The sequence below is a fragment of the Chrysoperla carnea genome, chromosome X, assembly GCF_905475395.1.
Source record: "Chrysoperla carnea chromosome X, inChrCarn1.1, whole genome shotgun sequence".
Classification (NCBI taxonomy): domain Eukaryota; kingdom Metazoa; phylum Arthropoda; class Insecta; order Neuroptera; family Chrysopidae; genus Chrysoperla; species Chrysoperla carnea.
In genome coordinates, this window is record NC_058342.1 from 15,786,570 (window position 1) to 15,914,141 (window position 127,572).

Below are 127,572 nucleotides of genomic sequence, written 5' to 3' on the forward strand. Positions count from 1 at the left end.
AAATTAAATTTGATAATATATTTGTATTATTGAATAAAATCGGGAATTAATAGGAAATTTCATTGGTCTGGAATAATTATGGGAATTATAGGTATCAAAAATATCGTGAACTACCTATCAGTCAAATGAATTATTATTTTTTTTTTGTTTTAATTTTCTTAGACAATGATTTTAATCTAAATCACAAACAAATTTGATTTTTGGAATTTTACTTTACGCTTAGAAGCAGAAAATTCAAAATTTTCGTTATCTATTTTGAAATATGACAGGAAAAAACATCTCAAAAACATGACTTGATTTATACATGAGTACGAGAAACTGCTAAATTATATAGAATTTCGGGCTACACCATAGAAAGTACTCAATCTTTCGTCAAATGAATCAAATTTTAGTATTTTTGAGTCTAAATTACCGTGCTTTATCAATTTCTGAAATTAGTATTTTGATTTTTTCCAAGTGATTTATTTTGCGAAAGTTGAAGAAAATTTTAAGAGAAAATATACCAAAATGAAGTGTATTTGTCCAAAATTTCTACCTTGTATATTGGAAAAATGGGAATCATCAAAAAATTTTGAAAGTTGATTGTTATAAACAATCCTGTTCATGTGGGTCTAGCATTGGCCAAACTTCGAGTTATAGAGGAAGTTTTATCAAAATTTAGACTTAGAGGCGTTTTCTGCGTTTTCTGAAAATTATATTTAGAAATATCCGACTTATAGAGATATCAATGAATGCAAAACTATTACGGGATATTGAGCTTTTTTTAAGCTCACTCTCTAGGTAGCATCCCTAACGTGGACTTATGGAATGAAAATTGTTTTGAGAGAAAGTGTTCAAAGCTAAAAAACTCGTGGTATTGGGGTAACAACGGCCTTGCTATAACTATGATTGACGATTTTACAGCAATAAATTTCCGGGCTTAAAGAATTAAGGAAATATTCCCTAATTTTTAATTTTATTTTTTAATTCTACTTTGGAGAATTGATTTTAGAAATTAATCCCATTTTCGGTAATTAAAAAAGGCCATATTTTAGATTTCTACACAAAATTTACACAACATAATCCAGCAAGTTAAATGATACATAAATTCGATTCAATGACCGCCCCTGGTCTAACTATACTAGGGATGTCTCTCACACAACTCGAAATCCGCCATACTTTTTTTGTTTGTTTTAATTTTATTATTATTTTATTAACATATATATTTTTAATTATATTATTGTTTTGGTGAATCGTAAAAAGGAGGGGGAAAGGGGGGCATCTCTGTATGTAATTAAGTATAATTATTATATATATAAAAACAGAAAAAACTGAAAAATAAAAATGCCTATGTGAGATATCTGAAACAATTGAAAAACAAAAAATATCTATATATATATATATATTAAATAAATTATTACAAGTTTATATTGAAATTAATTTTTTTTTTCTAATAGCCATTTTGTTTTTATACAGGGTGCTTACTAGCTAAGGTGGCAACATATGGGAAACTTTTTTATTAAAAGGTTTACGCAAAAAATGTATACTTTATAAAAAGCTTTGCTGTCAAGAATATTAACATTCAGCTATTCACTTTTGACATCGAATATACAGGGTGGCCACAAATTGAGAAAGTTCGATTGGAATGTTAATGGTCGTTAAGAATTGTTGACCATTTAGAACATATAATAAGGGAAACGGTTCAAGAAATCACTTCCGAGATATGTAGGAGAGTATTTGAAATAAAAGCGACCTGAAGTTAAGGTAGTAGGGATAAAATATAAAAATAAACTTAGAACAGTCAGCTTTTTATTATATTAAAGATAAGCATCTAAATAATGTTTTATTTAAGTTCGAGGATGCCTTATCGACTTTTTTAATGAAATATTGAAAATTAAAAATCGTACTTTTACATTGACTCAATGGGATCCCGTGCGTTATTCTTTATACAACACCAAAATTCTCATAATTCCAAAAAACTGTGTTCACATAATAATGCACCAAAAAAACAGCTTAAAGTTTAAAGAATTTATATATATAAAAAAATACATGTTATCGATCATTATCAAAAAATTTTAACGATTAATCATAATTCACATTGTAATTTCCGTATGTTTCATTATGAGTATGATAACTTTAAAAATCATTAACAGATGTCGTTGAAATCGGTTGACAAGTTTAATTAATGTGTCACAAAAAATTGTTTTTATAAAATAGACAATCGACTCCGAAAATTTTAAAGAACCATAACTCGGCGCTTTAAATCGTTGTAACTTTGCCAAATCTATTATTTTCATTATGATACAGAAGATTTGTAGAGTATAATATGTCGATAATATAGGAATTATAACTACAATAACTAATCAAGGAAATCGTATCAAGAAATTGTTTTTTTTTACAAAAGTGTTTTAATACACTCCTACATATCTCGGGAGTGATTTCTTGAACCGTTTCCCTTATCTGTTCAAAATAGTCTACATTTATAAACGAACATTAACATTACTATCGAACTTTCTCAATTTGTGGACAGTCTGTACATTCGATGTCAAAAGTGAATAGCTGAATGTTCATATTTTTGAAAGCAGAGCTTTTTATAAAGAATAAATTTTTGTTGTAAATCTTATAATAAAAAAGTTTTCCATATGTTGCCAACTTAGCTAGACACTCTGTATATGCTAAGTCGCTTTTCTACTTGTTTTTAATTGTTAAATCTATCATTGTTGAATTCATGTGGATGAAGTATAAGACATTGTCTCTGGTTGGGTTACTTATTACGACGTGCTATTTTTAAGCTCACTCTCGAGGTAGCATCCCTAACGTGGACTTATGGGATGAAAATTGTTTAGAAAGTGTTCAAAGCTGAAAAACTCGTGGTATTGGGTAACCACGGCCTTTTTATAACTATGATTGACGATTTTATAGCCATAAATTTACGGGCTTAAAAAATAAACGATATAGCCTAGAGATAAATGTAGCCGTTGGGCGTTTTCATACACACTATTGATTAACATTTCGGCCTCTGGAGCAACGTGACTGCTATCCGATTTAAATAAGAAACTAATAATTACGCATTCCTTATTCATTGGTACGATTCAGTCATACCTTGACTCTCGTCACAAGGAGGCACCTAATTCATGAACGAAGCCTAAAATATGGGGAAAAAAGCAAGTTTGTATGAAAGGGCACACAAGAGGGACAGCAAGGTGATTAACAAAGATTATTTACAGAGCCTTTTTCCTTAAATCCACCACTGGCTATGGTTAAAGTTCATCATTCAGTGAAGTAGGATCGCATGAGATTGCCAAATTATAAAGATACTTCAACCGACGATGTCTTTTCAAAAGATCCATTATCTTTCTCAACCTGTATTCAAATCAGTTTCCACCATAGAGATAATGATGTCATAGAGCTGTATAGACAAAGAAAACGCAATAAGTGAGTTCTTGACCGTAGTGAGAGAGGTAGAAAGAGACAGATATTGTAGGCATATAAGAGAGACGAAGACAGATATATACGTTTATTTTACCTGTTCTCTGGCGACTTTCCAGCTCCGTGTTATTATTTCTATGGTTTTCACCAAACAGAAGCAAATGATTTAGCCTGTACTATGTACAACTTAGCCTGTCCTACGCAAAATTCCAGTTGTAAAGATGGGTTTATCATCTTTAATTCGGTATTGTTTCTATAGTTTTAACCCTCGAACTAATAAAGGGGTGTTATAAGTTTGACCGCTATGTGTGTGTGTTTGTCTGTCTGTCTGTCTGTGGCACCGTAGTGCCTAAACGGATGGACCGATTTTGATATTTTTGTTTCAAAGGCAATTTAATGGAGAGTGATCTTAGATTTGTTTCAAATGCAAGTTTAGGGTTCCGTAGCCGAAAAATTTGTCGGGAGTTTTTTAAATTTTGTGAATTTCACTTGTTAGTTGACCGTATTACAACTCCTTGAAGGAAATCAGAAGCAATGATTATAGACCTAAGTGTTCTATAAAAGCCTTTAAACTCTACTTCATGCTTTGCAAATTCACGTTTAATTTTTAAGTATGGATAAACTCAGCATTTCCTTTTTTTCGGCATATGCCAATAAATGACAACGGCATTATGAACCGCAAAGCTTCTGATACAGGCTAACGAAAGAAAAAGAGTGAGTTTATCACAAATCGAAGAAGACTTACGTCAATGGACAAAGAACGTCCGAAACAACTTTAGTACAACAAGTTGGTTTGCAGTTTCGTAAGAATCTCATTGCACCAAATACCATATACTGTTAGGCCCTGACATACTGTTAGGCCCAGGATTTTCCTGATTAATCCTTCACAATAAACAATCAGGTGGTGGCAGCATCTTCCCTGGACCATACCAATATCAGTAACTTAACAATACACTCTCGAAGGAGAATTCCCTATATTTGAGCCTCTCAAAAGCATGTGGAGACGTTATACTTTTTAGAATACTTTAAAAAATCACGGCCAGAGTATTTAATCAGCCAACTGCAACAGTTTATTAATCTGTGTTGGTCCCCGATTGTGACAATGTGTATGAAAACGCTCATATTTAAATTTAATCGCCACGCTATCAAAATTTCCTCTTTTCTTTTTTCGCGAGTGAAATTAAAATAAAGAATAACTGCATTTTATTTAGAGTAATATGCCTGAAGAAATTTACACATCTGGGCGAGATATGTATATAAGATATAAGAATGTTTTCGGGGATGGTAATAGATTTGAGAGGGGTGGTGTGTGAAAGTCGAAAGGCTGGCGAAAATTTCAAGAAGTGTGTGGTATTGATTTTTATGTTATTTTAAATGGCGAGTCGAATAAAGCAAATACCGAAACGATAAATCAACCTCTAACTATGGATGTGGAAATTGGTGTTTGAGAGTGCAGAAATGAAAAATTTGAAGCCATAGTATTTAAGGTAGTTCCTCCGCGACCGTCCAGTCAAAAAGTTTTGGACTAATACTATCATTCAGTGCGTTAACTGTGCTATGACTATTATACATATACAATATATTATTTTCAACAGACTGTAGTTACACACAATTATATCTTCTATTCGTATACACACACATACTTTGATACAAACCTTTACCATTAGTTTTTATATGCTTTCCACAAAAATCATCGCTAAAACGAGTTATTTATTTAAGTTTTTTATCGAAACTATATGGTAAATAATTTTTATTTTTATTTATATATTTTCTAAATGTAGTATTCTACATTATATTAGTTTTTCATAGAGATGTTGGACGTCATTCATTGGTAAATAAATATAATATTTGTAAATTTGTGTATTTTTATACACTTCTCCCATGTACACGTACAAATTGCGTCACTTTTAATTGCTAATATCTCATGAATGGCATGGTAAATCATCTTCTAATTTTAACAGCAAGTGTATTATGAATTAAATATTTTATATTCTGAGTTTTGAGAAATTCTTGGAATATCACTTTCGTGTAGGTACTACCTTAAATGTATTTTTAGTAGTTTCAAGATATGAAGAGTCCCAAACGCATGAAGGCGTTTAAACTTTTTTTGTAAGATTACAAAAGTGGTGTTATTCGACTCGCCAAATAAAATAACATCTAAATCGATACCACACTTTAGTTTTGAAAGAGGCTAAGTTTTCACCAGTCCTTCGACTTCTCAAAGGATTTCAGGACATGTCATTGATAGCATGGCGATTAAATAACAATAAATCGGGAAAAAAATTATTTTTTTGATACTGATAAATAAGATACGATAAATAAGCTACAAAATTTAATATCGAACCTTTGCTTGAATTGAGGGTGACATTTCTTTTTTGATTCGATCGAAATTGATCGCTATTTTTGGAAATTTGAAAGGACACATTCAAAATGGAAAATAAATTCTCAGAATAACTATTAATCGGGCTGCTGCAATCTCAATATCTACCTATATATTTTTGCCAAAATAAAAAAATGGACAAGAAATTTATTAGGAATTTCAAGGATAAAATTTGTAAATTCCAAAAACAAAACAAGAAAATTCCTTTTTAAATACTCTTTTTATTAAACTTTATAGATACTTCTAGTACTTTAAAAAGGAAGAAAAAGGGATAAGAAATATTTTTGTGATATCACATTTACCACAAAGTTATTTTTAATTCGTCTACCTCAAAATTTAATATTAACGATGTGATATCACAATTAGAAAATTCGGAGATCTTTAGGTTCTCTGTGATATTTTTAACTTTAACCTGTTTTAGAGGCACGAATACTTCTTGCCAGGTGGTAATCAAGTTTTATAAGCAAATGAAGCTACAAAATTTTATCAAAAAACTGAATTGAATAAAGATGATCCTAATGCCCAAATTTGATCGAGTAACCTAATTGCTACTACCAAATTATTTGGGGAAATTTTTTTATAACTTTTCTGATTTTAAATCGAATGCGATTATAATCAAAATAAGAGCTCAGCTTCATTGAGACGTCTAGCGATGCAAAACGATCGCGAAAAATCAAATAGAAGCCAGTTTTTTGTTTACCATAGTAACACTAACTAACACTAACATGTCTTCAGCTCGATTTTCATGTCCTAAAGCGTCTGTTTCCGCTTCAATAAAAAAAAAAAAATAATAATAAAAATACTGTTAAAAATTTTTTACGGAAGTCATTGCCATCTTTGACTCTATGGTAAGCTAAAATGGTTTCTATTTGGTTTAACGTGATCCATCATCAGCGTCTTATATCACATTTCGAATTTGGGAACCCTATTAAGGTTTTAGGACTATCATTTAACTACTTTCTATATTAGAAAGTAGTTAAGGCAAGCCGAATAAATTTTTTCCCGTCAGAACATTAAAGAGGCCAGTTTATTATTTTTATACACCGTGTTCTGTTGTTGACTGCAGAAACCCGGCTTGTCAAAATAAACTCATCAAGAGCAACAAATAATTCTTTTCCAAATTTGGAGTCCTAATTTGAGAGATATGGGTATGACAAAAATTGATGAATTTGTTCATTGACTGTCTATTATTTGATAACCAGTAGCCAATGATAATCAGTAAATATTAGTAAATTTTACTTAATAATGGAAGGGACTTTTAAAAACGTATAAAATTATTTAATTGGATCTGGTCAAAATATCCCACTTTATACATTTTTATTATATTTTTGTGAGAAAACAATAACTAATTATAAGTTAACAATTATATCATTGGACGTAAATAAACAAACCACGCCCATTGTGGCGTAATTTGTTTGTTTACTAATAATCTAATGTTTTTTCGCAAAAATATAATAAAAATATAAAAAATGGGATTTGACCAGATCTAATTAAATAATTTTATACTTTTTTAAAATTCCCTTCCATTATTAAGTAAAATTTACTAATATTTACTGGTTATCAAATAATAGACAGTGAATGAACAAATTCATCAATTTTTCTCATACCCGTATCTCTCAAATTAAGACTCAGATCCAAATTTTGAAAAGAGTTTTCTTATTGCTCTTGATGAGCTTATTTGTGAAGCAAGGTTTCTGCAGTCAATAACAGAACACGTTGTATATGTACATATGTTTTTATTTTTTTATAATAATTGTTTTAAAGTTACAGACAGTTTTAAAAGAACATTTCAAAAGACAAACAAAAACGTCCGACATAAAAATGTTCGTAAAATCGTTGTGACGTAATAAGGTAATTGAATAGTATACACTGTAGACCATTATTAATTAACATTATGACGTTACATGATCTTTTACGAACACATTTTTTATCGGGCGTTTTCGTTTCTCTTTTGAAAAGTTATTTTAAAACTGTCTGTAATTTTAAAATTATCATGAAAAAATTAAAACAGTTTTGTTATAGATCTTATATATGATCTTTCCATTTTTGTCAAAAAAATTATTTGTTTTTTCAAAATTCCAATTAAAAAAATTTCATTAAAATCGGTTTTTTTTTTTCTTAAATGGGTTTTCATCACTTTTAATACTATTAGTTTAAATTTCATTGAACTCACTAACCAAAAATTTTTTCTCAAATACTAATCAAAATCTACCTGCATGATACTAAAAAAAAAGGACATTAATTCCAAAAAATTCCAAAAGTCCACAAAAAAAAAAAAAAATTATTATATTGTTGGGTAATAGCAAATATAAATTTAAACAAAAAATACACACTTCTTCCAGAATAACATTGAACCATTATACGCTCAAGTCGACTTAGAGAAGAAACGTAATCGACATTCAAATGTGGATCCGAATGTAAACAGTTGGTCTGAGCCAACGGCATCATCTGTATTGGCCGCATCGATCAGCCATTTAAATGATAAACGCAGTGGTGTACAATCAGATGTATGCAATAATTCTTGGGTATAACATGTGCTACTATTTCTATTATCATTTTGTCATATAGTTTAATCAAATTGTGCGAAAAAAAAACAACCAAATCGATTATTGGAATAATGGCCTTTCAAGATTATCTTTAACTGTAAGTTTTTAGTTCATAGATCTCTATAAATACACTGAAAAAAAAATTCTTAATATCAACCGATTTGAGGTTTCCTTAACCTCATCCCGAGAGAAAATATGGCGAATGGGGTCACAAATGTGATACAACTACCGTACGGGGTTGAGTGGTGAAGTTAACACAATCGCAGTAGTTGTTACTATTGATTTTAGTAAGTCCACCACTGTACCAACTGCGCTACCGATGGTTTGTTATATATGTACAAAAATATGCTATATATTATAAAAATGATCAATAAGTTCATTTCAAACTCTCTGTAAATTAGTAACAAGAATCTTCATATAGTTGACTCAACCCCACATTGGCTAGATATGATAGGTATATGTTCATAGTAACCAAATCCTACATTTAAAGGAAACGTAAAGATATGTTCATTATTTTAATTTTTTATTTGTTTTTGTTATAGTAAGGATGCCTACAAGATTTTATTATACAAACAGAGGTGACTAATATTTACTTAATTTAAAATTTAAGTAATGTCGTAGCTAATTATTTACTAAAGGGCGCCGTTCAATTAGCGATCTGAATGGTATTCAATCGTACAGTCTAATACAAAATTGAATGAACGAGCTGGCTGATTTGTTTAGGCCATTTGTACAATAGGGTGACCATTAGACAAAAAAAGATGAAATTTCTGTCATTAGAAATTGTTAATTTTTGTAATTTAAAATATAACATTTTGTTATTTGCTAATCATGAGATCACATAGCGTAGCTTAATAGCAAAGTACACATTATTTGTTAACGCAAGTTAAACTTCCATGACATTTAGATCTGCGATTTTATTTTTAAAACAAGCACATCTATTATTGCGACACTGATTCACAGCAGGCTGACAACTACATTTTTGGAATCATTGATCACTAAAAAGTGACTAACCTGTCACTGTTTCTTTCAAAAAAATCTTGACAGTGTTTCAGTGTGTCTCTCAAAAAATCTTGGCCGATGCCATCTTGGCAGTGTTTGGGTTTCAGTGCCAGGTGGTAGAAATTAGAACTAAATTTAAATATCTAGGTTATCCTAGACTGTTTGATTGAATGGCGACGTTTAGTAAAAAGGCTCGGCTGTTAATTGAAAGGCTTATTAAGCTATTTGGCTGCGACATATATATAGCAAATTATTTTCGATTTGAATTATAGGTTTTGGGATTCTTAAATGAGAATCAAAAACTTAGAGCACGTATGTCCATAACGTATTACTTCTGACCGTACTACAACAACCTCTTGAAAAAAATGTACAAGAATACACAATTTTGTAAAAATAGATCTCGAGAAAATTGAAAATAAAAAACGTTTTTCATCATCTATAAGAGATTGTAGCGCGGCTAGCATAAGGGATAAGTGCCTTGAAGTATTTTATTTTCATGCAGGAACTCAAAACTTAGACTAGTTGCAACATTCCTGACGGTGCCATAAGATGTAACGTGAAATTGTGTACATTTCTTCACTATGAAATAACTTTGTTTTTAACTATTTACTTATTTAATTGTTTTTGTAAGCAGTTAAAAATAAAGTAAAAACGAAGCGAATACAATAGTCGCAGGTAGTGCTATATTTGTTCAAACCTAATACGTCTACCCGATATATTACACGAAAATCTACGCCGACTTTCCTATCAAAGTCCAAGTGTAACGATAAGGAAAGACAATTGCCGCTTTGTCAAGCAGACTCCTTTTCGTCCTATCGTTCTAGTGTACGAATTTTTATTTATTTACTTACGCCACGTAATGCGCAATTAGGCGCAAACTTGAGAAAAATATATAACAATTTCTTCCAACAATAGCGAGTTGGGGTGAAATCAAAATCATCGATTTACGTTAGAAAATAGACGATGCAATTTTATTGATTATAACAAGAAAAAATTTTTAAAGCTACGACTTCATTGTTAAAAATAATGTTTTTTTGTGGAAATTTCTGACCAAAAAAGTCAAAGGCGAAAAATTATGTACAAAGTATTCCTTATTTTTCTAAGCTGAGATATTCACTGGCAGTACACAGCGGATGAGAAGTGCAAAAAAATTGCCACGGAAAATTGAAAATTCCTAATAAACAAATTAGCTAATTTGTTTAAACAATTTCAAAATATAGTTATTGAAATAAATACCACGATACTCGAAATAAAATTTATTAAAAAACATACAACAGACTTACATTTCACTAAATATCAATATTTCACAATTGCAACGCAGGCATCGTCAGCAGCTAAATTTATTTATATGACACATTATCAAGATGTTTATGTTATCTTTTACATATTTATTTATAACTTTAAAAATAATGTTTGTAATGTGTTATATGAATAAATTTAGCTACTGACGATGATTGCGTTGCAATCGAAATGTCGATATTTAGGGACATGTAAGCTTGTTGTATTTTTTAATTATTTTAATTATATTTCAAAATACGTGAGATACCTGCACAAAAAAAAACTGTGAATTCTATGAACCAAACACAACATTTGGCCGAAATAAAATATCCAAACGACCTTTTTTTTAAGCGGAAAGATATTGTTAATTTTTTATAACAATTTAACGGTCGAAGATAAAAGGTCGGAACTAGTCAGCAACGGCTCTACCGCCAAATCAAGATAGAGCGAGATCGTCTTTCGGCGTCTTTCTTCCAAAAAGTTATATTTCAATAATCAACACTTAAAATGCGAAATTGTTTTTCGCATTTGGCATTTTTTCGCCCTTTGTAATCTGGGGTTTGGGGCGCCCGCTCCACTTGCTCCGGCGCTGGAACTGGTCTTAATCGACGTCTCATTTTGTTCATTTTTGTTCCTTTAACTTATTTTTGTCCAGCGTTTTCTTTAAGAAATCAAAATCCCTAAAAAAAATGTAAATATCCGCTAAATAATTTTTAACATTGAAGCCGAGGTTTTATAAATTTTCTTTTGTCACCATCGTGTTCCGCGCAATTTTTTTCTATGAAAATATCAATAAAATTACAGGTCTACTAAGGGAAAATTTACATAAAAAATAAAAATGCAATTTTTAAAGATCTGTTTACAAAATTATACGTGAAAATTTTTATCCCTCAGTTTTATGAAATGGTAATTTTATTTTCTCGAAGCGTGTTGTCTGAGGTATCGTTTAACAAATTTTTAAAAGAGCCATACAAATTTTCTGTAAATTTTCTTTGCGAATCCGCCTTAGAAATTCATATTTTGATTTTTGAAATTTATTCTTGGCCCATCATCCTAAATATATATATATATATAATAAAGATAATCTTGAAAGATCTGATGTAGTTTGAGAACGTATAGTTATCAATCGTTTTGCACGATTTGACTAGACTAATATTATAAAACACTTTTTGAGTCATTTGTTAGATTGAGAAACTTTATAATCGCCTATATGTGTAATGTTTAAAAATTATATTAATTAAAAAACAAAAATACAAAAAAAATATATATATATAATTATTGTATATTATATTCGGCCATCTCTTAATATTTCTATTTAGTTTTTTTCACACATAAATGAACTTTTCAAATATCGATGATTGATTATATTCTCGAATTCTTTTCAAATTCATATTTAGTCTATTAATTACTTTTTAAAAATATTTTGTAACGCAAGATTCTAGTACTTAGGTAAGAAGGCGACCGATCTGGAAAATCTGGAAATGTTAGGGAATTTTTAAATTCTGTAAAAGTCATTGAAACCTGATGCTTTATCGATATTTTGGAATGTAGTTAAACTTGCATCAATTTTAACTACAAAATATCCGATTTTCGACAGGTTTGTCAGATTATTTCGTTCGTAAAGAGGTAGATCCACTAAAAAAGCAGTAGAATTGTACCTTTACTTAAAAATTTCTTAATTTGCAAAGATGCCGCTTCAAAATTGCTTAAATTATTTATTATTAATCAGCAATCATTCAATGATCAGTCGTTTAAATTCATAAACATAACCTCAAAATGTCAACAGTTGGGCTGAAAAGTTCGTAGCGATACAGCGACCATACGATTTTTCGATACCATTTTTATATTACGACTGGCCTAAAAAAAGGCTTCACGATTACCTCTTCATCGGCGCTAAATCTCTTTCTAGCGAGCATTCTCATGAGGTCTGAGAATAGAAAAGCCGCTCGGGGCCAGATCTGGAAAATACGGTGGATGTGTATACATATATACATAATTCAAAATGATATATCTCACTAACTTATAGTACGACAGCTATCAAATCACATGTCTTTTGAAGGTTAGGGTTAACTAAAAACATAGACATATAAGAATAGACCACGCTAGTAACGAACGGTCTTGTAAGTGGGATTCTATATTCGGTAAAAAGAGAACGATGCTCTGACGTACTTTTTGTCTCTTTTTTTTCGGCGTCTCTTTGACTTACTGGCGCACATATCCATTTACAGTAAGCACTTGTCCAAGACTGTTAATGCGCAAACGCAACTAAAAAGAAACAAAACGTAGGTCAGAGCATCGATCTTTTTTTATCGGGCCTGGGCAAAACACGCCCACTTCTTCGGTCTATTATTATATGTCTATGACTAAAAATCATATGAATTTAATACTAGTAAGCTCCATCTATGTGTCAGCCCACGAACTTATCAGCCGCGTTCGTAATTTTTTTAATTTATATTGTTCTGATCGGTATCAGAAAAATGGTTAAACTGATTGCACTAATCCAAGAAGAATCGAATTAATAATGATTTGTGGATTGGATTTAAAATTAGACTTCCAATCTGTGCTTTAGTTGTAAGTTATTTAAAATCCTGCAGTCGACAGAATACTAGACTCATGTAAATGCTACTTACGTAAGACGGTAATTTTGGAAAAGTCTGTTTACTGAAACTAACACCATCCACGAGAATACTCCGAAACTAGTGGGATATCAGTTAGTTTTAGATAAACAAGTTGGTTGAATGATGATCTCAAAAAAATTCTAAACTTCGGTTAGTAAATAACGTTTTGAAATTAAATTCTGTCGAGTTTAATAGTTCCGGTTGACAAAAATTGCGTTACAAAATAGTATATGGCTCATTTCGAACTTCACTGTGATTATTCGCCCGATCCATGGAAAGTTTTTCTTTAACTGATCTGTGGATCATATCAGTTTCAACCTTTTCTTAAAATTACTCTAAAAACATCGGAAAAAAATCAATTTTTAGTATCTTTTGTTTATATTATGAATGCATAGGCGGAGATATTAAAAATTATTTTTCGTGTCTAAAACTGAATAAATGGCTTAAGTTAATTAAAAATATTTTATGTACAAAAATTATATTTTTAATTTGAAGAGAACTGCAAAAAATACACCCGCACCAGAACTCAAACCCGGACCTTTTGGATTCATGTCAATCACCTTAGCCGTATACGATCTTTAAACATGACCATATGCATGTCAAGAAATTGACGTAACTGGCTTTTGTATGTATTTACAGAGTGATGCAATTACAGTTTCTGTGATCCGCGGGTTGGTTATACCTTTAATGGGGTTGAATTAGCATAGTTCAGCGCGTTTTTTGATCCTTGCGTTCATCCTGTGATCCATAGGTTAGCCATGTCTTTAATAGGGATCGTATTGGCACGAGTCTGCGGGTTTTTTGGCACGAAAAATAACTTTAATTGAATTTTTTAATTATTTTCGTTAATTAAAGAAAAACTATTAATTTGCGCCTTCCGCCTAACGATTTCGTAAACTAAACATAAATTATTTTAAATTGGTTTTTTTTTATGTAGTTCTAAAAACAAGGTCCCTATGTTTTTCGAGAATTTTTGAATGAAACGCAACTAAAACTGATATAATCCACGCAATATTCCCCTGGATTGGATGAATAATCACGACTTTTGTACTTAATGCTATCTGAATAAAATCTGTGAAAAGTTTTTCCACTCTACGAAACTGTAATGTATTTCTTAAGCCTATTCTACAATGCATGTCATACTTATTGGACTCATGCGTAGAAACTTAATATTGGCGCTATGGAAACTCGCGTATCGCTGTTATAATAAATCAGGTTCTCTCAAATTAAATACGTGTTTCAGTGAGTTAGCGGCTTCCAATATACGAACTTCGTTGAAGAATAGGACAATCAGGTGTAATTTCCATATTTTTGAAAAATTTCTTCATAGCATTGTTGTCCCATAAATTTCAAGAATGAGAAAGACTAAAAAGTTTTGTCATTTAACTACCAAAAAGAAATTCTGAAGAAACAACTGAAATTTTCGTAAACAAATATTTATTAATAAAATGTAAGGTTATTTGATAAATTGGTAACAGCTGAATTCGAACTGATTTTATTGAGTTCAAGTGTATTCATGCTTTAGCGTTTACTGCTAGAGCAGTTTCTCTATTCAGCATGAGTAAAAAATAAAAAATTTGGGGCAAGACTTTGTGCACTTTTTAGTTATTACTAATAATTGGGGAGTGGGAAGTGCACAAAATGCCATGGAAATTCACAAATTTCTTATAAATAAACTAACTGATCCGGCGAACTTCGTACCGCCTAACAGTCAATGGATATCGTATTCGCTGGGCAATTTCAAGCTTTCAAAGATTACCGCGCTATAGTCTACACTTTTCCTGCTCTCACTAGTCTCTCCTTTTGTTCACATTATCATGTGTTTTAATTTTTTTATGCGCAACTCATATTTTTTTTGGAAAATAAAATATAGCCCAAATATGCTATTCGTTGGCGGCACATTGAGAGTTGCTGTGGACGTTTAATCCTCGTCAATACGGAAAAAGTTCTCGCAAGATACCAAATACTCTGACTGTCGCTAGTAAAACATACGTTTGGGCGAATTCAGCTCGATATTGAAAAATTATATCGAAGACACATAAATCAGGGTTCTCTCCCTTCTGAGTTTGTACAAATCTGTCATCTGTAATCAAAACTACTGTAATCTCTTCTGATGATGAAAGTTGTATAATCAAAGTTTGCAAATAATTTACTTTCCCTAAATCAATGTTTTCTTCTTCAGCACTAGAAACTGCAATTAGCAGCTTATCGTTTTCTATAAATCTTATTTATATTTCGTTCAAGATGTCATCCAGTGTTTCATAAAATATTGCTCTGAAATGTTCATCGTTTCCGCAAGCATTTTGTTTGTCTTTTTCTGGGAATGCCATCTTTAGAGAAATTCGAAATTACGAAATCCTTAGTAAGCATTGGATATCGGCTAGGGCAGGCCGCAGATTTTCCAGGGCAGGTTGAGCCTGGCGTGGCATTATTCAACGCAATTTTCAGTATAAAAATGATCAATAATCCTCTTGAATTTTGTGCCTGAAAAAAAATTCGCCCGACTCGGCTAAAAATAGAAAATGGTCGTGATAACGCACTGCGGAAGTATTTGCTTCCTCATCTCTAGCTAAAGATCCAAGAGTCCAAGAGTATAAGAGTGGATATGTATACCTGGATATCTCAAACACTGGGAAAGTCTAATACCTTAGAGACACACTTGTAGATCTCACTTAACCAGGTTCCACTGCATATACAAAACAAAATAGTTGCAATTATTATAGACTTTAAGACAGAGAGGGAAGAATGTCTATCAATTCTATCTCTATTTCTGCGGTTAAAAATTCACTTATTGCGTTTCCTATGTCTATACAGCTCTATGGTATTATAATCTCTATCCTCTGGTCAACCCCATCTGAGGTTTATCACCCCCGGACACTCGCGACGATTTGACTGTGTAAACAATATTTTATGTGTACTATCTAAATTTTTGAAATAATTTTAATCAAAAATTAAATATTTATTTAACGAAAATTTCAAATTGTTTCAATGGATTTTCGCCTTCCCGAATAATCGAATATGAGTGTGAAAAAGATTTTTTTTTTAATATACGCATTCGAACTAATTTTGTCCGTTAAATATTTATATATTATAAATAAATAAAACTAAAGCCATGTTTTTTATTTGTATAGATTTAGTAGAGTAAAAAATATTTGCCATTTTTTTTTATAAAAATAGTTATGTAATATCGAGAATATTTTTAATCGAATTATATAATTAGTATTTATTACGTTTTTAAACAAAAGTATAATTTGCACAACAGATATAAATAGATGGACAGAAATTTTATGAGAAGGTCATATTAAAAAACAAACAAAAATTATATTAAAATATACAGTCAAAGAAAGTCGGTTATAACGACATTGTAGGAATCGTACAATATGGGGTCGTTATAGGCGATATGTACAGAGAAAAATATCACTAGGAGCTAATTTTGTGAAAATCCAGTCTTCAAAACACAGGCTGGAATACCAGAAGGTCAAATTGGAGTATCACAGAAGAAAATTGTATGTTCTACGAATTGTTGGCCCTGGTAAAAAAGTTCGATTCAAATTTCCAATTAATTCCGATTCAATCCAATAGAAACCAATATAAAATTTCCAATTCCATTCATGAATGGGAAGCAATAAGAAATTTTCGATAAGTTCTATCGGATTGAATCGGAATTCAATCGAAATGAATTCGAAATTTTTTTCAATTAAATCCAATTCATTTCAGTTAAATTTCCATTTGAAATTTTGAATTGGTTTCATTTGGAATAAATCGGAATAAATCGAAAATTTTTTTACAATTGAATCCTACTAGTTCCGATTGGTTGAATTGGAAATTTCCTATTCATGAATCGGACTTTATTATCAGGAGGGCCGCGTCAACTCGATATTTTAGTATTCCAGCTTTTCTTTTGACGATTGGTAATTTATGCATGCTTACGTTGACTACATTGTAGATAGAAAGTGTAATATGTTCCTTACAAAAATTTATAACAACTGTCAACCGACTTTTCGTCCCAAATAAACTGCTACCCCGTTTTTATAACTCAGATAACTCTGTAGTTAAGGCCTCACTGTTTATAAGGTTCAAAATTTACTAAATAATGGTTCAAAATTGTATATATTGATCATTATAGACGACTTACAATGGTCGCTATAACCAATATGTGATTTTATCCGATTTTGTTATAGAAGGTATGCTTATTTCAATATGAACCTTATCAATTCTTTGTTACAATCGATGTCGTTAAAACCAATTTTGACTGTAATTCGTATCCCCAATTGTATATAAAAAAATTTATACCCAAAATAAAAAATTATGTAACGAAAAAACACACACAAAAATGTTTACAAATTTTACGATTATCAAAAAAAAAAAAATTAAAATTAAGTATTAGGTTTCAAAAAAAAAAAAAAAAAAAATTTTGTACAATTCTTGTGTATAATTTTGTAGTGAGAAATTTTTTCTTGAATAAAATTTATTTAAATGAAAAATCGAATTGTTTTTTCATTTTCTTTTTTTTTTTTATTTGGTACGGATATTCGTTCGCATCAAACAATTGGGGATTCGAATATTTAGAAATTTTCAAAAAAATACAAAAAAAAGTAAAACTTAAAAAAAATGTATATTGCAAAAAAAAAAAAAAAAATATTCACTGCCATGTTATTTTAATCGACGAAAATTTTGTATACTACAGTAAACGAAGTTCAAAATGATCGCAAATTTGGAAAAAAGTAGGATATAAAAATATGCTCGTATCACCGGAAGAATAATAACCGGAACATGTTTAAATTTATTATATTTTTTGTCAAACATGCAAATATCTCGTAAAGTAAGTATCTGTTCAAAATTTGAAGGACCTAAACATAAAAAAAAAATTTTAGAATTTGAAAATCTGTCGTTTTCAGTGGTTACTCCATTCGAAAACCTGTAGCCAATGATAATCAGTAGATATTATTAATAAGTTTCATTTAATAATATTGAACTAAGGAAAGGATTTTTAAGAAGCATAAAATGATTTAAATGGATTATATTATTTTGAAAAAACATTAAATTATTGTAGGTAAACAAAAAAACCATGCGATAATGGATGTGGTTTGTTTGTTTACGTCCAATGAGAAGATTTTTACTCGTAATTATTATTATTTTCTCGCAAAAAATGAATAAAATGTAAAAAGTGGGACAGTTTGACCAATTCCAATTAAATAATTTTATACTTTTTTTAAAATAACTTCCATTATTAAGTGAAACTTACTAATATATTATACTGATTATCATTAGCTACTGGTTATCGAATGATAGCCAGTGAATGAACAAATGTATCAATTTTTTGTCATACCCGTATCTCCCAAATTAGACCTCAGAGAAGCTAGGTTTCTGCAGTCAATAACAGAACACGTTGTATATGTACATATGTTTATGACAAGGACACAGGGGAACTCACTGACAGTTTTCTTTGTCGCTTCGCATATTGCATATCCACTTACCCCTGGCGTTCTCTAAATGTGTTATCTCTATGAAATTAAATAATTTTTTCTGATCTTATTCTTGCAAAACAACTTTTGACATGTAGTCACTGTGGCAATTGCAGGTTATGACGTCACCAAGTGTTATTTTCCTTTCTTTCTATTTATACATTTAAATCCTTCATATTTTCTTGGTTATTGATGTTATCCAAAAATTAATTTCACACGATGTTTTGGCTCTATAACGAACATCTTTTGAAGCAATAAAAAAATTTTAGAACAAAGGCCCATTAACTGAAGACTACTTGTGAATTTATAAAACATTAATTATTATTTATTTTTCTGTTAATTTGAACTTTCTCCAGTAAAAGAAATTAATATTTATTTAACCAAGCCAAAAAAATTTAATTTTAAAACTGTACTGACCACTGAAAATTAGAAACTTTCCAAACTTTTCATGCTCTGCAAATTAAATTTTTTAAGAAGGTTTTTGGTATGCGTTTTTCAGAGAATGACATAAATTTAAAACATGTTGCATATTTTTAGAGGTTTTAAAGTATCAAAATATTCCACTTTTGTTCATATTTCTTTCGTGTACTGTATTATTAGCCTTTTGGTAGTAATTTATACCATAAATTTTTACTACTAATATGCTGTATTGTTTTATTTTTATAAATTATGGAAATTTTATGGTTGGATCCTTAATCGCATGTGGTAAGTATATTGTAATTTGTTTTACCAAATTAAGATGAAATATTTTTACCAAAGTGTTTTTTTTATCCGTATTGGGAATTGATCATTTTGTTTATGACATCTAGTGCTAAAATTTTTAATTAAAATAATGTTGCCATTCATAATAACACTCCCAGGCATAGAATTTCGTCACAACCTTGACTAAATATAGATCAATCAAAAGCATGTAGTATTTTATTTATTTTGAAAATGTTGGTCAAAAAGCGACAGTGGAAAAAATTTATCCGAGTGCAACAAATGTTTTGCATGAAAACCAATCTTCAGTTATTTCTACATTTCCGGTTTCCATGTCTGTTCACTTCTTGGTGTTTTCAGTCGCCCTCTCAGTCTGCCTGGTAAAATTATTTTCGAAAGTAGTTATTTTTCACAACTTTTCATTGGTAACAATCATGGCCCCCAAAAATTTTAATTTCAGTGACTTGTATCCATAGTAATAGTAATTTCAATAAAAGAGATACCGCAGATCTAGGTCCCTAGTACCTAGATCTGAAAGTCATCCGCGCCCTCTTCGAAAACAAGTCTTCTGGAGGCGTAGATTCTTCAGGAGGAAGGTACGCAGAATTCCACAACTTTTCTGACGGGATTATTGCCAGATTCTATGTGTATAAAATTTAAAATTTGATATCTGATAACCTGCAAACTTCTACAGATCTAAATAGCATGCATGGAGATTTCATTGTCCTCCATACAAGTGCTAAAAGTGGGACCAAATTATACAGCCGGCTGTTCAATCTATAATCCTGTCAAAATATGCACTATTTTCTTAACAGTATTGCAAACCTTGCATTTATAAAGAAGAAAAATTTGTATATTGGTTAAAAAAACGGAACTCTGTGACTCCAATTATTTGATGGGATCTTCATGTTGATTTTCGTACTTCCTTCGCCAATGGTAATTTTGCTATCTATAACGCAGAGTTTGCCATCATTAGAATCTTAAGTACTGAATGCTTTTTCTATTTATTTTCTATTTTATCATCGGGAGAAGAAGCAATAGCGACTGCAGATATTTTGGATGGTATTTTTAAACTTTTCTGTGATCTTCAACTCTCAGGAGGCTTTTCACGATTTTCTTCGTACAACACAATCTAAACCTTAAACAAAATCCACGACCATCAAGTAAAACAGGAAACCGACTGGAAACCAAATTCGATTTGTAAAAAGTCAAATGTAATTTTGCTTGGAATATCCAGATCCAGAAGTATAGTAATTATCCAATTATTTCACTTTGAGATATTTTGAGCTTGACGGGCAAACCTTTTTTCCCACTCTTTTGAAAACCTTATCTATTCTCCGATTTGCATGAACACGTGCCATATTGATAACTTCTGTATCTTGGAAAATGAATTATTTCCCTAATATCTTGAAAAATGAATTATTTCCCGCGAAACATGGATCGTTCATATATTTAATGTATTTCCCATGAACGACCAGGCCCTTCAGATAGCTTCAATATTTTTTTATACGCCTGATGTCATCTAACAAATGCATCTTTTTCCACAAACATGTAGAAATATTTCGTCTTACTATGCAACCCATTTTTATTTGTAATTTTTAAAGCACAATTATGTATTTTTATTAAGGTTCGTTTACACTTATGAAAATATGATTTAGTTAACTTGCGCATGCGATCATTTATTTACTAAATGAGAGCAAACCATAGAAATCATATGGTATAGATCAGGCAAGTCAATAGAAAATTTGCAGATGAAGTTATGGGGTTCTGTAGAGGCCAGACGCCACGCAGAAAATCCACAGCTTCTCCACCGGGATTTCTTTCAGGATTGACGGATCCATAATTTAAAATTCTAAACCTGACGTAAATTTAAATAATATATATGGAGATACTCATGTTATGAAGGTGGTAGTTCAATCGACAGTCTCCTGTTAAGAGTCCCACTTCCTCGTTGAAGCGAACTCTAGTGAGTTTCAAGATGTTATTATCTGCATGTAAATCATTTTTGGGACTCGTTTCTGACCAGACTGATTTTTTCCGTTAACATCGGAGCTATTATATTTCGATCTAAAAGCCTTATTTTCTGAACTGTGCGCTTTATACAGGCTACTATATATCTTGTCTGTTCTGATGATTTTAATTTCGACTAAATCAACATTTCTAAGTGTATACGGCCATTTAACCATAAAATTTCTATTTAAAAAAAAATTTATTTTATGATTTTTCAATATTCCGCCCTGTGACGTGTATTTACTAATTGGTAAAACAATTTTTTAAAATTCATATATTTATATTGTAACCCCCTTTTTAAACAACAAAAAAATCCCGACCTCGAAAAAAAAACTTTGTATACTTTTAGCACTTTTTAGTTAGGAAATGACATAATATTTAGAATTGTTGTTGAGAATATCTGCCTCAAATTATTTGAACACTATATTCTAAGTTACTTAGAAGAGTTCAAGGACATGAAAAATGGCGTCAGAACTTGAAATTCTGTCATTATTAATAATTGTGCAATTCCAATTTTCTATGTAACTTGGAAATTAAAAAAAAAGGATGTTTCCTTGTCTATTGTAAGACATTTCGTCAACTAACTTCATGGTGTTAACAAATTGTAACTAACTTCAACATGTAGTTTTCGCGTCACCCTGTGCACGCGCATTACAAAAATTCACTTTGAAGAAGTATAAATTAAAAAGATTTGAAAATAAAATAATTTTCTGGGAAGTTTTAAAGCCTCATACAGCTGATTTGGGACATTTAATCGATTTAAAATTAATCGATTTAAATCAGTTAAGGTGGTGCGAGTGCCAAGGCAATTTTAGATTTAGGGTTGAAATTTCTTGTTCTTTGTTTTTAACTTTGATGATGAATTTTGTTTTAAATTGATGAAAGTAGACGAAAAATAATAATAAAATTTTTCGATATCTGCCTTGGTTTTCGAAATATTAAAAGCTAAATAATTAAACAAAATTTTCAATTTTCGATATTTTAAAAATTACTCTAACTATCGAAAAATTTTATTCATACTCGTTGTATACTGTCAAGTTATAACATAGTTCACTATCAAAATTGGAAAAAAATATTTTTTTTTTAAATTTTGTTTCCCCACTACCGTGTTCATACATCTTTAATTATTCGGCTACAACGGGTTTTTTTTTAAATAATTAATTAAGGCTTTAACTCTAATTTAAATAGTTTTTTTTTTTAAATTTCCACCGTCATGGTTTTGGAGAAATCTATGAAAACATATCATCCATCTACCGTTTTACCATAAAACCAATGTTAAATATGCCTACTTTTGAGGTCATTTATTTATTTAAACAATCGGGCAATCCCTTTTAAAATTTTCACAATTGATTTAGACTCAGTCCAAATTCACATAAAAAAATCGAGCTTTTATTTAAAATTGCCTTGGTGCTCGTACATTCTTAAGCCTTGCGAAACTGGGTAAAAATTTGGGTACACTCTGTACGGAGAGAATTTCCTCCAAAATTAGGCAGCTAGATAGAACGCTTTCGTACAATCGATTACTCTGAAGAGTGCACAATAATTTAACCCATCTCTCATTGCGAGGTCATTTTCCAGAGTTTCCGAGGTAATTTTTCTTGTAGATGAGGAATTTTATTTTTACGGCATAACTTCTCTCCAAAATGTAGGAATTCATTTAGAAGAGGACTTTTCCTGCAAAGAAATTTTTCTCTCTAAAAAATTGGTCGAATTTAAATTTTTGTTCGTGAAAACTTAAAAAATTTCAAGTTACATGGAAAATTGATTTAAACATTTTTTTTTTTACCAAAATATTGTTATGATGTGAAAAATATGCCTTGAACACAATATGTCTCCAAGTGGATACGTCATTTTTCAAGCCTTAACTCTAGAACTAATTAGATTTTTTTAAATCGTTATAAACGATTTTGGACTGATTTATTTTCGAGAAAAATTCTTACCCATGAATTAAAGATAGGAAAGACGTTTTAATTTAAAGTGTTTTCTAAGTCAATTTTTTTAACATCTAATATTTTTTTTGAATTTTTCTCTCGATTTTCGGTAAATTTTTTTATTTTATGATTATTTTTTTTAAATAATTTTTTTCATTGTGCAATAAAAGAAAACATCTATATAATCGTGGCGAAGTCATATCAATTTATTTAATTTATATTTAGAAAATAAGAATTGTTTAAGGAAATGTGGCGAAGGTCATTTTGTTTCCTTAAAGACTTAAAATTTATTATATGGTTAAAAATCATTTATTAGCAAAGTTTACAAAATGTTATTAAACGGTGTTTTTAAAACAAAAAGATACACATTTTGTATTTTGTAATAACTTGGAAGCCCTTGATGGTTTTAAAATGTCGAAAAAAATATGATAAAATGATAAAAAAAAAAAACTAATATTAATTTTTAATGAAACTGTGATATATATTTTAAAAAAATTGCTCATTTTTTGTAATTATTATGTTAAATGAATTTTACTTAACATAACCTAAAAAAAAGAAGAAACAAATCTCGAACGGTTTCCAAGAATTTATAATTTTTATTAAAAAAATTTTATTTTGTAAATCAGCTTCACAGAATCTATTTCGGGACACTTTTTTTAATTTGTTAATATGTGAATTATTTAGACGAAAAAAAATTTATAATTTATTATGAAAAAATTATGTTTATGGTAAGAAAATGCCACGATTTTTCCTGTACTATCACACTAATTCGACTGTCAATAAATGAAAAAGAATATGCTAAAGGTTTTTTTATTTTAAATCCTATACCTTAATTTTTTACAGGTCTTTTGTATATCATATAGTTAATATAAAGGACGTTCTTTAACTGATAGTAGAAAATTACACTAATCAATTAAGCTTATCAGGACGAACGAAAAAGCTTTTTACCAAATTTCGATCTGATGCGTACGTGCCGAGATAATTAACAAAATAAATTTAAAAAAATCAGAAAATTTATCCAATTACAGGGCACTTGCATACAGGCAGTATATCGTATAATACAAACATTGTAGGCGGATAAGTGATTATGTATGTAGAGTGAGACTTAGTGACGAATTTTATATATGGAGCGGACGAACCCCCCCCCCCACTCTCAATATGAGGTGTAGCTTTTAATATTTATTACAAACCTACCAAATGTGGATATGCACCGATGCCTCGTCTTGCGAATATAAAATAAAAATGATAAAATTTCTAAGAGAAATGCCATTTTTGCGCCATGTTGTTGCTTAGACATGTTGCACCGCTCCAGAAAAGTAAAAACTTGCAAAAAATACTTATTTTGATGTGAAATGAAAAACGCCAAAGTTGCGCTGCTCGAACTTTTAATCCATACACATGTCGTAATTTTATCCAACTAAAGGTTTTTTAAACAGTTCACGTAAAAAAGAAGTCCAAAGAATACGCTCTTAGGCTATATTCATCGAGTCATGTGCATCCTGTATATCGAAAACGGTGAGGTTAAGTAAAACAAGTGAGAACAAACAATTGACTGAGTTAATTGTCGAAATACCATGCATAGACAGTATTGATTACTCTATCACATTACACATACAAACATGTTACAAATATATAACAGATATTCCCATATAATGCACACTATAAAATTTACGCCCTCATGGGTAAACAGTGATGTTTACGAAAAAATGTATCAAACAAAAGTTTTTTTGTTTTTTTATAAGGAATATTTTTTACATTTAAACTTTTGTTCTATCTTTAACGGTTTACAAGATGCGTCCTACGGACTCAGGACCCAATTGACCTATGTTGCTCATTTACGTACTCGACCTCACTTTTTACGTCGTGAGCACGATATAAAAATTTCATCTTGATATCTCTTTTCGTTTTTGAGTTATCGTGTTGACAGACAGGCGGACAGACAACCGGAAATGGACTAATTAGGTGATTCTATGAACACCTATACCAAAATTTTTTTCGTAGCATCAATATTTTTAAGCGTTACAAACTTGGGACTAAAGTTAGTATACCTTGCATATTACATATATGCATGGTATAAAAATGCCAGGAGTCAAAAAGCTTTAAGAATGGTCCAAAAGAAAATATCACACGGTTTTAAATCAAATTTATGACCAGAACCACAAAATAATCTTTATTTTCGCAAAAATTCGTACTTTATTCTTTTTCAATTCATATATATCGAAAACGGTGAGGTTTGATGAAAATTGTCACCAGTCGAAAAATAATATATAATATCTAACTCCTTTCATATTAAACTTTTGACCGGAACCACTAATAAATCTTTAGCTGTTAAAATGATATAATTTAGATATGGTAAAAAATGTTTAAGATCAAAAAATGCTGAAAATGGTCCAGAATATAAAATTTAATAGGTTTTTTAACGTTAAATAAAGAGAATGCGATGTCCGAAAGTAGAGTACTTCTATCCCACCGTATGGGCGTAAATGGAAAAGGCACAAGTTCGTATGAATATGATTTTGTTGAGTACTCAGACAAACATTTTTCACTGACTCTCATAAAAATCAACTGAGTCGATTTCTGGATGTGACTATTTATTCGGTTTTATATCCTCGGTATATAAGTGGGGTAAGTATCATTGAATAGGTATTTGAAAATCCTAACTAAAAAGTGTTAAATAAAAAAAATAAATTAGAAAATGCAAAAAACCCGAATCCGTTAATAGGTAAGCGGCGAACTCCTGAAATAGTGAGTAGAAATGAAAATGTCTGGCCAATCACTGAAAACAGTGGCGGATTTAGAGATTTGCCGCCCGTAGGCTATTCAATTTTTGCCGCCTCTAAATTTTGATATCTTAGTTCACAATCATATCAATTATCTATCAATAAAATTGCAACTTTATGATTTGTGCTCCATTATCTTCATTACATCAACTTTTCCCGTATGGTTAGTATCATCGAGAACTATGGTACCGTGTTAGATCCTTGATTATTTTTACAGCAAAGAATTATCAAAAAACAATATTTTATGCAAAAAATATCTCAAACATGTACCAATTTTAAAGTAAGTTAAGGTATGTGTTGAAACTATACAATACTTATGTAATAGGAATAAAGCTTACACAAAAAATCTAGATTTGGCGAACGTTGATAAATATTTATTATTACACTTACAGTTACAAAACAACACAATAAATATATCCTTTCTTAATTATTTGTTAGTATTATAATTCAAGTCAAATTATAAAAGCATTACAATACTATTTTGCGACACTTTGAATTCGCAAAATCATTTATTATATCGTCGTACGAAATCTTGTTTATTAGCTCTGACTCTATGCACAAGAGAGCTAAAGCGTTTAGCTTTTCTTGACTTAAAGTCGATCGGAGGTAGTTCTTTACTCTCTTCAAGCAAGAGAAGCTTCTTTCACCTGAACAATTTGTCGCTGGTGTACAAAGAGCCATACGTCATGTTGCAATCGTTCAAATATCAGTTATTCGATTGATTTAAACAAAAAGACTATACTTACTCTGAATCTCTATAAGATATCGAACTAGTTTTTTATTTAATAAAAATTAGTCAGTATTTTTTACGCATAAAGAAATAACTTTCTGGAATAGAATTTGACAATTTGCAAACTTGCTGCAGCAATCATGATTAGACCATCGATATTGTATCAAGATTGAATTGTGTAAGGAGATCTCATAATTATTAGGTACACGGAGAAAAAATTATAGTAATTATCAGTGAAGAAAATATGTAAAAATAACTAAATTTCGACTATAATATGGAATCGCTATTGCGATATTCTAAAAATTCATGATCATTACATTATAATCAAAAGCGTTTAGCAATTGTTTATGCAGAGATTTTGAGATATTTATTATTTAGCACTGTGTATAGGACTATATTTCGGTTTTTGTTGAATATTCCTCTATAATTTTTGAAATTCGTATTTTGTGTGTGTATTATAATTTTTTCTAAATTTTGTCAATCGAAATAAAAAATTTATGAACTAAATTTGCCGCCCCTTAAAATTTGCCGCCCTAGGCTCCAGCCTACTCAGCCTGCTGGTAAATCCGCCACTGACTGAAAATATGAATCCGACTAAACATGTTTTTACTTTTTGTAAACCTTGAATCAAAAGGAGTCAATTGGTAAAAAAACACAAATTTATGCGAGAGGGCTATTAATTGTTATAAAAAATTAAGTTTTTTTTTATATTCAATAAATGCTTTCTAAGGGTAAAACGGATAAACTAAAACTTTTTTTACTTTTGTTATTTTTTGTCATTTTAGTTTTTCAAGGGGCTAGCCTATAAATAAAAACTCAAAATAATAAAGTCCAGTAGTTTACATAGCGACAACAGTCGAGACTCATTAAAATTTAATCTGATTCAAATCTTTTCGATTATGGGTTCCAACTGTTTGCAGAATACAAATCCCGTAGCGATGCAAAATACTGGACTTGTATTCTATTCAGTTTTTATTTAACGCAGTCGGGTTTTTGAATTTTTTAGTTTAATTTTTGTTTTATGCTTTGAGTGTATTTTTAGTGAAACTTGGTTAAGTGGGACCTCGACAAGTGAGAATCTATAATAATCTAACTCGAATTCGTGCTAAGGTCCCAACACTTTGGCACTGATTTACCTCTGTTAGTGGGACGAAGCAAACCTCTATATATGGGATTCGTTTTATTTTATCGTCATAGACTTGCAAAGTGGCTGCCCAAACGGTTGATCGCAATAGAGAGAGATCAGATAAGATGTGCGCGGATAACTGTCTTCGCCTCTCTTATACACAATACACAATAGTTCAGTAGAACTTGCATAAGTGGGAGCTAGATAAGTGAGAAACCTCCATAACTGGAATTCATACTGAGGTCCCAACACTTTGGCACTGAACTACCTCTGTTAGTGGGACGAAGCAAATCCCTATATCTGGGATTCGTTCTTTCGATTTTATCGTCATAGTTACCTTTATAACTGAGACAGCGAGTGAATTTTATAAGCATTAACCTCTGTAACTGAGAAAAAATCGTTTTGTTTGTTTACTTACTTATTTTTATTCAATCCGCAAATTCCGCACTTAATTAATTTTGAGTCTCAAAGACCTTCAGTTTTAGTTTTGCTTTACTATCTTACAGGTTTTTATTTTAAAAATGCTGAAACGAAGGCTCAAATCGTTATCAGTACGTGAAAAACTGAAGTTAATATCCGTTTATGAAGGTAGGAAGGCATGCGAATTTAATGTGCCAAAATCTACTGCCAGTCAATACTGAAGCTAATATTTATAACTGAAATAACCTGTATTCTAACCTATATATTAATGGAACCCTCTGTATATGAGACAGATATTTATTTATACCTGGATACCTGAAACACTGGGTAAGTATAATACCTCTATAAGTGAGACAAATTTACTTATATTAAATTAGCGGAAAATTTATTATATTAAGTTAGCCCGCCACTTTTCGAGTTTTCCATACTAGGAATTTGCCGTTTTTTATTCGTAAATTATTAGTGAAATTTTTAATTTTTTGGCTTGATTACTTTTCAAGAAAACCACGGTGGTTTTTCAAGAAACCGTTGTTTTATAATATTTAATTAGCGACCCAACTCCTGAAAATTTTTTAATTATAATTTACGATTTTCATTTTAATTTATTTAAACGTAAATTCTGAAAACCCCAGATCATTTTAAACAAAAAGTTTATCATTATTTATATTTGTGAGAAAAAAATTACAATTAACAAGTGAAAAACAGACAATTGACTGAGTTAATTGTTTAAATATCATGTATAGACAGTGTTGATGACGCAATCGTTTGTTTTTTCACGTCACGTAAATAAAGAAAGATATCCACTCTTAAATAGCGGCACACACATAACTGATATTCCCATATTAATACATAATATAAAATTTGCACCTTTTACAGACGGACATACGACAGACAGACAGACAGACGGAAATGAACTAATTACGTGATTCTATGAAAACATATACCAAATTTTTTTCGTAGCATCCATATTTTTAAGCGTTACAAACTTGGGACTAAACTTAATATACCATGCATATTACATATACATAGTATAAAAACACGCTACTCTTCAACAATGAAATTTGCCACCCCTATTTTTTCAAAAAATAAGTGAGCGAAAAACTTTCACGAATAATTTACGAATAAAAAGCGGCAAATTCCCATTACAATAAAATTGAGAAATTCGAAAAATGGTCCGCTAACTTAATATTAAGTTAACGAACCAGCCCAATTTAAAAAAAAAATAAATGAGCGAAAAAATTAAAATTTTCACGAATAATTTACCAGGCTTCACTGTATTCCACCATCACTTAACCAGGTTTCACTGTATTAGAAAAATGAAAACACAAAAAAGTGGATTTTATAATTTTATATATTTTTTTTTGTTAAATTATTTTTGATTTTTTACATATATTATATTTTTCAATTATTACACTAAGTAATCAAATCCCAATAAAAATAATACTAAAAACTATTAAAGATTTTTTTTTTTATTTTAAATATCATATTCCTAAAAATTTTTTTCATTTTTTTGGGTTAAATTTGAAACAGAGAACAAAAACAAATTATTTTTTTTAAATAAGCGCACGCCATTTTTATAAATTTTATTCTCAAAATCTGGGTGGTACCAAAATACACATAAAAGTGTGGTAGAATTTACAAATCACTGGTTTAACATTTCCATGATGACAGCGGTAGGATGGATCAAAATGGGTTTTTGGTACTCTAGGATCAAAAAACGTTTTTGTGAGTGTGGATACTCAAAGTTATCTATTGGCTTTGTTTGACTAAAATTAAAAAAAAAAAATTATAAATTTATTGTGATACTTGGATTCGAATTACAAAAAAAAATATCACAATTGTCTTAAAAAAAAGGGCCTTAAAAGTAAAAAAATACACATTCTTATGTTTTTTACATACAAAGAGCTGTCCTAAAAATTTATTTGAATTTTATTTAAAAAAAAAAGAAAAGCAAATTAACTATTCAAAATTTTATAAAATAAAATTTTTTTTAAAATTAAAACTAAGACTCATTAGCACAGTCAATGAATTTTGAAGCACAGTCGTTGAAAAAAGGGCTCAAAACTGGCGATGAGTATCACTATCAAAGAATATAACAGCCACGCCGTTACGAACTAAAATAAACTTGAAATAAGTTATTTTAAAATTTTTCTATAAATGTTTAGAGGCCTGTTTTAAACGATTGTGGGGATTTTAGATAAAAGAAAATTAATTCAAAGAAAAACATAATTGTAACACAGTGCTGAAAAATTAGATTTTTCTGGTTTTCATTTTTTTGTTTTTTTTTTCATAGTTATTATTATTCATAATATTATAAGTGTTTTTAAATTGTTTAACTTCTTGCTAGTTTTCCATAAACATTTTCATCGGAATATGCAATGTATAAAAAGAAATCTTCTTCATGGTGTTCCTGAAAATTAAGAAGTTCATTTTTAATTAAACAAGTGAAAACAAATAATTGACTGAGTTAATTGTTGAAATACCATGCATAGATAGTGTTGATCACTCTATCACATTACACATACATACATGTCACACACACATAACTAATATAACTGATATTCCCATATAATACATACTATAAAATATAATAAACAGTATTGTTTACGAAAAAATGTATCAAACAAAAGTTGTTTTGTTTTTTATAAGGAACATTTTTTACATTTAAACTTTTGTTCTATCTCTAACGGTTTACAAGGTGGATCCTACACTTTTTATATCCTGAGTACGCTATTAAAATTTCAGTTTGATATCTTTTTTCGTTTTTGAGTTGACTGACAGACGGACGGACGAACGGACTACCCAAAATAGACTAAATAGGTGATTTTATGAACACCTATACCAAAATTTTGTACGTAGCATCAATATTTTTAAGCGTTACAAACTTGGGACTAAACTTAGTATACCTTGCATATTACATATATGCATGGTATAAAAATAATAAGTAATTCGTTTATTTTATGAAAATCATTCATACACATCCTAATCCCAACTAGTCCCGGCAAAATCCGTCACCGAGCATGATTAAGCCCCGATGGAATATTGTTTCAGCTGTTTTTACTTAAAACAAGTTAAAACAAACAATTAACTGAGTTAATTGTTGAAACATCATTTATAGACCGTGTTGATTACACTGTCACATTACACATACATACATGTCACACATACATAACTGATATTAACGAAAAAATGTTTCAAACAAAAGTTGTTTATTTTTTTAGAAGATTTATTTTTTACATTACACAACTTTTGTTCTATTCCTAACGGTTTACAAGATGGGTTCTACGGACCCAAGATCCACTTTTCCTCACTTTTTACGTCTTAAGCACGCTGTAAAAATTTCAACTTGATATCTCTTTTCCTTTTTGAGTTATCGTGATGACAGGCGGACAGACAGACGGAAATGGACTAATTAAGTGATTTTATGAAAAGCTATACCAAAATTTTGTTCGTAACATCAATATTTTTAAGTGTTACTTGGGACTAAACTTAGTATACCTTGATATATACTACATATATACATGGTATAAAAATAAGTAATAGTGACCGAATCGTTTCGTAAAAAATTTTATCATATAATTGAGATCAACATAACAAAAAATGTTCTTAGACATTTTTCTCTAAACCCTCCAGTTTCCGAGTTAAAAATTCGTTTGTAAAATTCGAGTAAAAAATTTGGAAAAACTAGATTTTTACGATTTTCATCCCTCAAAAAATTAGATTTTTAATGTGTATCAAATTATTATTTGTAGTGTAAAGCTTACTCAACAATATCCCCCAAAAATTTCTAGCCAAATTGCATTTTAAGTGTTTGATTGTTAACTGTTAAAGAGCGCGCGAAAAATCATCCAACAATAATGATTTTCTCTTATATCCATGCTAGAAAGAGATTTTCACCAATCGACTCGAAATAAAGTCAAATTAACGGCAAAATTCAAAAAATTTGATTTTCCACAACGCAACCATCCGGCAAATATCGTTTTTCCGATTTTTCGGGGGTTGTGTTGGGGAAAATATAATTTTTCGACCTATTCTGTTAATTTGACTTTATTTCAATTTAATTAGGCCAAAAATTGTTGAGAGATGTTGTTGAGTAAGCTTTACACTACAAATACAAATTTTATACTTATTAAAAATCTGATTTTTTCATAGAGTTGGGATGAAAATCGTAAAAATTCCGATTTATAAAAATTTTACTTTTATTTTTTACTCGAAAACTGGAAGACTTGTCTTGTTGTCAAAAACTGGAGAAAAATAAATAAAAATTAATAATTTTTTTTAAAATTTTAAACAAGTGAAAACAAACAATTGACTGAGTTAATTGTTGAAATACCATGCAAAGACAGTATTGATTACTCTCACATTACACATACATACATGTTACACATACATAACTGATATTCCCATATAATACATACTATAAAATTTACGCCCTCACGGATAAGCAAAGATGTTTACGAAAAAATGTATCAAACAAAAGTTGTTTTGTTTTTTTATAGGGAACATTTTTCACATTTAAACTGTTGTTCTATCTCTAACGGTTTACAAGATGGATCCTACGCACCCAGGACCCAATTGACCTATGTTGCTCATTTACGCACTCGACCCCACTTCTACGTCGTGAGAACGCTATAAAAATTTCATCTTGATATCTCTTTTCGTTTTTGAGTTATCGTGTTGGCAGACAGACGGGCAGAAAACCGGAAATGGACTAATTAGGTGATTCTATGAACACTTATACCAAAATTTTGTTCGTAGCATCAATATTTTTAAGCGTTACAAACTTGGGACTAAATTTAGTATACCATGCATATTACATTACATATATGCATGGTATAAAAATAAAAACGAATTATTTTTAAAATTGATAATAATGTACAGATAGTTTCGTATATCCATGAGGGGATAATAATTTTGGTTGCTAGTTTCCATTCACTACCAAAATTATAACCGGGACTAACCGTGACCTCCTCAATTAAATAATTCAAAAACACCTACTATACAATAATAGTGTAGACGCTGAGTTGGTTTCGTGTGCATTTACATGTCCCAGCGAACAAGGAGTGTATTATTTCGAAGTATTTTCACAAATTTCCCCCCCACTCTGAGCAATGAGCAAATTGAAAATTCGGATTCAGCGAGTCAAAATACGTCGAAATACACACCTTGTTCGGTAGGACCTGTAAATGCATACGAAACCCACTCAGCGCCTACACTATGAACACTTTAAAACACAAAAAAAAAAGTAATTAAATTTGTAATCGTATGATAACAGGTTCGGTTCTTCTTTTTAAAATATTTTTGAAGCAATGCCAAAAATTAATACAAAAAATGAATATTTTAATTTCACTTTTTCGATGTTAAAAAATTGACTATTTTTTAAAATCAATTAAGTAAAAGGTAATTATTTTTAGAGCATTTTTTTTATTTTAGTACACTCACCGGCATAAAATTTCGTTCAAGAAAATTGACGTAATTTCAAATACTTGTATCTCCACAAAAAAATGATCGGATCTTGACCATATACAGCTCAATCGAAAACATTCTCTTGAGGAGAATTTGCAAATTTTCCGAATTATTTTCGACGAGTGCGAAAATAATTTTGCATGAAAACCGATTAAGGTATTTGTCTTTGTACAATATTGTAAAAATAGTGTGCTACATCATACAGCAGTGGTATGTACGTATAGATATGCTTAGCACACTCAAATAAGTATTAATTTTAACATGCTTTTAACTCAACTGTCCATTTATCACGTATTCTGTATGATAATAGCATGATAATAAACATTTGTAATTCTGTATATAATAGACATCCCTCTTACACTACTTATACTCTAAATGTAATTATTTCTGTTATACAAAAAATTTAAATAACTTTGAGTGACTTATCTCAAGAATGAAGCGGCCAATAGTTTTGATTTTTTTTTTAAACTCACATGCACAAATTCATGAATGTTCAATTAGTTTTTTGAAAATATCTTAAATCTAGTTTTTTTTTCTAGAATTAAAAAACTTGGTAAAAACACAACAAAACGCAACCTTTCCTATGCTCTCCATGTTAATTATCTGAACTTTAATTGTATTTAACTCGAGTTAGAGACTTAATATTTTAAACTTAATCGAGGAAGTGGAGGTCAATAGATTTTTATGGAAGCTGATGGAAAATATTTGCCTGAGTGTGCTTAACAAAATCATATTCATGCGAACTAAAGTTTTTTTTGATTTACGCCCATGGTATGCAACAGAAATACCCTACTTCCGGACACATTTTTTTTATTTAACATTTAAAAACAATTATTGAATTTTATATTTTTAACGATTCTAAGCATTTTTTGATCCTTGACAAATTTTACCGTACATCGCCGTTTTCAAGATAAGGGAAGTTCCTTGCCGTTTTCGAGAAAGTTGGGAACGTGTTTATAGGACCCAAAGGAACATTCAACCAACTTAACCTAATTATAGAGGGGCATAAAATATGAATAATAAGAAAAAGTTTATACATACAAAATGATTGGAAATTTTACGCCCGATAACTTTGGATTGACCTATTTTTTCTCTAAAATGCATAGTTTTCGAGTAAATTTCAAAAAAATGTTGAAAAATAGTTGATTTTTCCGAAATAATCCTTTGATTGTCCTGCGCATATGAAAATTTTTGTTTTACAGGTAAAAAGCTAAGAATTGGCATTGATGTACCCAAAACTTCAGTAAATTTCACCTTACTTGATGGGATTATAATGTAAAACTATTTACTAGCCAAGGCAGGAATGTGTATGCTTTCGTCAAATCCGAAAAAAACAGTTATCTTACATTGAGGCTGAACGCCTGGGCCTGGCAGCGTATCACGATTACTGCAGGAGCTGTCATAGTGGTGAAAAGGAGGAGACAATGTCTCATCTTTTCTGTCACTGCCAAGGTCTTGCCATGAGGAGATGGCCTTACTTGATCCAGCCTCTCTTTGACGACCTCTCCGACCTGGAGTCCGTAGACGTCAAAGCTCTCCTGCTGTTCTTAAACAGCTCCAAATGGTTCATGGAGTAGTGGCCGAGGATGGGCCAACCCTTTTTCGGTATCACAACAGACCCTATGGTCTAAGTGTGTCCCACCCCAAGACAACCACTCTAACCTAGCCTTACCTACATTGAGGCTCTAAATTTCATTTCAAAGTAAATCTTCAAAGCCACAAAAAATTGGTAAAAAAATATTCCCGAATTTTTATAACCATAAAATTAATTAAATCGGTTATATTTAACGAAATATAATCGGTTAATATTTAAGTTATGTAAAGTGTCTGTCCACATTTTTGGGACCCACAATTGAAATTTTTGATTGAGTTCAATTTTTTACCCTAAATTTTGTTTTATATTAGGTGCCTTAAATAATTTTTGACAACTCAAATCGAAAAATCAATCCAATTGCTCTAGATCGAATAAGATCGAGGCTTTTTTGACATCCGAATTTTTTGTAAATTTAATTCCCTAAAAATCTTTTTCGATACCATTATCTAGTACCGTAAAAGAGGATCTGGTAAAAAAATTTTAATCAAATCGCGCAACTTCGATTTTTGAAACATCAACAATTTATTTGTAAGATTTTTACTGTCGTTAAAAAAAACATCCCCCAAAATTTAAGCAAGAATCTCGATAAAAATTAAAACGATTTTAGCCATTTATCAAAAATATTAAATCTAAAATAGTATTTCGTCATAATATTTAGAAATTAAAACATTCATTGTGAAATTTTTCAGGGTCACAGCTGTTAATTTTTATTTCCCTTTAAAAATGAAACATTTATTATGAGAACCTTTATAAACATGATTGAAGCATTTTTCAGTTCATACAATTTTCATGAAAATAACGGAAAATATTTTTAAATACAGATTTACTTAATATCAAAATATTTGAAAATAATGATCTTTTTGACATTTAAAATTATTGAAATTAATTTGCTTGACGTCATAACGCATTATAAAAATTATCAATCACTATTGGTCAATCGAAAAAATTAACGCAAACAAGTTGTCAACTTTATAACATCAAACGATATAAATATAAAAAAAAAATTTGGCAACTATGTAAAATTAAACACTTATCGAAACTGTCATTCTTTAGACTTTGACAACAAAATCGAAAACTACTAAAGACTAAACTGCAATAACTTTTATTTTTTTTTTTAAAACAAAATTTTTAATATGCCAAATTTTTTTTAATTAAACCCAATTTAACAAAAAAAATCACAAACATTCCACAAAAACAACACTAATCACTCGCACAATCAAACCAAAACAATAGAAATTAGAAACAAAAAAAAATTGTTGTTACCTGATAAAGAGATCCCATTGTCGCTGATGTTGGTGGAATAACATTATTTACAAAGAAAAATAATGCATCCTCAGGTCTCAAATGTATTCGTTTTCGGATCAAAAAATAAAATTGACCAACAGTTAAATCAGATGGTACTAAATATTTCTTTTTATCTAAATCACCAATTCTAGCTTTAGGAGCCTTTTCCACAATGACCTTGGCAAAAAAAAAAAAATACTACTCAATATGTTTTCATTTGAAAAATTTAATTTTTATTAATCAAAATATTTAATACTTTAAATTAAAATGAACTTATTAACAAACAATATTAAATTCGTTTTGAATAGAATAAATTTTTTATAATTATGCGACATAACAAAATGGCAGATTTTTTGTTTTCATAATAATTCGTAACATACTTACTGGTACTCGATCTGGATACTTTCTACGGATTTTTTCACCTTCTGCTTTTCTTTTCTCAAATGGATGTTCTTCTTTGTATACAAATTTCATTTTAAATTAATTGATTGATTTTAAATTAAAATAATAAATTGTCAAAAATCAAAATATATATGTGTATATATTTCTCGTAGTAAAAACACTAATACACTGGTATAGTATAATTGTATGTATGAATGTATGTATGTATGTATGTAACCAAGTTTCTCTTACGACGTAATATTTTCAACTGAGTCATTTTACTTTGTTTTGTTTTGACAACTACATACACATATCGATTTACACTTCAATTCATTTATACAGACCCTAGTTGTGATCGTATAATAGTCACCAAAGATCGGATTTTATAACAAGATGCTTTATTTTTTCCAGAATCAGGAAATTTTAATTACGAGCTTTTATTCAAATTTGTCTAATTTTTTTTTTGCTTCACTTAGATTAGGTTAGAGTGACTATTCTGGGGCGGGACACACTTAGACCATAGGATCCGTTGTGGTACCGAAAAAGAGTTGGACCATTCCCGACCACTACTCCATGAACCATTTTGAGTTGTTTAAGAACAGCAGAAGTGCTTTGACGTCAACGGACTTTAAGTCAGAAAAGTCGTCCAAGAGAGGCTGGCTCAAATAAGTCCATCTCTTCATGACAAGAACTGTACAGGGACAGAAAAGATGATACATCGTCCCTTCCTCCTCCACACTGTGACAGCTCCTGCAATAGTCGTGATACACTGTCAGGCAAAGACGTTTAGCATGCCTGCCTCCCAATCAGTGTCCTGTAATAGAAGCAACAACTTTGCTAATAGAGGCCGTTGGAAGCTATATAAGATCTTCGGAACGACTACGATTGTACTCAGACCATATCTATCTTGCAGTGCCACAAGTACATTCCTCTCTCTATCAAAGATTGGCCCTTTTTAAGATATCTTCTTTAGAAAGCATCTTGCATTTCGCAAATAAAAATCCCGGATGACTATTAATGCTTTTATCCACTAGCATTGCTATCCACCATACTAGTAACCCATAGAATAGTATGGGTAACCCATAGAATAGTATGGGTCTAAGGTACTTCACAAATACAAATGGAAACAAACATGAATGACTCGGTATTTAATAACAAATAATCTGGTAAAAACAACTCGGTTATTACGGCTCGGCACAAAAACAACCCGGTACCAAAATAACTGCGGAAAAAAAACTCGGTAGAAAACAACTCACGTTATCCCTGTGGCTGCGGTCACTTATTGATCCACGGGTTGGTCATGTGTTTAATGGGGACCAGTTAGAACGGATCTGCGGGTTTTTTGCGCTTATTGATTAATGCTGTGATTGTGTTCATTCACAGGTCTACGGGTTGGCCATGCTTTTAATAGGGGTCGAGTAAGCATTGGTCTGCGAGTTTTTTAGCTAACAAGGTGATTGCGTTCATTCACTGATTATTCACGGGGAAAATTTAAATAAAATAAAAATACAATATTAAAACAGAAAATCTGTTGAATACACCTAATTTTTTAAAAAGTTAATATGTACAACCCAACTATCAAAACATTTAAGTCAGAAAACAAACCAAAAATTTTAAAATGTTAAAAGAGTTGATGTAACCAAGGTTTGAACCCGATAATAAGTTTTTTATTCAGTTTTCACGCCGATAAAGAAAATAAACCGAGAATTGAAATATCAAAATGTAGATATCAAAAAAATACATCAAATTAAATTCATTTAAAACAATAAATTTTCGAATTTGAAATTTGAAAAAATTCTATTTTGAAATCTTTTGGATAAAGTTAATTTGATATGCAATCAAATGAGTTCAAAAAGATACATAAAATGAATTTCTATGAAAGAAATGATGAAACTATTTTCGAGAAACTTAAAAAAGTTTGAAGATTAAGTTTCATTTCTTATCTGTCCTCCTGCCAAAACTTAAAAACGTTTGAAAACTCATATTCTTATTTTTACTTACCTTTTTAAACTTAACGCACTCGCACTTATCATCTAATTAGTCCATTTTCGGTTGTCCGCCTGGCCGCCCGTCTGTGAACACGATATTCTCAAAAACGAAAAAAGATATCAAGCTATACTCGGTCGACCAAAGCAAACTTAAGTGGAAAATTTAAAATTTTTTTCATTTTCGAAATACATTGGACTTTTCGAAGAAAGATTTCTCAACAGACGATTTTTATGTAACATTTTTGATCGGTTCTTTTTATTGTCGAGAATAGTTTTTAGTGTAGCTTTAAGGACTACACTTGGTTAAGTACTACACAACCTTAAGGGCTACTAAGGGCTAAATGGACAAAAGCCTTATTCTTTTTGAGCAAATATTTCTAATAGTTAATATAGGAATCGTTTCAAAACAGGTATATTTTTTAATTTTGTATGAATTTCATGTTTCTATGTGTATTTTCAAGAAGATTAATTGTTCTTATCAGGGGTCGCTATTATCGTCTACTCTGAATGTTCTGGCAGGCTGGAAAATAATTGAAACGAATTTATTAACTAAATATCGAAAATGATTTTTGTGTATGAATTATTGAAAATTTGACATTAGTCTATGGCAGATTGATTAAACTAGATAAGAATCGCCGAGGAAACCATTTTGTGCATAGTAGTATAAAAATCCAAATCCTATTCATACATACAAACTTTAATTTATTACTTAATTTTTTTTCTTTCAAATGCGTTTGAATTATTAAAAAAAAAAGTTCCTTTATCGATAACATATTATAAATAGAACTATTATTTTTACGTTATAGTACATACATATTTTTACATTTTTAATGAATTATACTTTAACGTATCTCATCTTAATTCAAAAAAACGTATACAGGTGGCCACAGCATCAAAACCAAGTAATCAACAGTCAACAGTATGGTTACTAATTAATTATAACAAACAAATAAATACAAAATTTATCAAATTTCTTAATAAATTTTTGTTATTTGTTACCTTGAATATACACAAATATTATCATATCCATATACAAAATAATATGATAAGAAAATATAATAATATTGTATTACGCATGTGTAATTACGTATTTGTTAGAAATTCATAATTTTTTTTTTTTTTGTTCATATGTTTTAACTATTAGACGCAGAAACAAAACACAAAAAACGATTCAAATTCGAAAATTTTGAACAGTAAGTTGGATTTGAATGCGGTTTTCAGCATTCGATTCGTTAGAGCGTCAAGAAATTTTGTGACCTAAATTGATTTATAAGAAATTAAAAATATGCAATTTGCATAAATAATATGCATTAAATTATCCGTCAATATACTAAATTCATAATTCGGTTAATAGTGATGAAAATAATTCCAAATTTGTTACTCAGGAGTTTTTGGAGTCGCTGAACACGTCAAAATTGTTATCCGCGATACCTGGTCCCCTGGGTAAACGGGTAACGAATATCGCAACTGAATCGGGCACCAGGTACCTGATTCCCGGGGTACCGGACGTACTCTGGGCAGGACGTTCCTTGGAGATCAATTCTGTCACGATATTCGCTCTCAGCTACCCCAAAAATCCTCGAGGAACGATTTTGGACTGATTATATAACAAATTTTCCGAAAAACTCTAGGAGTTGACGAGGATACCGTTTACATTGGGCACTAGGTACCTCGGAGACCAATTCTGTCGCGATATTCGTTCTCAGCAACCCCAAAAACTCTCGAGTAGCGATTTTGGACCGATAATATAACAAATTTTCCGAAAACTTCAGGAGATGATGGGGATACTGTTTACTCAGGGGACCAGGTATCTTGGAGACCAATTCTGATGTATTTAGCAACCCCAAAAGATCCCGGGTAAGAAGTTGGGAATCATTTTCACCACTATTAACCGAATTGTGAATTTAGTATAATAATATGTAATACGGATAATTTAAAATACAATTATAATAAGTGAAAACAAACAATTGACTGAGTTAACTGTTGAAATACCATGTATAGACAGTGTTCATTACTCTGTCACATTATACATACATACATGTCACACATATATAACTGTTATTCCCATATAATACATACTATACAATTTGCGCATAATTTGCCCTCTCACGGGTAAACAGTAATGTTTACGAAAAAATGTTTCAAGCAAAAGTTGTTTATTTTTTATGAGGAACCGACAATTGACAACCGGAAATGGACTAATAAGGTGATTTTATGAACACCTATGCCAAAATTTTGTTCATAGTAGCAATATTTTTAAGCGTTACAAACTTGGGACTAAACTTAGTATACCTTGGTATATTTCATATACATGGTATAAAATGCATATTATTTATGCAAATTGCATATTTTTAATTTCTTCTAAATCAATTTAGGTCACAAAATTTCGTGGCGCTCTAACGAATCGAATGCCGAAAACTGTATTTAAATCCGACTTACTGTTCAAATTTTTCGAACTTCATTGCTTTTTTTCTGTGACTATATTATAATAATGTTACTGCGTACTATTTTCAAAATATTATTATCATTTTGAATATTATTATGATTATGATTATTATAAACAGCTGTTTTAATAGTAGGCAAAAGTTTATTATTTTAAATGCTACAAGTTTATTAATAGAAATATTATGTTTTTCCTTTTCTTATTAAAATATCAATAAATAGTTATTTTTACTGGTCAATGGTTCATAATTTTGTATTTTGATGATGAATTTAGACAAAAAGTAATCATAAAATTTTTCGAAATCTAGCTTAATTTTCGAAATACCGAAGACTGAATAATTGAACTGAAAATTTCAATCTTCTATTTTTTTAAAAATAAAACCTCGATAAATTTTAATGTTATACCTTTCGTCCAATTCATTCAGATAGGATGCACTCCCTACTTATACAAGCAACACACAGCTTGAATTTACTTTCCATGGACACTATACAAGGATACTCAACTCAAATGAGAGAATTAACAAAATTTCTCAACGAAATAACAGAAATTATAACATCGCTGATGTTCCTTTTGCACCACAAAGTGCATTGCACGAAATAAATACGAACACATACGAACAAAATCTCTATATATTATAAATGCGAAAGTAAGCACGTTTGTTTGTTTGAATGATTTTTAATGAAACTGTACAATAATATAGCTCATACTTCAGAATAACGCATGAGATATAATTTATAAACATATATTGATAAAAAAAAAAAAAAATTAATTTAATTTCACATTACCATAAATTACAGATTTCTGTAAAAGTAGTCATTTGATATTACCATAAATTACAGATTTCTGTAAAAGTAGTCAATATAAAATATTTCACGGCCATCTTTTCTGATATACTCAATGAATAATTACGACTATTATACATTTAAAAAAATAGAAAACCATACATATATTTTATCTGTGTAAAACAATCCTTACCATTATTTTGAGTGTTAAAGAAAGGGGATAAGCGAGAGGAATCTTTATCAATCTTTACTTTTAAACCCAGCGAAACGGGTGGGTATCAATCTAGTTCTACATACATGCTTCATATTTTTAAAATCAAACTTGCGCCTTACTCTCATTCTTGTATCACGGTGCAAAAGGAACACAACTGCTATCTTTTTTTTTGACAGATATTTGGTTACATGGAGTTGAGTGTCCTTGTATAGTGACCATGATACTTTCGATGGCAACTTAAGTGTAGTCTTTTTCTAAGAATCTTCTTTAAATCAGAACAAGACATTGACTTCTGTATAAAACCTCGAACACAAAGTACCCAAAAAGTAGTTAGAGAATCAACTCAAATTTTGCAAAAATTAGATCCCTCACGGGAAAACAATGATATTTATGAAAAATGTTTCAGGCAAAACTTGTTAATTTTTTTAAAAGAACATTTTTTAGATTTGGAGAAAATGTACAATAAATTTTTGTCCTAATTTGTGCCCTCATGGGTAAACAGTGACGTTTACGAGAAAATGTTTCAAACAAAAGTTGTTTATTTTGTTATAATGAGCATTTTTATACCATGTATATAAAATATACCAAGGTATACTAAGTTTAGTCCCAAGTTTGTAGCGCTTAAAAATATTGATGCTATGAACAAAGTTTTGGTATAGGTGTTCATAAAATCTCCTAATTAGTCCATTTCCGGTTGTCTGTCTGTCTGTCTGTCGTCTGCCCGTCTGTCATCACGATAGCTCGAAAACGAAAAGTGATATGAAGCTGAAGTTCTTAAAGCGTGCTCAGAACGTAAAAAGTGAGGCCGAGTTTGTAAATGAGCAACATAGGTCAATTGAGTCTTCGTATCATCGATATTTCTAAGCGTTACAAACTTGGGACTGAAAGTAGTATACCTTGATAAATATTTCATATATAACAGGGTATAATAATTTTTAGTTAAAAGTTCTCCGTTCAACAAAAATTTTTTTTTTATTGATTTAATTAAATATATGTTTTATGACGCCATTAATTCTCTTGGGTGCTATGGCACTATACTAGCAGTCCAGTCCCAAACGAACAAAGTTCTCACCAGTAATAATATTCGCAGTACATATCGGACTCTTTGTCTATTTGACAATGTAGCAAAAATGGCGAATGATCTTACCTACATTTGTAGAGCTCTAATACCGAGCAATAAGATTTACAATATCACAAGCATATCGCTTAAAGGGCTAAACGCAGACATTTAAAATGTTGAAGTTAGTATTTTTTTTAATGCTTTATAAATTAATAATTATTTAAATTGAAAAGAAAATGGCAAATAATTCAATCAATAAAGAAAATATAAAAGTTGAAAAACAAGTAAATACAGAATTATTTAATATTAAAGAAGAAATATTAGATGAGAATATTAAACTAGAAGATGGAAAAATTAAAAATGAAATTCTAGAAGACAGTGTTACAATCGAACAAGGACGAATTAAAAATGAAATATTAGAAGAATTGGATGTTAGTGTGAATCCTGAAATAATTTATGTGAAGCAAGAAAATTTGTCTACAATTAATTGTGAAAACGAATTAAATACAGAATTTATTATAAAAGACGAAATATTCGATGTAAGTGTTTTAGAATCACAACAAGTTATCGCCGGAGAAAAGACATTTTCATGTGATAGTTTTGGGAATAGATTTAGTAATAAAAGAATTTTAAGCTATCATAAACTACTTAAAAAGACAAAGTTTGGGAGAAATTCTTTAACATGTGAAGTTTGTGATAAAACATTTACTAGAAAATATAATTTAATGAAGCACAAACGAATTCACTCTGGAGAAAAACCATATTCATGTGATATTTGTGAAAGGAGATTTAGTATTCGAAGGTATTTGAGGTAGTTGATCATAAATGAACTCACTCTGGAGAAAAACCGTTTTCATGTGATATTTGTGAGAGAAAATTCAAGACTCAAAGGTATTTATCTGAGCATAAACGCATTCACTCTGGAGAAAAACCATTTTCTTGTAAAATTTGTGGAAAAACATTTTCTCAGCAAGGCAGTTTAATTATCCATAAACGAACACACCCTAGAGAAAAACCATTTTCGTGTGATATTTGTGACAAAACATTTGTTTATCGAAGCAGTTTAGTTGATCATAAACGAATTCATAGCGGAGAAAAATTATTTCGGTGTGATATTTGTGATAGAAAATTTACTAATCCTAGTCATTTAATTTCACATAAACGAACTCATTCTGGAGTAAAACCATATCCATGCAACTTTTGTGATAAAACATTCTCTCAGCCAAGCTCTTTAATTGTACATAAGCGAATCCATTCTGGAGAAAAACGATTTTCATGTGAAGTTTGTGAAAAATCATTTCGACATAAAAGTAATTTAATTACACATGCACGAATTCATAGTGGCGAAAAACCATTTTCTTGTGAAATTTGTAATAAAACATTTAATAGGCAAAATAACTTAACTACACATAAACGGACTCATGCTGGAGAAAAACCATTTTCATGTGAAATTTGTGATAAAACATTTGCTCAGTCAAGCTCTCTAATTGTACATAAACAAATCCATTCTGGAGAAAAACGATTTTCATGTGAAGTTTGTGAAAAATCATTTAAAGTCAAGTATTATTTAGATTGTCATAAACAGACGCACAGTAAAGAAAGGCCATTTTCCTGTGATATTTGTGGAAAATCATTTAAACAAAAAAATTGTGTATATGTGCATAAACGATTGCACAAAGATGGGAAATGAATCCAATCATTTTTTTGTACCTCAACCTATCGGGTCGTTTTTTTTTTTTAAATGATCAAGAAGGTCCATATATTAAAACGTACATGTAACTTCTTGCCGCTAGAAAGTCTGGTCATTGCTATGGGCCAAATAGGCCAATCATTAGAATCCATTTATGAGGTGATTTTTAAAAATTTTAAAACCTTGAAATATGGGTCAGAAACGTATACTCGGAGGCTTTCGGAGTTGCTGATCACTATTCCGAAATCAGAATTTCGATATAATTCCCCTCTCTTGGGTAATTAATCTCGCTGGTTCAAAATTTCAATAGTCTGTAAATATTCGTCAAAATCGGCCAAAAAAGTATACTCGGGAGTTTTTGGGGTCACTGATCACGATTCCAAAGTTAGAATGGAATTAAATTCCCCCTCTTGGGATTAGCCGATCTTCTGAAATTTAATAAACCCTCGATAAAAGAACTTAAACAACTTTTAAACGGCTGAACAAATTTTCATGTAGCTCACAGTTTTTTAATGTACACGTCATGCCTTTTATTTGATAGCAAATCGATCGTTCATCCCCACTTCCACGACCTCCCGTCATATCACATTACGTTGGGGTTACATTTTGTAATGTTTACGTCACGGTCTTTAATTTGATACCCCAATTGGGTATATTTGGAAATATATGGGGATGAAAATTGGGGGGGGGGAGTATATCCACATTCTGCCTTCAGAATCTTGATCAACAACCCCAAAAATTCCCGATTATACTTTTTTGGTCTATTTTTGTGAATATATACAGAATATTTCTGTGTTAGACCAGCGAGTGACAAATAACCCCAGGAGGGGAGAGTATATGCCCATTCTAAATTCGGAATCGTGATCAGTGATCAAAAAAACTCTCGGGTAAATTTTTTTGGTCCATTTTGTTGAATATTACAGAATATTCCAATTTTGGACCAGCAGGAGTAATTCTGACTTCGGAATAGTGATCAGCGACCCCGAAAACCCCCGAATATACGTTTCTGGCCCATATTTTCAAGGTTTTAAAATTTTCAAAAATGGAGTATAATAATGGGCTTATATAACAATGGCCAAACTTTATAGCGGCAAGAAGTTAAATGTAGATTTTGATATAAGGACTTTTCTGAACATTTAAAAAAAAACTGGCCCGATAGGTTGAGGTACAAAAAAATTCTTCATTTTATACTTTTTTCATCCAGCATGATTCGTCTACGTTTAGTTTAGAAACATTAATATTATAATTTTTATATTTATTATTCAAATAAATATTTGTATGTTAGTAAACAAAATCTTTATTTTACAAAAAAAAAAATCCTTTATTCATGCATTCAATGAAGTGTTGTTAGTCCCGGCAAAATCCATAATTGGGCATGATGAATTTTCGCATGGAAAATTTTTGCAGAATTCCGTTTAAAACATGCTCATTAACCTAAAAGTGCAGGTTGTCGGTGGGTAACCAGATAGAATATTATTTATACTAACTTCATTTAATCAAATAAGTAATGTTGACCGACTCGCTTTGGAAATTTTTTTATTTGTAGTGTAAAGCTTACTCAACAACATCTTGCAAAATATTTTGGCCTAATCGCTTTTTAAGTGCTTGATTGTTAATTGTTAAGACAGAGGGTGAAAAACCACCCAACAATAACGATTTTCTGTTCTATACATGCTAAAAGATGGGATTTTCATCAATCGACTCGAAATAAAGTCAAATTAAAAGAAAAGTTCGAAAATTTTTTTTTTCAACTCCCAGGAAATTGCTAAAATGGTTTTTCCGATTTTCCGAGGGTTGTGCTGGGAAAATTGAAATTTTTTGAACTTTTCTGTTAAATTTGACTTTATTTCAATGCAATTAGGCCAAAAAGTTTTGAGGGATGTTGTTGAGTAAGCTTTACACTACAAATAAAAATTGTATCCTCGTTAAAAATCTGATTTTTTGATAGTTGAGGGATGAAAATCGTAAAAATCCCGATTTTTCAAATTTAACGAGGACTTGGAGAAAAATGTCTAAGAATATTTTTTGTTTATTTGGACCCTTATTATATGATTAAAAAAAATTTCGGAAGCGATTGGATCAATATTATTTATTTGTTTAAAAAAATTAGTTAAAACAATATTCTACCGGGTTACTCACCGGCAAACTGCACTTTTACGTTCAGGAGCATATTTTAACGGGATCCTGCAAAAATTAAGCCTGCTTACTATCTTTCTTTACTTGACGTAAAAAAAACAAAAGATTGTGTAATCAATATTGTCTATACATGGTATTTCAACAATTAACTCAGTCAATTTGTTTTAATTATAATCCAATAAGTATACCTTAAAGAGCGCCAAATGCATGACTCACCCGGAGCGCTTAGATGGCTAAGGCCGACTTTATGTTCGAGTATCGAATCATAATTAAAAAGTTCATGTCCTGTTTCCAATTGTTGTTGTGAAAAAGCTGTTCCCCGTTATTTACTAGATCTGTGCTACGGCAATCTGTTTTGTGTTGTAACCGTTTAAGGAGCCATTGACGAGTTTGAACAACATAAATTTTCGAACATACACACAGAATTGTGAAAAGAATTTAGTTTTATTAAATTGGAAAATACTAATCTTATGTTTTTTTTTTGAAAAGCAATGATTTAATTAATAAGATAACTCAATTAAGGGACAATTTTTCTTACAATACATAAGTTTTTGATTCGGAAACTAGAAAGTAGAAGCTTTTGATTGTGAACTGTTAATTTTTTTTGTAGCAACATAGCTGTGGAATTTTGGAAAAATTTGAATGTCAATTTTTAGGAGCATTGTCATGGCATATCCAGCCATGGGGCCTGCCACCCCCAAATATATCCAATTATAAAATTTCATGTAGATATATAAACCATGCCTTGAATTTTTTTGTTCTGGCAGTGCCGTTTTTTATTCGTGAAATTATTAATTTTTCGCTCAATTACTTTATGAAAAAATAGGGGTGGTCTGCTTTATATTAAGTTAGCAGACCACTTAGCAGAGTTCCTCATTTTTTTATATTGGTAATTTACCGTTTTTTATTCGTGGAATTTTTAATTTTTGTGCTTAATTACTTTTCAAGAAAATCAGGGTGGTTTTTCAAGAAACACTTTATAATATATAATTAGCGAACCAACTCCTGAAAATTCTTTAATAAGAAGAATTTCATTTTAATTTTATCATTATATTTCTGAGGAAAAAATTACAGTTATAAACACGTCAACTCTTTTCAACAAATAAATTTTTATGTCTTTCAGCGCCAAACGATTTTAAGCATGCCAACATCTGAGGTAATTGGCTAAGCCCCATTTTTTCGAAAAGTAATTGAGCGAAAAAATTAAAAATTTTACGAACAATTTACGAATAAAAACCGGCAAATTTCCATTACAAAAAAAGTTGGAAAATTCAAAAAGAGGTCCGCTAACTTAATATTAAGTTAGCGGGCCACCCCCATTTGTTTTAAAATAATTGAGCGAAAAAAAAATTTCACGAATAATTTTCGAATACAAAAGGGCAAATTCACAGTATGGATTCGTTGAAAAATTCGAAAAGTGATCCGCTAACTTAATATAAATGTAATATTCCGTGTTTTTTATACTTTTTCTATTGTGCAAAGAAAAAATACTTGGAATAAAAGTTAACCAGAAAATTTCCCACCGTATATTGAAAAAAAATTGTGGAGAATCATTAATTTTTCTGAAATCGTCCTCTTTCTTTTCTGCTCATAATTTTAATTCTACAGGTAAAAATCTAAAAATTGGCATAGGTGGGTATCATTTCTGTAGCCAAAACTTCACCTAACGTGATGTCGGACTAGTATAAAAAAAATGCTTTGTTTTTTACTTAAGTACCTCAGACGCATGTCGCCCCCCTTAAAAAAAGAAATAAAAAATAAAATTCTTAAATATATATTCTTATATTTTCATTATAAAAATTGAATGTACATAAGATGTTTTTTGTACATAAATTGTATAATTTATTCGTTATCATCATCAGTATCATCGTCTTGTTGTGAGTTGATCTGGAAGTATCTTAATTCATAGGTATCTTTACCAGCAGCAACTACACGTAACCAATCACGTAGATTATTCTTTTTTAAATATTTCTTTGTTAAATATTTAAGGTAACGTTTACTGAATGGAACCTGCAACAATAAAATCAATTCAATTATTATCAGTACAAAAAAAATATTTTGGAAACTTTTTGGAGGATCACATAACTTAAATATGTACGAGCACCAAGAGTTTTATTTTTTTAAATATGAAGTCGGATTTAGTCTTAATTAATTCTAAAAATTGTAGGGTTGATTTCGTGATTACTTAAAAAAATAAATTACTTCAAAAGTAGTCGGTAAAAACTATCTAAATTAAACTTTAAATCTTAATAAATTATTGAAAACAATAAAAACCGTTGTGTCCGATTAATTAAGGATGTATGAGCACGGCACTGAGGACACAAATTTAAAAAAATATATATTTTCAATTTTGATGGTAAATTATGTTATAACTTGACAATATAAGACGTAAAGTAAGAATACAATTTTTCGATATTTGGACTAGTTTTTAAAATATCGAAAATTGAAAATTTTGTTTAGTTATTTAGATTTCGATATTTCGAAAATCAAGGCAGATATCGAAAAATTGTATGCTTATTTTAGGTCTACATTCATGAAGCTATAACAAAATGAATCACCTAAGTTGAAAATAAGATACAAATATCTCAACCTTAAATCAATTGCTTTGATGCTCGTACTACCTTAACTTCACAAATATAAGACATGTGTTACATATATTCGAGAAAATAGAGAATTTGATCAAGGAATCGGCTCCGCGTGATTTTAATGGGAGCCAGAGAAAAGTTCACTCAAAAAAATCATTTCATGCAAACTTGTACTATGTCAATTTTCGACACCTATCAAGTGAGGCGAAAATAGTTTTATAATTAAACCTATATTTTATAATTCGGGCGATTCTAAGCATTTCTGATACGCGAAAATTTTCACCCAAAAGATAAACGTTTGAAAAATAAGTATAAGTTTTTGCCGAAAATTCGTTATTGACGAAAAACGATTATATTTTGGTTCCGGTCGAAAACTTAATTTGAAAACCATTAGAGTAGATTTTCGATTTTCTTGACTTTTTTTTTACTTTTGACAATTTTCACCAAACTTCACTGTTTTTGATATACAGGGTGGGCCATTTTAATTTATGCATGTGAATATCTCACCAGAGGCCCCCATCTATTAAAAGTGACCTCAACAAAAAAATAGAGTTTGATAGGCAACATTATGTTCTGGCATCAGGTTGGACCTAGTTCTTCGGGTTGCTGTAATAGCCAATTTAGATACTAAATGGTAAGAGATAGAATAGCATTTTAAATTAGAAAGCTTAGCCTCATAAAAAACTAACAATTTTTGAAGGAAATGCGGCTTAAAAATATGCCATTATTGCATTTAATCGAAAGAAAATACGATTTAAGTTTATCAAAAATGATAAATGTTAGTTTTATGTTATTCTCTTGTCTTTTAGGATGTATTTGGCTATTAAAAGAACCCGAAGAAGTAGGTCAAATTTTGTCTGACCATGATGCCCCCCATAAAATTCTAGTTTCTGTTCAGATAATTTTAAATAGGTAGCGTCTCTGGTGACATTCAGATTATCTGATTAAATGGCCCACCCTATTTAAGGATGTGAAAAAAATTGCTTTAAAAAAAAAAAAAAAACTAATATTAAGTAAAAAATGAAAAATCTTATTGAGGCTAAATTGTGCGGTTTTTATATCATGCATATATGTAATATGCAAGGTATACTAAGTTTAGTCCCAAGTTTGTAACGCTTAAAAATATTGATGCTAAGCAAAAAATTTGTTTACCTGTGAGAGCGCAAATTAGGCGTGTATAGTATGTAATTATGGGAATATCAGTTATATATGTGTGATATCAATGTATGTGTAATGTATTGAAGTCATCAACACTGTCTATGCATGGTATTTCGACAATTAACTCAGTCAATTGTTTGTTTTCACTTTTGATTCAAACGCGTATAAATCTTAAACGGTTATGTTAGGTAAAAAATGTCCGAAAATGTTTAAAATAATACAAAATCATACGTTTTTCAAATCAAGATTAGACCAAAACCACAAAATCTTTAGTCAATAACGAATTTCCAACAAAAACCCGTAATTTTTTTTAAATGATATCTCGAAAACGCTGACGAATGGTGGAAATTGTCAGAGGACAAAAAATGCTTAGACTTGTTCAAAATATAATATCTAATGGCTTTCAAATTAAATTTTTGACCGCAATCACAAAATAATATATATTTTCGTCAATAACGAATTTGTGTCGAAAATCCGCATTTTTTCAAATTTGTATACCTCGAAAATGGGAAGTTAGGTAAGAAATGTCAGGAATTAAAAAATGCTATTCAGTTTCATTAGAATACTAGTTTAAAAAATCGCCTTCGTTTAAGTCGGTTGGACTAAATTAATCCGGGTTTGTTGGTTTTGATATAACCACCCAAATTTTTGAACGTAAAAAAAATCGAATATAACCATAAGTCCTACATTTAATTGACAAATTTCTCATTTTAAAATGATCATATTTTAAATTGCACTCGAAAAGTTACCAGAATTTTAAATTTTAATAAAATTATCTCAATTTCAAGGTTAAAGATTTGAAGCAAATTGTTTTTTTTTTTCTAAACAGCAACAATTACCCTCGGACCAGGTATATGCTAGGTTATAATTCCCGGTTTTCACGATTTGTGACTGTCCTGATTTCTTAAATAATACATTTTAGACTAATAATCGATTATTTCAGTGAATAAAGATTACGAAAACAGCCACGTGTGACAAAAAAAAAAATATATACATTTAAAACTTACCTCAGAATTAACGGAGAGTTTTGTCTTATGTCGTTCAAGTGAAACCACATTTCCAAGTTGATTTGTTTTTCCATTAATCTTGATACGTTCTTTTAAATATTGTTCAAAATTTGCAACATCTAGAATGTTATCTTCAACGGGATGTGTACAGTCAACGGTGAATTTTCGTACTGCTAACTTCTTTTTCTTCTGGCCACCTTTTCCACGTAATTGGCTCTTGCCTTTTGGTTTTAGATTTGTCTGGAATCCACAAAAAAATTTGTGTTTCAGCCAGACATTTTTTTATTAACATCGTGCTGTCTTGCTAAATAAAAATATGCATTTTTATATTACAAGACAAAACACGTGGTTTAAGAAAATATTTCACATTATGATAATTTAAAAATAATTCACAAAATTTAATCAAAAATTATTTTGTTAAATTGTTAATATAATTTTGAAATTTATTATTCAGGTTATATAAATAAATAATTTGATTAATTTTAATACTTACTGGGGCCATTTTAACACCACGCACAGCGTTTACCGAAAAAACGTGCTTACTAGCAGATTGTCTTTACAGGAAAGAATGTTCATAAAATGGACGGACACTTTTTAATAAGAAGGGAAATACATATTTATCGACTATTACCGATGTTTCACGAACATAAAAATTGTAAGCGGTTTATTTAAAAATATTTGTATATACTTTTAACATTATTATAAACGGATATTTTATTATTTTATATCTATATTGTAAAAGAATATTTTTATTCAAAATAAAATTTGTTTATTTTCATTAATTGTGACGCAAATTAATGTAATAATTTTCAAAATTATGAATATAAATAATTATCATTATGATAATTAATAATTTTAGTTAAACATTTGCATGTTTATTTTCGAATTTAATTTTGATAAAGTTTTTATTTAAAAAAATTATTGTACAGAGGAACGTCTTTAAATCAGACATTGTAGTAAAAATTCAAATCGACATCAAGCGCGACTCTATAAATCTTTTTTGGAGGCAATTTATTTTATTATAATGCTGTAGCATTTTTCATAAAAAAAAACTTAACGATATTTTAGAATCAACTCGACCAATCGTCGAAAGGGTTTTTATATGTTTTGGCTACAAATTACTCTAAACAAGTAAAAACAAACAATTAACTGAGTTAATTGTTGAAATACAATGTATAGACAGTGTTGATGATGTAATCGTTTGTTTTTTGACGTCACGTAAATAAAAAAATATATACACTTTTAAATAGCCACACACACGTAACTGATACTCCTATATTAATACATACTAAAGTTTCAAACAAAAGTTGTTAATTTTTTTATAAGGAACATTTTTTATATTTAAACTTTTGTTCTATCTCTAACGGTTTACAAAATGGATCCGTAGTACCCAATTGACCGAGATTGCTCATTTACGAACTAGACCTCACTTTTTACGTCCTGAGTACGCTATAAAAATTTCATTTTGTATCTCCTTTCATTTTTGAATTATCGTGTTAAGACAGACGGACAGACGGGCAGACATACAGGCATACGGAAATGGACTAATTAGGTGATTCTATGAACACCTATACCAAAATTTTTTTCGTAGCATCAATATTTTTAAGCGTTACAAACTTGGGACTAAACTTAATATACAATGTATATTTCATATATACATGGTATAAAAATTAGATTAAAAATTTCAATTTCTTAAGTGTACAAATAATAATCACTGGCGACCATATAGTTCAAGATGTTCAAGATCAAGGTGGGGTTGTCATCTCTCCAGATTTAATCGGGAGACTCCAAAAATCGTGTAGTTTCTCCCGGCATTCGATACCAACATAAATCTTCCAGGCTCCAGTAAAAAAGATATTTTTGATTATTTGTTTCATACTGAGAAAAATTAAACAGTTTGAGCAACTTTTATTTAAAATTATTTGAAGGATATGACAAAATTGGATACAAAAATATCGTAAATTCATCAAATATGTAAATTAGTTTCAATATCTTCCGATGGTGTGATCTATCCACCAACTGCCTAGAACTTTGAGATAGCAACTATAGATCAAGGTTTCTTTTGAATTTTACGCGCGAATCGGATTTTTAAACCATTTTCCGAATTAATTTTATCATTTTCTATAACTTTGTATCAAACTTTTTTCTTAATAGCTTAATACAATTGATTAAAACAAAAAACTTTCATAGAACCTGATAACTTTTTTATCAAAATTATTAACCACGTTACTTCTTTGTAAATGTAGTGTAATAACAAAGAAGTAAGGTTAATTTTATTTACGAAGTTTTGTAAATGATAAATTGATTACAGTCAATAGTTGCCAATATTTGAGAAAAAATTCATACTTGATAAAAAATAAATAAAAATCTGGATATCAATTTAATTTTGGAAAACAACTTGAAAACAACTCATTTATCTATTTTATCAGCTTAAGTAAATACATACATGGAAGTGGTTTGAGACTATCTAATATTTTTTCAAAGTAATAAAGTAAATAAATTGATTTCGCAGTCAATAGTTGCCAATATTTGAGAAAAAATTCATACTTAATAAAAAATAAATAAAAATCTGGATATCAATTTAATTAATGGGAAAACAACTCATTTATTTATTTTATCAGCTTAAGTAAATATACATGGAAGTGGTTTGAGACTATCTAATATTTTTTCAAACCTTTACTTCAAACTAATAAAGTAAATAAACTTATCGGTAAGTGGATATATAAAAGTGGATATTTTTAAAATTTTTTAAATATGTTTTTCTGAATTTATGGTGAAATTCATTTTTTAGTCAATTCGTGAATAGTTAACGTATACTTAAGTGTTTTGAATTGTGCTTATTATTTAAATAAAATCAGGTGAGGGCGGCAATTAAAATTTGTATTCATAGTAACCGACAAACCTTTTATTTAATTATTTTATAATCATTTATAACTTATTTATCGAATTATAAATATAATATTTATCGATTATCTTACGGGTTATCGTTTTAATGAATCACTATTAAAACTGTTAATATAATGAGAGAAGAAAAGGATAAAGATTTAAATATTAGTTTTTTACTTTATTATATTATAAATATAATAAAGTATTGCGATCGAAAAAAAATCGATATAGGGGTTTCAACGGAAATACACGTTTTGAAAGTCCCTGATCGTCGGTATGCTTGTTACCAAGCTGGAGCCTTCAATTGTCAACCGATTTTTCTCAAACTCGGTACATAGGTTCAGTTTGGTCATAATTCCAGATGGTTATTTTCATTTTTTACCTAGGCCTTTTTTCAAGGGTACTTCCCTCTAGGCCAAAACAGGATTTTTGGGGTTTTCTCAAAAACGGCTCTAACGATTTCGATTAAACTTGGCACAAGGCTAGACCTTAAGGTGTTCTTAGGTTTGGTATAAGCCACATATCCGGGAAGATTCGAGAAGGCCCACATCCTAGGGAAAACCTTTCCAAATACAAAAAAAAAAAAAAAACTGATTAAAACCCCTAACTACTCCCCAGAAATGGAAATTCGGGTGTTACTGAGAGGTTTTTTGTAACACCCGAACTAAAAGAAGGGGAATTATAAGTTTGACCGCTATGTGTGTGTGCCTGTCTGTCTGTGGCACCGTAGCGCCTAAGCGGATGAATCGATATTGATTTTTTTGTTTCGTTTGAAAGGTAATTGAATGGAGAATGTTCTAAGCTATGTTTTAAGTGCGAGTTTAGGATTCCTTATCCGAAAAAACTAAAAAATTAGTGATGATCGTTAAAATATGCTCAGTTTGGAAAAGGCTTTGAGGAAAAAGAGAATTTAATGGAGAGTGTTCTGAGATATGTTTCAAGTGGGAATTTAGGGTTCCGTAACTGAAAAATGTGTTAGGGAGTTTTTAAATTTTGTAAATTTTACTTGTTCCGAAGTTTTTACAACCTAAAACTGCGGAAAATTTCAAAGATGCATTAATTTTTTCTTTTCTACCATGATATTTTATTTAATTTTTTAATACCTTTTAGATACGAAAATGAGTGATAAGCGCGTAGCAGTTGTCACTGGCAGCAACAAGGGCATTGGATATGCAATTGTTAAAGGCTTATGTGAGAAATTCGATGGAGTTGTTTATTTGACAGCTAGAAACGTTGAGCGTGGACAGGAAGCTGTAAAAAAATTAAATGATTTGGGTTTTAAACCAGAATTTCATCAATTGGATATTAATGATGTTTCCAGTATTGATAAATTCCGTGATCATATTAAGGAAAAATATGGAGGGATTGATGTTCTTGTAAATAATGCCGCTATTGCATTTAAGGTGAGTTATCAAGCCTTCATTAAGGTAGTACGAACGCCAAGGCAAGTTTAGACTTGTGTTTGAAATTATTTGTATCTTATTTTCAACTTTGATGGTGAATTTTGTTATAACTTTATGAATGTAGACGAAAAATATGCATAAAAATTTTTGATATCTACCTTGGTTTTCGAAATATCGAAAGTTAAATAATAGATTCATGTATTTTTTTTATATTTTTAATTCATTGTTTACACCGTTATAACAAAGTAAAAAATATAAATACTGCTTAAAAATGCTGTATTTAAGTGTAAAAAAATATGTAAAATACATTATAATTTTGAGATATTTAAACGCAGTTTTTTGGTGCTCTCTGTTGATGACGTATAAGTACGTGATCTGTCAATTGGTGACAGTTCAATGTATAATTTACACTTAAAAAAAATGAATTTACACTCGTTATTATTAAGTTTTCTAATAAAAAGCCGTAGAATAATATAATTTAAAGAAATACCATATAAAATGTAAGTAATTAATATCATACAGTATAAATTTCGATTTTTGCCCCAATTTCCTAGATCAGTTTTTTGTATTTTTAAAATACGTATTTTCGACTACCAAGTAGTCATCATCAGTAAGAATTAGCTAGTGAATGTTACTCTTTGCTAATTTGGTGGCGGACTGCAATCCTAGAGCTAATTCTTACTGATGATGACTACTTGGTTGTCGAAAATACGTATTTTAAAAATACAAAAAACTGATCTAGGAAATTGGGGCAAAAATCGAAATTTATTTCGACATATCCTAGAGTTCTCATTTATTATCTTCGATAATATTTATATCATACAGTATGTCAACAAATTCGACAAGCCCGTATTTTGATGTCACGTCCGTATAAAAATTTGAATTTACGTTTTAGATATTTTTAAATGCCCTCACTGAATTTGTACTTTTATTAATTAATTTTAATTAATTAAAAAGATATTAATTACTAAAATAATGGTTTAGTTGGAATGCCCTATCATTAAAGTTACGGAAGAAAGATATTTGAACCAAATTTAAATTTCATGAATATTCCCTATTAAACAAAATTTTTAATTTTCGATATTTTGAAAATTACTCCAGAAATTGAAAAATTTTATTCTTACTTTTCGTTTTATTTTGTTAAGTTATAACATAATTCATCATCAAAATTGAAAAAACAAATTTTTTTTTAAATTTGTGTCCCCACCACTGTACTCATGCATACTTAAGGTAGTCCGGCTGTTTGAGCAATTACGGTAAATGTTCATTTTTTTGTGGTAGATGATAGTTCAAAGTCTCAAATAAACACAGTTTTGAGGCCTCTTGCGTGGAAAAATTTTGAATTATTTCATTTTTAAATTCTGAATTTTTAATACAGTACCTTATGGAAGCACTCTCAATAATGTTAATAGGGTATTCTACTATTTTTGAAAAAGTATTTCAAAATGTTGATTTTGCTAATAAAAAGTCACCAAAAATTTATTTCGGAAAAATACACACACTTTCTTGCCAAAAACTTAAATTTTAAACCTTTTTAAAACTGTCAAAAATGCGGGCATCCAATTTGATGACGTAATATGGGTATCACTATACGAAATAACACAAATAATTTTGACAGATATATTCATAGACATCTGATTATAATATAAATACAAATACTTATCTATGTATATATTATACCAAACTGTCTACACTGAACTAACTGATGGTCTATCACTCATACCGCCATGACATCACAGCAGGGCTTGCGCGCGTTTTAGATCACGTGATATACAGTTTAAAAATTACGATTTTTAATTTTAATATTTTAAAATAAAAATGTGCTTTTATGACTCGAAATTAGAATATTTCAGTATATTTTTACATAAATTTTAACTTTTTTCAAATTTCATAATTTATTTTTGACTAACGATAATACCCTATTATACAAAACTTTATCACAGATTCTGTTTATGTAAAAAAAAAACTTAACCTTACGGCGCTTTCTAAAAAGAAAACATAAAAAAAATTTGGTTTTTGACGCTTTTTCGATATTTTTAGAGCATTTTATTGTATTTACATCATACAAATTGTCTAGTTTACGATATTTTCAGAGAATTTTGTTACATTTACATCATATAAAATGCCTAGCTTACGATATTTTTAGACCATTTTATTTCATTTACGTCATAAAAGTTGCCTAGTTTACGATATTTTTAGACCATTTTATTTCATTTACGTCATATAAATTGCCAAGTTTGCGATATTTTTAGAGAATTTTATTACATTTACGTCTTATAAAATGCCTAGTTTACGATATTTTTAGAGCATTTTATTTCATTTACGTCATACAAATTCCTCAGTTGACTAGTTGACTAGTCACGTGAGTGTCGGACTACTTTAAACAGTCGAATCGTTCTATAATTTATTATGGTTTTAACTATAAATCTTTTTTTTTAATTTCCACCGACTAGTTTTAGAGAAATCAATGGAAACATATCATTCATCTTCCGTTTTACCATAAAACCAAGGGAGGTTGCCCGATTATTTAGTAACTAGGCATACTTACTAAATAATCGGGCAACCTCTCTTAAAATTTTGCAGAATTGGTTTAGACTTAGTCCAATTTCATATTTAAAAAAAACCAAGCCTTTTATCCAAAATTGCCCTGGCGCTCGTACACCCTTAATCTCATATTTCAATCATTGAATTTCATTTTAAGCGAAAAATTTCACCCCATTATTGTTTCATAAATAAATCGACTAATGTTCGTTACTTATTTTTGTCAGAATGAGGATACAACTCCATTCGCTGTTCAATCTGAGGTTACAGTTGATGTTAATTATTTTGGTTTACTTAGAGTCTGTAAATCGTTGTTCCCGATTCTAAAACCACATGCTCGTGTCGTTAATATTTCAAGTTTAGCGGGTCATTTGTTTTGTATACCGAGCGCAGAATTGCGTCAAGAATTTGCTCAACCAAGTTTAACTGAAGAAAAACTTTCTACATTAATGAAAAAATTTGTTAGGTATTATTATATGAATTGAAACGGTTTTAAAAACATCATTTTTAAGTGTATTTCTGGTTCGTTTAACCCTTCAGATTGGTCGTTTTTCATATGACAATCATTAAGGGAAAGTAGTATATAATGATCCCTCAGGGTAAAATGATCCCTCGTTGTTTTAAGTGAGCCATTAAAGCCTTCTAGAATATTTATCGATAGATGGTTTCCGCGCGATCAAATTAATAGTCCAACAAAGACTGAAGATGATGTATAAGCTAATTTGTGTTTCGTAGCAAAAATAATAATTTTACTGCCTATGGTTTATGGTAAGACAAATTTCAACGTAAAATTCCTTTTTTTGTATTAGTTTTTGCTGGCTAACTATTTTTACTCTTGACTTTTGTTGACTTTTAATAATATTATAACACATTTTCATAGGCGTATAATAAATTTTAAGGTCAGTTTTTATGACGAAATTCAAATATGTCGTTACGGGTAAAATGATCTTCTTTATATACGCTAAAATGATCCCTATTTTGTGTGTAAAATTATAATAGATAAAATGATTCCTCATCATGTAACGGGTCTTGAATGTGTTGATTTAGATGAATTTGTCAGTGATTTTTGTTTTCATACTAATCGTTGATGTAATGTAAAAGAACAGTTACTATTTTATGTGAACTGTTTGATAAAAAATGCAATGGGATCATTTTACCCACTATCCTTACAAGGTAGGTCAAACCTGTCCCTTTTTAGAAATATTCAATATGTCTAAAAATTTTAACAGATCAAAAGAAATTTACATACCAATATTGTAACATTTGAATAAATAATTCGAAAATATTTCGACGTTGTACATATGTCGAATAGTTTGGCTATAAATTACATTTTTTCTTAGGGTGATCATTTTAGACCACCTTCCCCTATATTTTTTTATGGCTTTGAAAACAGTGTATCTAGGGAGACAGCCGAAGTATAACGAAGTCATCTGAATTGCGGTTTTTATACTATGTATATATAAAATATACATAGTACCTATATTAAGTTTAGTCCCAAGTTTGTAACGCTTAAAAATATTGATGCTACGAAAAAAATTTTGGTATAGGTGTTCATAGAATCACCTAATTAGTTCAGTTCCGGTTGTCTGTCTGTCTGTCTGTCCGTCTGCTATCACGGTTACTCAAAAACAAAAAGAGATATCAAGCTGAAATTTTTATAGCGTGCTTAGGACGTAAAAAGTGAGGTCGATTTCGTAAATGAGCAACATAGGCCAATTGGATCTTGGGTAGGACCCATCTTGTAAATCGTTAGAGATAGAACAAAAGTTTAAATGTAAAAAATGTTCCTTATAAAAAAATAACTTTTGTTTGATACAATTTTTCTTAAACATCACTGTTTACCCATGAGAGCGCAAATTGTTTAGTATGTATTATATGGGAATATCAGTTATATATGTGTGACATGTATGTATGTGTAATGTGATAGTGTAATCAACACTGTCTATACATGGTATTTCAACAATTAACTCAGTCAATTGTTTGTTTTCACTTGTTTTTAAACTGACTTATCTAAACTGATGACAAAAACTCCCCAGCTGTTAAAAATTATTTTTTTTGCTTTGTATTTTGATTTTTTTTTTAAATTTTTGTTCACTCCTGTAAAGCATGAAATTTTGTGAAGCTAAAAAAATGAGGTTATTCCATTTAAAATATTGAAAAAAAAAATGTTTTAAAATATAAGCGGGAGAGAATTTCTCTACGCAACCGTTCTGAAGGGCTAAAATAATTTTTCGCTTAAGAAATAATTTCGAACTAAAATCGATTAGAATAATTGAATGAATATATCTCTAAAATAGGTAGCCGATTCAACTCCATTTCCTGTTCAAGCTCAAGTAACAATTGATGTTAATTATTTCGGGTTAATTCGTGTTTGCAATTCTTTATTTCCAATTTTAAGAACACATGCACGTGTAGTTAATATTTCTAGCTCATGTGGTCATTTATTTCAAATTAAAAATGAAGAAGTACGTCAAAAATTTGCTGATGTAAACTTAACGGAAGAAAAACTTTCAACATTAATGCGACAATTTGTTAGGTAGGTTCCGGAACTCGTGAAAATTGCACTTAAGAATGATTTTTAAATCCAAGCCACCCACTTAAGGTATTTCGGATACTAATTTTTTCAAATTTAACATCTTCTTTTTTATACCAATAGACAGAGCAAACGATTTTACGCAAAATATGTTATTAACAAAAATTTTTTTACCAGATACTTTCCGAGATATTTAATATTAAACATGCCAAGAAATGCGACAGAAAATGTAAAGGATTTCATAGAATTCTCGATATTAATAAACTTAACATGATATAAAAAGTATCGTTAAAAAATCAACCTGTGCTAAATAGACACGTCCAGTAAATTTTTCGATGTGCCAAAAACAGGTCGAATCGATTGAAGGGAAGAAAAAAAATGATTCCTATAATAAAATTTTTACATTTAAAAGTGTTTTGTAATAAATTTACTCGCTTAAAAAAATTGTTACATTAAAACACTTCAGACTCGTGCGCCATGATACATGACGTCATCTGTCATGACAATTCATAGTATACCCAAGAATTTAATTAGAAAACCCAAAGGCCAAAAACTTGCGATATGATGAATGAGAGAGAAGACTGTCAGTGAGTTCCCCATATATGTAATACTCCTATATGGACAGTTCCTATAAGTGGAAGGCGTTCGGACTAAGTGAAACAGATAGTGTATCGTTCTCTCACTCTTCCGATCGCATTTGTCAGCTCTGCGCATATATGTAATTCTCAAGCATGCGCAGTATAGATAAAATGTCTCGAACGAGAGAGAAAACAAATATTGTCGGCACCGTAAAGTTTGGACATTCTTTCCCGTACCAACTGCCCATATAGGAGTATATTACATATATGGAGTTCCCCTGTGTCTTTGTCAAATCTATATGTCATTGGCTACATATTGTTTTCATTATTGCTATTAAGTAAAAAGTAAAAAAAAACGATTTATGGAATATTATTTAATACATTAAAAGTTATTCAAAAAGTAGAAACGTCAAAAGAAACTTTATTTACATAACAAACACAATATAAACAGTTTAATTTTTAATTAAATTAATTAAAAGTTTTATTGAGTTTCTAATTATTTAAATTTAAGTGCACTTTCATCTACCAATATTTCAATTACAATATTATTGAAAAAACAAATTGTCTACTTAGTATAAACTGTGGCCACATATTAGAGAATATGCAAATCTGCATACTAAACACTTTTTCATTTTTCAGAAAAAATAATACAAAACTGTATATAACCTCTTTGTACAAAACAAATATAATAAAAGACACAAAATATCTATGCATCATATGATTATGACATATGACTATGACAAGGACACAAGAGAACTCACTGGCGTTTTTTAGTTGTATAAATTCTTGGGTATACTATGAATTGTCATAACAGATGTCGTCATGATTCATGGCGCATGATTCTGAAGTGTTTTAATGACACAATTGTTTTAAAGCGAGTATATTTATTGAAAAACACTTTTAAATTAAATCTTATTTTAAGATGTAAGTTATTTTTATTTACACATTGTATTCATCCCTCCCATAGGATCCGAAATACGTTAAGAAGAGGAACGTGACACGTTGGATTATAGCATCAAAATTAAAACATTTTATTTTTCAGTGATGCAAAAGAAGGTAAACATTTTGAAAGAGGTTGGGGAAATTCAGCGTATGTGGTATCGAAAGTTGGTGTAAGTGCTCTTACATTTATACAACAACGCGAAATTAAAACACCAGGTGTAGTTGTGAATGCTGTCCATCCAGGATATGTGGATACTGATATGTCCAGCCACAAAGGTCCCTTAACAATTGAACAGGGGGCTGAAGCGCCATTATTTTTAGCATTACAACCAGTAGGTGAAAATGAAATCAAAGGAAAATATGTTTGGTTTGATAAAAAAATTGTCGATTGGTATAAAGAAATGTGATTGTTCTTATTTATGTTATTATTTTCATAAATAAATACGATTTTCTAAAATTAGTCATTTAAATCATTTTTTGTATATCAGATTATAGTTTTACCGAAACCTCCTGGAAAACCCCGATAAATTAGGTTTTTCAGTTATTTTACTTTTTATACCCTGTAGATATAAAATATATATCAAGGTATACTAAGTTTAGTCCCAAGTTTGTAACCCTTAAAAATATTGATGCTACTAACAATATTTTGCTATAGGTGTTTATAAAATAATTTCATTAGTCCATTTCCGTCTGCCTGTTTGTCTGTCTGTCTGTCGTCTGTCAAATTTTTATAGCGTGCATAGAACGTAAAAAGTGAGATCAAGTTCGTAAATCAGCAACATAGGTCAATTGGGTCTTGGGTACGTAAGACCCATCTTGTAAACCGTTAAAGATAGAACAAATATTAAATTGTAAAAAATGTTCCTTATAAAATAATAAACAACTTTTGTTTGAAACATTTTTTTGTAAAAATCATTGTTTACCCATGAGTTTAGCTTAGAACATAATTATAAATGTATACCTATCTTATATATTTTTCATTGAAGTATGTTTAACCATACACCAGAGAATATGTTTGATATAGTGTCTAATAGTTATATATACTATTAGACACACGGAATATCTTTCAAGTATGGATGGATGTATTTATTAAAATGTTGTTCATGTTGATTTTGATAGGAAGAGTGGGTACTATTTAAGCGAGCTCAGTTTTCCGAACTGTCCTAGAATATTATTGGTTAAACACCAACTAAACTATCACCAATTGTTGGTAGACTAAGCGGAATAAGTGGGTTGATGGATAGTTATGAATCAATAATTCACTGAATGAAAACTTAAACTTTTTCATTTGGAAGAACATTGTGGCGGAATAGATTTGAAGGATGAATTTTGAGGGAGGGGGATGTGGAAGGGGGGCAATTTTGAGGGAGGTAAAACATTTTTTTGTAAGTACATTGTGGCGGAGTAGATTTGGGAGGTGTATTTTAAGGAGGGTTTTCGTGGAGGGGGGGGTAATTTTTGGAAGATCATTGTGGCGGAGTAGATTTGAGGGGGTTTTGGGAGGGGGTAATTTTTGGGGGTCTGGTAAAATTTGTATTTTTTGGAAGACCATTATGACGGAATAGATTTGGGCGCTAATTTTTGAGCGGAGTTTTCGTGGAAGGGGGGCGTAATATTTAGGGGGTAAAAAAATGATGAATATTGATAGATATTGATAGATTCAAGAATGAAAATAATGCAGAAAAAGGGTTCCTAGCATGCTTTTTAATAAAGCTTCGCGTTTTACTTTCCAAGCATGACGTTCACAAACCTTATGTGTACTACTGGTACCGCGCTGAAACATAACAATGAAAATAATGCTTTTCAATAACTTTTGGCGTTATATTATCCGAGCATGATGGTCACAAATTGAAACCGTGCTTTATCAGGTAACTAAATAGCGCGTTTTTGCGCGATAAAAGAATGTTCAATGGTTCGTAAAATGCGCGCTTCGCGTGCTCATAATTAACACTTATCAGCGTTATTTACTATCCACAAATAATGAATGGATCCAAGAATAATGATAAATATTGATAGATCCAACAATGTAAATAAAGTAGAAAAAATGCGCCGAGCGCGCTTTTCAATAACACTTCGCGTTATATTGTTCAATTATGACGGTCACAAATAGAATGTGTTCTTCAGACAAATACCCGCTGCGCCCTTCTTTTTCATCATAAAATAATGCTCCATCGTTCGTAAAATAGCGCGTCCTTGAATAACGTTTCACATTATTTAGTAATGTAGAATAATTAATTCCAATAACGCTTCGCGTTTTGTTTTCCACGCATGACGTTCACAAACCTTCTGTATCTTACACGCGAAACGGTACACCGCGCTTATCAATATCGCTTCGCGTTATATCAGATACCTAAATAGCGCTTTGAAATAACGTTTCGCATTTCTTATTATCCAAAAAAAAGTGGATAGACTCAAGAATAGTGATAAATATTGATAGATGCAACAATAAAAATAATGCAGTAAAGCGCGCCGAGTGCACTTTTCAACAATGCTGCGCGTTAGATTATTCGAGCATGATGGTCAAAAATTGAATGTATTTCTATAGGCAAAAATCTTTTGACATTTAGTCTATGTAACTAATTGTTAATGTCAGTCAATGTGACCACACATCTGTGCTACAAAATGGCCAAAATAGTGTTTATTGAGAAAACTATACTACTCAGTAATAGGGAAACATGCATATAAGACATATGTGACAAGCATGTTAGTATCAAAGACATAAAGAATGAATTGATCGAGCCACTGAGCGTTTCCTAAGCGACTGTAAAAATGGGCAAAAATATGTTGATGGTCCTTTATGTCTATCAGAGGCGGATTAAATGTCGAGAACTTTGTTTAAATACTCCACGCACGCACCTCTTTGTAACCTCCCGCGCCACACGAACCTAGTTTGTCTTACAGATAATTTGCCTCTGGTGTCTAAGCTGCAGGTCTACAGAATAAAGACAGGTATTGGCCCCATAATCTGTTTTCTTCTTTCTATAGAGTGGTTGATCAATTTCATGAAGGAACTGCTTAATCCATAATAATAACAAAACGAGGGGCACCGAAAATGGGGCCCTAGCACCTAGACAAAAGGGTCCTTTGTGCCCTGCTTGAGAATAACCTGTCGCTCGATGGTAAGACGTCTTCGGGTAATTGAGATACAATTTTAAGCAGATGAAGCTATAGGATTCTGTTGAGGCAAGAGGTCACACAGAAAGCAAACAGCTTCCCCATTGAGACCTCTCCCTGTGAATTCAAGGTTTCGGGTTCAAAAATTCTGATTCCCTGCATATTTCTGCAGGTGCAAATGAAATGTATGGAGGTTTCATGGTTCTCCATACAGGCTCTACAAGTCGGATCATCAGAAATGTCCATGTTCAGTCGATAGCCTAGAATTGCCTGGTGGATGGTGGCTGAAAATGAACTATAAATTCTACAAATAGGGCTTTTCATTTTAAAATCACGATTCACATTTGTTTCGTACTAAATGATTTATAACCAATGTGATAAAATGAATAACAAATATATTTTATCTTAGTCCAACTTATTGCTGTCAGTACAAAAAAATAAACTCTGCACTTGCGCTTATGACATGATGAAAAGGCCTATTTTCAGGGACAGGTGCGCTAATGCTTTAGTACATAGCGATCGTTCTCCTTCTTATTATAACCTCCATGGTACTCTAGTCTCAGTGTATAAGGGAACATAACCTAAATTAAGTGATTTGTGGACTTAAGTCAAAGAAGTAACGAAATAACGAAAATTTTAAAAAAATCGTTTGATAATGGAAATAAATAATCATTTGAGTATTAACATAAAGAATAATAAACTTCAAAAACAAATTAAAGATGAAATATTAGATGATCCACTTAAATATAAAATACCATTCGAAAACAACTTTGTTAACGTAAAATATGAAAATGAAACAGTCAATTATGAAAATATTAAACTTGAAAAAGAATTAAATTCAGAGTTAATTATTAAAGATGAAATATTTGATGAAAGTGTTGTAAAATCATTCGGAACATGTGTTGGAGAAAAGTCATATCCATGTGACATTTGTAAAAAATCATTTAAAAATAAGAATCATTTAATTAATCATTCACGGATACACACTGGAGAAAAACCATTTTCTTGTGATTATTGTGAAAAATCATTTCGAATCAAACATCATTTAGTTGGACATACGAGGATCCATACTAAAGATAAAACATTTTCATGTGAAGTTTGTGATAAGATACTCACTGATCGAGTCACTTTAGTTTTACATAAACGAATTCACACGGGTGAAAAACCATTTTCATGTGATATTTGTGAAAAATTATTTAGAATTAAAAATGATTTAATTCGACATAAACGAACACACAGTGGAGAAAAACCATTTTCATGCGATATTTGTGATAAGAAATTTAGTGAGCAAGGTAGTTTAGGTAAACATAAACTGACTCACTCGGGAGAAAAACCATTTTTGTGTGATATTTGTGAAAAATCGTTTAGAGTGAAAAACAATTTAACTAGACACAAACGAATACACACAAAAGAAAATCCGTTTCCATGTGATATTTGTGGGAAGACATTTGCTCGACAAAGCCTTTTAGTTCAACATAAGCGGATTCATACCGAAGAAAATTCATTTACAAGTGATATTTTAGAAGAAAGTACAACAATCCAGAATAATCCACCAGAAAATAGTACTAAAAATTTGAAAATTGATAAAAAACAATTAGATGAAAATGTTTTAGAATCACCAGGAATAGATGTTGAAGAAAAACCATTTTCATGTGATGTTTGTAATAAAACATTTGCTCTTAAAGGTAATTTAGTTAGACATCAACGAATTCACACGGGAGAAAAACCATTTTCATGTAAAATTTGTAAACGATCATTTACAAACAAACATCATTTAGATAAACATGTCCGTGGTCATACCGGAGAAAAACCATTTTCATGTAACGTTTGTGATACAAAATTCACTAGTCGAGCCAGTTTAATTGATCATAAACGAATTCATACGGGTGAAAAACCATTTTCCTGTGAAATTTGTGAAAAATCATTTAGAATTAAACATATTTTAATTCGACATAAACGTATACATTCTGAAGAAAAACCATTTTCATGTTACTTTTGTGATAAAATATTTTCTGACCAAATCAGTTTAGTTAAACATAAAGCGATTCATTCTGGGGAAAAATTATTTTCGTGTGATGTTTGTGAAAAATCATTTGTAGCGAAAAATGATTTATCTCGACATAAACGCATACATTCTGGAGAAAAATTATTCTCCTGTGATATTTGTAATAAAACATTTTATAAGAAAGATCGTTTAGATCAGCATAAACGTATTCATCAAGTTAAAATTGTTCACGATCCACTTAAAAATGAAATTCCAGAAAACAGTCATGTGAAATATGAAAAAATTGACGAACCAGAGGAATATTTGTCTACAGTCGATGAAAATATGATGTTTGAAACAGAATTAAATTCCGAATTAATTATTTAAAATGAAATATTTGATGAAAATGTTTTAGATTCGAAAATTTAGAATAATTAATTCATTGAAAATTACATTTCACTGCAAAGGTCAGAAGCACCTTGGTGGAAAAAATACTTGAAAAAAGAATAAGTCTTAATAAATCTTAAAAACTCTTAGGTTAGGTTAGGTTAGAGTGGCTGTCCTGGGCTGGGACACACTTTGATCATAGGGTTCGTTGTAATACCGAAAAAAGTTGGCCCATCCCCGGCCACTACTCTATGAACCATTTGGAGCTCTTTAAGAACAGCAGGAGTGCTTTGACGTCGACGGACTTTAGGTCGGAGAGGTCGTCAAAGAGAGGCTGGCTCAAGTCCATCTTCTCATGGCAAGAGCTGGACAGTGACAAAAATGAGACATTGACTCCTCCTTCTGACTACTGTGACAGCTCCTGCAGTAGTCGTGATACACTCCAGACCCAAACTCTTAGAATCTTTGATAAAATCTTAGGAACTCCGAATAACTCTGAATTTCTAAATGTTTTTGGACTGTCTAATTCAGAGTTATTCAGACTTATTCAGTCTGAATTAGACACTCAAAAAACGTTTAGAAATTCAGAGTTATTCAGAGTTTCTAAGACTTATTAAGAGTTTTTAAGACTTATTTTTTCTTCAAATATATTTCCACCAGGGCAGTGTTATCTTTTTTTATGAAAGCCTAATGTGTTCAGGGCCGTAAAATTACCGTTTTCTTAAAAAAATTTTTGTACAAAAAATAAAAATGTTTAGTATTTTAAATTTAAGGTAGTATGGGTGAAATATAAAAATAAACTTAGAACAGTTAGCCTTTTATTATATTAAAGATAAGCATCTAAATAATGTTTTATTCAAGTTTGAGGATGCCTTATTGACTTTTTTTAATGAAATATTGAAAATTAAAAATCTTCGTTTTTACATTGACTCAATGGGATCCCGTGCGTTATTCTTTATACAACACCAAAATTCTCATAATTCCAAAAAACTGTGTTCACATAATAATGCACCAAAAAAACAGCTTAAAGTTTAAAGAATTTATATATATAAAAAAATACATGTTATCGATCATTATCAAAAAATTTTAACGATTAATCATAATTCACATTGTAATTTCCGTATGTTTCATTATGAGTATGATAACTTTAAAAATCATAAACGGATGTTGTTGACATCGGTTGACAAGTTTAATTAATGTGTCACAAAAAATTGTTTTTATAAAATACAACTTTAAATCGTTGTAACGTTACCAAATCTATTATTTTCATTTTGATACAGAAGATTTCTAGAGTATAATATGTCGATAATATAGGAATTATAACTACAATAACTAATCAAATGAATGTTCAAAATATTTTTTTTTTTTTTAATAGAATTTTATGTATTATTAATTGTTATAAAATCAGTTTAATTATTATGATAAATTATATTAATGTGTGTATTAAATTTTGTACGCTATTTAAAATTAAAAAAAAAAAGATGGTCTGTTGACGACCCATGCTACCTTAAATAAATTTATAGATAGTAGAAAAATTGGAAATAAATACTTATTTTTGGATTAAAAGTTTGATTTTTTTATATAAGTTGTCCTAATTATTTAGCTTTCGATATTTCTATTAAGGCAGGTATCGAAAAATTGTATTCTTATTTTTCGTCTACATTCATAAAGTTTATCATCAAAGTTGAAAATAAGGTACAAATAATTTCAGCCACAACTTTCTTTGGCGCTCTTACTACCTTAAATAAATTTATAGATAGTATATTTTATAGAATAAATAATAATATAATTAATAGAATATAATTTATAGAATAATTGGAAATAAAAAATTAATTGCTTTATGTTTGTTTGTTTTTGTAACAATAAATTTCAAGGATATAGTAGGACAGCTGGTGAACAATTTGGAGTACATTCTTGAGCAATTGTCCTTGAGTATACAAATTCTAAATACTTCTAGATATGCTAGAAAGATGCGGTGTTTTGCATTCGACGCGAAATTGTTTGAAACTTCAAAAAAAAAGTTCAATTTATTCATTGCAACTCCAAAAATAACTTTTTTCCGTTCTACGCATGCTAGGAAGGAGTTTTCACCAGTCGACCTCTAATGTTAAAGTAACAGAATACTTTGAAAAATTTATCCAAAAATTACTTTTTTTCCGTTCTATACATACTAGAAGGATGGGATTTTCACCAATCGACTCGGAATAATAGTGTTATAGAATTAGCAAAAAAAAAGTCGGTAATTTTTTGCAGAATTCTGTGTTCAGAGAAAAAATTGCTTTAAGTAGATAGTTATGATAGAAATTGAAAAAATCTAAAATCGACGATAATCGCAAATGGTCCAAAAAAATGGCCAAAATCCGGAGTTTCGCGTCGGACATCGTCGGATTGAATTAAAAAAAGCTTCTCACTTTTTGAGTCCGGAGCACGATATAAAAAAAATTCAGCTCGATATCTCTTTTCGTTTTTGAGTTATCGTGTTAACGGACAGGCAAACGGAAATGGGCTAATTAGGTTAATTTTATGAATACCTATATCAAAATTTTGTTTGTAGCATCAATATTTCTAAGCGTTACAAACTTGAGATTAAACTTAATATACTCTGATGTATTTCATAAATAGGGTACAAAAACTAAATAAAATCATTTCTCACAACAAGTTTTTTGGAAAAGGGCACCTATGCGATGAAAGGAAGGAAAAAAGAATAGAAAAAGATATTTTTAGGTAAGGCTCCCACACGAAATCACAAAAAAGTACACGGTTCTCACCAGTATAAATCCGGTTTCCTGCGTCTGTGGCCACCCAAAATTTAACTCTAGATCCACGCCTGTTTTCAGGTTAATTAATGGTAAAATAGTCTTATTTAAAAAAAAAATAAAAATTTTTGGCGACACCCTTGCTACCTTCACTGTTATATAAATTTATTCTCCTCTCTTTTCCCTAAAAATAAGGTTAAAAGAAACGAAATTTTTGGAAGATAATAGTGAGAATTTGTTTTATTTGAGTGGAAACTAGTTACATTGTAATAAATTTGAAAAAAATAACATTTGCCAAACAATTCAAAAAAATAACATGGAAATTTTTATGCGCCTAATTGCTTGTACAAAATTGGAACGTAATCATCATATTCAGCTTGATAAAAGTTGCCAGCAATTGGTTGACCACATTTGTATTTTGCAGCAAACTTCTTGATCGAAAAACCTCCACGATTATCAGCAGACCTGAAAAAATTTTTTAATTGAAAATGGTATTCTTGCGGGACAATTTTTATAATCTATAATTAATTGTAGAGAACTTTACTTTGTGGAATTCCATAATTAGGATTTTGAAGAAATAAAACTTCTAATTTTCTTTGCTTAGTCCACTATATTTTTTAATATTTTATTAATTTAAAATATGTTGACATGTTTCATCTAACATAGACATTTCCACAGTTTTGAAAATGTCTATGTTAGATGAAACCATAGACATATAAGAATAGACCACGCTAGTAACGGACGATCGTGTAAGTGGAATTCCAGTACAAACTCGGTAAAAAGAGAACGATGCCCCGACGTACATTTTGTTCTTTTTTTGGGCGTGACTTACTGGCGCACTTGTCCAAGACTGTTAATGCGCAAAGGCAATTAAAAAGAAACAAAACGTACGTCAGAGCATCGTTCTCTTATTATCGAGCCTGGGCAGATCACGCTCACTTCTTCAGTCCATTGTTTTCCAGCAGGGAAGCGTGCGAAGCTCCTGCTTCCATATGACAATTTTTCCAATGAACGTACAGATAACCTATAAGTTTTAGGTACGAGAGATCCGATTGTAGTCATCATCATTGTGTGCCTTGCCTGTTTAAGGATGTACGAGCACCAAGGCAATTGTAAATAAAAAGCTTGGTTTTTTTTATGAAGTTGAGGTCAAAAAGCAACTGAATGTGGTTGCAATCCCATTAAAACCACCCCCCAGAAGTAACAGTGATGACAAAATTTAAATTCAAAACTTTCCCTAGAAATCGTCTTTCGGGAGTTTTTAGGCTCACTGATCATGAATTTGAGGTCAAAAAGCAACTGACGATGGTTGCAACTCCATTAAAACTACCCCTAGAACTGGCAAGGGTATTTTTCGACTAATTTACTGTTTTATGAAGTGTTTTCGTTCGTTGATAACGTAGATATCAGTTAAGTGCATAGATATCTGAAACTCAAAAACTAGAGCTGATCGAAAGATTTTAATTATTTATTTGAGCTTAGCATGCCATGTGTAGTCAACAACAGTAAAAATTTTCCGGCAACAAATACACTGTAAACTAGTATTATTATTATTACTAGGAGTGCCAGATTAGACAGGCTTCGGATAACCGCTGGTCTACTAGATTTATTTACTCACGTGTTTGTTAAATGTGGAACGCCTTCAAACGCTAATTTGCCAGGTTGTTCATAAACAAGGAACACATAACGATGTAAACCAGTGTCTGGTGGTGGGCCAGATCCAACGTAGGCAGAAAGAACCTCACCATTTGCAACATCATTACCAGAAATATTTCCTACAAGCCAATGATGCCATTCACGGAATTCAGGATTTTTACGGCTTGGTGCATCAGGATCTAAAAACAAAACAAGTGAATATCATTAACTAATTGAGTTAATTGTTTAAATATTCGGTATATTCTTGGATATCTATGTTAAATTGTATATGCCTCGGCATCAAGATTATTATACAAAATACGAGCATATACTATTTTGCGCTGAAATTTGGCATACCTATAGGGTTTACAAATGTTTCAGACAAATTTTATCCAAAAACGAACATTTTTTGTCTATTTAAAAACTTTTGCCTTATCTGTTACTATTTTTGTGAATCCAATGACCCATTATGCGATTTAATAGAGGTACCTCTGATATAAGATGGAATTTCGTTGCATTATAATTATAATTATAAAAAAAGAAAAAAAAATTAAAAAGTAAAAAACAAGTTTTATCAGTTGACATATGTTTGAAACTCCAAAAATAAGTTTTATCGATGCTTTAAGCAAAAAATGTTGGATGTGTAGGTGCACATCTTACGCAGACATTAAACTTGACTCAGGTTTTCAAGCTCACTCTACTCCATAACTGATAATCGATAGACGAACACTTTAAATTAGAAAGTTTTTATTGATTAAAAAGTAAAATTTTTTATTCGAAACATTTTTTCGCAAATCGTACAGTTTAGTCAAAAACAGACTCTTCGAAAACAATTTTCAAATAAATCCAATAAAAATGATTTTTCTATAAAGACCATTTTTGTTCAGATTGAACAAGCACACAAAAAACTAGATTTGTACTATCAGTTATTGTCTAAACCAGGGCTTCTTAAACTTTTGTAATTCACGACCCCATTTATGATTGCGAGTTTCTTGACGACCCCATACAAATATAAAAGGAAAATAAATTAATATTTTTTGATGATTTATTTATTAGGTAACAATATACATATACATATGAAAATATATAAGTTTAGAATTCGTTTTGAAACATACAAAAATCTAAAATTAAAAATTGCACAAAAAATTCTAAAATTGTATTTATTATAGTTTCAAAAATAAAAGTGGATTCTGACCGTCTTAATTTTCTCGAATATATTCAAGTAGTTGCGTGGTAAGTATTAAATTAAAGTATAAGTTAAAAATTTAATGAGATGGATGTGCCTGTTTTTTATTGCATAACAAATCAAATCTTGGTGGAATGTTTGAAACTGCTGGACGTAAGACCTCTTCAACATTTTTTATCGTTGAACGATATTGGGATTTAATATGTGTTAAAGCTGTTTCTTCGGCAATAATACCTAGAAATTTTATTGATAATTATTTCTCGGGATTATTTCGGCTTTTAGAGATTGACAAAAATAAATTTATATTTTTTATTAATTCCAATAAAATTTCATAATTCATAGTAAATGTTATTCAAGTTATTATAATACTCTTAATAGAAATGCAGGTACAAACAATCTTTCCGAACTAGAAGATTTTATGATATATTTATCTACGATAATTGTTATTTTATCTTTATGACAATAATTTTACAAGTTAAAAAACATTTTCTGTTAAATTGTATTTTTACCTCTCGCGACCCCAAAATTTTGCTACGCGACCCCAAATGGGGTCGCGACCCATAGTTTAAGAAGCCCTGGTCTAAACTATTCGGTTTAAAAAGAACATGTCTCAAACAAAAAATGCTTACGTATTTATAAGGAACAATTTTCTAATTTAAACCGTTAATCTAATGTTTATCGTTCATCTATTAATTTTATTTGAACCTGAAAACTTAGATCGAACTTGATACCGATATACAGACCCGTGCGCAGAAATGACCCAAGTGAGAGGTTCAAACTTTTGTTCGTCATGTTAGGTCATAAAGTAAATAAAAACAAGCAATTCTTTTTTCGAGTAAAAGAACATTTAGGTCAAAATGTAGTATTCAGTCACTGTTATTCAATAAGTTAATTCTATAAGATACAGGAAAAAACTTTTCCAAAATCGATCTCTAAATCGCAATGTATATTGAGCGAGGACTAAACCGTTTTTAGCCGATCTTCAGACCTTGTCGATTTAAGATATGTTTTGAGACGACGCAAAGTTGAAAAGGAGCGTTCATTCTTCGTTGTTGTCACAGGCAGGCTAAACTATCAGAATGCAAAGCATTTGATAGATATTCGGAAACGCATCCTTATTGCAAATATTGACTGCTTTGAGGCACCCCGTCCGGCAATGCGTTTTTTCGAAAAAAGTTGAACTTCGTCGATCCAGATGTCACGTGCCATTATCGTGCAAAATTGAATATTCTAGTTCAAAAAGTCGAGTAAGAGTTTTCATCAAAATTCACTTGATTAAGAAACAGATAAGCTAAATTTGATAAAATATTGCGATATTTAAGAATTCAATCTATAATCTTCAACTGAATCAGTCTGTATATTCGATCCTTGAGTCTGTTATGACGCGAACCTTGGATTCCGCAATTTTATGTCATATTTATAGCAGATATCGCTCATGGTTTTAAAAATTTTCCTGAACCCTTCTCCAACGTTTCCTTTTCTTTCAATCAAAATATGTTTCGCAGCATCAGCCAGTTCGATAGCCTTGCCAACATCCAGATTTTCTATTTGAAATACTCGACTCAAAGGCAAAGTCAAAGAATGTGCCGAGCTCAAAATATGCATGGAGGTCTGATTCGTAAGTGGAAATCTGTCTCATGAATGAGTGCATTTACCAGACTATATTGTTAGTTAAAAATATATGTGGTCAGATTCTCAATGGGAGGGGTTTTGATCATTAAGACCCCTCCTTTGCGCACGGGTTTGCCGGTATAAGATGTGTGCCATTGAAACTAACATTTTTCGTTTGAAGCAATTTCCTCGATTAAATTTATTTATCAACTTTCAAGCATATGTCAACTTAAAAAAAGACACCTTGTATATAAAAGAAGGTATGTTTTTTTACTTTTTTGTCAGAGCAATTGTGTTTTTTATTTATTTTTAATGATTCATCTTTATTTTAAGCAAGACAGATCGAGATGCAGTTTCTTGCATCCGATCCATTGAAGTCAATTATAAAATTTGTGACCAATTTTGATTCTATACAATCTATGAACATCGCCAGAATGCATTTTCATAAGTACATCTTATGACGTTAATAAAAATAGAAATTATTACTTGGTAATTAAAATTAAAGAAATAGGCAATAAATTTTATTTCTACTAGGTTTTTGGGGTCGCTGATTTCGAATATGATGTTCAAAAATTTCCTCAATGCACCTGGTGACCAGGACCACCCGATTGTATACTTCATCCTCAGGATTATTTCAAAATTGTTGTAAAATGCATCCGAAATAATTACTCGGGAGTTTTCGAGGTCGTTCATCACGAATATGATGCCGAAAGTACATTTCAGTGTACATGAAATCACCAACTACTCAAGTAACCATTTTGTATGTATTTCATACCTTGAGATGAATGTATATAAAATTCCTCTGAGACCGGCCCCAGGTACGCCGAAGCGCATTTTAGAATTTATATCCGTGATCAGCGACCTCGAAATCCCCAAGTACCGTTTTTGGATTACGCACTGTGAAAGACAATTCGACACTTTCGAACTTGCTTAAATAGTAGATTCATCTCAAATTGTCATTCAATCAAAAGGCTCGTAAGAAATTGCATAAAAGCGCATTCTACAAATTAATGAAGCTTTGGAATGCAATAAAATGTTTAAAAAAAGTTTAAGTTACGAATTTGCTTTGGTAGTGCGTAATTGGGTGAAAAAATATGAAACCTAAAAGTGCATTCTGAACTATCATAAGTTTTGGGTCATTTAAAGAAAATAATAAGTTTTTAATAAAATTTTTAAAAGTATTTAAATTCGCATGCAATTTTCTCGAATTTTCGCTTTCATTGTAAACTAAAATAAATTTGTTTAAATAATTGACGTAACCGTCTAACTGAAGAATTGTTTCCTCGTCAGTAGATTCTTATGGGAGCCGTTGGAAAATGTTTTTCTGAGTGTACTCAAAAATTTCATATACGTGAGTGCTTGTGCTTTTTCGATTTACGCCCATGCGGCGGGGCAGAAGTTCCCTACTCCCGGACACCATGTTGTCTTTATTAAACAATTAAAAAAAACTATTGGATTTTATATTTTGAGCAATTCTAAGCATCTTTTGACCCTTTACATTTTTTATTTAACCTCAACGTTTTCGAGATATAAGCATTTGAAAAAAAAATTACGGATTTTTTCCGAAAACTCGTTGACGAAAATAAAAATTATTTCGTGGTTCTGGTCAAAACTTTCATTTGATAGTCATTAGATATTATATATTGGACTATTCTAAGCATTTTTGTACTTTTGACAATTTTCACAAAACCTCATCCTTTTTTATATATAAGCGTTTGAAAGAAAAAAAAAAATTATGTAATTTTGCCAAAAATTCGATATTGACAAAAAATGAAGATTATTTTGTGATTCTAGTTAAAAATTGGATTTGAAAACTATATGACATTTTATTTTGCAGTATTCTAAACAATTTTTGACTCTTATAGATAAAAATGGATGAGATTTAGTGAAAATTGTCAAGAGTACAAAAATGCTTAGAATAATCCAATATCTAATGACTTGCAAATTAAATTTTCGGCTGAAACCACGAAATAATCTTTATTTTCGCCAACAACGAGCTTTCGGAAAAAATCCGAATTTTTTTTTTTCAAAAGCTTATATCTTGAAAACGGTGAGGTTAAGTAAAAAATGTAAAGAATCAAAAATGCTTAGAATTGTCCAAAATATAAAATCCAATAGTTTTTTTAAATGTTTAATAAAGACAACATGGTATCCGGGAGTAGGGAACTTCTGCCCGCCACATGAGCGTTAATTGAAACAGCACAAGCACTCACGTATATGACATTTTTGAGTGCAGTCAGACAAACATTTGCCACCATTTCAAAATTATAAAAAAACGTACCAGTCATGCAAAGCAAATATAAGGCACCGTCTTTAGCAGCCCATTTTACAGTTGGTTCATCTTTGACTTGAGTAGGAGTCAAAACATTGCCATTGTTAACAGTAACTCCACTTGGATATGAAACCTATATTCAATAAATAAAAATTGTTTAAATTTAAACTTAAAATAAATTTATGACTCAATAAAATAATTGTGATTTTTGACATTTTCTTATTGCAAAAAATCCAAAAAGAAAATGTATATCAATAAAAATAAAAATTTTTAATTACATGAGCGTCGTCAAAAATTATTCAATTCCCTCACTTGCTTTAAGAAAATAAAATTTACATTTAAACTTTTATTTTCATCTATCAAAATGCATTTTCAGATAAATTAATGGTAAAATGGGTCTAATTTTAAAACACTGCTATCTTTGCGTTTTTTATACACTGTATATTTGAAATATATATCAAGGTATACTAAGTTTAGTCCCAAGTTTATAACGCTTAAAAATATTAACGCTACGAAATAAATTTTGGTATAGGTGGTATAAAATCACTATTTCTGGTTGCCTGTCTGCCCGTCCGTGAATACGATTACTCAAAAACGAGAAGGGAAGTGGTGTAAGAGAGCGTTGAAAGACCTTTTAGGAACACCCTGTATAAGTAAAATTAATTAATTTTATTTAAATATTTATATTAGTCGTAATACAATGTGTATTTTAACTATAATAAATATCATTTAATTTCTCGAACAGCAAAAAGAATATCAGAAAAATTTTAAAAGTATTTTTATGAGAAACAATAGATCTTTTTCATGAAAAACAGAAATGCTTTTTGTTAATTTTTTATGAAAATATAGGTCGAGTAGAGCCTGTAACTCGAAAATTACGCGTTTTTATACCATGTATATACGAAATATACATAGTATATTAAGTTTAGTCCCAAGTTAGTAACGCTTATAAATAATGATGCTAGGAAAAAAATTTTGTCATAGGTGTTCATAAAATCACCTAATTAGTCCATTTCCGGTTGTCCGTCCGTCTGTGAACACGATAACTCAAAAACAAAAAAAGAAATCGAGCTAAAATTTTTACAGCGTACTCAGGACGTAAAAAGTGAGGTCAAGTTCGTAAATGAGCATCATAGGTCAATTGCGTCTTGGGTCCGTAAGACCCATCTTGTAAACCGTTAGAGATAGAACAAAAGTTTAAATGTAAAAAATGTTCCTTATCAAAAATTAAACAATTTTTGTTTGAAACATTTTCTCGTAAACATCATTTATCAAGACATTTACTTTCATTTAAAAAAAAAAGAAAAAAAAATGTGAAAAAGGTCTATTACATATAGTTAGAGAGCTGTTCATATGATGGTCATGGTTACTGTCTGCTGAACCTTAAATCTGATAGTAGGTAATGCCCTAAGTCGCCCTGTAAGGTTCCGCGAATTTCTACGTGGAATATTCCCCCTCAGGTGGGGATTTGAAAAACTGTCACTAATTGATGGTTCTGGAAACTATCTGCTTGTTTGAGAATTCATTAGATGTGATTCTTTAATATAACAAAAAAATCAAATTTTGTTATAATTTGAAGTAGATGACTTGCGCGAACAGAATATTATCGAAGTTTTTTACGATTTTCTCAGATTTTTTGAGGATCAGGGAATGAACGCAACCGTAGATTTAACCAAAAAGCCAAAAAAACGGTAGACCTATGCTAACACGGTCCCATTAAAGGCATGACCTACCCATGGATCAGTGAATGAATGCAATTACAAGGAAAAACTATTAATTTTTCACCAGCTCCGACAACAGATTCGTAATTTACGTAAAAAATGCTGTTATTTGGTTTTTACCAGACGTTCTAGCAGCTAATTTAAGAAAATTCGCTAAAGATAGCGTTAACGTTAGATAAACGATAATAATGATAACAAAACGTAAGAGGGATACTGCAAGTGAGTACCTAAATCAAAGGAAGTGGGGTCCAACTTGGAAACAATCTTTCATCCCAAGGCAGGACGTCTTCGGATAAGAGACGCCTATGTAATGAAGGTGATAGTTCAATCGACAGTGTCCTGTCAAGAGTCAGCCTTCTCAACTGTGCTCTAGTAGGTACATGATAGTGTGCAAATATCATTAAAATCCAGAAAACAAAAAAATTTTCTTTAATTTTAGGGCAGATTCAATATATATTTTGATACTTCTTAAATTTCAATAAAGGTAAAATTGCGAAATTTACCGAATTTTAACTGTTTGTATGACACTACAGAATCCTACAATTTTGCACGTCCAACGTACCTTATAAGATGTTCAAAAATTGTTCAAGAATTTCGACAAACTCGTAAATAATTTTGCGAATTCAATTATGAAATTCAACTTTAAATAATGACAAAAGTCCTTTTGTATGGGAAAAGATTTCAAAACCTAAAATACAATTCAAATGGTAACTTTTGAAATTATGTCTACGATTTTTTTCTTGCCTAAACACAACTCATCTACTTTTTGCTTCAAAGTTCAAAGTCATATCTATTTGAACAGATAATAATAAATTAATTTGTGAAAAATCTAACCTCAAAACTTAAAAGCCGGATACATAAATTTACCACAAAAAGAAACTATACCTTGAACTTAACTAACACCCGGTAAAGGTTTAAGGTTATACAAAATAAAAATATTTAAAAACAAATAAATAAATACCTCAATATTAGCTGCTGGAGCCGCATCAATTACATCGGGTACAACTCCGTGTTCTTCCATTTTCTTCGAGACTGCACCTGCAAATTGTCTTGATACAATGTTCGAGAATGTTGGAATCAATTTACGATTCAATACAATTTGTTTTAGAAACACCATTTTATTATGACGACGGTATAGTTACCAATTTGAAAACAATTTTTTTGATTAGCAACACTCAAGAAGCATTACCAACTGATTACAAAGTGAATGAATTCGTTGATAATCGGGTTTGGGGTCTTAAATAATTAATTAGATAACTGAGTCCATAGATCAAAACTACTTACCTAATGTAAATAAAACTGAATAAAATTTATTCACAGTTTTGACCTAGTCCAACAACCACTTTGAATGTTAACTTTTTCGGAATTCTGATTTATGTGGATCGTCGTTCCGTTGTTCGTTGATATGCAATGTTTGAATGTTTTATGTCACGTGACATTTGCATTGAATAACATACGTTCATTACGGAAGCCTGAATGGTTCATGATCAGTTTATGAAAAAGTGGCTCTACACTAGCTTATTTTTTAAATGTGTAATACCCACAAGCATAAAACCAAGTTTCAAAAATTGCACTTGTGACTTGTGGTTATGGATACAAACCTTGAAAATGTCTAAAATAATAACTATTCTTTAGTTAGCCACTACCGAAACTGTCTCGAATTATTAATTACTGTATGTCCGGATTTAATGATAATATAATAATGTTTATAATTTGTATTATGTAGTTAGTTAAAAATTATTATTAGTATTATTTAAAAAATATAATTCTTTAATTAACCTTTCCCTAAGAAGATTAAAAAATGATTCGCTAGATGGCAGAACTAGGGAGATAGAAATATTTTGATTTCCTGCCATCTAGCGAATCATTTTTTAATCTTCTTAGGGAAAGGTTAATTAAAGCATTATATTTTTTAAATAATACTAATAAAAATTTTTTAACTAACTACATAATACAAATTATAAGCATTATCATATTATCATTAAATCCGGGTATACAATTATTAATAATTAAAGACAGTTTCGGCAATTCTTTGGTTTCGGTAATGGCTAATTAAAGAATAGTTATCACCGACTGACATTTTCAAAAAGGTTTGTTTCTATAACCACAAGTCACAAGTGCACTTTTTGAAAGTTGATTTTATACTTGTGGGTAGTACACATTTAAAAAATAAGCTAGTGTAGAGCCACTTTTTCATAAATTGATCATGAACCATTCAGGCTTCCGTAGTTCATAGATACTATAACCAATAGAGCTCTTGGATGAATTGGTAAATTCCATAGAGGTAATATAAGATAGAAGAGTAAAAGCATAGAAAACGTTCTTTGCCTGGCAACGTGCGAATAATTTGAATTATTGTATAAACACGTGCATACTAAAATCTGCCAACTCAATTTTCTACATATGATTTTCATTCAAATCTGTAGCAATTAATTAGAATAACGTTTTTTGAAAGTTTATGTTCTTCCAAACAAGAAATAGACCTATTTCACATTTTTTTTTCTTTTTTTTAAATGAAAGTAAATGTCTTGATAAATGGGCTAATTCTTTCCCCCGATTTTTTTGGAACCATATGACCGAGAAAACAGACAATGAAAATTATTAAAATTCAAATTGGCGAAAACGATCCGGAAACACACGATGTTACACGAAGGTAGGTTTGACGTCATTCAAATTTGATAAGAATGATATATTTAAACGACTGTTGACACTGTTTTACTGTCATTGCTTGTCAGATTAACATCACAGATCACGCTGTGCGGTGGAGCCAAAAAAAATCGTTTGAAATTATTTCAAATATTGTGGCTTTTTAACAATTTTTTTTCATAGTGTTTTTATTGTTAAAAATGCGTAATTTTCGAGTTACAGGCTCTACTCAACCCATATTTTCATAAAAAATTATCAAAAAGCATTTCTGTTTTTCATGAAAAAGGTCTATTTTCAAAATATTAATATACCTAATCTAAAATATCACAAAGCTAAAATAAATTGACACATCATTGACAACACATGTTTGTGTATGCTATCGAATATTATAAATCATGGAGGTTATAAAGAAGGAGAACGATTGCAATAGAAAATATTATCCCCAAAATATGGACAAAATAAGTGAGGCGCTGGGGTCGCTAAGTTGTCTCATTAAATGCGGACTGTTGTGCGCTAATATACTACTTACCGACGACAGCGCGGCTGGTGGCTAAAAAATAAACTATAAATTCTACAAATTTTTCAGGGACAGGTGCGCTAATGCTTTAGTACATAGCGATCGTTCTCCTTCTTTATAGCCTCCATGTTATAAATAGAGAACGCCATGGCCCAAAATATGCGATATGATGAATGAGAGAGAAGGCTGCCAGTTAGTTAATATGTGTCCTTGTCTAATCTATATGTCATTGGCTAAATATTGTTTACATTACATAAAATCTCTATGTATCATATGTTAAGTAAAATAAATCCTCGTATCTTTCACATTTTTGTGTTCACTGTTTTTGGAATGTACTTATCGAGGAAATAAAATCAAGAAACAGTTTGACCCAATAATCGACTCCGCAAAAGTAGATTTTTATGGGAACCGGTTTGTCTGCGTGTATTTAAGGTAGTACCAGCATGAAATCACTTTTCGACAGATTTGGCCGAATTTTTTTTCTCGGGTTTAAAATAGCTTTATTTATGAATTCCTAAAATTTCATAATTTTTGACCGTTTAGATCGCGAGATATTTAAAGACAAAGTTCGCGATTTTGAGGTTCATGTCCCATTTAAAGCATGTAAAATGTCCGGTCTCTCCAACTATTTTTTATGATATTATTATATATTGAAGAAAAAGTAGAAAAAAATGTTTATACAATAAAATTCTAAAAAAAAAATTTAGAAATTAATTTTCACTTTCGAGATATTAATTTTGACGTAAATTGATCGAAATTGGGACGTTGGCATAATTATTTCCCATTTTAAACGGTCAAAATTTCTGAAACTTTGGGAATTAATAGTAAGCATTATTAAATTCTTAAATTTAATTTTTCGTTAAATTCTGTCGAAAAAAAAATTGTACCATTGCTTTAACATAGAAACTGCAAATACCATGCTGGAACATCGTTAACTAAATCATATTCATGCGAACTAACCACATTCACTTTATTTAAAATCTAAAAATTTGATTTTATATTTTCGACGATTTTAAGCATTTTTTTATACTTGGCAATTTTTACCTAACCCCCGCCATTTTTGAGATAAATAATGTTTTTGCGTGAACTTATTCAAAGATAAAAAAAAAATAAAATGAAACTAAGGCATCTTGTTTAAGATCCTACTAACGCGTAATCCCAAAAGTGCTGGGGTTGCGTTAATTAACGCTGTGTATACATAAATAAACGATTTTTAGCCAATATCTCGAAAACCATCAACTTTGTAAAAAATAGTTTTAAACAAAAACTGTCGGAAATTTTTTTCCTAAATAAAATGTAGAATCAAAAACTGTGATATCTTCATCCATTTTCTCCAAAATCGGGAAAAATGGCCAAATATAAATATTTATATGCTAATTAATATTTTGAAACTAATTGATTTTATAAAAAAAAACTTTTCAATCAAAAGTTGTTTTCTAAGAAAAATGTAGAGTGAACAATATCGATATTTTAAGTCGTTTTCCCTACATCCTCAATTAAAAGTAACTAAGAGAATTTGACAAAACTGCTACTATGACTTCTAAGATCATGACATAATCTATTTTCCAAAGTTTATATCTAATTTTTTTGTTTAATTTGGCTGAGAAATCATAATTTTCGTTTTTTTTTTCTAGATTTATCCGATGAACAAATCATGTTATTAATTATTTATTGTTTTTTGTTTACATATAATCATGCATATGATATTTATTTACATCATGGTCTATTCGACTATATTTGATGAAATATGATACATACAGGCGTAAACTAAATATTGACAAATATCTTGTCTAGTAATCTTAATTAAAGAGAATTGAAAAAAATACACTCGAACCCGGACTTATTGGATTCATGTCAAGCGCCATACCAATTAGGCTATTCGAGTTCTAGACACGAATGCAATTTTTTTAACTCAATGAATTTTTTAATTTGTTTATCCACTTATTTATTGTTTTTTGTTTACTTACCCTGGTGGAAAAAATATTTGAAGAAAGAATAACAAATTCTGAAAAAGTCTTAGGAACTTTGAATTTCTCAACGTTTTCGGACTAGTCTAATTCAGAGTTATTCAGAGTTCTTAATACTTTTTTAAAGTTTCTAAGATTTTTTCAGAGTTTCCTAAGACTTATTAAGACTTATTCTTTTTTCAAATATTTTTTCCACCAGGGTATAATCATGCATATGATATTTATTTACATCATGGATGATTATAAGTAAACAAAAAACAATAAATAATAATAATAAATAAATGGATAAACAAATTAAAAAATTCATTGAGTTGAAAAAATTGCATTCGTGTCAATTGTCATTCATGGAAATTTGTTTTTAGTTATAATTTCCCCGAAAATGTAGACTTATGTGTATTGAAGGTCAATGGGGAAGGGTGGAGGTATGTTATAAATCCGTTTCAAAAGAGTTTTGTGAGACGTAGATCAATAAATATTTTTTTCGCTACTTTTGTTTTTATGACCTAAAGGGATGAAAATAGGAAGTAGGTTGAGTTAGTGTAAAGGATTTTCCTTTAGGGGGGGGGGGCAACTTCTCAGATCCATTTTCCCCCAATTTATAATAAATATTATGTTTCGTGATTTTTATGGTTTTAAATATCTGTACAGCCTCTCAAATTAACCTAGAAGCTTGAAAATCGGTATGTCAAAAAATAATATTTATTCGTAATTTTTAAAAATTTTCGCACACCTAAACTATCTTGAAATGGGGTTAGACCTCAGGAGTGGCGAACCTTAATGTATCAAGCGCCGTTTATTATAAATAAATGGTTAATGAGGCCATACTGCCATTTAATAATTTTGACTTCGTGATTGTAGTCGCTATTAATGCTTCCTTAATGACGTTCCCTACGTAATATCGAGGAAAAACAGCTAAACGTGCAGATTTCATGAAGTCATTGCTTTCGTCAAGATATAGCGATATAAAAGGAGTGGAGTTAATGTAAATTTTTTGGTAATCTGTTGTTACATTTCCGGTCAGTTTTAAGATTATTTCTTTTATTGTGTCTCTAGATAGATAAGTTTGAGTATCTTTGGTGTGCTGAATTATCTTATTTTTATTATCGAAATCATCCAAAAGTGAGAGCGAGTATACTAACCAGGCTCCCTTCAAAAATACTCCATCTTGAAAAGGTTTACTATTCCGAGCAATAAGATTTGCAGTCGAGTAATTTTTCGCGCTCGTATGACAATTTTTGCCAGTATATTTAATCATAGACGTTGACTGTTTATTTCTGCCTTTCATTGTACTTGCAACTTATTGCTTTTAGTCTGGTTCGCTTTTTTGACTTACAGATTTGTGATATGTTTCAAAATTTCAATTGTAGTCGACGATGTAACTAAATCAAACTAGCGCGTGTTCGTTAGTTCACGCGTGATTGTTCGTAATATAATACTTCATGGTGAACTTTTTGGCGATGACGTCCCCAAAATATTGTGTCGCATGTCATTGGTACGCCTCTGGGTAACACGATCAAAAATTTGTATGTGAATTTAGTTCAGTTTTCAAAAGCATGAAAATACAAAAATTCGTTTTCAATACAAAGCATCTTATATTAAGAAATGTATAATGAGGGAAATTTGACATAATAATTATAATGAGGTTTAACCTCCGTTTTTCAGATAACCATCTATGACAGAGGCCACTCACATCTTTTTTTTTTAAATCTTTATTAATTTAATTTAAACTACATAAAATATACAATTAAATTTGTATGATTTGAGTGAGTCGGTTACTTCGTTCTTATCCAAGGGACAACAAAGTGATCAATTTTACCACTCCATTAATTATATTTGCTCATAATGCCGCTGTCTGGATTCGAACCCGCAACCTCCCAGTCAGTAGCCGAACGTTTTAAAGACGATTTAGAACGCAGATGAGAGCGCGATGAAAACGGCATCTGACGGCATCATTAAATAATGCTTTTGGAACATTAGTTAATATGTGTTGGAAGTCAATTATTTATTAAAAAGTAGAATTTAAAGTAAAAAATATATTCTTTCTATATAAATGTTACAATATGAGTTGAATCAAATTTTTTCACCTTGGATCAGCTGAAAAGTAAGTCGAATAAACACAATAACGAAAACAAATATTATGTGAACTAATAAATTGACAGTTTTCATCAAAAACTGTTATTGTTAAAAATATTTATTTTTTTTATTTAATCTTTCAGATATAAAGTGGAATTTATTTTAACTGAACATAATCATGACTTCACGAAATATGGCGTGCTTTGCCAATACCTGTATATAAGAAATATATCAAGGTATACTAAGTATAGCCCCAAGTTTAAGTTAAGTATAGTCCAAAATTTTGGTATAGGTCTTCATAAAATCACCTAATTAGTCCATTTCCAGTTGTTCGTCTCCCCGTCTGTCAACACGATAACACAAAAACGAAAAGAGATACCAAGCTGAAATTTTTCTTGTGTAAGGAGGTAAGAAGTGAGGTCAAGTTCGTAAATGAGCAACATCAATTGTATTGTATATATGTACTTGTTTGTTTATTAACATTTCAAACTGAGAAAGAGAGAAGAAAGATACTCATATTACTTTGTGTGTAAGAGTGGCTACCTTTCTTTACTTACATGTCGAAAGAAGCAAGCGATTGTATATTTATAAAGTTTTGTATAAATTAATCAATTCAGGTGGTTTTTTTCCTGAATGTCTTGTTTTATTTTTTTATTTTTGTAGATTTATAAAGTTTTGTAAATTAATCAATTTAGCGGCTTTTTTTTTATCTCTATAACGCTGACTGTTTTGTCTTTTTCTTTCTTTAAGACGTTTAATTTTTTCTTCTTCTGTTGCTGTTAGTGGTCTAGAAATCTGTGAATTCACTAATGCTTCAGCTTTTTTCTTAGCTCTATATCGCTGGCATTTAATTCTATTTTGGATTTTTCGTTTTTCCTCTTCTGTTATTGTTAGTGGTTTAGAAGTTTGTAAATTAAGTATTACATCAGTTTTTTTCCTAGTTCTATTTTCATCAATTTTGTTTGGACTTATGTCATCATCAGAGGATTCTAGAGATTCTTCGCCATCTTCTTGCCTTTTTCTTTCATCATCGTCTGAACCGGAAGGCTTTTTCAATTCTTTCCACATAGGGTCCAGGATCTAAACAATTAAGGAAAATAAATATTTAGAAACACTAATTAAATTACAACTAGATATTCAAAAACACTTAAGGCACCTATTTAAAAATAGTAAATATCACAAATACTTGAATTTAAGGCAATTGAAAATTTTATTCTTATTTTGCGTCTACATTCATGAAGTTATAACAAAATTCATCAACGAAGTTGAAAATAACTTAAACAAAAGTTGCAGAGTTTGATGGGGGACATCATGTTCTGACATTAGATTGCACCTAGTTCTTTGAGCTTCTTCAATAACCAATTTAGATCCTAAATGGTAAGAGATAGAATTATTCTTTAAATTATGAAGTTGATTCTCATAAAAAAACTAACAAAAAATTCGTCTTAAAAATATGCCATTGTTGCATTTAATCGAAAGAAAACACACTAACTACGGAAAAATACTGTAGCCAAAAGTTGTCAAGGGCAATAGTGGACATTCGCCTGTGTCCATGACTTTGACCAACAAAGTCAAATAAACTTTAAGCGTATTTCTTTCGATAAAATGCAAAAATGACATATTTTTAAGTCACATTTCCTCCGAAAGTTAACGATTTTCAATAAAAAAGGTTTTAAACAAAAATTTTTTAAGATCAACTTTCTACTTTAAAGTGTTATTCTATCTCTTACCGTTTGGGATCAAAATTTTCTATTAAAGAAACTCGAAGAACTAGATCCAATCTGATGTCAGAACATGATATCCCCCATCAAACTGTGCAACTTTTCTTTAAGTTATTTTTCGATTGGTTACCTCAAAAACAAGATATTTAGGTGTACAGATTAAAACAGCGAAACTTGCATATGAAATATATCAAGGTATACTAAGTTTAGTCCCAAGTTTGTAACGCTTAAAAATATTTATGCTATGAACAAAATTTTAAGATAGGTGATTATAAAATCACCTAAGGAGTCCATTTCCGGTGTCTGTCTGTCCGTCCGTGATCATGATAACTCAAAAGAGAAAAGAGATATCAAGCTGAAATTCTTATAGCGTTCTTAGGAGGTAAAAAGAAGTCCAGTTTGTAAATGAGCAAGATAGGTCAATTGAGTATTGGATTCGTAGGACCCATTTTGTAAACCATTAGAGTTAGATACTCTTATTACTTTGTGTGTAAGAGTGGCTACCTTTCTTTACTTACATGACGTAAAAAAACAAACGATTACATAATTAACACTGTCTATGCTTGGTATTTCAACAATTAACTCAATCAATTGTTGGTTTTCACTTGTTTTTAATAGTTTTTAGCTAATTATTGACAAAAATATTAAGTGATGGAAAATTTTACAACTTTTAATTAAAAATTTGGGTTTTTTCGTTTTGCTGATTTTGCTTAAATACGTTTTCGTCAGCGTGTCTCCGTTTATGTTGAACTAAATAATATTTCCTGCTAAATGTTTTTTTACAAATATCACACGAAGGTTTTTCTTGAATATGAACCATTTTATGCCGAACCAAATAATCTTTAATACTAAAAGATTTTTCACAAATATCACATGAAAATGGTTTTTGTCCTGAATGAATGAATTGATGTCTAGCTAAAGTGCTTCGATCCGTAAATGTTTTGTCACAGTCCTCACATGGAAATGGTTTATCTCCGGTATGAATCATTTTATGTCTAAGAAAATTACTTCGAACGATAAATGTTTTATCACATACCTCACATGAAAATGGTTTTTCCTTTTCATGAGTCTTTTTATGTTTCACTAAACTACCTCTTTGATTATACACTTTATCACACACATCACATGCAAAAGGTTTTTCTATTGTATGAATCATTTTATGACGAACTAAATCACTTCGAGTCCGAAAGTATTTTTCACAAACATCACATGAAAATGTTTTCTGTCCCGTGTGAATCAGTTTATGTCTGGTTAAACTATCCGATCTGTTAAATCCTCTTTCACAAACATCACAATGATAATCAAAGTCTCCAACATGAACTCGTGCTGATTCTGAAATATTGTCGTCTAAGATTTCATCTTTAATAATTAACTCCGTATTTAATTCGTTTTCAAGTTTAATATTTTCGTAATTAAGTAAATGTTCTCCATTTCCACGAATTCGTCCATTAACACTGTTGTCTGGAATTACATTCTTAAATTCCACATTTTCTATTGTAACACTATCTTCTGGAATTTCAATTTTAACTTTTACTTCTTCCATGGTAACACTGTCCTCTGAAACTTCATTTTTAATTTTCCCATGTTCCATTAAAATGCCATCTTCTGAAACTATATCTCTAAACTGTCCATGTTTCATTGTAAAATGATTTAATATTCTGTATTCTAGAATTTCATTTTTAATTTGGTTCTGTTCAGGTTCAATATTGTCTTCTAAAATTTCAGTTTTAGTTTGGACATTATCATCATCGCCTTCGCCTAATATTTTATCTGTGTTTATTTGTTGTTCATTCGAAAATGAATAATTATTTGCATCATAATCATCTAATATTTCACTCTTAATTAATATTAATTCAGTATCTTTTGGCTTTTCAACTTCCATATTTTCTTTTTTGATAAAAATATAATTTTTTACATCAAAACATGAATTACTTGTCATTTTCGTTATCTTTTTTGTTTTACTAAAATTTCATTCTATTTGAGACTGCTGTCAAACTCTTTTGACATTTGAGATGTTTTTTTTTTATGGCAATCATTTTGATAAGTTAATATCTATAAGTCTGTGGTTGTTTCATGGAGGTTATAAAGAAGGAGCTATAGAAAATATTGTCCCCAAATTATGGACAAAATAAGTGAGGCGCTGGGATCGCTAAGTTGTCTCATTAAAAGTGGGCTGTTGTGCGCTAATTTCAAATGATCTATCAATGTTTAATATACGTGTAAATAATATCATTCAAAGGAAAAAAAGCAAATAATGAAATTATTATTAATTATAATTATTATTTACTAATGAATAAATTATAAATTTATCTATACTACTTTATAAATTTGAATGGCACTAACTTCATCTACTTGTACTCATAAACAGCTAACTTCGCAGATACTATTTATCGACGACAGCGCGGCTGGTGACTGAAAAATGAACTATAAATTCTACAAACTTTCAGGGACAGTCGTGCTAATGCTTTAGCGCGTAGCAATTGTTTTCCTTCTTTATAGCCTCCATGGGTTGTTTGTTCAATGAATTTTAATAGAACTCGGTGAGTAAGATCGTTCGCCATGTTGATGTTAATAATAGTAAAATAGGCAGGTATGGACTATGAAGCATAGGAAACGCTATAAGTGAATTAAAATACAGTTTACTGTAAATGATTTTCATTGAAATCTGTAGCAATTAATTAGAATAACGTTTTTGAATGTTTTTGTTCTTCCAAACAAGAAAATTATATTAATATACCTAACCTAGAATATCACAAAGCCAAAATAAATTGACACATCATTGACATCACATGTTTGTATATACTGATCTAGAGCAGTGTTACCAGATTATTTGTTTCTCGAATCGCCTTGCCGGTGCGCGTATGTAGCCAAAGTTGGCAGATATTTTTTTCCGAAGTAGCCAAGTTCCAGTGCTGTGTTGCTTATGACCGTAATGCGGTGCTAGTAGTACTTCAAGTAAGCGCTAATAGTAATGCGCAATGGCTTAAAAGCGTCGCACAGCCGGCAATCGCTGTCCTCGTCTGACAAATGATGTTACGCGCTAACTCTCTTTCACTCTACCTTAAATATTTATTATCTTTAACAGCCAGCAACCCTTATTTGCGGCCAGATTTAATTAAGCAACTTTATATGATAATTAATAGAAAAAAATTAGCTTCAATTTGACATATAATTAATAAAAATAGGTTATAAGGGTATAAATTTATCGAAATCATACTTGTTTACACCTGGCTGCAAAGAGGTGCGGCCAGGTGCGCAACGGCAACCGTGATTTTTTAGAATCTTCATATTAATTACCGTGATGTAGACGTTATTTTATTTAAAAAATAAATAAACGAAATTTTTTACCAAAAATCAATTAAAAATAATTTAATTAAAAATAATGGCGGCCAAATTTTGATAGGCACCCTAGTAAATATATATTCTCTTAACTATAAATAAACATAAAAATTTGGTTTTAAACAAAAAGTCGATGAGCACACCAATCTGCAGCGGGATCTCGTACTATAATATATAAATGAAATATACGTGTATATAAGTTTTTTTTCTTTTATTTAAAATTTAAATAATACGATTTACGATTTAAATTCTTTTATTTATTCATAGATTTTACTTATGAGATAGAATTATTATTCGAAAACAATCTAAAAAAAAAATCTATAAAAACGAAAATAGCCACATTGGCTATCAGTAGCCAAACGATAAAATTATGTCTTCTGATTAGCTATTTAGGAGCCACACAATGACCACAAAAATCACCACATCTGGCAAACCTGATCTAGAGGCGAAGACAGCTGTATTGTTTTAAGGTCTCTCTCTATAACGATCAACCGTTTGGATGGCCACATTATGGTTTTATGTTATTACTTCTATGGTTATACTCCATATTTGGTGCTTGTGAAATAGAAAACGTAACAAAATGGCAAATAATTCATTTGATATAATTAATAATTACTTTTTGATTTAAGAAGAAAATATTAAACTTGAATTACATATAGAATTAATTATAAACAAGTGAAAACAAACAATTGACTGAATTAATTGTTGAAATACCATGTATAGACAGTGTTGATTACACTGTCACATTACACATACATAACTGATTTTCAGATATAATACATACTATACAATTGCGCCCTCACGGGTAAACAGAGATATTTACGATCAAAAAATGTTTCCAACAAAAGTTGTTTATTTTGTGATAAGGAATATTTTACATTTAAACTTTTGTTCTATCTCTAACGGTTTACAAGATGGGTTCTACGGTGCCAAGATCTTGATCTATGTTGCTCATTTACGAACTCGACCTCTCTTTTTACGTCGTTAGCATGCTGTAAAAATTTCAGCTTGATATCTCTTTTCGTTTTTGAGTTATAATGTTGTCAGACGGACAGACAGGCATCCCAAAATGAACTAATTAGGTGATTTTATGACCACTTATACCAAAATTTTTTCGTAGCATCAATATTTTTAAGCGTTACAAACTTGGGCCGAAACTTAGTATACCTTGATATATATTACATATACGAGGTGTTCTGTTACTGAATGCAGAAACCCAGCTTACCAAAATAAGCTTATCAAGAGCAATAAAAAAACACTTTTTTTAGTATTAATTTTATAGTTGTGTGAAATTTATGAAAAATTAAGTCACGATCTACTTTTTTAACCGACATATTGACCCAAATTAAAATAAAAACAATTGCTTTATATAATTCTATAGTAAAATTAGTGTTGTAAAAATTGTTACATTAACTTCTTTTATTTGTGGTTACAAGATTTTAAACAAACATTTCTATTAAATATTATGTATGAAGTATGTATGTATGTGCGTTGCAAACTATAGTTATCTTTTCTATCGATAGATAGAGTCTTAGTATTAAATTCCAAATAACTGTGGTCGTCAGACATGTGGCATGCGCGCTGTTACTAGAAGTAAGTAGATGGCGTTGGCATAACCACGAACCATTTCCGTTAATCATTATTTTCAATACATACGTCAACGTAGTAACTGTATAATACATTACATTACTGTATTACATTGTTAAAAGCCTCAATTGATAAGTTTTATTAAATTAAGTAATAAAATAAAATGGCAAATCATTCATTTGTTGATACAAACAATCATTTTCATATCAATAAAGAAAATATTAAACTTCAAGAGGAAGAATTATCTACAAAATTAATTATTAAAAATGAAACAATTGATGAGAATACTGCAATGGAGGTTGGGCAAATGAAAAATGAAAAACCAGAAGATGACAGTAATGATTTTGATAGTGTTGTGAGTGTAAAACAAGAACCTGTTAGTGAAAATGATGAACAATTGTACACAATTAATTATGAAAATATTAAACTTGAAAAAGAACTAAATACAGAACTGATTATTAAAGATGAAATACTAGATGAAAACTCCATTTTAGAACCACATGAGGTTCATACTGGAAGAAAAAATCAATCATTTTTGTGTGACATTTGTGATAAACAATTTGTCAATAAATATAGTCTAGTTAGACATCAACGAATTCACACGGGAGAAAAACCATTTTCATGTGATATTTGTAATAAAAAATTTAGATATAAGCAAGCTTTAGTTGTTCATAATCGTATTCACAGTCGAGAAAAACCATTTTCATGTGATATTTGTAATAAACAATTTGTCAATAAATATAGTCTAGTTAGACATCAACGAATTCACACGGGAGAAAAACCATTTTCATGTGATATTTGTAATAAAAAATTTAGATATAAGCAAGCTTTAGTTGTTCATAATCGTATTCACAGTCGAGAAAAACCATTTTCATGTGATATTTGTAATAAAAAATTTAGATATAAGCAAGCTTTAGTTGTTCATAATCGTATTCACAGTCGAGAAAAACCATTTTCATGTGATATTTGTAATAAAAAATTTACTCAGAAAGGTAATTTACTTAAACATAAACGTAAACATAGTGGATAAATTTCATGGCACATTTTCATGTACCATATCTAGTACAATGAATGTGCTAAAAATTGAAAAAAACCAACTTTTGTGATATGAAGTGTCTTTATTAGCTTAAAAACTTAAAGAGAAAAGTTTACGCCACAATATCATCATAATAATAATTGCTAGTTTATTATTTAAACTGGATAAATATTACCTAAGCACCTTTGTTGACTAATTAGGGACCATCCATTAATTACGTCACATTTTAAGAATGAAGTAGAGGGTCAAGGAAATGTGACAAAGGGAAGAGGGGCGGTAAAAAGCATTGTGACGTCACATGTTAAAATTTAAAATATAAACGCAAAATTTATATGTAAATTATTTGACTTGATTTAATTAAGAATTTAAGAAATAAAAACATTTTTAACTGCTGTTTTATTTTAACTATTTCTAAGGAAAGGGGCTTGGAAAATGCGACCACCTGTGACAAGGGGGTGGGAGGGGTTTAAAAATCGTAAATATTTATTTACAAAAAGATTAAGTATTGGAGAATTTTGAAATTAATCTAAATTATTTAACATACAACCTTACCGTATTACCTTCTCCTTACCGTATTTTCGGAAAGGAGATGTTCAACGCTGGCGGAAAAAATATTTGAAGATACAATAGAAAATCAGAAAAAGTCTTAGAAACTCTGAATTTCTAACCGTTTTTGCACTGTCTTATTCAAACTGAATACCTTAGTCTGAACAACTCTGATTTAGACAGTCCAAAAACGTTCCAAACGAGTGCCTAAGAGTTTTTAAGACTTATAAGAGTTATTCTTTCTTCAAATGTTCTTTCCACCAGGGAAGTTTGAAAGAAAGTTCGAAATTATTTATTGCACATTAAGAGGAAATCAAATTATGTACAATAAATAATTTTGAACAAAATTTCCTTCAAATTTGAATATCTCATTTCCGAAAATCTTAACTTCAGCGATCATTTTAAAATCTTACATTGCCAATCAAAAGGTCACATGTTAAATAATTCAGAATAAATGGAGATAAATTTAAAATTCGGATTTAACTCCATCACTGAATCATTTTATAAATAAATAATTTTTCAGCAGAATGTTGTTGGGATTAATTTTGTGTGTATTTTGTATTATTATTGTATTTAAAATAAAAGTTTGTGTTATTGTATAAGCTTTGTATATTTTTTATTACCTGAATTATTATACCATGTATATGAAATATACCAAGGTATACTAAGTTTAGTCCCAAGTTTGTAACACTTAAAAATATTGATGCTACGAAAAAAATTTTGGTATAGGTGTTCATAGAATCATCTAATTAGTCCATTTTCGGTTGTCCGTCCACACGATAACTCAAAAACGAAAAATGATATCAAGCTGAAATTTTTACAGCGTACTCAGGACATAAAAAGTGAGGTCGAGTTCGTAATTGGGCAATATAGGTCAATTGAGTTTTGGGTCCGTAGGATCCATTTTGTAAACCGTTAGAGATAGAACAAAAGTTTAAATGCAAAAATGTTCCTTATCTACATTTTTTCATAAAAATCACTGCTTTCCCGTGAGGGCGCATATTGTATAGTATGTATTGTATGGGAATATCAGTTATGTATGTGTGACATGTATAAGTATATGGGTAATGTGATATAGTAATCAACATTGTCTACATATGGTATTTAAACAATTAACTCAGTCAATTGTTTGTTTTCACTTGTTTTATTAGGAGTTTTAAACGTTCATATTTTGAGTTCTTCTAAAGATTTTCAAAACCCAACTACACTATGCATTTTTTTAGAAATTATTTTCTATAAATTTTTAAAATAGAAGACAATTGCTACAATTTGAGATCATCAAAGGGAAATTTTAATACATGGTTTATTTTCGACTCTGATATACTCATTTTATGAGTAAAATTATAGCAAATGTAATTAGCTTTAAGGGGTAACGATATTTCTAATTCATATGGGCGCGGCCATGTTTTTTCCTATTGCTGACATCTGGCGTCGAGAAGAAAACATGTATATAAAGCTACCTACATTTTGACATTATGGAAACGAACTTTTTGAAAGTATTTTGGGCAAAATGCAAAATTTTTATCTGGTCTGATTTAAAATCATAACTTACATTAAAATGTAAGTCGACATCCGATCGAATAATCTACTCTTACATATAAATTTAAATAAATAAATAATAAATTTCTACATAAATTTAAAATGAATTCTTTTTTATAAAAAACTAACCCCATAAAAACCAAGTTTTTAATATAAAACTACCTAAGTACATTGGGGAAAATAAATCAGGTTACTGTTTTCACGTATGAAATTTTATATGATCAATTGAAAATTACAGATCTGACCCAATTTGAGAAAAAATTGACTCAAATTATAACTTACATATCATATAAAAATGTAAGTCGGTATCCGATCAATATTTTTTATAAAAAATTTATTTGTAACTAAGGTCTAGCCTAGTTTAATATAGAATTAAAAATAATTTTAAGCAAACTTAACTTACATAAATTACTTACTTAACTTAAGCAAACTTAACTTACATAAAAATTATATATTATTTAATTATGTATCAAGTTTTCGTTTATCAAGTTCTGAAAGTAGACATTTTCTTATTAATAACAGAATAATAAGAAGTTACCAAAGATCAGAATCAATTAACTAATTATTATTACATAGGTTTCGTTTTTTTGTTACACTTTATGTTGTTTCCATAGATATAATATATATTTGTTACACATTATGTTGTTACGTTTTTTCTTTATTTAGCCTCTTCGCTTGCAAACAAATCAGAAACGGGCAAAAAGAAACATTCCAAAAATAGGTTGCCAACCAAAATCGATTGGAAAATTTAGGCAACCACCTTCCATATAGAATGAATCAATTTAGCGATATGATCGTTTTTATACCATGTATATAAGTTTAGTCCCAAGTTTGTAACGCTTAAAAATAATGATGCTAGGAAAAAAATTTTGTCATAGGTGTTCATAAAATCACCTAATTAGTCCATTTCCGGTTGTCCGTCCGTCCGTCTGTGGACACGATAACTCAAAAACGAAAAAAGATATCGAGCTGAAATTTTTACAGCGTACTCAGGACGTAAAAAGTGAGGTCAAATTCGTAAATGAGCATCATAGGTCAATTGGGTCTTGGGTCCGTAAGACCCATCTTGTAAACCGTTAGAGATAGAACAAAAGTTTAAATGTAAAAAAATGTTCCTTATCAAAAATTAAACAACTTTTGTTTGAAACATTTTTTCGTAAACATCACTGTTTACCCGTGAGGGCGCCAAGTACCTAGGCGGAAATTTTATAATATGTACTATACTTGATTATCAGTTATGCATGTGTCACGTGTTTGTATGTGTTATGTGATAAAGAAATCAACACTGACTATGCATGGTATTTCAACAATTAACTCAGTCAATTGTTTGTTTTCACTTGTTACTTATAAAATTAGATATTCCTTAGATACTCTTTTATGTTAATCGTAGCTTGCCTAGCGTGCACTGACTCCAACTATACAGCTTCTTTGTATACTAAAAAGTAAAACAAAGCCTTTTCAACTATTGAAAATTTTTCGAAAAAAATTTCGATGACAAAAAACTTGTATACGACGAAAAATATTGATCCAAAATTGTTTTATTTCTAACTAGGCCAACGAAGATGTTTAAAGTAACAAACTTTGACTCAGGTACAATCCCACCGTGCTTTATTAAATCACCAGAAGGTCTTGCGCACATTATATGCTACCACTTTATGGAAAATTGCAACGGAACCAATGTGAATTAATTTAAATTACGAAGAGTACGACTGTATCCAACCGTTCCCCAGCATCTGCATGCGTTACTGATGTCATGAGAAGGATGCCCTGGTGGAAAAAATATTTGAAGAAAGAATAAGAAATTCTGAAAGTCTTAGGAACTTTGAATTTCTCAACGTTTTCGTAATAGTCTAATTCAGAGTTCTTAATACTTTTTTAAAGTTTCTAAGACTTTTTCAGAGTTTCCTAAGACTTATTAAGACTTATTCTTTTTTCAAATATTTTTTCCACCAGGGTGACAAAATCGAATGCGATATTTCAGATGAGTGTTACCTTGATTATGATGTAGATATCAGTTTCTTCGATTAACTAAATGTATCAATTGTCGTAAAATTTTCAATAGTTAAAAAGGCTGTTTTATGGTTGTTTTACCTTTTTGTCACAAAGAAGGTGGTCACAGCGTAGAATTACACAAATATTGATACATTTAGTTAATCGCAGAAACTGATATCTACATCATAATCAAAGGACTTCTCTAAATTTATCTTCTAAATCTATCCAATTTTTTATTGTAGGTAATAGTGGTGCTTGGAAATGTTGAAATTAAATCATTCATGAAAAGATAATCTAAAATAATAGGGTGTTATCGTTAGTCAAAAATAAATAATGAAATTTAAAAAAAGTTAAAATTCATGTAAAAATATACTTAAATATTCTGATTTCGAGTCATAAAAGCACATATTTCTTTTAAAATATGAAAATTAAAAATCGTAATTTTTAAACTGTATATCTCGTGACCTAAAACGCGGGTAAGCCCTGCTGTGATGTCATGGCGGTATGAGTCATAGACCATCAGTTAGTTCAGCGTAGACAGATGGATATAATATATACATAGATAATAAGTATTTATATTTCTTATAATCAGATGTCTATGAATATATCTGTCAAATTTATTTGTGTTATTTCGTATATTGATACCCATATTACGTCATCAAATTCGATGCCCGCGTTTTTGATAGTTTAAAAAAGGTTTAAAATTTAATTTAAGTTTTTGGCAAGAAAGCGTGTGTATTTTTCCGAAATAAATTTTTGGTAGCTTTTATTAGCAAAATCAATATTTTGAAGTACTTTTTCAAAAATAGTGAAATACGTATGATTTCGTTTAACAAATCAATATCAATAATATCTGTTTCATTACTCGAATTATCTTGAAGAATCACGAAAATCCAGTGGTGTATATTCAAAGATAATTAACCACCTTTGGCATGTAAGGAATGAAATGAATTATCTCCTCTTGTGGGACAAATTAAAACACATAAATAATTTTTTTACATAATTTATAATCAAAGTACATACATAATTTAATAAATGCGAATTACATATTTCAGCCTTATTAATTGGATACTAGGGAATATTAGAGTTCAAATCCAAAGCATTATCCCCTATTATATGATTCAGTGTTGAAATTGAAAAATTCTGAATCACTAAATAATTCTTTTAATTAATTCGATTCCTTTTTATTACTTTACACATTTTTTAAGAAATTCATTATTTTAATAAATTTAATTAAATGAATTAGTTCGTGAATCAGATTTGTAAAATTCAACACTAATTTGGATTCTTAAATTTGTCATAAAATAATTTTTAAATATTTTTCAGTTATTTTTTAAATTAGTAAAAAAAAAAAATTAGTTATTGAGTATCTCTAATAAGAGTTAAAAACACAGCTTAGTAAGCCTTAATTTACATTGTTGTGCCATGTCCAAACAGGCTCTAAATATTCGATCAAACTTTTTTTCAAAATAGTAATTTCCTTTAAAATAATTTTTTACCCAAATCACTTAAAACTTGGCCCTACATTTTTTCATACTTATTCACGAGATATAATTAATTACGCAAAATATATGGGATCTTATAAGTGTCCTTGTTCAATAACTCTGGTAATCGAAGGTTCATCCCAAAAATCGGCAAACTTGAACTTCCAAGTCTCAAAAAATTTTTGATTGGCGTGAATCCTCTTAAATATTCATTGATGGAAAAAAAGAAAAGTGATTTTCTAGATAAGAATGGTTAAAATTACAATTGAATTTCAAGCACTACGATTATATCCTTAACTCTATCGATTTGAAATTTGGATTTGTTATAGGTATTCATATTCTATCTGCCCTGAGTACTACTTATTTTTCGAAAATGCTGTTAATTTTCCCAATTTTCATTGTTCACACCCAGGTACAGTGGAATAAGAAAAAGTACTTGGGTGTGAATGAAAATTGGGAAAAACAGAATTTTCGAAAAATAAAAGTACCCAGAGCAGGTAGAATATGAATATCTATTGGATTTTAACGCTAAGATGTCAGCGCCACGAGTATCAAAATGTTCAAACAGTATCAAAACATTCTCGTTACAATCAGCTGATTATTTCAATGATTAAAGAGAGAGGAGATGTTTTATTATACGTTTTATGATGTGCTATATTTAGCGTTCTGATAATAGTTCTTTTTTCTATCGCTAGATAGAGTTTTTCTTAGCATTAAAATCCAATAACATACCCAAATTTCAAATCGATAGAGTAAGAGTATAATCGCAATGTTTGAAATTCAATTTTAACTTCAACCATTCTTATCTGGAAAACCGCTTTTCTTTATAAATTTTTTTTCCCACCAATGAATATTTAAAAGGATTTAAAAAAAAATTTTCAAGCCAATCTAAATTTTGTAACTAAAATCAAAATAATATATAAATTAAAATTATGTTGCCTTTTGTAAAAATGGGAAATTTTGAGGTTTATGAATTTAAACAACAACTGACCATTGAATTTGACAGTTAATTTTAGTCAACAAAGTTTTTAAAATATTTTTATAATTTTTATTGTTAATTTCATTATAGGAAAAAAAACTACTAATTTGAATATCGAATATATTGACTCATCAACTAAGGGAAATTGGAAAGGTGGTAATTTTAGCACCAACAGTGGATAACTTGAAAAAACACATATTACAAAGTTTAATCTCAACGGGCTTATAATATAAGTTATCATAGTACCATATTTAAGTTAAATGTACCTCCTTTCCCCTTAAATTTTGACAACGAGCATCATTGTATAGAAATTTACAAGATTCCGAACATAAAAACAATAAGGAAAATTATTTTTAATCAGTAAAGTCTTTAACTCTTATTAGAAGCAAGATTGAATTTAGGAGTCTGGAAACTCTATAGAAAATTTAATAACAAAAATACAGTTAAACAGAATTTGATATTTGCGTTAAATTCAAGGCGTTTTATACTAAAAATATTATTAAATAACCCAATAAGAGATAATTCTAACAACCAAATGCTTACTTAACTCGGTTAACGCGGTTTTTTAGTAACTAACCAGACACTTAGAACTGTAAGGAATACAATATGAAGAAAAATGGAGATAAGTGTGGAAAATTGAACAATTTTCACACAATTTCAACAAATAGAATTGGTCGAAAATCATTAGGACGAATTCTTATACAATTTAACAATTTATGGCATATTAAACCTAATCAGCCTAACTTTCTTCTAACATCAACACTTCCAAGTAATAGCTCCCTCCAAAGCACGTGAGCATTTTTGTAGTAAAAAAATTATCAAAACCGCAACTACTCTTCCACCCTCACGGCTGATGTGATGCTTCAGTGTCTTTAGATGTTTTTTTGTTTTTTTTTTTTTAATTCAAAATTGTTGAAGGGCTGGGAATCGCTATTTATTTATTAAAAAATTTTTGTAAAAATAAACAAGCCTGCAAAAAGCATAATCTTCTAAAAATTGAAAAACTCAGACATAAGAGAGTAATTTGCGGCCTTGCCAAATGAGTGGAACATATAGAAAAATCGTAAATTCCGGAAATTGTGAAAAATTAATAACTGGCAAGTTCAAAAATTACACTTTCAGGTCTGAGGTTTCATTTTCTATAATATTATGCTATTTGCGGCCTTTTACATCTTGACAAAATTTTTGTAATAGAAAAAAGCGATTGGACTCTCTCTACTCCCACATGAATTTCATATTTAAAAAAAAATTTAGCTCCAATCACATCAGCCGTAGAGATGGAAGAGCTCTTGGTCTATAAAATTAACATCAACGAATTTCCAACCCGTTTTTCTGTGAAGTTTCCAGAATTGCAAATGATATCTTGCGAATATGGGTAGTTCTACAACTTAAGGAATTTTCGCCAAAAATGTGTTACAAACGAATTTATTTATACTACTTTTTAACACCCTTCCCAGAATTTATTCTTCGAAAGGGAATATTCAATATACGCCAATCGGCGTTGTCGTTCAGCTGAGTCAATTGTTCCCACGAAAGAGACAAAGAATACCATCTTAATTCACCAGACGTATTGTTTAATCAGCCCGGCACAGTGAGTCGCGTCGACTTCTCAATCATTCAAGATTTTATTTTTGTGTGTAGTTAATTATCCTGAAACGGCTGAGCGGATTCAAATGAAATTTGGGACACAAGTAATTTATAATCTGGATTAACACATAGAATTCTTTATTTCTTCCTGGACCCAACTTTGAAGTCCATTCAGACAGACATTAAGTTTGCTTGATTTATTTTAAGTCTAAAAAATATTTTGACTGTTCCACTTAATACAAGCTAAAAGACGATATTTTCTTGAATTTCAACACTAGAATGTACAAAAAATTTCGAGTCGAAATCACGACTCATTTTCTTCCTTAATTTGTAGAACAACCCCTATACAGGATGGATAATTTTGATTTATTATAGCTAATAACTCGTTTTGTAGCTGACCAATCAAAAAATAATTTAAACAAAAGTTGCAGAGTTTGATGGGGGACATCATGTTCTAACATCAGAAAGGGGTTAGTTCTTCTCTGGGGTTGCTTTTATATTCAATTTAGATCCTAAAAGGTAAGAGATGTAACACTTTAAATTAGAAAGTTGATCCGTCTAAAAGACCTAACATTTTTTCTAATTTAAAGTATTATTCTATCTCTTTCCTTTTCAGTTGAGAAGGGTGGTGGGACTCTTGACAGGACACTGTCGATGAACTTTCACCTTCACAATATGGGGATCTCTAACTATCCCACTTGTAGAGTCTGTATGGAAGATGACGAAACCTCCATACATTGTTATTTGCACCTGCAGAAATATGTAGGGCGTTAGATTCAGAATGTTCGGGTCCGAAATCTTGATTCCATCTATCCTGTGAGAGATCCCGACGGAGAAGCTATGGGGGCTTTATATTCGATGCCTGGCCTCGACAGAATCCTTTAGCTTCATCTGATTTCAATAGCGCCTCCTATCCGAAAACGCCTCGTCTTCGAGTGACAGGTCGTTCTCAAGGAGAGCACAGAGGCCTCTTGGTCTAGGTGCTAGGGACCCATTTGCGGTACCCCTCTTTTGTTTTATTATTACTATAATTATTATCTCTTTCCTATTATAAACTAAGTTGACTATTGAAATAATTCGGAAAACTAGGTTCAATCTGATTTCATGATGTCCCCATCAAATTCTGTAATTTTTGTTTGACTTATTTTTTGATTGGTTAGCTACAAAATCAGCTATTAGCCATAATAGATCAAAAAGATCGACTCTGTATACATATTCGAAAAATTTTCTACATAAAAAATAAATTATTTGATTACTGCCATCTTTTCGTATAGAAAAGAATTAATTATAAATTACATAATTCAAAATTTCTTTATGTATAAATAACAAAATATTATCTAAAAAAATGTATAAAAAAAAATCAATTGTATTTTTCTTTTCTTGATTAATTCATATATTTTTTGATATTATAAAAAAAAGGAAACTATAGTTTAAAAAAATTTGTGTTCATGTATATTTGTTTATTGGTTTAATCATCGGCGCCGTTAAGACAAAGGGAGCACAACGGGGTTGTGCCATCCTATAAATCTTGACTTTTTGTAAAAAAAAAAAAAAAAAATTCAAAAAAAAACTTGAGAAAATTGAATAAAAGTCGTTTCCAATGTCTCAGTGCAATAATTGCATTTTAGCGACGCCTATGAGTTTAATAAACGAACTCATTAAAATAAAATTCATTAATTTTTGATATTTAAATTACTAAAAAATGGTTTTTGCTTTCCAATAAGAATGCTTAAAAAGTTCTTTTAAAAAATTCAAAATAAGATTAAATTTATAGTCTTTGGAACTCGTTTCAGTAGTAAATAAACCCAAACTCCTCTTTAACTCAACTCTCCTGGGAATAATTAGTTGGCGATTACTCTGGTGAAATATGGCCTAGACGTCGTAAGCAAAAAGTTCAACTTTGCTTTAACTGTAGATTTCGAAATGAATTAAGAACTTTGGAGCATCTATTCCTTGTTTTTGCTGTGCCCTATCCGCTTTACAGGTAGTGAAAAACGATGATAAAAGCTTAAACTCTCGTAAAGCGTAAAGCATTTTTTTTCTTAAAAAAATTAATAGAGAGCGTTGATAAACTTTGTGGTTTAGTGGGAGAGGGGTTAGGAAATAAACCACACTAGCTACATGTTTCATAAAGGGCGAACAAGAACAAGCGAGAAAATAAAGAGATTCGTTTTTGAGATCTCGTTACTTATCTAACTCCCTATAACTAGTACTATCTCTCGTTTCACAAGTCTCGATCTCGGTCTCTTATTGTGTTTATCATTGTAAATGAAAGAAGATACTGCTGTGCCTGTTTAATCAATCATTCAGAGCACTGGTTGTGATAATCGAGTAAATAAAACCGAAAAAAACAGTCTCAAAATCGAAAAAAACCCTAGTTCGCATGAATATGATTTTGTTGAATACATTCAGACAAACATGTTCCATCGGATTCCATAAAAATATACTAGCGCGGAGTCGTTTCCTAGACCAAATACCTTATTTCCTCGATTATGAGAGAAATGGTTATTTTGCATACAACAATGGATTGGATACTCACGTTGAACATTAATTATTGTAAATCGGGCATAAATTTTAACGCCCGATCTTTGTAGATGGGGCAACAGACTGAGGTAGCGCGGCTGTAAATTGTAACGAACGTTTTCTCCAACACGCATTTATATTTAGCCGCACGTTTACTTGTGTGAGCGACTATCAAATGTTTGATGCATCATGTAGCCATAGTAAAATGTTGTGTTAACCTCATGATAACCAATCACTTAGTTCATTTTTACATTCGACAATAACTTATGTCCAAAATATGGGACATTCAATTTTCCAAAATATGGGAAATTTTGAAAAACTTATAAGTTGACTTCTTTTTAAACTTTCAAATTATCGGGTAGTTATAATATTCTACTCAAAATTCAAGAAAAAGACAATTTTTTTCAGTCTACGGGGTGTCCCAAAAAAATGTATACACTCTTTAGTAGCTCATTTTATCTAATTTGTTCTTTTTTTCTATTTATAACCCATTTACAATAATGGCTGATATTAAACTAAACTTTGAAATAAGTAAATTTATTTTAAAGTGCTACAATAAGTGTGAGAACGTTGTGACGGGTTACAAGGGAGTTTCAGATAGATCTACTGATGGGTCACAATCGGGTCGATCAATCGTCACAATTTCAGCTACTGGGCACTAGAGAAGTCTCATGTTACACATAATATCATTTAAATTTACCAGGAATTACGGTGTGGTGTGGATTGTCAGCGCAAGATTTAATTGGAACTTTCTTTTATGTTAACACTGTGACTGGTACTGTTTACTTGAATTTTTGCATAAAAATTTGCTGTTTACTTGAATTTGTTGCATTAAGAGGAGTATTATTTCCAGCAAGATGGAGCATCTTTCCACTATCATCGTAATGTGAGAGCTTGTTATAATGAAAATTACAGATGGATTGGTCGCCTCCGCCCTCTCCAGACTTCACGCCACTTTATTTTTTTTGTGGGAATTCATCAAAGATAAAATTTATTTGTTAAGACCACGTTATTATCAGCAATGTTTGGATCAAAGTGGGCATCAATTTTAATTTTTGCACTAACTAATCAAATTCCACATCTGTCTTCTTTAATTTGTATTTTTAATCTATAATCCATCAAAATATACTCTGTTTTTATAATCACGCAAAGTGTGTATTCATTTTTTTGGGACACTATGTATGAATTGGGTTCAATGGTTGTAAAATATTTTGTCCTATTTATGGGACAAAAGTTATCATGAGGTTAAATTTATAGGAAGATTATATTTCTAGCTTTACAAACGTTCGTAAAACGAGCGTTTAAATTGACGCTCGTGAAACGAGAGCTCCAGAAATCGAACTGATTCATCATATAGGGTTCCGAAATCCACTATTCATGGCTTTTTGAATTAAAATCGACATTTTTCCCCCGTATTTAGCTTAAACTAACTTCGAACCATCAACTGTTCCACGAGCTATAAAAATTGTCTATGTAGGTTCAAATAAAAGTATAGAAATATTTTCGGGTACCAACTTTACTAAATAATATCGAATTGTAATTCTTTATAGAAAATTTTATTTTCTAAGTATAAAAATTTTATTTGTTTTTCGACAAAATTTAATCCATATTTGGAATGTTTAATCAAAAAATTTTATTAGAGATCAATTAAAAAAAAATAGAAGATTTTTGCGTTTTTTCTTTTTTTCCTAGAAATAATAAATTAATAAATATTCTTTTTTTTTTTGTTCGCAATATTCGAGATTTCAAATGATTTTGTTAACTGTCAAAATGGAAAGCTTTTTTTGAAATAATTTTTTTGTAAATTTATGGTGTTTTTAACAGAGTCCAATATCTTTTAAGTTATTTTGTATAATTACGTCAGATACAATATCGAATACCACTTGAATATTATCAGTATCTGTGGCGCAAGTGAAATGTGTATAAATTTTCTTTTGATCCCTTCGTTTATTTAAATTTTCAAATTTCATTCCTATATATGCTGATGCTTCTTCATAAGTGTTTGGACCTGAAAAATATTATAGAAATTATATACAGTAAAATTTTATCCAAAATTACGAAATAAACATAATAAATTATTTTGTTCACGCAATTTCGATTATAGCTCCTTTAGCACAAAAAAATTAAATATAATATCATGGTAATCAAGAAAAATCAAAGTATCTCTGCAATTTCCCACCGTCGTTTATTAGGTTGTAAAAATAAGTGAAAACAAACAATTGATTGAGTTAATTGTTGAAATACCACGCATAGATAGTGTTGATTACTCTATCACATTGCACATTTATCTACACATGTCTATACATACTATAAAATTTGCAACTAATGTGTGCTCTCGTGAGAAAACAGTGATGTTTACAACAACAAAAAATGAGGCAATTCCGGCGAGGTCGAATTCGTAAATTAGCAACATAGGTCAATTGGGTCTTGGGGCCGTAGGACTCATCTTGTAAACCGTTAGAGATAGTTTAAATATAAAAGTTCTCTCTTATAAAAAAAATAAACAACTTTTGTTTGAAACATTTTTTCGTAAACATCACTGTTTACCCGTGAGAGCACAAGTTATGCGCAAATTGTATAGTATGTATTATATGAGAATATCAGTTATTGTGACATGTATGTATGTGTAATGTGACAGAGTAATCAACACAGTCTATACATGGTATTTCAACAATTAACTCAATCAATTGTTTGTTTTCACTTATTTCTATGAAATTTTATTGATTTTTAAACACTTCTATCATAGTTTTTCTATCGAAAAGAAGTGTTCATATTATTAAAAGTTAGACCTTTAGGAATATTCTCTTAAACGGATTTATCAAAATTCGAATTATTTTGGGAGATAACGCAGAGTTTCTGGCGACGAAGTTCGTTTTTATCATTCTGTACTACGAGCTTCTGCTGCTTCAAAAGAAGGCAAAAAAGCTCGGTTAGCAGAAATAATTTTGCATGACATTGCATATGAAGTAAAAAAAAAGCCCAATGTATGGATTTGGGATCGCGAATGAATATTGTTATCCGAATTAATCAGCCGGAATTGTCTCTCAAACTTAAAACGCATTTTTCTTGCAATTACATTATTCGAGGTGGTGGACATGATATCTCAAGTTCTACTCGACCGATTTTTTTGGCATTTGGTAAGAATCTTCTTTATAAATATCTAATTTTGCGTATTTTAAAAAATTCAAAAAGATTACAAAAATGGGTCAAATTTTTTTTTCATTTCGGCACTATTTTGAGAATTTTTTATTATTTTATTTTTTGGTTGAGGTTTAGACGATAACGACTTCTTTACTAATAAATAATTTTTAAAATTTATTCGTTTCGAATCACTACATGGGCTCGAGTCAACCAGGGTGCCGTTTTTTTTTACAATTTTTTTTTAAATTTAAAAAAAAAAAAACGTTACAAAAATGTTTTTCATTTTTTTATTATCTTAGTTTGATAACAATTTGCCTGCAATTTAGAAGCCTAGACCAGAATAGCCCCTTAAAGAGGACCATAAATAACGTATTATTTATTTTATTCCTCCTATGAATGGCGCTAATACACGTGTTTTCGTTTCGTGCTCGAAATACAAGGATAGTTTTTTAAAAATCATCCTGTACATTACTTAATAAATACACAAACAATTTACCTGTATATTCTGGGAAACAAATAGAGAGCGGACTTCGTGTGATTTTCTCCCGGAATAAATCTTTTTTATTCAAGAACAATATTATTGATGTTTCCACAAACCATTTTGAATTACATATTGAATCAAATAATTTCATTGATTCAATCATACGATTCATTTCTTCATCTTCGGCCAGCACTAAATCATAACCGGACAATGCAACACAAAATATAATCGCTGTGACACCTTCAAAACAGTGTATCCATTTTTTTCGTTCAGATCGTTGTCCACCCACATCAAACATTCTATAAACAATAACATTCTTTTAAAATTGGATACAAATTTGATTACGAATCTCCATCTGATATCCCGCGACCCGAAAGCAACATTAATATAAACTATCCAAAACCTCATAACCAGGAAGCACAAATTTATTCCCTATTCGAAAATTTTCCTCTCGAGTTTACCATTTAAATATCCAGCAGATTTTTCCCTTCACCGCAAGGTAGGAATTGTGACGTAATTATTCTTTCGGATAGCCGATCTTAATCCCTGAGCTCCAAAAATCCTGTTAAAAGGGATTTTGAGCCTGAAATCTTCTAACCAAGAGAGAGTGTAAGCGCAATTTGGTAACCGAAAAAGTATGGCAAAAAGTTGACTTCGAATAGAAGGATGAATTTTTATTGACTTCGAGTTGAGACAGTAGTTATTGAAATAAATGCCACGATACTCGAAATAAAATTGTATGTATTTTAAGAAATCTATTTAAAAAATACAATTAAAAAACATACAACAGACTTACATGTCGCAAAATATCGATATTTCGATTGCAACGCAATCATCGTCAGTAGCTAAATTTATTCATATATGTATTATATGTACAGTTTCGCTTAAACACATAGATTCCAATGGTGTTTTTTCAGTGTTTTATTTAATTTATACAATATAATGAATTTTTCCATACAATCCCAGTTTTCGGAATAGCCCTGATCTTAGTGAGTCCTGATTATCGAGATTACTGTATATAATATTTTAAGGATTTGCTGCTCCCGGCTCAGGAATTACTCCTAACATCTTAAAAACCGAATTATCGGGATAACATTTAACCAAAACTTACTTGAAATTGAGACCCTTAAATGAGAAATGTGTCTCAACAATGCCAGTAGTTTTGACACGTGTACGAAGCACATCCTGTTGTGATGGTACATAATTTGGTTGTGAGATACGATCCAAAGCATTCAAATAATAAGCCGCAGAATCATTTAATTGATATTCACGTGATCGTGAAAAACATAGTTGTACGCCAGCATCCTGCCACAGCCATTTCATTAACATAACTAATTCTGGCGTTAATACACCCTCTTCGGCTGCCGATGCAAATGTAAAAAATTGTCGTGCAATATCTGCTTTACTTGGATCTGCAAAATCGATACGTAACTGTCCCATTGCACGTATAATTGCCATTAAACTTTGTATTGTGTTGCTGTAGACAACCGGACGATATTGTACACATTCTTCATCGGAATAACCAGCTTCATGGATTATTTTCATTTGTTTTACGATTGTACTTTTACCAGATTCGCCGGCACCTGTAAAATATAAAAACTCGTGAACAGAAGAGTTTTATCACTTAAGTCATATTTTTCCCTCATACAATGTTTTACTATTACATTACTTCAGACTATAAAGAATTTTTTTCTGTATTAAATTACAGGAGTTATTTTTTATTTAAATAGGTTCAGTATCTCGTAATGAATGTAAATGCATAAAATCCTTACAAAAATAGGCGGGGAAGTGCCTCCATTTTAAGGAAAACCGTTTTGGGCTATATCTCATTAACCATGCACTTTAGACCAAAAATGGTAATAGTCTTTATTGTAGATGATTAAGTTCAATGTCTTTTTTGTAAAATATTTTTGTTTTTGTATGATTTTTACGACTATGACGATTTACTTGATTATTTGACCGATATCTCTTCTAATATTTGTTTAAACAATAAAATGCTTATAACTTTACTTTTAAATCTATAAATTTTCTAAAACTTTTACTTTAAACTTTTCTTTCTAAAATTAATATTTTAAAGATATTACGCGGCTACATACATGATTTTTATACCATGTATTTATGAAATATACATAGTATATTAAGTTTAGTCCCAAGTTTGTAACGCTTAAAAATATTGATGCTCTACGTCCGTACGTCTGTCAACACGATAACTCAATAACGAAAAAAGATATCAAGCTGAAAGTTTTACAGTGTACTCAGGACCTAAAAAGTAAGATCAAGTTCATCTTGTAAACCGTTAGAGATAGAACAAAAGTTTAAATGTAAAAAATATTCAACTTTTGTTTGAAACTTTTTTTAGTTAAAGTCACTGCAAATTGTATAGTATGTATTATACGAGAATACCAGTTATGTATGTGTAATGTGATAGAGTAATCAACACTGTCTATATATGGTATCTCAACAATTAACTAAGTCAATTGTTTGTTTTTATTTGTTTATTATATTTTGCACGTAATAATAACATTAATTCACGAGGACAACGTGGATACCATTCCATACCAGGTACGTCGGAGACCGATTTTGTCGTGCTATTCGTGTTCATCGACTCTAAAAAAAACCGGAAAAACGAGTTTGGGCCGATTATATAACGAATTTCCAGAAAAATGCAGAAGACGATAGGGATTCTGTTCACCCTGGGCAACCGGTATCCCGGAGACAAATTCCGGTGCGATATTCGTGTTCAGTGAGCATAAAAACTGCTGAGTAACAAGTTTGGAATCATTTTCATCACTATTAACCGAATTGTGAATTTAGTATTTACGGTTAATTTAGTATTTGCGGAAAACCGCATTCAAATCCATCTTACTTATCATATTTTTCAAATTTTTGTTTTAAGTGTTTGGTTTCCGCGGCTAGACATTAACACTTTTGCGAACAAGAATTCGCGCCAAGTTTGTCATACATTCCTGAAGCTCTTACGACACGAATACAGAAAACCGCATTCAAACCCGTCTTGCTGTTAAAATTTTTCGAACTTTGACTATTTTTAGTGTTTTGTGTCCGCGACTAGATATCAACACTTTTACGAACAAAAAATCGCGCCGAGTTAGTTATACATAGAATGTTGTTCAGCTTAAGTTTACCAATACCTAAAAAGTTTAAGCAAGCTTCCACCAAATGTTTTCCCTAGGGCTTCCGAATACCAAATCATAATTTAACTAAGAGACTCTTTTTTCACCCTGAAGATTATTTTCTATAATCAATTAGGATTGCACCTCAAAGTTCCGTGAATTCGTGAGATAACGTGAAATTAATCTAATTATGTCACAGTATCATATTACTGTGAGATATAAATATCCTTGAAATAATTTAAACTAAAGCTGCTCAGAACTGTCGAATTTACCTGAATATGAAACAAATTATAATAAAAAGGACCCCGTACGGTTAGGTAGGAAAATGACTTTCTGTGAAACATGTTCAAACCGGCCCCAAAATGTTCTTCGAATCGTTCTGATCAAAACCTATCACGGCATAAAATTTTTTAACGAGTAGTTTTGTGTGTTTTATGTTGTGTTGTCTTTTTAGTTGATGTGTTGTACGATTGTTACATTAAGACGGTAGTCATATACTATAACTATAATATAATATGTGTAGCTTTGTATATAATATCCCAAGAACATTTTGAGGACATTACATTGAAAGCCATATTCCTATCTAATCGTGCAGGATCCTTTCTTTATTTACGGAATTCAGGAAGATTTATATTCCATCGGGAAAAAACAAAGGCAAACATAAAATTAATTGTGTAAGTATGCAAAAAAATGCCAATCCGTTTATATTGACATTTGTAAAGTTATTCAAATGTATGACAGTCTTGACAAGGAAAGGAAAATTTTAATAAAAATTAAAAGCAAGCCCTGAAATTCTCAATAATCAAATAATATGAAAAGGGCACAAAGAGGATAGGGAATAGAAAGCGGTAGAAAGCTAACAGCAGAAAGATTCTCGGAATTCGGGAAACATTCAGAGTTATACTTATTCTAAAGTGTTGATTAAATCTTTTTTATACGGACACTATCGTGTGTTTAGCGTGAGTCTCACGTTAACATATTTTGCCGTAGATGATTAGCTTGAACAAAATATTATTTAAATTTTTTGAGCTTTTCTCAAACTTCAAATTTCCTGAGGATCAGAAAATGAACGTAATCACAGGTATAAATTATTAATTTCTCCACAAAAAACTTAATATATTCTGTTCACGCAAATGATCTACTCAAAATTACCTTAACGTGAGATTTAACGCTAAACACACGATAGTGTCCGTATATTATATACTTTTCGTTAAAAGTAAGTACCCACACTGAAGTTTATAAACCAGTTCAAATTAACGATATTAACTCTTGAAATTTCAGTATATATTAGACTGTTTTTATAAAATCGAGAGATAATGAATTTCGATCGATTATTTTAACAATAAATTTTACCTAATTACAACAAAATTTTTCGAAAAATTTATTTCATAAATTTATTAATTTTGTAAATTTATAATCGAAAAATATCCTTATTAACAGCAATAATTTTTATTCTTCATTATTTATAGTTTTAAATATTAGGTACTGAATTATAGTATCAAAAAATAGTAAAAATTAATGAAAGCAGATCAAGGTAAAGCCGGTTATACTAAGATGATTTTACATTTTCGATATTACAGTAATATAATTCGAAATAATTAAATGTTTAGCCAAAATAAAATTTCTTATGTAAATAATTTGAAAATAAAAAGCCGGTTATAATAGGAAAAAATTTTCCAAAAAAAAAGTTTGGTATACTTTTTAAGGTTTATAAAAAAAAGTTTTGAATTCATGTTTTTAATTGATGGATAAAATTTGTAATTTGTTTTGTTTTGTTTACCTAATAATAATAATTTAACTTCACTTGCGGCTCGTTCTCCATCGGCCCTTAGATCTCGATCAATTTTTTTCGATCTTTCGGTAGCTTCTTTGTCACCCGATGTACTAACTGCACACCCCATAATTGTAATTCACGCACACACACTTAAATTAAACACAAAATGTAAATCATTTAATTCGTTAAAAAACTTATTTCAATTGAAATGGTTTTAGAAGTTTATATTTATGATATTTATTCGATTTTTTGTATTAGAAACCCAACCCAATTATAAACACATAACGGCAAGCCATTTATAAAACTGAACACAACATAAAAGTTTTTATACAGTTGTACCAACTTTATTATATTAATCATTGATTTTTTACATCGATTTTTTCACAGATAAATTACCTTAAACCACAGACCTATAATTGTATTATAGCCTGTTCACATGATCAAAGAACTAGAATAGAGTATTATGATTAGTCAAAAATAAATCATGAAATTTGGAAAAAGTTAAAATGTATGTAAAAATATACTTAAATATTCTTATTTCGAGTCATAAAAGCACATATTTCTTTTAAAATATGAAAATTAAAAATCGTAATTTTTAAACTGTATATCACGTTACCTAAAACGTCGGTAAGCCCTGCTGTGATGTCATACCGGTATGAGTCATAGACCATCAGTTAGTTCAGTGTAGACAGCTGGGTATAATATACACATAGATAATAAGTATTTATATTTCTTATAATCAGATGTCTATGAATATATCTGTCAAATTTATTTGTGTTATTTCGTTTAGTGATACCCATATTACGTCATCAAATTGAATGCCCGCGTTTTTAACAGTTTAAAAAAGGTTTAAAATTTAATTTAAGTTTTTGGCAAGAAAACGTGTGTATTTTTCCGAAATAAATTTTTGGTGGCTTTTTATTAGCAAAATCAACATTTTGAAGTACTTTTTCAAAAATAGTGGAATACCCTATTGTCTATTATTTCAATTACACTAAAACCTCAATTTTAATTCTTCAAGATTCAAAACATATAATTTGAATTGAAGCAACTGAAATGTTTTCAATCTTGAAGAACTAAAAATTGAGGTTTTAGAAACAGTCAAATGTCCATTTTGTGAAGTAAAGCTACTCTAGTTTGTTCGGTTCATTTCACGTAAAAAGCTCCCTTGGGATTTTGTGCGTAAATTTCACCCTTTTCAAAATATAAACAGTTTAACGTTAGGAAAAACTCCAAAAAGGTTGAAAAATGAGGCTAAAAATTAGTACTTCAAATTTGTATTGATGTATCAGAACACTAACAAAGTTTGAGATTTGCTTCGCAACTTGAAATGCCACAAATCTTTGCCTTGTTGTAACAAGTGATAGTTTAAATTTCTATTAGCTTTTTTATCTTTTGTATTTATTATTGTAGTAATTCCTATGGGTTTTCTTTTAAGTTTTCTATGTTTAGAATTATGTATAGTATTTTATTTATTTTTATTAATAAAGATTTTGCTTTCCTAAATTGTATTTGATTAGCCGGTAGACAGTAAGAGTATACTTTACCTAGCTATCGTCAACTGTCAACTCTCACTAGCACATATTGATTAAATTTAAACTCTTCTCGGTTTAAATCAACTTATACTGAAACGACTAGTAACAATTGGCTTTACCTCTCTTACTGAAGTCAACTTTAACTGTAACAAATGTATAAAAATATGTATTACTCACTATTATAGATCTATTTGTCCCAGAGTTATAAAATTCTGAAAAACGAAGAAAATTTTTCTTATGTTATTTCCATAAGTAACTTAGGTTGGAATGCGGACTATCTTAGAGTTATTATTAAGACATCAAATTATTTTATTGAATTTGGAAGCATTCGAGTCCTGGGAGTAAAGGAATTCGGAAACATCCCTGGTAAGGACAACCTATATATTACTTTTCTTTTTTAGTTGAAGTCAATTTATGTAAATAGGGTAAATACACAATACTATGAAATACTATGCCATAACATGATAGTCTTTGATTTTAGAGTGGAAACTGCCAGCAAAAAGTTGAAATTGCTGCTATCTGCTAATCTTTATCTCTATGTATTATAAATGCGAAAGTAAGCATGTTTGTTTGTTTGTTACGCTTTCACGCTTAAACTAGCGAATGGTTTTTAATGAAACTGTACAGCAATATAGCTGATATATCAGAATAACACATAATCTATAATTTATAAAGATATACTTAAAAAAAATAATAAATTTAATTTAATTTGAAATTTGACATTGCCATAAATTACAGATTTCTGTAAAAATAGTCAATATAAAATATTTCTAGGCCATCTTCTCTGATATACTCAATAAATAATTACCATTATAGATTTTAAAAAATAGAAAAGCTTACATATATTTTACCTGTGTAAAATAATCCTTACCATTATTTTGAGTGTTATAGAAAGGGGATAAGCAAGAGCAATCTTTATCAATCTTTACTTTTAAACCCAGCAAAGCGGGTGGGTCTCACTCTAGTATATTATAAATGCGAAAGTAAGCATGTTTGTTTGTTACGCTTTCACGCTAAAACTAGCGAATGGTTTTTAATGAAACTATACAGCAATATAGCTGATATATCAGAATAACACATGATATATAATTTATAAACATATATTAATAAAAACAAAAAATTTAAATTAATTTAATTTGACATTACCATAAATTACAGATTTCTGTAAAAGTAGTCATTTGACAGTACCATAAATTACAGATTTCTGTCAAAATAGTCAATATATGTAAAATATTTTACGGCCATCTTTTCTGATATACTCAATGAATAATTACGACTATTACACTTAAAAAAAAAAAATAGAAAACCATACATATATTTTATCTGTGTAAAACAACATTTACCATTATTTCGAGTGTTATAGAAAGGGGATAAGCAGAGTAATCTTTATTAATATTTACTTTTAAACCCAGTGAAGCGGGTGGGTATCACTCTAGTATATTATAAATGTGAAAGTAAGGTTGTTCGTTTGTTACGCTTTCAAGCATAAAATTTTAGAATTTATTTGAATGAAACTTAATAATAATATTCATACATTAGAATAACACATGAGCTATATTTTATAAAGATATGTTACAAAAAAAAAAAGCAAATTTAAAAAAATTAAATTAATTTTTTTGATATTTCATCAAGGTAAAGGAGATGCGATTTATGGACATTTGTTCAACCAAGGTTATCAGAAAAATTGAAAACTGATTATTTGATACATATACTTTTATCTGTGTAAAACAATCGAAGAAGTGTACTTTACACTTCCTATTATTTCAAGTCACTTGTAAGGCTTTTCATCATGTCTTAAGCGCAAGCGCAGACTTCCTATTGAAAAGAAGTAGTCAATCATTGGAAAAAAAATAATCATTTATACATAATACAAAAAAAAAAATAAAATATTGTTAGTTTAAATCCTATTTTCTCTTTATTTATTTCCATTTTTACATCACCTTTAAACAATAGTTAATATGTTTCTGAACAAATTAATTATTTGACATTTCATAAAACATGAGAGATCCATCTTTAAGACAACAAAAATTTTCATATTAATTTATTTAATTTTTAAAGATCTTTTGCCTGTTATTAACGGAATACGCTTTCACACAAAATCTACTGAATAGATTTGAATAGCTCATACATCAGACTAACACATGAGCTATAATTTATAGAAATATTAAAAAAATAAAATTAATTTAGTCTATGATATTTTATTACGATATCTTTGAGCATCATTTTGAACCAAAAATTAAATATTTCTGTAAAAATGGTACGAGATAGAACTAAGGGTCACCTGTTCTGATTCAATGATTCAAGACTATATAACATTTTTTTTTTTTTTAATTTTATCTGTACATATATTTTACCCTGGTAGAAAAAACTCTAACCCTATTTCGAGTGTTATAGAAAGGGGATAAATGAGAGCAAGAAAGGTGGAGACTATGATGCGATGGTCTTTACTTTTAAGCTCAACGAAGCGGACGGGTACCAAGCTAGTACAATAAAAAATTGTTTGTCTTTACTATGTATATGCTTTACGCTTATGCCGAGTTAAAGAACTACGTTGACTGAATGTTTTATTACAAATTTCACATGCAAATGGTTTTTCTCCAGTGTGCGTTCGTTTATGATCAGCTAAATGAGCACGTTGATTAAATGATTTATTACAAATATCACATGAAAATGCTTTTCCTCCACTATGAATCCGTTGATGATCAACTAAATAACTTCGTTCACTAAATGATTTATTACAAACATAGCATGAAAATCGTTTTTCAAGTTTAATGTTTTCGTAATTGATTGTAATCAAATTTTCATGAATTCGTTCAGGTTTCATTGTAACACTGTCTTCCAGAACTTCTTTTTTAATTGATCCACATTCCATTGTATCAATGTCTTCCAAAACTTCAGTTTTAATTCTATCGCATTTCATTGTAAAACTATCTTCCAGAATTTCCATTGTACCACTGTCTTCCACAACTTCATTTTTAATTCTCTCGCATTTCATTGTAAAACTATCTTCCAGAATTTCTTTAATTTGTCCATCCTCCGTTTTAATCCATTTTCCATCGCTATTTTCAAACATTTCATTTTTAATTATCACTTCTGTATTAAGTTGTTCTTCAAGTTTAATATTTTCTTTATTGATTAAAAAATCACCATCAAATAAATTTTTTGCCATTTTCTTTATATATTCTATTTTTCAAACTTCCCAGTGTATCAGTGTTGTTTAAACTTTTTACTTTAACCTATATTATACTGCGATGTCATTTTTTTATTTAGAAGCGTCAATTGGCGTAGAAAAGGTCGGTTCATATTAGAGCACAATATATGCAGGTAACATTGTTCGCCATGCTTATGATAATGTCAAATAGATAAAAAATTCTCAAATATTATTTTTAAGTATAGTAAAGGTGCAATTTCATGGTGACCCTTGAAGCTATCTTCTATCGTCAAATTTGATCACATGGTATAATTTCGATCAGAGTGCTATCTAGATAAAAAGGAGCGTCAAATCTGAGCGTTAAGTTGACTTATCGATCTATGTTATTCTCTAACCTATTTTGAAAAAACAACATATTGTTATATTAACGTAATATGTTTTTATACCATGTATATGAAATATACATAGTATATTAAGTTTAGTCCCAAATTTGTAACACTTAAAAATATTGATGCAACGAAAAAAAAATTTGGTTTAGGTATTCATAGAATCACCTAATTAGTCCATTTCCGTGTGGCTGTCTGTCTGTCTGTCGTCTGTCCGTCTGTCATAACGATTACTCAAAAACGAAAAGAGATACCAAGCTGAAATTTTTATAGTGTGCTTAAGACGTAAAAAGTGAGGTCGAGTTCGTAAATGAGCAACATAGGTCAATTGAATCTTGGGTCCGTAGGACCCACCTTGTAAACCGTTAGAGATAGAACAAATGTTTAAAGGTAAAAAATGTTTCTTATAAAAAAATAAACAACTTTTGTTTGAAACATTTTCTTGTAAACATCACTGTTTACCCACGAGGGCGCTAATTAGGTGAAAATTTTGTAGTATGTATTAATATGGGAATATTAGTTATGTGAGTGTGGCTATTTAAGAGTGGAAATTTTTTTTTATTTACGTGACGTCAAAAAACAAACGATTGCGTCATCAAAACTGTCTATACATGGTATTTCAACAATTAACTCAGTCAATTGTTTGTTTTCACTTGTTTATTATAATGTTTTATAAATAATTATTAAGTAATATCTAACAAGCGGAACTGTCTGCCTGAAGTATTTTAAAATTGCTTCTTATTATTGATTGTAATTCAGTTCGATATAGCCATAGAATATTATACATAGATTATACTTAGAGAGCGTCAGGAGTCTGCGAGCCTGTAAGTGGATGAGATATGATGAATGAGAGAGAGGACTGTCACTCAGTGAATTCCTCTGTGTCCTTGTCATAGCAATATGTACATATATACTTATTATACGTATTAGTAAGTGTCAGTATATGTATTAGACAAGGACACAGGGGAACTTACTGCGAGTCTTCTCATGTCGCTATGAATATAACAGTTTTAACATCAAATTACCCAAATGAACTTAAATTACCCAAAATGAACTTAAAATTAAAAAGAGACATTTGTAATCTGTATATGGTTTTATTCAGTCATAATAAATTATATAGATTCATACTTAAGGTAGTTCCTCCGCGACCGTCCAGTCAAAAAGTTTTGGACTAATACTATCATTCAGTGCATTAACTGAGCTATGACTATTATACATATACCATATATTCTTTTCAAAAGACTGTAGTTCCTCACTACTGATTCTAGTATACATATAAGCACACACACTATGACATATGCCTTTAACATTAGTCTTCATATCTTTTCCACAAAAATCATCGCTAAAACGAGTTATTTATTTAAGTTTTTTATCGAAACTATATGGTAAATAATTTTTATTTTTATTTATATATTTTCTAAATATAGTATTCTACATTATATTAGTTTTTCATAGAGATGGTGGACGTCATTCATTGGTAAATAAATATAATATTTGTAAATTTGTGTATTTTTATACACTTCTCCCATGTACACGTACAAATTGCGTCACTTTTAATTGCTAATATCTCATGTATGGCATGGTAAATCATCTTCTAATTTTAACAGCAAGTGTATTATGAATTAAATATTTTATATTCTGAGTTTTGAGAAATTCTTGGAATATCACTTTCGTGTAGGTACTACCTTAAGTGTGAATTTAAGATTTCATTACAAATTTAAGAACCTTTTTAAAGTATAATCTTTTAGTCTCCCACAAAGTTAAAAAAGCACTTTTTAACTCTTGCCGTTTTAACTTTTTTCGTTAAGGTAGTTGGATCATTCCAGCAAAATCTTACGAAATTTTCAAAACTTTTAATATAAGTAATTAAATGAATAATACACACTTTGTTAAAATTTAAAGACAATTTATCGCGCCTAACATGAGATACTTGCAATTAAAAAGGGCATTTTTAACAAGCACGTAGCATAGGAGAATAAGCAAACGGAAGCTAGCAGACAAAATTCTCCTATTATGAATATACGAAACTCCCTGTACATTATTATAAATTTGAAAAAACCCAAATATTGAAAAAAATAATTTTTATAAGTTTATAATAATAAATTTTAAAAAGGTTCAAGTCTCTAAAGTGGTGAAAATCCCATATATTGCCATCCTATATAGACTTTAAATCCCATATAGACTTTAAATATGGAATATCGGGATGCATGAAGATGAGTGTGGAAAAATCAACTAAATGATTTTCTTCTTTCACGATTTTTATTTTATTTGATTTATGATATACTAAAAAAATTTTCTGAGCATATTAAGACATTAAATGGATTCAAAAATATTTTTCAGACTCTTTAACTTAAAACTGAAGCTAGCAGATAAATTTAAAATTCAAATGGATTAGTTGTATATTAAAAAAGGTTTACTGAACGTTTCCACTTTTTTTTAACGATGCAAACCCTTTTAATAGGGACTCTAAATATGGAATATCGGGATCCATGAAGATGGGGTTGGAAAAATCAACTTAATAACTTTTCTCCCTAATAATTGTTACTGAAATTTATTGATTATATTTTATATACTAAAAAAGGGTTACTGAACGTTTAAAGTATTTTAAACGATGCAAACCATTTTTATAGGGACTCTAAATATGGAAAATCGGGATGCATGAAAATTCGTTAAAATACATTTATAGGATTTCCACCGTAACAATTTTCATTAAAATGGATTAATTGTATATTAAAAAAGGTTTACTGAACGTTTCCACTTTTTTTTTAACGATGCAAACCCTTTTAATAGGGACTCTAAATATGGAATATCGGGATCCATGAAGATGGGGTTGGAAAAATCAACTTGATGACTTGCGTCCCTAATAATTCTTACTAAAATTTATTAATTATATATTTAAAAAGGATTACTGAACATTTCAAGTTATTTTAATGATGCAAACGCTTTTTATGGCGACTCTAAAGAAATTGAGGTCAAAATATACGGGTTTTTTTTTTCTTTATATCGAAAACGGTGAGGTTTGGAAAAAAATTGTCAAAAAGTGTTTAGAATAGTCCAAAATAAAATGTCATATAGTTTTCAAATCCAATTTTTAACCAGAGCAACAAAAAAAATCTTCATTTTTGTCAATAACGAATTTTTGGCAAAATTTCGTAATTTTTTTTTTTTTCAAACGGTTATATATCAAAAAGGAAGAGGTTTGGTGAAAATTGTCAAGAGTACAAAAATGCTTAGAATAGTCCAATTTATAAAATCTTATTACTTACAAATTAAATTTCTGACCAGAACTAAGAAATAATCTTTATTTTCGTCAACGAGTTTTCGGAAAAAATCCGAATTATTTTTTTTTAAATGCTTATATCTCGAAAACGGTGAGGTTAAGTAAAAAATGTAAAGGATCCAAAAATGTTTAGAATTGTCCAAAATATAAAATCCGTATATATAGTATATACAGTTTATTTAAATGTTTAGTGAAGACAACATGGTGTCCGGGGCTAGTAGGGAACTTCTGCCCCGCCGCATGGGTGTAAATCGAAAAAGCACAGGTACTCGTGTATATGACATTTTTCACTACACTCAGACAAAATTTTTCATCGGCTCCCATAAAAATCTACTGACGAGGAGAGAATTCCTGAGTCAACAGCTTCATTTCCCACAGTATATAGGCTGTCCTCCGTAACAATTTTCATTAAAATGGATTAATTATATATAGACCTTTTCATCATGTCATATGCGCAAGTGCAGAATTTATTTTTTCGTACTGACAGCAATAAGTAGGACTAAGATAGAAGATATTTGTTATGCATTTTATCACATTGGTTATAAATCATTTAGTACGAAACAAATGTGAATCGTGATTTTAAAATGAAAAGCCCTATTTGTAGAATTTATAGTTCATTTTCAGCAACCAGCCGCGCTGTCGTCGGTAAGTAGTATATTAGCGCACAACAGCCCTATCAAAAAAGGTTTACTGAACGTATCAAATTTTTTAAACTATGAAAGAAACGTCTGAAATAAGCTTATAATATTTTTTAATTTTTTTTTTTTTTGGAAGGAGAGTGACCGTTTTTACAAAAAACTAATATTTGGAAGATTATTATATTTAGAATCATTGAAAATAAAAATATTCATTAATAATAAAAGTATTATTTTTAATTGAAGGATGTATGCCTGCATTAATTGTATTGCATTTGATTGTAATAGTGTACACTACAGTAAGTAGTAAAAAAATTTAGTTGTGTGAAGTTTAGTTGTATAACTATGTATATACGTATCGAACATAAAGCTTATAAGAAGGAGAACGATCGCTATAGAAAATATTGTCCCCGAAATATGGATAAAATAAGTGAGGCGCTGCGACCGCTAAGAAGTATCAATGAAGGCAGGCTGTTGTTCGCTAATTTGAAATGATATATCAATTTGTACATTATGCAACTAACTTCATCCACTTCGCAGATACTACTTCTTGATGACAGCGCGGCTGGTGGCTTAAAAATTAACTATAAATTCTACAAATTTTCAGGGACAGGTGCGCTATTGCTTTAGTACATAGCGATCTTTCTCCTTCATTATAACCTTCATGGTATCGAATGTGTAATAAGCCAATAATTTTATACTGGATTGTAGGGAAAGGAATACCTTGATCTTCTGTTTATAAAGGGATTTCGAAAATAATTAAACAAATTTTTTTTTCCAATTTACTATCTTTATTATTAAACATTTATAGTTCCACGTTTATTTCATTTTAAAATCTGAAAAAAAACATAAATATTCCCTCAATAGGCCGTACATCCATTAATGTGTATACAGAAAAAGAAAATCGTAAAAATCGCGTTTTTTTTTTTAATTTTACGAATTTTTTACTCGAAAACTGGAGGGTTTAGAGAAAAATGTCTAAGAACATTTTTTGTTAGTTTTGAAACCAATTATATGTTAAAAACATTTGGTCGATATTGTTGGAATGAGAAAATTATTTTGTACACATTCTATTAATAAAAATATGTGTTATTATTAAGTTGGCACTAGTGTAAAAAAGCCGCCTTATATTTTTTTAGTTGTCAATATACATAATGTAACAGAGTTGTACATTTTCAGTTTATTTTTACTTTAATTACAAATCATTAATTATTACTTGTGTTATTTCAATTATCCTGTGATCATCAAAACCGACATTCCAAGAGATATTTCTCTTTTCTTTAAAAAAAATTAGTTTATACAAGTGAAAACAAACAATTGACTGAGTTAATTGTTGAAATACCATGCATAGGCAGTGTTGATTACTCTATTACATTATACATACATACATGTCACACATACATAAAGTGATATTCCTATATAATACATACTACAGTGCAACCTCGATATAACAAATCTGAAGGGAACCAGTAAATATTCGTTATATCAAGTAATTCATTAAACTGAGGTTTGTTATATTGAGGTTAAGTTGGTCTAAAATTCGTTATAAAGAGGAAAAAAGTGTCGGAACCTCTCGCGACATGAATTACATACTATGGAGTATACTAACTGTCATATATTGGTGGGACTTTATACGTTATATAAAGGTTTTGAATTGACGAATTTCGTTATTTAGAGGTATTTAAATTTTTTATGTAGTTGAAAATTCGTTATAAAGAGACTGTTCGCAAAAAATATTCGTAATGTAGAGGTATATTTTATATTGACTCTTATGGACAATTCAAGGGGATTGCGAAAAATTTGTTAAATCGAGGAATTCGTTATATTGAGGTTCGTTATATTAAGGTTGCACTGTATAAAATTTACGCCTAATTTGCGCCCTCACGGATAAACAGTGATGTTTACGAAAAATGTTCCAAACAAAAGTTGGTTATTTTTTATAGGGAATATTTTAACGTTTAAACTTTTGTTCTATCTCTAACGGTTTATAAGATGGATCCTACGGACCCAATTGACCTATGTTGCTCATTTACGAGCTCGACCTCATTTTTTACGCCTTGAGCACGCTATAAAAATTTCAGCTTGCTATCTTTTTTCGCTTTTGATTTATCGTGTTCACAGACGGGCCGGCGGGCGGACAACCGGAAATGGACTAATTAAGGTGATTTTATGAACACCTATACCAAAATTTTGTGCGTTCTATATTTTTAAGCGTTACAAACTTGGGACTAAACTTAGTATACCTTGCATATTACATATATGCATGATATAACAATATCCTATCGGGTTACCCGCCGGCGATCTGCACTTTTACGTTCAAGAGAATGTTTTAAACCGGATCATGTGAAAATTAATCATGCTCAATGACGAATTTTGTAGGGGCTGTATACAAGATGTTCATAACGCAATCTTTTTTTTTTTTACGTTTAGTAAAGAGAGATAGCCATTCTTAGAGAGCCACAGATTTAGAAAAAAAAATTTCTGTACCTCGCATAATTAACTGATTGAAAAATTTTGACCTAATCAAATGTTATCTCACTCAGAAAAGATGATAAACAAAATTTTGAATCCTTCCCTTGGATAACAGGGTATTCTACTATATTTGAAAAAGTATTTCAAAATGTTGATTTTGCTAATAAAAAGCCACCAAAAATTTTTTTCGGAAATATACACACGCTTTCTTGCCAAAAACTTAAATTAAATTTTAAACCTTTTTTAAACTGTCAAAAACGCGGGCATCCAATTTGGTGGCGTAATATCGGTATCATTATACGAAATAACACAAATAAGTTTCACAAATATATTCATAGACATCTGATTATAATAAATATAAATACTTATTATCTATGTATATATTATACCCAGCTGTCTACACTGAACTGATGGTCTATGGTTCATACCGATATGACATCACATCAGGGCTTGCCCGCGTTTTAGGTCACGTGATATACAGTTTAAAATTACGATTTTTAATTTTAATATTATAAAAGAAAAATGTGCTTTGGAAATGAAATCAGAACATTTAAATATATTTTTACATAAATTTTAACTTTATTCAAATTTCATAATTTATTTTTCACTACCGAAAGTACCCTATTGTTGCGTACGGGACTGAACAAGTGCAATTGACAGAGTTGTTGCAGTGAAACCTGCAATCAGTATCGTTGTTACAAAATTAATTATTTTATAAATGATTTAAATCCTGGTTATTATCGCTAGGAAATATTGATGATACGAACGAAATTATGGTATTGGTGTTCATAAAATCACCTAATTAGTTCATTTCCATTTGTTCGCCCGTCTTTCAACAGGATAGCTCAAAAACGAAAGGAGATATAAAGCTGAACTTTTTAAAGCGTGCTTGGGGCGTAAATAGTGAGTTTGAATTCGTAAATGAGAAACATAAGTCAATTAGATCTACGACCCGTAGGACCCATCTTGTAAACCATTATAGGTAGAACAAAAGTATAAAGGTAAAAAAATTTTCCATATTACAAAATTAAACAACTTTTGTTTGAAACATTTTTTCGTAAACATCATGATTTACCCGTAAAGGCACAAAATTAGGACAAAACTTTGGTGTCGATTTTCTTCAAAAGTATAAAAGATAAGAAGTTGAAAATTTGCAGATAGCTTCAACTAGTTGTTTTGTGAAAAATTTTCGAAAAACCTTATTAAAAAATTAAACAACTTTTGTTTGAAATATTTTTTCGTAAACATCGCTGTTTATCCGTTAGGGCGCAAATTAGGAAAAAACTTTGGTGTCCATTTTCTCCAAAACTATAAAAGATAAAGGGTTGAACATTTACAGGTAGCTTTAACTAATGGCCTGTTTCGAAAACCAAATAAAGGCCGTACAAAATTGTGTTGGTTTTTTAAACTCTTCTAATTTTATAAAAATATAATGCAAGCACTGGCATTCAATACTGTCTATACATGGTAATCAACAATTAACTCAGTCAAATGTTTATTTTCACTTTTTATACCAAGTTTGTAACGCTTAAAAATATTGATGCTACGAAAAAAATTTTGGTATAGGTGTTCATAGAATCATCTAATTAGTCCATTTCCGGTTGTCCGTCCGTCAACTCGATAACTCAAAAACGAAAAATGATATCAAGCTGAAATTTTTACAGCGTGCTCAAGACTGGTTTGTAAACCGTTCCTTATCAAAAAATAAACAACTTTTGTTTAAAACATTTTTTTCGTAAACATCAGTGTTTACCCGTGAGAGCGCAAATTGTATAGTATGTATTATATGGCTATATCAGTTATATATGTGTGACATGTATGCATGTGTAATGTGACAGAGTAATCAACACTGTCTATACATGGTATTTTAACAATTAACTCAGTCAATTGTTTGTTTTCACATGTTTTTATACCATGTATATGAAATATACATAGTATATTATGTTTAGTCCTAAGTTTGTAAGGCTTAAAAATATTGATGCTATGCTACGAAAAAAATTTTGGTTTAGGTGTTCATAAAATCACCTAATTAGTCCGTATGTCTGTCTGTCTGTCGTCTGTCCGTCTGTCATCACGATTACTCAAAAACGAAAAAAGATATCAAGCTGAAAATTTTATAGTGTGCTAAGTACGTAAAAAGTGAGATCGAGTTCGTAAATGAACAACATAGGTTAATTGGGTCTTGGGTCCGTAGGACCCATCCCGTAAACCGTTAGAGATAGAACAAATGTTTAAATGTAAAAAAATGTTCCTTATAAAAAAATAAACAACTTTTGTTTGAAACATTTTCTTGTAAACATCACTATTTACTCACGAGGGC

General features: G+C 30.1%; 10 protein-coding genes across 14 annotated transcripts; 4 read left to right on the forward strand and 6 right to left on the reverse strand.

The window, feature by feature from the left end:
• Nucleotides 1-30,095: 30,095 nt before the first annotated feature.
• Nucleotides 30,096-37,375, reverse strand: LOC123302415 (gamma-aminobutyric acid receptor-associated protein). The gene is made up of 3 exons (XM_044885342.1): nt 37,122-37,375; nt 36,717-36,914; nt 30,096-30,803 (listed from the first exon to the last, which is right to left on the reverse strand). Exons 1-3 carry the CDS (start codon nt 37,209-37,211, stop codon nt 30,726-30,728), a joined length of 366 nt encoding a protein of 121 aa, XP_044741277.1. The 5' UTR covers nt 37,212-37,375; the 3' UTR covers nt 30,096-30,725.
• Nucleotides 37,376-38,189: 814 nt separating this feature from the next.
• On the forward strand, nt 38,190-45,295 carry LOC123302970 (zinc finger protein 525-like). The gene is made up of 3 exons (XM_044886063.1): nt 38,190-38,193; nt 43,918-44,144; nt 44,576-45,295. Exons 1-3 carry the CDS (start codon nt 38,190-38,192, stop codon nt 45,293-45,295), a joined length of 951 nt encoding a protein of 316 aa, XP_044741998.1.
• A 3,944-nt stretch (nt 45,296-49,239) lies between these two features.
• Nucleotides 49,240-52,820, reverse strand: LOC123302413 (60S ribosomal protein L22-like). The gene is made up of 3 exons (XM_044885340.1): nt 52,675-52,820; nt 52,182-52,421; nt 49,240-49,441 (listed from the first exon to the last, which is right to left on the reverse strand). Exons 1-3 carry the CDS (start codon nt 52,681-52,683, stop codon nt 49,274-49,276), a joined length of 417 nt encoding a protein of 138 aa, XP_044741275.1. The 5' UTR covers nt 52,684-52,820; the 3' UTR covers nt 49,240-49,273.
• A 1,946-nt stretch (nt 52,821-54,766) lies between these two features.
• Nucleotides 54,767-63,521, forward strand: LOC123302379 (carbonyl reductase [NADPH] 1-like). 4 transcript variants are annotated; one of them, XM_044885296.1, is made up of 5 exons: nt 54,767-54,891; nt 54,973-55,039; nt 56,178-56,470; nt 59,239-59,477; nt 63,165-63,521. In XM_044885296.1, the coding sequence occupies exons 3-5, from the start codon at nt 56,186-56,188 to the stop codon at nt 63,469-63,471; spliced, it is 831 nt and encodes a 276-aa protein (XP_044741231.1). In that variant the 5' UTR covers nt 54,767-54,891; nt 54,973-55,039; nt 56,178-56,185; the 3' UTR covers nt 63,472-63,521. The 4 variants fall into 4 exon arrangements, with proteins under 4 accessions (XP_044741231.1, XP_044741232.1, XP_044741230.1 ...); XM_044885297.1 differs by lacking the exon at nt 54,973-55,039; XM_044885295.1 differs by having other exon boundaries at nt 54,885-55,039.
• Nucleotides 63,522-65,686: 2,165 nt separating this feature from the next.
• LOC123302971 (zinc finger protein 271-like) lies at nt 65,687-68,549 on the forward strand. Its single transcript, XM_044886065.1, has 4 exons — nt 65,687-65,726; nt 67,036-67,740; nt 67,792-67,914; nt 68,278-68,549. Exons 1-4 carry the CDS (start codon nt 65,687-65,689, stop codon nt 68,547-68,549), a joined length of 1,140 nt encoding a protein of 379 aa, XP_044742000.1.
• A 2,996-nt stretch (nt 68,550-71,545) lies between these two features.
• Nucleotides 71,546-81,157, reverse strand: LOC123302394 (phosphatidylethanolamine-binding protein homolog F40A3.3). 2 transcript variants are annotated; one of them, XM_044885318.1, is made up of 5 exons: nt 81,015-81,157; nt 80,692-80,768; nt 78,019-78,142; nt 72,924-73,140; nt 71,547-71,770 (listed from the first exon to the last, which is right to left on the reverse strand). In XM_044885318.1, the coding sequence occupies exons 2-5, from the start codon at nt 80,749-80,751 to the stop codon at nt 71,632-71,634; spliced, it is 540 nt and encodes a 179-aa protein (XP_044741253.1). In that variant the 5' UTR covers nt 80,752-80,768; nt 81,015-81,157; the 3' UTR covers nt 71,547-71,631. The 2 variants fall into 2 exon arrangements, with proteins under 2 accessions (XP_044741252.1, XP_044741253.1); XM_044885317.1 differs by lacking the exon at nt 81,015-81,157 and having other exon boundaries at nt 71,546-71,770; nt 80,692-80,932.
• Nucleotides 81,158-87,095: 5,938 nt separating this feature from the next.
• On the reverse strand, nt 87,096-90,593 carry LOC123302972 (zinc finger protein 271-like). The gene is made up of 3 exons (XM_044886066.1): nt 89,691-90,593; nt 87,633-88,013; nt 87,096-87,146 (listed from the first exon to the last, which is right to left on the reverse strand). The coding sequence occupies exons 1-3, from the start codon at nt 90,591-90,593 to the stop codon at nt 87,096-87,098; spliced, it is 1,335 nt and encodes a 444-aa protein (XP_044742001.1).
• Nucleotides 90,594-93,743: 3,150 nt separating this feature from the next.
• LOC123302973 (zinc finger protein 12-like) lies at nt 93,744-94,610 on the forward strand. Its single transcript, XM_044886067.1, has 2 exons — nt 93,744-94,117; nt 94,481-94,610. The coding sequence occupies exons 1-2, from the start codon at nt 93,744-93,746 to the stop codon at nt 94,608-94,610; spliced, it is 504 nt and encodes a 167-aa protein (XP_044742002.1).
• A 12,367-nt stretch (nt 94,611-106,977) lies between these two features.
• LOC123302369 (G protein alpha i subunit) lies at nt 106,978-114,110 on the reverse strand. The gene is made up of 4 exons (XM_044885279.1): nt 113,800-114,110; nt 110,000-110,471; nt 108,904-109,187; nt 106,978-107,274 (listed from the first exon to the last, which is right to left on the reverse strand). The coding sequence occupies exons 1-4, from the start codon at nt 113,918-113,920 to the stop codon at nt 107,084-107,086; spliced, it is 1,068 nt and encodes a 355-aa protein (XP_044741214.1). The 5' UTR covers nt 113,921-114,110; the 3' UTR covers nt 106,978-107,083.
• Nucleotides 114,111-117,837: 3,727 nt separating this feature from the next.
• LOC123302974 (endothelial zinc finger protein induced by tumor necrosis factor alpha-like) lies at nt 117,838-118,401 on the reverse strand. The gene is made up of 2 exons (XM_044886068.1): nt 118,161-118,401; nt 117,838-118,034 (listed from the first exon to the last, which is right to left on the reverse strand). The coding sequence occupies exons 1-2, from the start codon at nt 118,399-118,401 to the stop codon at nt 117,838-117,840; spliced, it is 438 nt and encodes a 145-aa protein (XP_044742003.1).
• Between the last annotated feature and the right edge of the window lie 9,171 nt (nt 118,402-127,572).

What these genes read in the sequence shown, in the direction of transcription:
- LOC123302971 (XM_044886065.1), top strand. Translation starts at nt 65,687, where the DNA reads ATGGCCAAAATAGTGTTTATTGAGAAAACTATACTACTCA. An exon ending in GAATAATCCACCAGAAAATA is followed by an intron (nt 67,741 to 67,791) that starts GTACTAAAAATT and finishes AAAATGTTTTAG; the next exon opens with AATCACCAGGAATAGATGTT. An exon ending in GGGAGAAAAACCATTTTCAT is followed by an intron (nt 67,915 to 68,277) that starts GTAAAATTTGTA and finishes AATCATTTGTAG; the next exon opens with CGAAAAATGATTTATCTCGA.
- LOC123302369 (XM_044885279.1), bottom strand. Translation starts at nt 113,920, where the DNA reads ATGGGGTGTGCAGTTAGTACATCGGGTGACAAAGAAGCTACCGAAAGA. An exon ending in TTTAAGGGTCTCAATTTCAA is followed by an intron (nt 109,188 to 109,999) that starts GTAAGTTTTGGT and finishes TATTGTTTATAG; the next exon opens with AATGTTTGATGTGGGTGGAC. An exon ending in TTGTTTCCCAGAATATACAG is followed by an intron (nt 107,275 to 108,903) that starts GTAAATTGTTTG and finishes AATATTTTTCAG; the next exon opens with GTCCAAACACTTATGAAGAA.
- LOC123302972 (XM_044886066.1), bottom strand. Translation starts at nt 90,593, where the DNA reads ATGACAAGTAATTCATGTTTTGATGTAAAAAATTATATTTTTATCAAA. An exon ending in AAAAACCATTTTCATGTGAG is followed by an intron (nt 88,014 to 89,690) that starts GTATGTGATAAA and finishes TTAATTGTTTAG; the next exon opens with ATCCTGGACCCTATGTGGAA. An exon ending in GTTATAGAGATAAAAAAAAA is followed by an intron (nt 87,147 to 87,632) that starts GCCGCTAAATTG and finishes TCTTATATACAG; the next exon opens with GTATTGGCAAAGCACGCCAT.
- LOC123302379 (XM_044885296.1), top strand. Translation starts at nt 56,186, where the DNA reads ATGAGTGATAAGCGCGTAGCAGTTGTCACTGGCAGCAACAAGGGCATT. An exon ending in ATGCCGCTATTGCATTTAAG is followed by an intron (nt 56,471 to 59,238) that starts GTGAGTTATCAA and finishes TATTTTTGTCAG; the next exon opens with AATGAGGATACAACTCCATT. An exon ending in TTAATGAAAAAATTTGTTAG is followed by an intron (nt 59,478 to 63,164) that starts GTATTATTATAT and finishes TTTATTTTTCAG; the next exon opens with TGATGCAAAAGAAGGTAAAC.
- LOC123302974 (XM_044886068.1), bottom strand. Translation starts at nt 118,401, where the DNA reads ATGTTTGAAAATAGCGATGGAAAATGGATTAAAACGGAGGATGGACAA. An exon ending in AAAAGAAGTTCTGGAAGACA is followed by an intron (nt 118,035 to 118,160) that starts GTGTTACAATGA and finishes GAAGTTATTTAG; the next exon opens with TTGATCATCAACGGATTCAT.
- LOC123302415 (XM_044885342.1), bottom strand. Translation starts at nt 37,211, where the DNA reads ATGAAATTTGTATACAAAGAAGAACATCCATTTGAGAAAAGAAAAGCA. An exon ending in AGTATCCAGATCGAGTACCA is followed by an intron (nt 36,915 to 37,121) that starts GTAAGTATGTTA and finishes TTTTTTGCCAAG; the next exon opens with GTCATTGTGGAAAAGGCTCC. An exon ending in CAATGGGATCTCTTTATCAG is followed by an intron (nt 30,804 to 36,716) that starts GTAACAACAATT and finishes CTTAATTTTCAG; the next exon opens with GAACACCATGAAGAAGATTT.
- LOC123302973 (XM_044886067.1), top strand. Translation starts at nt 93,744, where the DNA reads ATGGCAAATCATTCATTTGTTGATACAAACAATCATTTTCATATCAAT. An exon ending in AGAAAAAATCAATCATTTTT is followed by an intron (nt 94,118 to 94,480) that starts GTGTGACATTTG and finishes TAAAAAATTTAG; the next exon opens with ATATAAGCAAGCTTTAGTTG.
- LOC123302970 (XM_044886063.1), top strand. An exon ending in TAAAAGACGAAATATTCGAT is followed by an intron (nt 44,145 to 44,575) that starts GTAAGTGTTTTA and finishes ACATTTTCTCAG; the next exon opens with CAAGGCAGTTTAATTATCCA.
- LOC123302394 (XM_044885317.1), bottom strand. Translation starts at nt 80,847, where the DNA reads ATGGTGTTTCTAAAACAAATTGTATTGAATCGTAAATTGATTCCAACA. An exon ending in CTCCAGCAGCTAATATTGAG is followed by an intron (nt 78,143 to 80,691) that starts GTATTTATTTAT and finishes TATTGAATATAG; the next exon opens with GTTTCATATCCAAGTGGAGT. An exon ending in GTTCCACATTTAACAAACAC is followed by an intron (nt 71,771 to 72,923) that starts GTGAGTAAATAA and finishes AAATTTTTTCAG; the next exon opens with GTCTGCTGATAATCGTGGAG.
- LOC123302413 (XM_044885340.1), bottom strand. An exon ending in AACTCTCCGTTAATTCTGAG is followed by an intron (nt 49,442 to 52,181) that starts GTAAGTTTTAAA and finishes TTATTGTTGCAG; the next exon opens with GTTCCATTCAGTAAACGTTA.